General features: G+C 41.8%; 1 protein-coding gene and 1 long non-coding RNA gene across 3 annotated transcripts; one reads left to right on the top strand and one right to left on the bottom strand.

Moving 5' to 3' along the window:
* Positions 1–29,866: 29,866 nt before the first annotated feature.
* LOC132540956 (uncharacterized) lies at positions 29,867–33,885 on the bottom strand. Its single transcript, XR_009552174.1, has 3 exons — positions 33,758–33,885; positions 31,671–31,791; positions 29,867–31,487 (listed from the first exon to the last, which is right to left on the bottom strand). It is a non-coding gene; the product is annotated as an uncharacterized LOC132540956 (long non-coding RNA).
* Positions 33,886–35,069: 1,184 nt separating this feature from the next.
* Positions 35,070–140,058, top strand: ROCK1 (Rho associated coiled-coil containing protein kinase 1). 2 transcript variants are annotated; one of them, XM_060200766.1, is made up of 33 exons: positions 35,070–35,490; positions 56,147–56,228; positions 65,516–65,616; positions 67,021–67,158; positions 70,168–70,343; positions 71,471–71,555; positions 74,036–74,180; positions 74,831–74,969; positions 79,598–79,689; positions 84,382–84,541; positions 88,978–89,038; positions 89,781–89,869; positions 94,491–94,539; positions 96,709–96,844; positions 99,164–99,255; positions 99,344–99,590; positions 104,980–105,086; positions 107,055–107,205; positions 109,652–109,812; positions 112,094–112,278; positions 115,144–115,213; positions 116,210–116,304; positions 120,125–120,290; positions 121,392–121,485; positions 121,913–122,001; positions 123,723–123,911; positions 124,184–124,343; positions 128,739–128,809; positions 129,251–129,339; positions 131,410–131,488; positions 131,621–131,882; positions 136,458–136,665; positions 138,624–140,058. In XM_060200766.1, the coding sequence occupies exons 1-33, from the start codon at positions 35,398–35,400 to the stop codon at positions 138,625–138,627; spliced, it is 4,065 nt and encodes a 1,354-aa protein (XP_060056749.1). In that variant the 5' UTR covers positions 35,070–35,397; the 3' UTR covers positions 138,628–140,058. The 2 variants fall into 2 exon arrangements, with proteins under 2 accessions (XP_060056749.1, XP_060056748.1); XM_060200765.1 differs by having other exon boundaries at positions 35,071–35,490; positions 138,621–140,058.
* The last annotated feature ends 4,121 nt before the right edge of the window (positions 140,059–144,179 follow it).

Here is a 144,179-nt window from a genome sequence, read left to right as displayed (position 1 = left end):
TTTAAAGAGAGTCAACATATCAAAGACTCAGCCTCTGTATTAAAAAAACTCAGTCTGTGCTTTAAAGAGTTTGAGACATACAATCAACATTTCCCCTCTCATATTAGTGATTTATATGACTACAAGTTAATAGGAGTGTACACAAACACCATTCCCACCACCAGAAGACTGTGTCCCATCCCACCCACCCAACCCCCGCCACCCCAGGAAACCGAACATCCACCTTCACCCTCACCCCAGGGTTTTTACTTTGGTGCCCTGCTCCAAATTCAGTCAGATCCTGCCTTGAGTTTCCCTTTCTGTTCTTTCTCAACTCCTGTTTATGAGTGGGATCATCCCATACTCGTCTTTATCTTTCTGACTTAGCTCACTTAACAGAATTCCTTCTAGCTCCATCCAAGATGGGTCAGAGAAGGTGTGTTCATTGTTCTTAATATCTGTGTAGTATTCCATTATGTATATATACCACAGCTTTCTCAGCCATTCATCTGCTGTTCGGCACCTGGGTTGCTTCCAGGTTGTAGCTATTATGAATTGTGCTGCTATGAACATAGGTGCACACTTATCTTTTTGGTTTGGTGTATGGAGTCCTTAGGGTATATCCCCAGGAGAGGAATTACTGGGTCATCTGGAAGGTCCATGTCTAGCCTTGTGAGAGTTCTCCAGACAGATCTACACAGAGATTGGACCAATTTACATTCCCACCAGCAGTGCAGGAGGGTTCCTTTGTCCCCACATAAGTCACTATGTGACTTACCCCCTGGCTGGGGCCACTCCACCTGAGTACCAGCATCCACCGCCTCTCCAGTATCTGTTGCTGCTGTCCTTTTTGATGTATGCCATTCTCACAGGGGTGAGATGGTATCTCAATGTTGGCTTTATTTGCATTTTTCTGACAATCAGCGACTTGGAGTGATTTTTCATGTGTTTGTTAGCCTTTTGGATCTCTTCTGTAGTGAATATTCTGTTCATGTACTCTGCCCATTTTTGGATGGGGTCATTTGCTTGTTTGTTGCTAAGTTTGCTGAGCTCTGTATATTTTGGTGATTCGTTTTTTGTGGCATGTGAAGGATCTTCTCCCATTCTGTGAGGGATCTCCTTGTTTGTGTGATAGTTTCTTTGGCTGTGCAGAGGATTTTCAATTTGATGTAGTCCTATTGATTTGTTTCTGCTTTAGTCTTCCTTGCAATTGGGTTTGGATCATCAAAGATGTCCTTGAAGTTTAGGTGGGAAAGTATTCCACTAATGTTTTCCTCTAAGTATTTGATAAGTTTCTTGTCTAACAATCAAGTCCTTGATCCATTTGGAGTTGATTTTTTGTTTCTGGTGAGATAAAGTGGTTCAGTTTCATTCTTCTGCATGTTTCAACCCAGTTTTTCCAGCATCATCTATTGAAAAGAGTTTCCTTTCTCCATTTACTACTTTGGGCCCCCTTATCAAAAATTAGATATCCATAGGTGTGGGGGTTTAGTTCTGGGCTTTCAATTCTGTTCCACTGGTCTGTGTGCCTATTTTTGTTCCAGTACCAGGCTGTTTTGATGATGATGGCTTTATAATATAGTTTGAGATCTGGGAGTGTGATGCTTCCATTTCTGTTTCTTTTCCTCAAGATTGTTTTGGTGATTCTAGGTGTTTTCTGGTTCCAGATAAATGATTGTAGTTTTTGTTCTATTCTCTTAAAGAAGCTTGGTGGAACTTTGATGGGTGTTGCGTTAAATTTGTATATTGCTCTGGAGAGAAAATTCATTTTGATGATATTCTTCCAATCCATGAGCATGGGATGTCTTTCTATTTCTCGGTATCATTGTCTACTTTCTTGAATAGTGACTTATAGTTTTCAGTATACAAGGCTTTCACTTCTTTGGTCAGGTTTATCCCTAGGTATTTTATTGATTTTGCTGCAACAGTGCATGAGAGTGATTTGTGGATGTCTTCTTCTTTGGGTTTAGTATTTGCATAGAGAAATGCTACTGGTTTTTGTACATTGATTTTGTAGCCTGACACTTTGCTATATTGCCTAATAACTTCCAGTAGTTTTCTGCTGTATTATTTAGGTTTTTCTATGTATACTATCATATCATCTGCAAATAGTAAGAGCTTGACTTCTTCCCTTCCAATTTATATTCCTTTGATTTCTTTCTCTTGCCTGACTGCTATGGCAAGAACCTCCAATTCTATGTTGAAGAGTAATGCTGATAGTCGACAGCCCTGTGTAGCTTCTGTCAATTGAGCATGATGTTGGCTGTAGGTTTGCTATATATGGACTCCACTATCTTGAGGAATTTCCCATCTATTCCCATTTTCTGTAGTGTTTTGAGCATGAATGGGTGTTGGATTTTGTCAAAGGCTTTCTCTGCATGTATTGAGATAGTCATGTGGTTTTTGGTTTTGCTTTTATTGATGTGGTGAATGACACTGACATATATATATATATATATATATATATTTAAAATATATCAGCACTTTCACACTTTTCATGTTTCTTTTTTTTTTACTTACTTATTTATTTATTCCCTTTTGTTGTCCTAGTTGTCTTGTTGTAGTTATCATTGTTGTTGGATAGGACAGAAAGAAATGGAGAGAGGAGGGGAAGACAAAGGGGGAGAGAAAGACAGACACCTGCAGACCTGCTTCACCACCTGTGAAATGACTCATCTGCAGGTGGGGAGCCGGGGGCTTGAACTGGGATCCTTATGCCGGTCCTTGTGCTTTGTGCCACGTGCGCTTAACCCACTGCGCTACCTTTTTTTTTTTTTTTTTTTAACAGGGCACTGCTCAGCTCTGGCTTATGGTGGTGCAAGGGATTGAACCTGGGACTTTGGTGCCTCAGGCATAAGTCTCTTTGCATAACCATTATGCTATCTACCCCTGTCCCCTTTACACATATTTTAAGACAGGTACTCAGACATAGCTACATGTAGACACATGCAAATTCACACTTTATTCATAATTATGGTTCTGTCATATACTACCTTTCTGACATGTTATAAAGTTAATTCATAGTCTGTGGCTCCACACATTTCTGTATAAAATGAAGATATGTTAGAGAACATTGATGATTGAGACACTCAGACAAAGTCGTGGAACTATCCACACATTTATGTATGAAATGAAGATATGTTAGAGAACATTGATGATTGAGACACTCAAAGTCATGGAACTATCCACACATTTCTGTATGAAATGAAGATATGTTAGAGAACATTGATGATTGAGACACTCAAAGTCATGGAACTATCCACACATTTATGTATGAAATGAAGATATGTTAGAGAACATTGATGATTGAGACACTCAAAGTCATGGAACTATCCACACATTTCTGTATGAAATGAAGATACGTTAGAGAACATTGATGATTGAGACACTCAGACAAAGTCATGGAACTATCCACACATTTATGTATGAAATGAAGATATGTTAGAGAACATTGATGATTGAGACACTCAGACAAAGTCATGGAACTATCCACACATTTATGTATGAAATGAAGATATGTTAGAGAACATTGATGATTGAGACACTCAGACAAAGTCGTGGAACTATCCAAAACCTATAACAAGAGCTTAATAGGCATGAATATATGAATTTATTATAATTATAAAAGCTGAGTACTATTTACTATAAATAGTTCCATACAATACCTTTATGTTATTGTTTATTCTTTTTTAATATTTATTTATTCCCTTTTGTTGCCCTTTTTATTGTGTGATTTTTGTTATTGATGTCGTTATTGTTAGATATGACAGAGAAATGGAGAGAGGAGGGGAAAACAGAGAGGAGAAGAGAAAGATAGACACCTGTGAAGTGAAGCAACTCCCCTGCAGGTGGGGAGGCCGGTCTCGAACCAGGATCCTTACGCTAGTCCTTGTGCTTTGTGCCACATGTGCTTAACCCACTGTGCTACCGCCCAACTCCCATGATTGTTTATTCTAAGTAATTTATGAAGTTTAAAATAAGGACGGGCCAGAGAAATCAATAGCTCACATGGATAGTGTGCACTTTGCCATGTGGGTGACCCCGATTATAGTCTGGTCCACGCCACATTGAAAGAAGCTTCAGTGTTGGGTTCCCTCTCCCTCTCCCTCTCCCTCTCCCTCTCCCTCTCCCTCTCCCTCTCCCTCTCCCTCTCCCTCTCCCTCTCCCTCTCCCTCTCCCTCTCCCTCTCCCTCTCCCTCTCCCTTTCCCCCTCCCTCTCCCCCTCCCCCTCCCCCTCCCCCTCTCCCTCCCTCTCCTTCTCTCTCTGTTTCTCTGAGGAAAAAAGCAATATATCTTAGTGAAACATATATCATTTAAATATGTATATACATTCACATAAAAAAAACCAAAAAGTACTCTTAAACATTTTAATTGGAGAGGAGGAGAGTGCCTCAGAGGCAGAGTGCATGTGTCCACACATGAGGATCTGGGTCCCCACCTGTGGAGGGAGCTTCACAGGCAATGGAGAAGTGTTGCAGCTTTCTCTCCTCTTGGGTTCTACCAATCTGTCTCTCACTTCTAGAAAAGAAAAACGGGAGTGCTCAGGTCCTGGAACATGATGGTGGAGGACCACTTAGGTGGGGGGCTAGAATGTTATATGGAAAACTGAGAGATGTTACAAATGTACAAACTACTGCATTTTACTGTCAATTATAAACCATTAACTGCACCAGTAAAGGGGAAAAATGAATAAGGGAAAGAAAAGTGGAACTGTGCAGGCACCAAGACACAGCAATAATCCTAGTGGCAATAAATAAACACATAAATAAAATAGTAAATTTATTGTTTCTTTATTATCATGGGACTACCTATAGGAGAGTAAATGTTTTCTAGGGGTAGAGCCTTGCTATGATGTCTCTCCTCTGTCTCTCTTCATATATAACTCTGTCTCTTACCTGAGATCTGTAACGTGTGCACTTAACCAGATGCGCCACCACCTGGCCTCATTACTAACCTGATATCTGAAAGAAAGGGAAGAAATGACTGCTGGGAGTTGTGGGGTTATTTAGGCACTGAGCCCCAGCAATAATTCTGGTGAAAAAAAAGTATTGCCAGGGAAAGAACACAGAGCCTTGCAAATAGATAACAATTGAGGATCCTATCCCCAGCCCCGTTTTAATTCTGTATTTGTAGAGAAAGAGTGGGCAGGAAGAGTGAGAAAGACGGGAGTCTCCAATGTCCTTTTTCACCATCCATGTAGTTCATTGATGATGTCCTCACTGCTTTCCTGTAGTATCAGGTTTTGAACCCAGAGCCCAATGCTTGGAAGGCATTTGCTCTACTCAGTGAACCACCTCTGCCCCCCACCTCATAATATTTTTAAGTGAAAAAAATTAATCTTTTGGAATATTTGTTTCCAGATCTGGTTATACAAAAGACTGAGCTCAGAGCACTACACTGCTCTGCTCTGGCATATGAAGTGTCAAGGACTAAGCCTGAGATTCCACACATCAAGCCCTGCACTCAGCCACTAAGAGATTTCCCAGGCCCATGCTGATAAACTTTAACAGTGGTGGATAACTAACTGAGCATTCCACTTATAAATGATTACACTTTCATCTTTCAAAAATGTCAACTTTTAGTTATTATAAAGATTTACCTCTTTTCCCTCTACCGGTTATGCTTAGTGATAATTACATACAATTCCAGTGTATTTAGAATGTAAGCAATGGAGACAAAGAAGTAAATGAAAAAAAAAAATCTAACTCCAATCAGAATTTCAAATAGTCAAGTTGATTTGGGGATTTTTTCCCCTTAATTTTCCAGTTATGCTTTTCACAAAATTTCCTATAGCTTAAGTGAAAAGAATTTAAATTATTCTGAATAAAGAAAAAAATCAGTGCAGGGCAGCTATCATAATAGTTATGCAGAAGACTTTTAGAGGCTCTGAGGCCCCAGGTTCAGGGTGCACGTATCCTTTTGAATTGGAGTTTTCATGTCCTTCAAATAAATGTGTATGAGTGATATTGCAGAATCATAAGGGATTTTCACTTTTATTTTTAAAAGAAGTTCCTGAAAAAGATATACAAAGACTTAAAACTATGATTTGCATAGGGCACCAAAGTAAAAACCCTGTGGTAAGGGGTAGACATGCAGCTTCCTGGGCCAGTGGTAGGTGGGAGTGGGTGGGAGGCATGGGTCACAGTCTTTTGGTGATGGGAATGGTGTTTATGTACACTCCTAGTAAAATGTAGTCATATAAATCACTAGTTAATTAATATGAGGGGGAAAATTAATTGTATGTCTCAAAGTTTTTCAAAACACAGACTGAGTCTTTTTAATATATAGGCTGTGTATTTGATATGCGGACTCTCTCAAAAGCCTAGACCAAGTAGATCAGAAACAACCAATAGCACAGCTATATACAAGATACTGGGTACTATACAGCAAACCCTAACAAAAGGACTTTTCAAAATTAACCCAATTACCAAATAATGTGATGATAACATTAACTATCGATTGTCTTTTTGAACCCTAAGGCAGCAGGAACCTTACATCTCCACTATAGAGCCTCTACTTCCCCCCAGTCCTGGAACCCTTGGATAGGGCCCACATTCCCGCATGCCTCTCCCAATCCATATCAAATAATATTGCATCTGCCGATCACAACCTAATCAGCACAACGATTGCCACCTCAACATGCTTCACTTCAGACTGTGTCCAGAGACTTCACGTGTGGAATGACAACCCTTCAGCTTCATTACTCGGGTGAGACCTTTCCTTTTATAGTACACTCTAATTCCATCTCAGGTGATTCACTTTCTAACAAAGTCCCAAAACCTAGATATACACCAGTTTCTGTGAAAGAGAGCTTATGTTCACACGTATCCATAAACTACTGCAAAATATATACCTGAAAGCAGTAGTACACTAGTGTTTGCAGTGAGTACCCCCCCCCAACACTTCCTCTCCACTATTCCAACCTTTGGGTCCATTATTGCTCAACAATTTGTTTGGCTTTGTATGTTAACTCTTTTCAGCCACCAGGTTCCAGATGCTATCAGGATGCCGGCCAGGCTTCCCTGGACTGAAGACCCCACCAATGTGTCCTGGAGCTCCGCTTCCCCAGAGACCCTCCCTAATAGGGAAAGAGAGAGGCAGACTGGGAGTATGGACCGACCAGTCAACGCCCATGTTCAGCAGGGAAGCAATGACAGAAGCCAGACCTTCTGCAACCCTCAATGACCCTGGGTCCATGCTCCCAGAGGGATAGAGAGTGGGGAAGCTATCATGGGAGGGGGTGGGATATGGAGATTGGGTGGTGGGAATTGTGTGGAGTTGAACCCCTCCTACCCTATGGTTTTGTTAACTTATCCTTTCTTAAATAAATTTTAAAAGAATATATGCAAAAAAAAGCCCTATGATTTGCATAAACTAAAGAAGTAGATTGCATGGCAATACTGTATTTCAAATGGCCTTCTCTGAGATGGGAGATATACAGATAGGTCTTGAGCTATAGTGATGCTTGGCTATAAATTGTGAGAATGTGAAAAATTGTCTTTGGGGACAATGTACTTTAGATGTAGTGGAAGGAGGATTTCTACCTTTTAGGCTTTAAAAAAATAAAATTTACTATGCATTTGTGCATTTTGCTATCTTTAAAATACCCTTGAATGAATATGGCTTTACTGGAGACAATGTGGATAGACTGAATCATCTTGATGAAAACAGAAAGCACGTGGATTTAAATAAAGGATAAATGACTTTGAAAAATAGTTTGCAGGAGTGGGCTGCACACATTACGAGGGGCAAGGACCCAAGTTCAAGGCCCCCGATTCCCAATTCCCCACCTGCAAGAGAGATACTTCACAAGTAGTGCAGCAGGGGGTGGGGGGCAGGTGTCTCTTTTTCTCCTTCTCTCTACCTCTCCTACCCCTCTGAATTTGTCTCTGTCCCGTCAAATAAAACAAAGAAGAAAAAAATAGAACAGGGGAGAAAAAATGGCCGCCAGGAGCAGTGGATTCAGTGCTGGCACGGAGCCACAGCAATAACCCTGGTGGCAATTCAAAAAAATTGCTCTTAATATAAGTAAGCCAAATAACTATCTGTAGTTTTAAAACTTAAGTGTTATGAAAATGTCAGTTCTATCTCAATAAAACAGAAAAAAAAATGATGAAACTCCAACTGCTTCCCTCTATAAAGTTGAAAGAAATATAAGTTATCAATTGGTGGGAAGGAGCTATTTCTTCTGCCACTAAGACCAAGACTGTTGCTGCCTTGTTAGGACGAAAATAACCTAGCAAAAACTCCACACTATTCTGAACCATAAATAGATAAGTCCATTCTTGCTCCCTTGGGAATTTAGATTGGCATTTAGGGTTTGGGAGAGAGTACTCTTCTAGTAGGGTCATCCTGACGCTCAGCCCAACTATGTTTACTAGAACATTTGTTTTAGAGACGTACAAGGCAAGGGAACAGACCACGGATAAAACATAAGAAAACAAAACAGAAGTTTCCACACATGAATTCAAATATCAAGCAAGCTACTATGTCAATTAATCACTGCAGAGTGCTTCCTAAATATTCTCTCTTGTTAATGTGAGATTACCTTTTATTTGAAAGGCATATACTTCAGTCACTACAGTTTTTAATTTGGTATTTAGGACAAAAATTTCTGGTTTTAGAAGTATGTAAATACTGTTATTATTGGACAAAATTAGATTTGAGGTATGTGATTGGGAGAGTGAGATGGAGTACTGTTAAGTTCATGAATCTGAAGGTTTTACACTGAAGATTTGAATAAAAACACTGGCAAATAAAAAGATTCTGAGAAATGCAAATAAAGACAACACTGAGATACCACCTCACTCCTGTGAGAATGGCATACATCAAAAAGGACAGCAGCAGCAAATGCTGGAGAGGCTGTGGGGACAGAGGAACCCTCCTGCACTGCTGGTGGGAATGTAAACTGGTCCAATCTCTGTGGAGAGCAGTTTGGAGAACTCTCACAAGGCTAGACATGGACCTTCCATATGACCCAGTAATTCCTCTCCTAGGGATATACCCTAAGGACTCCATAACAACCAACCAAAAAGATAAGTGTGCACCTATGTTCATAGCAGCACAATTCATAATAGCTAAAACCTGGAAGCAACCCAGGTGCCCAACAACAAATGAGTGGCTGAGAAAGCTGTGCTATATATACACAACGGAATACTACACAACTATTAAGAACAATGAATGCACCTTCTCTGACCCATCTTGGATGGAGCTAGAAGAAATTCTGTTAAGTGAGCTAAGTCAGAAAGATAAAGACGAGTTTGGGATGATCCCACTCATAAACAGAAGTTGAGAAAGAAGAATAGAAAGGGAAACTCAAGGCAGGATCTGACTGAGTTTGGAGTAGGGCACCAAAGTAAAGACCTTTGGGTGGAGGGTGAGGTTATAGGGTCAGCTTCACTGGGCAGGGGATGGGATGGGACACAGTCTTTTGGTGTTTATGTACATTCCTATTCGTTTGTAGTCATATAAATCACTAATTAATATGAGCGGGGAAAATTGATTGAATGTCTCAAACTTTCCAATGCACAGACCATAGGCTGAGTCTTTTAAATGTTGACTCTCCTAAAAGCTTAGAACAGGAGAGCAGTAGCAACCGGTGGCATTACGTTATAAGATATGTATACATATATCTTATAATATATATAAGATATATATAAAAATATATTTTATTATATATATATTATCAAAGGACAAATTATGGTGAGGTCGTGTATGATACAGCAAAGCCTAATAATATTTTCAAAGTCAACCCAATTGCCAAATAATTTGATTAGAGCAATAACTATCTATTGCCTTCTTAAACCCTAAGACAGCCAGAATCTCCTGCTTCCTCTATAAAGCCCAAATTTCCCCCAGTCCTGCAACCTCTAGGGTGGGGCTCACTTTCCAGCATGCTTCTCTCAATTCATACCAACTGATATTGCATCTGCAGATCCCAGCCTATTCAATACAGTGAGTACCACCTCAGCATGCTTCACTTCAGACTGTGTCCAGAGATTTCAGGCATGGAATGTCAACCCGTCAGCATTATTACTCGGATGAGACCTTTCCTTCCTCATAGGACTCCTTAATTCCATTTTGGGTACTCCACTTCCTAACAAAGCCTCAAAACCTAGGTATAGACCAGGTCCCATAAGATAGTGGCAGGTGTGGGAGTAGGACAGTAGCACAGCGGGTTAGGTGCACATGGTGCAAAGCACAAGGACCGGCATAAGGATCCCAGTTCGAGCCCTCGGCTCTCCACCTGCAGGGAAGTCGCTTCACAGGTGGTGAAGCAGGTCTGCAGGTGTCTATCTTTCTCTCCTCCTGTCTTCCCCATCTCTCTCCATTTCTCTCTGGCCTGTCTAACAATGACGATGACATCAATAACAACAATAACTACAACAACAATGAAAAACAAGGGCAACAAAAGGGAAAATAAAACAAACAAACAAAAAGATAGGGTAGGTGTACACATGTATCCATAACTTAGGGCAAAATATATACCTGAAAGCAAAAGTGCACAATAGTTTGCAGTGAGTCAATAAATGAAGTAAGCAAGTAGAAAGACCTAAAAAGACACCTTAAGCTACAAAGGGACCTACCCTATGATCCTGCAATTCCTCTCCTGGGGATAGATTCTAAAGAACCCAACACACCCATCCAAAAAGATCTTTGTACACATATGTTCACAGCAGCACAAATTGTAATAGGCAAAACCTGGAAGCAACCCAGGTGTCCAACAACAGATGAGTGGCTGAGCAAGTCGTGGTATATATACACAATGGAATACTACTCAACTATAAAAAGTGGTGACTTCACCGTTTTCAGCCGATCTTGGATGGACCTTGAAAAATTCATGTTAAGTGAGATAAGTCAGAAACAGAAGGATGAATATGGGATGATCTCACTCTCAGGCAGAAGTTGAAAAACAAGATCAGAAATGAAAACACAAGTAGAACCTGAACTGGAATTGGCGTATTGCACCAAAGTAAAAGACTCTGGGGTGGGTGGTGGGGGGGGAATACAGGTCCAAGAAGGATAACAGAGGACCTAGTGGGGGTTGTATTGTTATATGGAAAACTTGGAGATGTTATGCATGTACAAACTATTGTATTTACTGTTTAATATAAAACATTAATTCCCCAATAATGAAATTTTAAAAAAGACACTTTAAAGTACCTAATGAAGTAGTTCCTACTTAGACCTAGATACCCTCATCTACTTCCTATTACACTTCCCTCAGTCACTCCAAGGGTAACCTTATCAAAGTAAGGACTGCAAAAGCTGAATAAGGGCAAGAGACTGGCAGACTTTAATAATGACTCTTTAGTCACTACCAGGCCACCCATCGGCTGGGCCCTGGGATCCCCACACAAGCATGACGAACCCAGACCTCGAATAGATCCCTCTCCCCATTATCACTGGTCATCTCCATCAGGAAGAACACAATGGGCCCCTTTGGGGGTCCCCATAGGACCTTGCCCTCGATGTGGATCAACAATGGTAGAGAATGTTCCATCCTCCGAAGGGGGGTTGGATAACATACTGTATCTACCACCTGAAGAAGATGGGTCTTGAAATTGGTGCAAATAGGAATGTTCCTACTCACAGAGATGCAGTGGTTACACAGGCTCCTATGCTGAATATGGACCTCAGGTCAAATGGATAGGGGTTATAGTCAACAATATTTATACACTTTTCCCATATTTGGGAGCTCTTCTTCCCTGATCCAGCTTTCTGGTCCTTTTTCCAACAATGACACCATATCCCCAGACAATAACTTGGGTTCACCTGCATATCAGATGTCAGGCTCAGGCAAAAAAATAATAAAGTCATGAGCCCTTTGGAACATACCTAAAATAGACCTACTAGCTATTTCCAAAACAGAGACCCTAAATCTTCATCTGCAGTATTCCAGCCTTTAGGTTCATGATTAATCAACAATTTGTTTGGCTTTATATGTTAACTCTTTTTTAGCCACCAGGTTCTAGATGCTACCATAATGCCAACTGGACTTCCCTAGGCAGACGACCTCAACAGTGTCTCCTGGAGCTCTGCTTCCTCAGACCCCTGCCCCACTAGGGAAAAAAAGAGGCAGCCTGGGAATACGGATTGACCTGTCAATGCCCATGTTCATCGGGGAAGCAATTACAGAAGCCAGACCTTCCACCTTCTGCAACCCATAATGACCCTGGGTCCATACTCCCACGGGGTTAAAGAATAGGAAAGCTATCAGGGGAGGGGATGGAATACAGAGTTCTGGTGGTGGGAATTGTACCCCTCTTATCCTATCAGTGTTTCCATTTTACAAATAAATAAATTAAAAAATAAAAAAGGGAAAGATTTCATGATTACAAATGGGTAACTAGCAAGCCTAAATGTGCATGCACTTAATAAAAGGTTTACAAATACACCTATGGACATCTAATCTTTGACAAAGGTGCCCAGACTATTACATGGGGAAAGCAGAGTCTCTTCAACAAATGGTGTTGGAAACAATGGGTTGAAACATGCAGAAGAATGAAACTGAATCACTGTATTTCACCAAATACAAAAGTAAATTCCAAGTGGATTAAGGGCTTGGATGTTAGACCACAAACTATCAAATACTTAGAGGAAAATATTGGCAGAACTCTTTTCCACATAAATTTTAAAGACATCTTCAATGAAACGAATCCAATTACAAGGAAGACTAAGGCAAGTATAAACCTATGGGACTACATCAAATTAAAAAGCTTCTTCACAGAAAAAGAAACCACTACCCAAACCAAGAGACCCCTCACAGAATGGGAGAAGATCTTTACATGCCACACATCAGATAAGAGTTCAATAACCAACATATATAAAGAGCTTGCCAGACTCAACAACAAGACAACAAATAACCCCATCCAAAAATGGGGGGAGGACTTGGACAGAATATTCACCACAGAAGAGATCCAAAAGGCCGAGAAACACATGAAAAAATGCTCCAAGTCTCTGACTGTCAGAGAAATGCAAATAAAGACAACAATGAGATATCACTTCACTCCTGTGAGAATGGCATACATCAGAAAAGGTAACAGCAGCAAATGCTGGAGAGGCTGTGGGGTCAAAGGAACCCTCCTACACTGCTGGTGGGAATGCAAATTGGTCCAACCTCTGTGGAGAACAGTCTGGAACAGTCAGAACTCTCAGAAGGCTAGAAACCTACCCTATGATCCTGCAATTCCTCTCCTGGGGATAGATCCTAAGGAACCCAACACATCCATCCAAAAAGATCTGTGTGCACATACATATGTTCTTGGAAGCACAATGTGTAATAGAGAAAACCTGGAAGCAACCCAGGTGTCCAACAACAGATGAGTGGCTGAGCAAGTTGTGGTCTAGATACACAATGGAATACTACTCAGCTGTAAAAAATGGTGACTTCACTGTTTTCAGCGGATCTTGGATGGACCTTGAAAAAATCATGTTGAGTGAAATAAGTCAGAAACAGAAGGATGAATATGGGATGATCTCACTCTCAGGCAGAAGTTGAAAAACAAGATCAGAAAAGAAAACACAGGTAGAACCTGAACTGGAATTGGCGTATTGCACCAAAGTAAAAGACTCTGGGGTGGGTGGGTGGGTGGGGAGAATACAGGTCCATGAAGGATGATAAATGACATAGTGGGGGTTGTATTGTTAAATGGAAAACTGGGGAATGTTATGCATGTACAAACTATTGTATTTACTGTTGAATGTAAAACATTAATTCCCCAATAAAGAAATAAATTTAAAAAAATAAAATAAAAAGGTTTACAAATGAATGAGGCAAAATTTAATAAAGGAAAATCCATATTTACACATGGAGTTATTAGGGGTTGGGAGATAGTTTACCTAGTAGAGCAAACTTTTTTTTTTTTTTCCCTCCTCCAGGGTTATTGCTGTGCTCGGTGCCTGCACCATGAATCCACCACTCCTGGAGGCCATTTTTTCCCCCCTTTTGTTGCCCTTGTTGTAGCTTCGTTGTGGTTATTATTATTGCCCTTGTTGACGCAATTCGTTGTTGGATAGGACAGAGAGAAATGGAGAGAGGAGGGGAAGACAGAGAAGGGGAGAGAAAGATAGACACCTGCAGACCTGCTTCACCGCCTGTGAAGCGACTCCCCTGCAGGTGGGGAGCCGGGGGCTCGAACCGGGATCCTTGCCGGTCCCTGCGCTTTGCGCCACATGCGCTTAACCCACTGCGCCACCGCCCGACCCCCATTATTTTATTTATTTATTTATTTTTAACCAGAGCACTGCTCAGCTCTGGCTTATGGTGGTGCAGGGGACTGAACCTGGAACTTTGGAGCCGCAGGCATGAGAGTCTCTTTGCATAACCATTATGCTGTCTCCCCCGCCCTAGAGCAAACATTTTACCATGCATGAAGTCCTGGGTTCAAACACTCAGCTATCATATGGGGCACTTGATGAGGGAAGCTTCCCACTTGATGAGGGGCAGTGCTGATGTGTTCCTCCTTCTCTGTCTCTGCCTGTCTCCCTCTGTGTTAATCTCTCCCTCTCTCACTGTCAATCTAGAAAGAGAAAGAGACTGCTAAAGTGATAGAACTGTGTAGGCATAAAGCCTCAGCAATAAACATGGTGAGGAGAAACACAGACATGTAGAAATATTGATAGATATAGATATCAACACTCCATTCTCAAAAATCAATAGAGCAACTTTATTAAAGAAACTAACAGGAAATCAGGGAACACAGTGTAACGGCTACACAAAGTCTTTTATGCCGCAGTTTCCAAAGTCTCATGTTTGATCTTCAACACCACCATAAGCTTAAGCTGACTAGTGGCCTAGTAACAAACAAAAAATCAGTAATAGGGCATACCAATACTATCAACCAAGCAACTTGCTCATGTTTTACATTTGCAGCATGTTGCATGTGAGTAGAATACATTTTTTCAAATACACATGGGGGGCATTGAACATGCTAGAATAGACTGGTTCATAAGATAAAAATTAAAAACATATTCATAATAGACAAATTCACAGAAACAGACAACAAAATAGATAATTCAAAGACTGGAATACTTATAATAGCCTTCTAAACCAACATAATTTCTGGTAAATTAATGTAAAAAAAAATTGAGGAAGGGAGACAGTTAAGTGAAACCATACATCTGTGAGACCATAAGTTCATTCCCTGCACTGAATTTAAAAATTAAATATAGAGAAGAGCAAAGGTCTAAAATCAACAGCCTAAATCTACAGATTAAGAATATAGAAAAAGAGAAATTTAGATGTAAAGCAAGTAGAACAAAGAATAACAAAGGGGAGTCGGATGGTAGCGCAGCGGGTTAAGCACACACAGCACAAAGCACAAGGACCTGTGTAAGGATCCCGGTTCGGGCCCCCGGCTCCCCACCTGCAGGGGCCTGGTCGCTTCACAGGCGGTGAAGCAGGTCTGCAGGTGTCTGTCTTTCTCTCCTCCTCTCTGTCTTGCCCTCCTCTCTCCATTTCTCTCTGTCCTATCCAACAATGACATCAATATCAACAATAATAACTACAACAATAAAACAAGGGCAACAAAAGGGAATAAATATTTTTAAAAAAGAGAATAACAAAGAGTGAAAATCAAAAGACTTTAAAATAACGTTAAAAAAATAGAGAGGGACTGGGCAGTGGTGCACCTGGTTAAGTGTTCACATCCCAGTGCGCAAGGACTTGGAGTCAAGCCTCTGGTCCACACCTTCAAGGAGAAGCTACATGAGTGGTGAAGCAGGGCTGCAGGTGTCTCTCAGTCTCTTTCCCTCTCTATCTCCCATTCCCGCTTCAATTTTTCTGTCTCTATCTAATTAATATAAATAAATAAATATTTTTTTTTAAAAATAGAGAAAGCAATAATGCCTGAAGCTGATTCCTTGAAAATATCAGTAAAAATTACAAACTTGGAGGAATTCCAGGAGGCATGGCCATAAATTAATGAAGCAGTACCAATCGCACCCCAAACAACAAAAACATACAACTATCAAACTTATTAAACTCACCAACTACAGCTGAGACATCCACAGAAGCACCACAGCCTCAACCACCAGGTTCCAGATGCTACCATGATTCCATCCTAACACCTCCCTGGGCAGACGCCCTCACCCATGTGTCTTGGAGCCCCACCTCCCCAGAGCCCTCCCCCAGTAGGGAAAGACAGAGACAGGCTGGGGGTGTGGGTCCAACTGCCAACACCCATGTCCAGTGGAAAAGCAATTACAGAAGCCAGAATTGCCACCTTCTGCACCCCATAAAGATTTTTGGTCTATACTCCCAGAGGAGGAGAAACATTAGGGAGTATATATACAGATAATTATAGAAGTAATAGTCCATCCATATCTGTGACCTTGGGGGAATCACTGAGGTTTCCAATGGAGAGAATGGGGACACAGAACTCTGGTGGTGGCAACAGTGTAGTATTATACCTCTATTTTCTTATGGTTTTGAAGTCTTATTTTTAAAGATTTTATTTATTAATGAGAAAGATAGGGGGAGCGGGTGGTGGCACACCTGGCTGAATACACATGTTACAATGTGCACTGACCCAGGTTCGAGCCCCCGGTCCCCACCTGCAGGGGGAAAGCTTTGCAAGTGGTGAAGCAGGGCTGCAGGTGTCTCTCTGTCTCTCAGTCATCCCCTTCCCTCTCGATTTCTGGCTCTCTCTATTCAAAAAATAAAGAAAAAATTAAAGATAGGAAGATAGGGAGAGAGAGAGAGACATCATTCTGGTACATGTGCTTCCCAGGATTAAACTCAGGACCTCATGCTTGAGAGTCCATTGCACCATCTCCCAGACCACTTTTCTTAGGGTTTTGTAAATCAATAACTTCAAAAAATACATATTAGTTGAACAGAACAGAGTCTAGAAATAGACTCACATAAAATTGGTCAGTTAACTTTTTTAAAAACTATTTTTAAATACTTATTTATTCCATTTTGTTGCCCTTGTTTTATTGTTGTAGTTATTATTGTTATTGTTGGATAGGACAGAGAAAAATGGAGAGAGGAGGAGAAGACAGAGAGGCGCTACCACCCGACTCCCTGTCAGTTAACTTTTTAAAAACTTACCAAAGAGGGAGTCGGGCTGTAGGGCAGCGGGTTAAGCGCAGGTGGCGCAAAGCACAAGGACTGGCATAAGGATCCCGGTTCGAACCCCAGCTCCCCACCTGCAGGGGAGTCGCTTCACAGGCGGTGAAGCAGGTCTGCAAGTGTCTGTCTTTCTCTCCTCCTCTCTGTCTTCCCCTCCTCTCTCCATTACTCTCTGTCCTATCCAACAATGACAACAACAATAATAACTACAACAATAAAACAACAAGAGCAACAAAAGGGAATAAATAAATAAAGTAAATATTAAAAATAATAATAATAATAAAAACTTACCAAAGAAATTGAATGGTGGGAGTCCGGCGGTAGAGCACGTGGCACAAAGTGCAAGAACCAGCCTAAGAATCCCGGTTTGAGCCCCCCAGCTCCTCACCTGCAGGGGAGTCGCTTCACAGGAGGTAAAGCAGGTCTGCAGGTGTCTGTCTTTCTCTCTCCCTGTCTTCCCCTTCTCTCTCCATTTCTCTCTGTCCTATCCAACAACAATGACAGCAATAAAAACAATAATAACTACTACAACAATAAAACAACCAGGGCAACAAAAGGGAAAAAAAACAGCCTCCAGGAGCAGTGGATTCATGGTGCAGGCATGGAGCCCCAGCAATAACCCTGGAGGCAAAAAAAGAAAAAAAGAAAGAGAAAGAAAAAGAAAGAAATTGAATGGTGAAAGAATATGTTTTTTTTCCCAGCAACTGTTGAGCAATCAGTTTGACATCTGTTCACAGGATCAGAAAAGGACACTCATTCTGTTAAGTATAATGCAAGTTTATCAGTCAATCAACATGCTTTTGTTTGCCTTCCATTTGTTTAAAACTGTGGTTGCTTTTGCATCATTTCTATTTAAAGATTTTTTGGTAGATATCTGTTTAGGATCTTTTTTTTTTTTTGATAAGGTCACTTGCACATAAAGGTTCTACACAACTGTAATGTCCTTTCCTCATGTCACTGGGTTAGTGCTGTACAATGTGGCTGTTGACATACAGCACATCAATACCCTTTGATCCTTCTTATTTTCTCCCTGCTCCCAACTTTCCCTCCCTTGAGCCATTTGCTTTAGTGTAACATGCCCTGCCCAGTCCAAGGTTTGATCTGTTTTCCTTTTCAGATTTCTTTCTTTCTTAAATCCCACTTATAGGTGAGATAATCTAGTATGTGTTCTTCTGAGTTATTTCATTTAACATAATACCTTCAAGTCTTATGCAGGATGAAGTGAAGGAGAGCACTTCATTTTTTAATGATTTTTAAAAAATTGTACACACACACACATATATATATATATATTTTTTTCCTTTTGTTGCCCTTGTTTTCTATGTTTTGTTATGGACCCATTCCATGAAGATAAGGCTCAAGTGTGAAGTAAGGAATTGTACAGCTTCTTAGAGTATAAGGGCTTCCCCCTTTTCCAGTTCACCTGCCTCCAGCACAATTCCTTTACCCTCTGACTCACAGAGACTCCTCCCCCCAGTTCTTCTAGGTAAAAAGACAAGTTTTAAGACAGAAGAGAAAACACAAGTAGAATCTAAACTGGAGTTGGCGTATTGCACCAAAGTAAAAGACTGGGGTGCGGGGGTGGGTGGGGAGAATACAGGTCCAAAAAGGATGACAGAGGACCGACCTAGTGGGGGTTGTATTGTTATGTGGAAAATTGAGAAATGTTATGTATGGATGAACTATTGTATTTACTGTCAACTGTAAAACATTAATCCTCCAATAAAGGAATAAAAAAGACAAGTTTTATTTCAGACTTGTAACTGCCTGTGTCTTTGCTGCTGAGCCACTGCACTCGAGGACCCTAAGGGCAAAGCAACCAGAAGAAGCGGTAGAGATGAAAAGCCCCTCCCCAGTGCGTGGTTTCTTCAATTTCTGACTCCCCTCTATAATCTAGTTTACTATTTTAAAAAGTTTTATTTTAATCAGAAAGATAGAGAAATATACAGAGAGACAGCAGAGCACTGTTCAGCTTTGAATGATGGTGGTGCTGGAGACTGAACCTGGGACTGGGGAGCTTCAGGCATGAGAGTCCTTTTCCATAACCATTATACTATCTCCACTACCCAATATTTACTTTTTACAAGTCCTCAGGTAACTGTCTTTTTTTATTTATTTTTTTTTAATACACACACAACACCAGAGCACTGCTCAGCTCTGGTTTATGATGGTGTGGGGAAATTGAACCTGGGACTTGGAAGCCGCAGGCATTAAAGTCTCTTGGCATAACCATTGTGCTATCTAACCCCAAGTTTTTTTTGATTTAGTAATTATTGACAAGAATGTATGATAAGAGGGATACAATTCCATACAATTCCCACCACCAGAGTTCTGTGTCTCATCTCCCCCATTGGAAGGTTTCCTATTCTTTATGCCTCTGGGAGTATGGACCCAGGATTTTTTTAAACATTTATTTATTCCCTTTTGTTGCCTTTGTTGTTTTATTGTTGCAGTTATTATTGTTGTCATCATTGTTGGATAGGACAGAGAGAAATGGAGAGAGGAGGGGAAGACAGAGAGGAGGAGAGAAAGACAGACACCTGCAGACCTGCTTCACCACCTGTGAAGCGACTCCCTTCAGGTGGGGAGCTGGGCTCAAACCGGGATCCTTATGCCAGTCCTTGCACTTTGCGCCACCTGTGCTTAACCCGCTGCACTACCGCCTGACTCCTTGAACCCAGGATCTTTACAGGGTGCAGAAGGTGGGAGGTCTGGCTTCTATAATTGCTTCTCTGCTGGACATGAGCATTGACCGATATCCCCAGCCTGCCTCTCTCTTTCCCTAGTGGGGCAGGGATCTGGAGAGGGGAGGTTCCAGGACACATTGGTGAGGGTGTCTGCCCAGGGAAGCCAGGTTGGCATCATAGTAACATCTGTATCTTAGTGGATGAAAAGCGTTAAGATTCAAAACAGAACAAATTAATACTCAGGAACCTAAAAGTAAGAGGATTGCCGATGAGATTTGGGGGGGGTCTTCATATTGGAAAAATCTAGGAAGTCCATGACTTTACTGATTTTTGACTGAGCCCGACAGCTACCATGGTGTCAGAACTGGAAATAAGACCAGAAAGCTGGATCAGGGCAGAGTAGCTCCCTGATACGGGAAAAGTGTTAACTGTAAACACCATTGATCTGAGGCCCATGTCTATTCATATCAAGCACAGGAGCCTGTGCACCCTTTGCACCCTCACCTGTCTGAGCTTGAATTCCACGGTAACAGCTGGGAATATTCTAGGCTGCACTCATTTCAGGATCCATCTTCTTCAAGTGGCCGAGTATGTTGCCCCAGCCTCCTTAGGAGAATGGGGCAGTTTTTATCATTGTTGTTCTACATTGAGGGCAAGGTCCTGTAGAGGCCCACAAGAGGGTTTATGGTGTTGTTCCTGATGGAGATGGTCAGCAATGGTGGAGAGAGATCTGTTAGAAGTCTAGGCCCATCACATCTGTGTGGGAGTCCCAGGATTCCCTGACCAGGGAACTGTTGTCATTGTTGGATAGGACATAGAGAAATGGAGACAGGAGGGAAGACAGAGGGGAGAGAAAGACAGACACCTGCAGACCTGCTTCACTGCCTGTGAAGCGACTCCTCTGCAGGTGGGGAGCTGGAGGGCTGGAACTGGGATCCTTCCACCAGTCCTTGCGCTTTTGTGCCACGTGCGCTTAACCCGCTGAGCTACCGCCCAACTCCCTAGTTTATTTTATTATTTTATTTTATTTTTTAATGACGGGAGAACCAGAGCATCACTCTAGCAACATGGGCTGCCAAGGGTTAAATTTAGAATTTCATGCTAAGAGTCCAGTGCTATATATAAACTGTGTTACTTCCTGGGTCATAGTGACAAGTTTTTAGTTGTAACTAGTGCAATTGATGTATTTGAATTTGGCCGAAATTGGAAGCTACATCCTGATATTTGATAGAAGGAAAAACATTACAAGGATGCTTGTAAGCACATGTAAAATTAATGTAATGAGACAGTAAGTTCTTAGAGATCACACTTATTGGAACTCTCAGTAATTGTTTGGGTTAAGATAACTGAGCAAGTCAGAATTCAAGCATTCTAGTTATGCTAAAATGTTGTAATGCCTTTGTTCATCTACTTCACTAATGGGTACCTTTGCACAAACATCACCTGTTAGTGTCTACGCTAGTGATTTAGAGATCATACTTCTCAGAAGGACTACGAGAGCACACAGTTTGTCATCCAGGACACAGGTCTGAGCCCCCATCACCACATGGAAGCTCTATGCCAAAGGAAAGTTTCATAAGCAGTAAAGCAGTGCTGTGGTATCTTTTCCTCTGTGTCTCGCACCCTCTGTTTGGGGAAAAAAGTGAGAAAAAGTCCAGCAGGAACACAGAGATATAAAGTCCCAATGAAGGCCTGGTAGGAAAAAAAAAAAAAAAAGGAAAGAAAAGCCTTATTTTCTCAGCATTGTCGGCATTCCATGGAGCCCTTTTATGGCCCCAAATAGTGAGGAGTGAGGGAATTGCTAGCATTCCCTCCAATTAGAGCAGTCTACTTTTATCTGTTTCCAGTGAATTGTTACCATGTCATGAGATAACGTAAAATTAAAGTTTATATTAGAAGAAGAAGAGATAACATAATGGATATGCAAACAGACTCATGCCTAAGGCTCCAAAGTCCCAGGCTCAATCCCCTGCACCACCGTAAGGCAGAGCTGAGCAGTGCTCTGGTTAAAAATAAATAAATAAAATCATAATAACATTTAAAAAAAAAAAAGAGGAGGAGGAAGGGGAAAAGAAAGAAGCAGGGGAAGAGGGAAAGGAGAAGAGGAAAAGGAAGAAGAGAACAAACAGAAACTTTTATAGAGCCACTAGTTTACAGAAAGGAAACTAGAGCTAATCCCCAGTAGCTGTGGTGATGGTACTTTACAACTCGTTTGATGCATATGAAGTAGCTGAGATCTCTAAACTAGAAGCACTGAAGATTTTCAAGGTTTCCCTGGAGCACTAGAGAAGGTTCAGAATAGTGTTCTGCTTCTCTACATTGAAAGTGCTTGTGGGGCATGGGGGAGCAGTAGCACAGCGGGTTAAGCACACATGGCCCGAAGTACAAGGACCGGCACAAGGATCCCAGTTCCAGCCCCTGGCTCCCCACCTGCAGGGGAGTCACTTCACAGGCGGTGAAGCAGGTCTGCAGGTGTCTATCTTTCTTTCCCCCTCTCTGTTTTGCCCTCCTCTCTCCATTTCTCTCTGTCCTATCCAACAATGACAACATCAATAACAACAACAATAATCACAACAATGGTCTGGGAGGTGGTACAATGATAAAGCTTTGGACTCTCAATCATGAGGTCCTAAGTTCGATCCCTGGCAGCACATGTGCCAGGCTGATGTCTGGTTCTTTCTCTCTCCTCCTATCTTTCTCATTAATAAATAAATAAAATATTTTAAAAATAACAATAATAATAACCACAACAATGATAAAACAACAAGGGCAACAAAAGGGGGAAAAAATAGCCTCCAGAAGCAGTGGATTCATAGTGCAGGCACCAAGCCCCAGTGATAACCCTGGAGGCAGATAAAAAAAAAACAAAAAACACCTGCTTATTTGATTACTGAAAAGTTTAACAGTGACTGTCATCAGCTTCCTGTGTCCCTCTCATACTGCCAGAGCAAATCAATTTTTTTGATGACTTAAAGCTTTAAAATGAGTTGTTTTACCCTTTCCTGTGGTTCAGTGCCTGCATAACTATACCATCCCAGGTGCTGATTTAGGTTTTCTGTTTTTTTTTGTTTTTTTTTTTTTTTAAATATAGGGTAGGGGAGCAGAGAAATACCACAACACTGTCCCACTGTTTGTGGAGTTCCCCTCCTGTACATGCTCCCAGGTTACGGTCTGAGGCAAGAACCTGGGTCCTCCATGCATGGTAATGTGTGCACTGGACCAAGTGAGCTACTTGCCGACCCCAAATGCTAATTTTTATAACAGCAAATACTTACTATAAGGAAGCTGTCTGAACACTGGCTCCGAAGGTGTCAGGCTAGTCGGGGAAGAGATTCTCCCTTAGGCATCCAGTAACACCCAGGCTATATGAAATAAACAATTTGGGTTAGGATGATGACTAAGTAGATTTTTGAATGGCCAGAGTGTCGAAAGGCCAGGTGGTGGTGCACCTGGTTGAGTGCACAAGGACCCAGGTTCAAGCTCTAGGTCTCCGCTTACAGAGGGAAAGCTACCTGAGAGGTGAAGCAGAGCTGCAGAGCTGCTCTCTCTCCCTCTCCCTCCCTCTCCATCTCCCTCTCTCTCCCTCTCCATCTGTCCCCTCCATTCTCAATTTATATCTCTGTAAAAAAATAATAAAGATGAATGGCTGCTATCCCTTCTCATCACTAGTGGTTCCTTTTAATCAATGCAGTTTCTACAATCTCCAGTATAGGATAAGATTAAGATGAGGAGAATGGAGATGTTCAGACATGTAATGCTTTCAAAGGTAAAGAATTCCAGCTGAGGTAGGGAGACCCTAAAAGCAGTGAAAAGCCTGTGTGGGTGTGGGGGGTATAGCTTACAGGCACCACACTGTCAAGATGAAGAGTACATAGAGTTAAACTCTCGAGGTTAAACATCCTCTTTCTAACAGAGAATCAGGAAGTGCTTCTCTTTCATTTCAAAGGAACTACCCAAGATAAATGCCTGTTAAGCAATAAAAGCTAGAATGAGGAAGGCCTGTATACAGCAAATCACAGATCACCAGAGCAGGAATGCTTATCAGCACCTAAGTTATGAGGGAAATACATGGTAAAAACTTGCTCCTTCAAACTCTGGGTCCTAGGTATTTTTCTTCTGCTTCAAAACTGTGGAAATAAGAAAGAATATGTGGGGCCTGTGGAGTGAATTTCTTAGTATAAGACAGAGGAAACCAACTGAGAGTCTCCATCAAATGCTGGTTTACTGTTGTAGCAACAGGAAGGAATTATAGAAAGAGGAGGTTGGGCCATGGTACACTGGGTTGAACATAAACATACATGACAGTGTTCAAGTAGCCACTCCCCACCTGCATGGGGGAACACTTGACAAGCAGTGAAGCAGGTCTGCAGGTGTCTTATGTTTCTCTCCCTTTCTATCCTCCTTCTAACTTAATTTCTCTTTGCCCTATCAAGCAAAATAGAAAGGGGGGAGGCCATCTGGAGCACTGGATTTATAGTGCCAGCACCGAGCCCCAGTGATAACCTGGTGGCCATTAAAAAAGAAAGGAAGAAAAAGAAGAAAAGAAAGAAAAATACAAGTCATACAAATATAATCAATAGTTAACCAACATGGCAAAGTAGACAGCCTCACAGTAAGGACACACAGTAAGCTAGTGTGTCAGGAATGAGTCTGGACTGGAGCGAGCATGAAGAAGGGCATGACAAACATTAACTGCTACTGTGAACAAGTTTGCTGGGTCGGCCAAAGCACTCACTAGGATAGCTCTGCTTGTAAGGAAGCCCGTCCCCAACAAGCAAGCTTCAGTGCTGTCATTTCTCTTTCCCTGCCTCTTCCTTTTTCCTTTTTTTAAAATTTGCTCCTCACCCCCTTTTGTTGCCCATGTTATTGTAGTTATTATTGTTGTTATTGTTGTCGTTGTTGGATAGGACAGAGAGACATGGAGAGAGGAGGGAAAGATTGGGGGGGGGGGAGAAAGACAGACACCTGCAGACCTGCTTCACCGCCTGTGAAGCGACTCCCCTGCAGGTGGGGAGCCGGGGGCTCGAACCAGGATCCCTCACCCCGTCATTGCGCTTTGTGCCACCTGCGCTTAACCCGCTGCCTCTCTCTTGACGTTTCTTTTTTTCCTCTTTTTTCACATGGGCCCATTTTTATTTACTTCTAAGTCCTGCCTTCTCTTCCTTCCTAAGCCACACCTACACCCACGACAATTTCTGGGTTTCCTTACTTTTCCCTTTTCTCAGATAAAGGCAAATAGCACCTGACTTCCTCAGGTGTTCTCCAGATTCTGTTAACCTCTCCGTGATGGTATAAAATCAGAGGTTGGGGAGTCGGGCAGTAGCGCAGTGGGTTAAATGCAGGTGGCGCAAAGCGTAAGGATCCTGTTCGAGCCCCCCGCTCCCCACATGCAAGGCAGTCGCTTCACAGGCGGTGAAGTGGGTCTGCAGGTGTGTCTTTCCCTCTCTGTCTTCCCCTCCTCTCTCCATTTCTCTCTGTCCTATCTATGGATGAGGACATCCATAACTACAACAACAAAACAACAAGGGCAACAAAAGGCAATAAATAAATAAAATATTTTTTAAAAGTTAAAAAAAAATGCAAAGGCTTTTTGTCACAAAAGTCCCAGGCCCCGGTGGAATTGCAGTTCAGTCCTCTGATCATGTTCCCCTAACATTTTCCCCTCTGGGAGTACAGACCTAAGTTCTTACTGGGGTGCAGAGGGAAGGAGTTCTAGCTTCTGTAACTTCTCCGCTGGGCATGGACATTGGTCAGCTGATCCATACCCCCAGCCTACCTCTGTCTTTCACTAGCAGGGTAGTGATCTCAAAAGGTCATGTTCCTAGAGATATTGGTGCGGTCTCTTGACCTTTCCAACTGAAAGATAAAAATAGCCTGGGGAAGTGAAGGTCTGAAGATGACAAAAATTACATCACATCTTAAAAAAATAAATCAAGTAAATGAAAAGGTTTGGCAAAATACAGTGGAAGTGTTTAAAATCTTTGATCTACTTCTGGACATCATTTCTAAGAAAATAATCATAAAATTAAAAAAATATATACACAGTGATTTTCATAGTAACACTATAACATCAACAGAATAATGGTTAATAAGGCCATTATGATAAATTTCTGGAAGGAAATATACAGGTGTTAAGAGTTATGTTCAAACAAAATATACTTGGGGAAAAGTATACAAAAGTTGTACAAAAAGGATGCAAAATAAGCAAAACTTATATGGAAAAATAGTTAAAAACCTCAAAAGTAGGAATAAAAATTGCATTGGTTGGCGAGAATTGAGACAACTTTTTTCTGTCTTATTTTTTCATCTTTCCCAAAACTTTAAAAAGTAAACATGCACTATTTTTATAGCGAAAAGAAAATTTTGAGTAATGCCGTTAGTGTAGTAGCCTATTCCTTGGGGATGCACAACACAATAGCAAGACACATAAAAACAAAGGCATGAGCTCAACTGTACTAACTATAAATAAAAAGGTATGAAGTTCATAAGGCATAATGGTTATTAAGGAGTATTTAGTGTATTTATAAATAGTATTTACATATCAAAGTAGACATGAGGAATCAGTGCCTATCTTCCACATACAAAGATTATAGGGAAGAGTGGTCTTGGGGGATAGAGCCGTGGATAAGGCGTTGGACCCTCAAGCATGAGATCCTGAGTTCAATCCCTAGCAGCACATGTACCAGAGTGGTATCTGGTTCTTCCTCTCTCCTTCTATCTTTCCCATAAGTAAGTAAAATATTTTAAAAAAATTATAGAGAAGATGTTATATTTTAGGAGATGTTTGAATGATGAAATAGGGAAAATGGGGAAATGGTAAAATGTCAGAAATATTATTTTTCTGTTTCCTAGAAGTCTGGCTTGTAAGGTTTTCTTTTTTTTTTTTTTTTTGAGTAATTTAAGTGATGAAAGTTATGATCAGTAAAACACAGAAATCAAAATTGGGTAAAGTGTCCTTCATTACTGAAAAAGGCAATTCACCAGTTGAAGGCGTTAAGAACGAGCCAAGAGGAAGATGTAAGAACCTTAAAAGGGGTTGGGGGTGAACATGGTTTAGCACACGTGTTTCCACACCCAAGGACTCTGGTTGAAGGACTTACTCTCCCCACCTTTGGGGGGTGGTACTTACAGAGCAGTGAAGCAGGTATGCAGTTGTCTGTCTCTCCCCCTCTCTGTCTTCCCCTCCTCTCTCCATTACTCTCGGTCCTATCCAACAACAAAAATAACAGGGGCAACCAAATGGAAAAATGGCCTCCAGGTGCAGTGAAATCGTAGTGCAGGCACTGAGCCCAGCGATAACCCTGGAGGCAAAAAATATATATAAAAATAAAAGAAAAAAAAGAAAAAGAATCTAAATAGTGATGGGTCAAAAATATACACTTAGCCTTGGCATTCAATGGCATGGGCCCAGGTGAAAGGGTAACTTTCGGTAGTCAGCTGTTCCAAAAGAAAGAGAGGAGGGGAGGTAGGTCTTTCCTATCTTACTGTGTGTACTTACATATCATCTCAAAGTGTGTGCACGCGCACACACACACACACACACACACACACACACACACACACTCTCTCTCTCTCTCTCTCCATCCTTGAACTAAATTCTCACACCAGGATTTGCGTGCTTTGGACCTGTGAGTGTGGTGTCAGGAGAGTTCCCATAATGGCAATAGCATCAAGCAAGGAAGTCACTATTTTACAGAAATCTGTTTCCCTCTATTTCCCATTCTGTTTCTAGGGTCAATGCCAGTATTTTCACAGTTGAATGGAATAGCAGCTCCTAAGAAATCAGAAGCAGATGCTAGAGAAAGGCATTCCAGGATGAGTCAGGAACAGTTCTTCAGGGCACCTCATGCTCACAGCTTGCCCTCCACTTTTCCTTGCTGTAGTCCTGATCCATGCATACATTCCCAGACCTGCCTGTGTCTTGACGATGTTCTGGTAGGTCAGAAAATGTCAGACCAGGACCAGAGGTGGCTCAGTAACAGAGCACCTGTCTTTCTTACATGAGTCCTTCCTTGGGTTTGATCCTTAGCACCAAATAAAGCAATAAAGACAAAGCAATCACAGCTCCATGGATAATGAAGCAGCACTCTGCATGTATGTATGTCTTTTCTCTCTGTGTGTCCCACTTTATCATGCTTTTTCACAAGAAAATAAAACAAGGGGGCAGGGCAGGGCAGTGGAGCACTGGGTTAATGGCACATTAACATGCATGAGGACACCTGCAGGTGGGAAGCTTCACAAGTGGTGAAGTGGCTCTTCAAGTGTCTTTTCCTCCTCTACCTTCTCAATTTCTATCTGTCCTAGGAAATAAAAATTTTTACATAGATCTATTTTTTTAATTTCCGTATTGGGAGATTAATGGTTTAGTCAACAGTAAAATACAGCAGTTTGTACATGTGTAACATTTCCCAGTTTTCATACAATTCAGCCCCCTCTAGTAGATCCTCCTCTGCCATCATGTTCCAGGACCTGAACCCTCCTCCCTCCCCCAGAGTCTTTTACTTTGGTGCAATACACCAACTAAAAAGAAAAAAAAAAACAAAGGGAAAAGAAATTATTGCAGGGAATGGGAGTGGTGGTTTCATTGTGCAGATACTAAGCTCTAGTGATAACCCTAGCAGCAACGAAAAAAGAGAGAGGGAATGACAGTTGGGTTAGGGGAATAGTTCAGTGGCAGAAAGCCCATATGAGGCTCTCCGTACTGAATTAAAAATCAAAAGCAAACTACACTGACTCCCAAGTCTGAAATGTGCCATGGAATGAAAGGCTTGGCAACTCAAAAGGAGCACTCTTACATAGAGGAACATGACCTTCCTGATTCATGCCTCAGATTTAGAAGAAATATGTACATATCAACTACTCTTGGGTAAACATTAATCATATAAGATCAACCTCTTAAAACAGAATAGAGCCTACATTTTCACAACTTTTGTTGACTTAAGTTCAGAATCAAGTGAAGTTGTCCTACTTCAAAACATTTTACTGCCCTTTTAGAAAGTTACATCACACATAAGTACCAGATTTTCTTGAAAATGTTAGTGTAAGTTTCTATAGAAATTTAGCCATATCACATTAACACATTAGCAGTTTGCACTTTTGAAATAGCAAGTAATAGCATCAAATCACAATTGATGTCCAATTTAAAGCAGGTAAGGGGCCAGGTGGTGGCACATCTGGCTGAACACACATATCAGTATGCAAGGACCCGGGTTCAAGCCCTGGCTCCCCACCTGCAGGGGGTAGCTTCACCAGTGGTGAAGCAGAGCTGCAGGTGTCTGTCCCTGTCTCTCTCCCTATCTTCCCTCCCCTTTCAATTTCTACCTTTATCTAATTAAAAGGAAAAAAGATAAAGCAGGTAAATTTTAATTATATATTTGAAGTGGAATATTATGCATTAAGTTGAGAAAATATAGATAAATGTGTTTTATTACAACTTCTAAATATTTTTTTTAATATGGAGAAATAGTCCCCACCTGCAGGGGAAAGCTTCGTGAGCGGTGAAGCAGGGCTGCAGGTGTCTCTCTCCCTATCTTCCCTTCTCAACTTCTCTGTCTCTAATAAAACTTTAAAAAAGGGAAAAATATGGTGAAATATTTTCATAATGCTTAGAAAGCTTTAATATTTGCTTGATTGTTTATTTTTACTGTCATCAGCAGGGCTTTACCACCCAGGAATGCTTTTGTCAGATATTTTTATAGAGACGGAAACAGAGAGGCAGAGAGAGTGAATAGATCACAGCACTCAAACTTCGCTCAATACGGAAGAGGCTGGACTTGAACCTGGGTTGCTTACACATGGTTGCTTACACAGTGCTCTGTTTGCCCACTTATTTGTTTGTTTACATGAGAAAGAAAGGAGAGAGAGAACCAGTGTCGGGTTGCATCACGGGGGCACCAGAGCATCACTCTGACAATGTTGGGGAGTGAACTCGGGACTCTATGCTTCCAAAGCCAATGCTCTAGCTGCTACGCTATCTCCCTGGCCACCATCTTTATTCTGCATAGAGGTTTTTATTTATTTTTTAAGACAATAAATGTGGGTTAATCAGTTATTACAATGTATACATTTTTCTTGACAATCTCAACTATTTTGGCTATTGAGAAACTACTCCAAAACGTGGTGGTTCTAATCAGCAACCCTTTTATTATTTGCTCAAGATCCTGCTGTGTGGGCAATGCTTGGAGAGATGATTTGGTTTCTGCTCAATGTGGTGCCATCTGTGGCAACTCCAGTGACTCCAGACTGTTGCAACAACTTGACTGAAGAAGGAAGTCTGGGATTTCTGCCCCCCATGCCTGCTGGTTTCTCCTTTGTGCTCCATGTAATCCCTTCCTGCTGGGGTCTCCTCACACTGGGGTCCTATTTCCTTGGAAATATTACTGTTTATTATTATTATTTTTTTAGTGATGTAGTATTGATTTACAAAATTACATGTCAACGGGTATAATTCCACAGTTCCCATCACCAGAGCTCGGACTCCCAGGTCCCTCCATTGCAAACCACTGTGGTTCTCCCAAGGTTGCAGGCATGGGTTAACTGTCATCTCTACAACTATCTGTCGCCATTTGTACATAATTGCCCCTTTCTCCCAGGTCCCGTCCTCTTTTCCCCTTCAGGCCACTCATGACCCTATTACTACATCCAAATGTCCCTCCCTTTTTCCTCCTCTGAGTCCTGATGGAGCTGGAGTTCAGAGCCCTCTTAGCCTCTTCCTCTTATCACTTCTCCATCCTGGGAGTGTGGATCAAAATGGTTTCTGGGGTGCAGAAAGTGGGAGTTCTGGCTTCTCTCATTGCTTCTCCACTAGACATGGGTGTTAGCAAGTGCATCCAAACCCCCAGCCTGTTTGTCTTTCCCTAGTGGGGCAGGGCTCTGGGGACGTGGGGCTCCAGGACACACTGGTGAGGCCATCTGTCCGGGGTAGTCAGGATGGTGTCATGGTAGCATCCGCAAGTTGGTGGCTGAGGCTGCAGATCTTTCAGCAGAAGATTATGAATTCTACTTGGGTCTCTTGTATTTATTTGTTGTTGGGGGTCAAGCTGATCTGACCCGGTACTCTATGGCCACGCCTCCTAGAAGTCCCCTTCACGTGTTTCTATAAGAGTTTAGCCACATCACAAGAAACTTGGGTTTTCTCACACTTGGGTGCCACCAGTCTAGCTGAACATCCTAGAGGATTTGACTGTGAGTTAATGGCACAAAGCCTTGTTGCTGCATTCCATTCCCTAAAGCAGGTCACAGGCCCACAGCCCTGATTCATGAGGGGAAGAAACTGCAGTGACGGAGGAACACTGGGGTCCTGATTCACCGTAGGTCCTCTTTGAAAGCAAGCTACCACATCAGTGTTTATGAACAAAATTCCATAAACATTAAACTCAGTCTATTTTTGACCAAATAACTAAAAGCAAAAGAATGTCCAACAACTTAATTGCCTTTCACTACACACAAGTCTACACCCATATCTCTGATTTTTTGCCCTTATCCTTACCAAATACACTTCATTTAAAAAAAAACTTTAGCACTACAGCAGTGTTAGCATGATATTCATTTAAAATGTTTCCAGATATTTGAGTTCCCCAAACCAGAAAAAAAAAAAAGGTGTGTGGTCCAGGAGGTGGTGCAGTGATGAGGCTTTGGACTCTCAAGCATGAGGTCCTGAGTTCGATCCCCGGCGGCACGTGTGCCAGAGTGGTGTCTGGTTCTTTCTCTCTCTTCCTATCTTCTCATGAATAAATAAATAAAATCTTAAAAAAAAACAAAACGTTGTAACTAAACTGTTCTATGTGTGTGCACAGAGCTGTAGGTTTCCTATTTAATTTTTCAGGTAAACACATTTAAAGACTATCATACTATCATTCTTGCTTCTTAAAGGAAAGTACATGACACACATCTTTTAAGTGCAAAGGAGGGGTCAGGAGATAACTTACCTCATGGGGTGCACACCACAAGCCCCAGCCACCACATGGGGGCATTTATCAGGGAGACTTCGTGAGTGATAGAGAAGCTGTGGTGTCTTCTGTCTCTTGCCCATGTCTCGAGTGGGTAGAACTGTGTAGGTGTGGAGACTAGAGATAACCCTAGTGAAAAGAAAAACTAGCAAAGAGAATCTCAGACTGAATAATTTAGAATTTACGTGGGGCTCAGCAGGTGACTGAGCAAGCACCAAAGGAACTCCATGATCTGATAGGCCACATTTTGGCGTCTTTCCCTTTCTAAGAAACCTCAGAGTGAAAACTGGGCTTGGGAAGTGGTTCACAGGCATTTGCAGGCATGATGCCCTGGGTTCATTCCCTGGCACTGCATAAGAACTGCTCACCCTATGAAAACATAGTCTTTTTGCAAGTCAGGAAAGCCCTACCAAAGACTGCCATTGGTTTTTGAACCAATGTCACTTCAGTTTTCCTATGTACTACGTTGGTGTGATCTTAGCAGAGTTCTTTTGCAATTTCAATGAGATATTATATTATGCATAAAAGGCTATGGAGTAGTATACCTGGTAAGAACTAGAGTAAAATCAGGGTTGTATTTATACATTCTATCAGTACTTTACAAGTGCACCTAGATTCTTATGTTTTAATGATACAACTTTTTTGAAGAGAGACGTCACAACTAGACAGTAGCATCGTAATGTTGAAAAGGAACTTGTATGTTATATGATTCTATACTATTAAAGGGAAGGAGTTTTAGTTTTGTTTTTTTAAAAAAAGGTGATGCCGAGCCAGCCATCTGTCTTCTGGTCAAGGTTGGCTAGTGGCATGTACCATCATTAGTTCGGCCATCTAGGGAGGCAGACACACAGGATGTTTCTAGTGGTTTTCTGAGATTGGTTTGTAATCTCAAATCTATCACGTGCACTAGCATACTGACTTAATTCCTTGCACTTTTGCGTGAGTCCAAATGGAAGACAGCACAATGCTCACAGTTCTCTGAGAAACAATGAGAGTCTTCAGAATACCTAAAAATGGTAATAAGACGGGACAACCAGGGTTTAGGAAATTTATTTCAGGGCAAATGCCAGATTTATTTTAAGCTCTGTGCTTAAAAATAAATGCAATCCACATGACAAACTTAAAATACTGGGACAAGATTCACTTAAAAAGCATTTGCTTAAATACCTGAATGCTACTTTTTAGGATTTTATATTTGCAAAGACTTCCTTCACCCAGCGATACCTGCAGCGTGTGTTCATTCTAGCTACACTCCCCACGGGGCGTGTCACCTCCAATCTTCACCCCCCCCCCCCCCCGGGGCCAGACTCCTGGGGTGACACCGCCTGGACAGATACCCCCATGTCCCCCGCAGTGACCTCGCGGCCTGACCCCTTCCGCCCCCCCGCACAGTGACCCCGACCGCATCACCCAGGCCAGACAAAGCCCCCCCCCCCGCACAGTGACCCCGCGGCCTGACCCCCGCACAGTGACCCCGCGGCCCGACCCCCGCACAGTGACCCCGCGGCCCGACCCCCGCACAGTGACCCCGCGGCCTGACCCCCGCACAGTGACCCCGCGGCCCGACCCTCGCACAGTGACCCCGCGGCCCAACCCCGCACAGTGACCCCGCGGCCTGACCCCCGCACATTGACCCCGCGGCCCGACCCCCCGCACAGTGACCCCGCGGCCTGACCCCCGCACAGTGACCCCGGCGGCCTGACCCCGCACAGTGACCCCACGGCCCGACCCCCGCACAGTGACCCCGCGGCCCGACCCCCGCACAGTGACCCCGGCGGCCCGACCCCCGCACAGTGACCCCGCGGCCCGACCCCGGCCAGCCCCCCGCACTAGGAAGCGGTCACGTGCAGTGCCACGTGCTCCTGCCCCTTCTCAGCAGAGCGGCTCCCTCACTAGAGAAAGCGGGGTGTTGGCAGCTCGGGGTGCGGCGCACCGCCTCTGTCCCCCGTGAGCGCTCAGCTGTGCAGACGGCGAGTGGAGCCCGGCCCGGGGTCTGAGGGGACGTCCCCGCGGGCTCCCCGAGGCCAGGCCCCGCTGCCTGCGGGCGCGGAGGGAGCTCTGCTCACGGGACAGTCACGGCGTGTCCTCAGAGTGTAGGAGACTAGTAGGGGCGGCCTGAGAACGCGCGTTCTCCCGACTTCCTTTTTTATTTTTACTGAATGGAGCCCGAGGCAGCGACTACCTGGCAGCGTGCGGGCCCTGCGGCGCCTGCGTGGGCTTGGGGGCGGGACGGAGCAGCTGCGGGGGCGCATGCGCGGACTTGGGGGCCGGATGGACCAGTTGGCGGGGGGGGGGGGGGCGCATGCGCGAGCTTGCGGACGGGTGGGAGAGGATGGTGGAGGGCGCATGCGCAGACTCGGGGGGCGAGCTGGGATACTGGGAGCTTGGTGCGTGCGCTGGCCGGGGCCGCCGGTTGCGACGCAGAGGGAACCACACCCGCCAAGAACGTCTAGGGACCCTCGCCCCCCCACGGCCTCGAAGAATGGCGCCCTCTTTTCTCGCCACCCCTCGGGGTGGCTGCAGCCCAGGGGAGAGGGCTGGGGGACTGCGGGGCGCTGCTGGGGGGGGGGGGGGCGAGAGCCCGCCCTGTGCTGAAGACGCTCCGGCACCTTCGTGGCTACAGACCGGTCCCACCAGGAGCTCCGCCCGCCGCAACTCGGGCAGCTCCCGCCCGAAAAGCCCCGTCCACCCCGGAAGTTTCCGCGCGGCCGCGCAGAAGGACCCGCCCCGGGAAGCACTAAGCCGACACCCAGTCCGGAAGAGTCTGCCTAGGCCCGCCCAAAGCCCCGCCCAACCGGGAGGTTTGCCCAGTCCGGAAGGCACTGCCTAGTTCCGCCCCTGGCCCCGCCTATTGGGGGGGTTTGCCCAGTCCGGAAGGCGCTGCCTAGTCCCGCCCTTGGCCCCGCCCATCCCGGGGGCGCCCAGTCCGGAAGGTGCTGCCTAGTCCCGCCTACCCCGGTGCCCAGCGCGCGTGCGCGGCGCTGGCTGTTCCCCCCCCACCCCTGCCCGCTCCGCATGCGCAGTGGCGCCGGCCGGCGGTCTCCGTTTGTTTGAACAGGAAGGCGGACATATTAGTCTCTCTGGGCCCCTCGCCCCACCCCCGGCGGCGACACTCGCCTTTGCCCGCCGGGCCGCAGCCCCTCCCTGGATCGCCGGTTGGCTTCCGCAGGGACTCGGCTGTGGGTCGCCCGCCAGCCTTCGCTGGCCTCCCGGGCCCCGAGCAACCTCCGCGGGCCCCGCCGGCCACCGAGCAGCCCTCCCGGGCACCGAGCAGCCTTTCTCGGCCTCCGCCGCGGCCCGGGCGCGCCCAGGCAGCATGGAGCCGTGAGGCCGCCCGGCCGGGGGCAGCGGCAGCGGCAGGGCGCCTGCGGCTCAGCGGGCCCGCAGCCTCTCCTCCGCCGAGCGTTGCCGCCCCACCTGCGGGCAGGGCGCCCGTCGGAGCCCCCGCTCACCTGCCCACCGGCGGGAGGGTCCCGCCCGGCCTGCCCTGCTCCCCGCCGCCCCGGGCGCCCCTCCTGCCCCCGGCCGGGGCCCGCTAGGCCGAGGCGCGGGAGCTGCGGGGGCATGCACCTGGGGGCGCGGGAGCGAGTGCGGGCCGCCCCTGGGCCCGCGCCTGCAGGGCGGAGGCCCCCCCAGTGAGCCGGCCCCGGGCCCGTCGCCGAGCTGTCTCCCGTGGGCGCTGCGGGGCTCCGACCGCGGCAGCATCATGTCGGCTGGGGACGCTTTCGAGACTCGCTTCGAGAAGATCGACAACCTGCTGCGGGACCCCAAGTCGGAAGTGAACTCCGACTGCTTGCTGGTGAGTAGCCGTCCTCCTGGGAGCCGCTCGTCCTGCTGCTGCTGCTGCTGCTGCTGCTGCTGCTGCTGCTGCTGCTGCTGCTGCTGCTGCTGCTGCTGCTGCTGCTGCTGCTGCTCTTCCTCCTTTCTGTCGCTTTCTGTCCGCTTGTCGGCGAGGAAGTTCCGGGTGTGCGGCGGTGGAGATCCAGGGTGCGGCGTCGGTCCCCGCTCACCTGCCCACTGCACCCGCTGCCTTAGCTGTGACTGGGGGTTCATGCCCTGCCCACCTGTCCACCTGCCCACTGCACCCACTGCCTTAGCTGTGACTCGGCTCATGCCCTGTCCACCTGCCCACAAGCCCACTGCACCCACTGCCTTAACTGTGACTGGGGGTTCATGCCCTGCCCACCTGTCCACTGCCCCCACTGCCTTAACTGTGACTCGGCTCATGCCCTGCCAACCTGCCCACAAGCCCACTGCACCCACTGCCTTAACTGTGACTGGGGGTTCATGCCCTGCCCACCTGTCCACCTGCCCACTGCACCCACTGCCTTAGCTGTGACTCGGCTCATGCCCTGTCCACCTGCCCACTGCACCCACTGCCTTAACTCTGACTGGGGGTTCATGCCCTGCCCACCTGCCCACAAGCCCACTGCACCCACTGCCTTAGCTGTGACTCGGCTCATGCCCTGCCCACCTGTCCACCTGCCCACTACACCCACTGCCTTAGCTGTGACTCGGCTCATGCCCTGCCCACCTGTCCACTGCACCCACTGCCTTAACTGACCGGAGGTTCATGCCCTGCCCACCTGTCCACAAGCCAACTGCACCCACTGCCTTAGCTGTAACTCGGTTTATGTCCTGCCCACTGCACCCACTGCACCCACTGCCTTAGCTGTGACGGGGGTTCATGCCCTCCCTACCAGTACACCAGCCCACTGCACCCACTGTCATGCCCTGCCCACCTGCCCCCTGAACCCACTGCCTTAGCAGTGACTCTGTTCATCATCACATAAAAGGTACTTAGGGACTGCCATTGTAGGCATCTTATAAAAAGTTACGTGTCAGTTACTGATCATGGGAATGGCGATGCTAATCACTCTGATCAGATTGCTTGGATAGTTCAATCTGAAAGGCTACTTTCCATTTACAATGAGACCTAAGGGTTCAGGTGACTTAGATTTGAAAGTGACACAGGAAAATCATGTTGTGGAAGTGATGTTTCAGCTCGAACTTCATAGGTGATGGTGATGGGTCTGAGGGAACTTTTTGCTAGACTGTTTCTGGATGTGACTGATGACAAGTCCTCTTACAATATTGTTCACTACAGGTGTCATTCACATTTTATAACTGCCTTCCTGTGATGTGATTAACATTGTTATCGTAAAATATTCAAAATAAAATTTTAAGGATATGAAAAGGCAAAATCCTATTTTTAAAATGTTTGAGTGGCAACTGTCTGAAGTTCTTTTTTGTGTTTCCCCTGGTTCTAACAGTTGCCAACTCGGTAAGGAAATTTCTCTGAAGGTGAAGTGTACACTTAGAAGTAATGTATAGCCTCTTTAGAGATTTGTTAGTGAACATGATATTTCAGTAAATGAGGATTATCATGCCATCCAGGGAAGTTACTTCTAACTTACTAGATGCCGTCCATCTTACTTTTTAAATTTCCTTATTTTAGGAAGGGTTTAAAAGTTTTTTGTTTTTTTTCACCTCTTGCAATAGCCTCGTTTGGTGGGTGCTTCACAGATTTGCTGATATGTAAAGGATAAAGAAATGTAAGTCGTTGGCTCTTATCTTGAATGTTCAGTTTGTTTGAAATTACATTCCCAGGGGCCAGAACGTGGTGCACCTGGTTGAGCGCACAGGTTACCATGAGCAAGGACCCAGGCAGGGTCAAGCCCCCGGTCTCCAAGGGAAAACTTCATAAGTGCTGAAGCAGGGCTACAGGTGTCTCTTTCTCTCCCACTCCGTTTCCTCATCCCATCTCAGTTTCTGTCTCTATCCAATAAATGAATTTAAAAAATTTTGAGAAAGAAATTGCATACCATGTTGGTGTTGGTATGATATACAGACATACTTAACTGATTTCTGCATACACGCAGACAGTGCAGTACGCTTGAGAGCGGGGAGAAGGACCCTGCCATGTGTAAGGAGGTGGTGTGTGTGTGTGTGTGTGTGTGTGTGTCTGTGTGTGTGCAAGGCCTTGGGCTCAGTACACTGAGAACACCATGGACAGTACCAAAGGGCTGTCCAGAGATGGTGTAGTGGTACTGGGACATTTTTTCCCCTTTCTCAGCCACCTGTTCTTCTCACATACACAGAATAACAAAATTTGGGTTAGGGAGGATGCGTGCAGAATGAATAGAGGACTTTAGTTTATTTCTCAGTAGCATTGGAAAACAGGGCTAAGTAAAACACTTAACAGATTGAGAAAATGATATAAATTTCAAATAATTGATATAGGTAGTGCATGTTCTTGGAAATTTAAAGGGAGAAAACTAAGTTATGAGGACAGAGTATACTTTATGATGGATGGCTATAATTTAAATAGAGGGTGTCCAGAGGGGAGTGGAGGATAATCTGAACAGAGAATGGAGATAGAATTGGTTATATACACCTCCAGGGGAACAGAAGGTAAAGCTGGCAGCATATATTGGACTTTGGTTGCTAGACCAAAGCGCGTTTTGATTTTCTTGGGTATGTTGTGGCTTAAATATTTATAAAGGAGACTGTGCCAGGTGAAGAAGCTGAATCTTGTGGTGATACGCAGGGTGGATTGCATTGAGAGAGATGGAGACAGTGAGATTAGGGAGTTTGAAACTACTCAGCAGGGTCAGTAAGGTGGCTTACTATACCAGCTTTGCTATGTGCAAAGGAAGGACTTCAGCCCTTTTTGGCACTGGGGCATATTGTGGTGTCTTTCCTCTTTTTTATATGAAAAAGCTCCAAGTGGTGATGCTTTAGCAATGACAAACAATCAACAAAAAAATCCAAAACAAACAATCAGCAGCTCATTGCAACGGTCCAGAAATGAGTGATGTCTAAAATTGGGGCTTGGGAACAGGGAAGAGTGATGTAATTTAATTGGCAGAGTTAGGGAGGGGAGGTGGGAACCAAAGAGGGGATAGTTTCAGGATTCTAAAATTCCGAGGCTGGATTATAGGGAGAATGACAAAAAACACAGGCATAGGCAGCAAAGTTAGGCTTGGAAATTGCTTGGGAAGAATAGACCAACAGATCAATTCAATTGTAGTTGTGTTTAATGGAGTAATAGAACAAGCTTGAAGAAATGATCTGTAGGCTATTGGAGAAATGAAGCAAGCTCATAATTAAAGATAATGGTTTGAAGAACATTTGATACTGATAAAATGGTGAGATTTTAGAGAACCAAGGGAACTTTAGTCTTTTAAAGTTGAACAAAGAAGGAAAGTCAAGAAAATAAGCCATGCAAGTCTTTAGAATTAGAACAGCCTGCGGATCATAAAACCCAAGACATCTAAATGCGCAGCTTGGAAAAGAGAATAGTCCACAGGTAGATTTGTTTGCCCCCATCGGATGATATTATAACCATTGCCCCTTTTTTGTTTAGTTATATAATGTTTATTGGTGGTGGTTGAAATTCTATTACCATAGACACATGAAGTACAGCCAGGGGTGTGGTACAGTAGCTACAACTTTGGACTTAAAGCCATGAGGGTCCCAGCTTTGATTCCAGCATCACACGTGTGAGAGTAATGCTGTGTTCTTTTGTTAATAAATAGATCTAAAAAAAAGGAATATGATGCCGGTCAAGAATCATTTGTGGGTTTATTATTATTATTTATTTTATTAAATATCCACTATTCATCTTGCTAGGGAAAACTCTTTCTTGCCCCACGCCCCTTTTGTTATTTCAGCGAGTCTTCTTTTTTTTCCTATAAGGACTTTGGATATCACATTTATTTGGGGGACAATACTCGTAGCTGCTTTAAAGGTGTTGATTGTGCTTGTCTTCATTATGTAACAGTTGAGTACATGTCATGTCCTATGTGCAGTACTCTAGTTCAAGGACTTAGCTTCTTTTTTTTTAGTCTCAAAAAATAAATAACTGGTTATTCTCCTATTCCTTGACTAAATCAGAAATGAAAGCTCTCAAACATTTTTGATTTTAGAAGAGTATGCTGGCAAATAATCTTTTGAACCACCTTACCCACATTAGTTGGAATATTAATGATAAATCTAGGAGTTGTAAAACAATACTGCCAACTTTCCCTCTTTTTGAAAAATCAGTTAATTGATTTAATAGGCCAGAGAGAAAATGAAAGTGGAAGGGGGGATAGGGAGATAGAAAGAGACAACTGCAGCCCTGCTTCACTGCTAGTGAAGCTTCCCTTCTGCAGTGAGGACTTGGGCTTGAACCTGGGTCTTTGCACATTGTAACATATGTGCTCAACCAGGTGCACCAGTGCCTGGCTCCAACCTTTCCTTGAATTTGTAAGATATATGTCATTAACTCAATAAGTTCAACTTTGAAATGGAAAGTATAGATGCTAGGGTGAGGGTAGATAGCATATTGGTTATGTAAAGATACTCTCATGCCTGAGGCTCCAAAGTCTCAAGTTCAATCCCCTGTACCACCATAAGCAAGAGCTGGGCAGTGCTCTGGTGTTTCTCTCTCTCTCTCTGCACCTCTCTCAAAAATAAAATAAATAAAATTAAAAAAGAAAGAAAGTAGAAGTCGGGAGGTAGCACAGGAGGTTAAGCGCACATGGTGCGAAGCACAAGGACCAGTGTAAGGATCCTGGTTTGAGCCCCCGGCTCCCCACCTGCAGGGGATTTGCTTTATCAGAGGTGAAGCAGATCTACAAATAACTATCTTTCTCTCCCCGTCTCTGTCTTCCCCTCCTCTCTCCATTTCTCTCTATCCTATCTAACAATGATGACATCAGTAACAATAAAAAACAAGGGCAACAAAAGGGAAAATAAATTTTAAAATTTTTTTTAAAAAGAAAGTGTAGATGCTACATTTGTGGATATGGAGATGATAATATGGTAACTAGGGCCTGGTCGGTGGCACACCTGGTTGAGCGCACATGTCACAATGCACAAGGACCGGGGTTTGAGCCCCTGGTCCTCACCTGCAGGGGGAAAGCTTTGCAAATGGTGAAACAGGGCTGCAGGCACCTCTCTGTGTCTCTCCCTCTCTGTCACAGCCTTTCCTTTTGATTTCTGGGCTCTATCCAATAAATAGATAAAGATAATTAAAAAATAATAATATGTATTGCACCAAAGTAAAAGACTCTGGGGTGGGTGGGAGGGGAAGTACAGGTCCTGGAAAAAGATACAGAAGACCTAGTGGGAGTTGTATTGTTATGTAAAAAACTGAGACATGTTATGCATATACAAACGATTGTATTTACTGTTGACTGTAAAACATTAATCCCCCAATAAAGAAATTTAATAATAATAATGATGATAATATGGTAACTGTCCACGTTTCCTAGGTCATTCAAATTCAGCTTTGGTTTTTTGGTAAACCAGAGTCTTTCCAGTGTCCCAGTGCTTCTTTCTACCCACGTTACAGTTTATAATGATGATAAAAAGTGTTTCCCTATTTGCAACAGTGACTTTACTTGTTAATAGTTTTTTTCCCCAAGCCATTTTTAAGTTTGTGATTAATCATGGTCTTCAAGATAGTAAGATTACAGGGTATGGTTATATGCTGCACCACCAAAGTTCTACAATCCAACATTCAACAGTAGCCACCATAGTTCCCACAAAGTCTGAGAGACACTTACTTAGTTTTTATTGTGCAAGTTGGTGCATTTCATTTCACAGGTACCGCATAGAGAAAACATTTCCATCTTTGTTCTGCTGGTCACAGAGAAGCAGTGGAGACTGGTTACCCAGTCAGTCGGTGTCTGCTGAGTGACACCTGCCAAAGCAGTGGAGACTGGTTACCCAGTCAGTGTCTGCTGAGTGACACCTGCCAAAGCAGTGGAGACTGGTTACCCAGTCAGTCAGTGTCTGCTGAGTGGCGCTTGTTCACCTCATGGATACTATTTGTTACGGCAATGTTTCCCCAGTGTCCAGCAATATATTTTTTTTCTCCCGAGTTTTGCTTCCTTTAAATTTTCATTTTCTTGCATTTTCACGACTCAGTGCTTTCCTACATTTTCATTGCTGACCTCTTTTTCTCTTATTTCATTGTTGGTCTGTGGTACTTGCCTTTCTTTTCACTGCTTTGATGAATTCTTCCCATATTACAGCTTTAATTGCTTCCTTTATTTCTGTGTATATAAGCCTCCCAGTGCCTCATGGGATAACGAGGTCCTGCCTAGCCCGAATCACCCAGCCGTTTACGTTGGAGACTTTAATAGTCATCACCAAGACTGGGGGTATTCCTCCACTCGTGCTGACGGCTCTATCTTAGCCGACTGGGCTTCTTCAGCGAATGACCTCTCCCTATTATACGATCCCAAACAGCCAGGCTCTTTTCACGGTGCTCGTCACCCGACCTGTGCTGGATTAGCACAGTCAACGGCCAAGCCTTTCCCGCTACGAGACAAGTTCTCAAGATCTTCCCGCACAGTCATCACCGCCCAGCTATCATCCACATTGGTCTCCAGCTCCCACTGATTCTGTGCTCGGAGAAACTAAGATGGAACTTTTGGAAAGCAAACTGGCGTCTGTTCAGTGATCTTACCAACAAATCTATTCCTGCTTCTTCTTCTTCTAGCGTTTGCCCTTCTTCCGTAGCCAGTCAACAGGTCAGGTTGAAAGCTGTCAGGAGCTGCTTGTTGCTGGCTTTGAAAGTGACTGGGATCCATGTGGATTCAGTCGGCTAGGAAGGATCGTCAGTTTCCCCAATGAATGGGTACTCACGGGATGCACCACGAGAAGGTCGATCCAATGCATCCATCTATTCCTGCAATTCCAATTAACTCTATCCCCTCTGAAGATTCCTACAGGCGCTTCCACCAAGCCATCTTCAAAGCAGCTTCCCAAGCCATTCCTCGTGGGAGACGTGCTAACTATACGCCTGGTCTTGATGCTGAATGCGAGCAACTACTAAAGCAGTATGATGAGTCGGGTGACCCAGATGTGGCCGACCATCTCATTGCCTCCCTGGATGCAGCACGCCAAGCCCACTGGCAACAACTCACGGAAAGTCTGAACTTCACCCACTCAAGTAGGAAGGCCTGGAAGCTTCTTCATAGTCTGGGTGCCGGTAGCCAACCCTCTCCCGTCTCCCATCCTCCCGTATCTCCAAACTCAGTGGCCAGTCACCTAACTCAAGTTGGACGTGCTAAGATAGACCCAGTCTGGAAAAGAGAAATTTCCCATGAGTGGTCATCCCACTTCCGTTTATCTTGTCCATCTCCAAAACTCTCTCCCTTTACACTGTCTGAACTGGAAGACGCTTTGAAGAGGGTTAAACCGGGAACAGCTGCTGGCTATGATAACATCACCCCAGAACTCATTCTTAACTTGGGCCCCGCGGCAAAGAAGTGGCTCGCTTCATTCCTGTCCCACATCTTGGAATCCGAATCTATGCCCAAAATTTGGCATCGTGCCAAGATAATAGCAGTTTTGAAACCAAAGAAAGACCCAACACTGGCCGCCAGCTATAGACCAATTTCTCTCCTCTCCGTGTGTTACAAACTCCTTGAGAGGCTGCTTCTGTCACGTATTTCTCCTCTTACAGAGAAATTCCTATCACCCACCCAAGCTGGTTTCCGCCCAGGAAGATCTACCTGCGAACAAGTCCTGGCCCTCTCAACTTACATTGAAAATGGATTCCAGAAGAATTTAAAGATGGGTGCTGTCTTTGTTGATCTCACAGCAGCCTATGACACGGTCTGGCACCGTGGTCTCCTAGTCAAGATCTCAAGATGCCTGCCTCCATGGGTGGCCAACACCATATCGTTTCTTCTCCAAAACAGAAGATTCCGGGTGCATCTGGGTGACAAGTCTAGCAGATGGAGACTTGTTTCAAGTGGCCTCCCCCAGGCCTCTGTTCTGGCTCCTACGCTATTTAATATTTACATCAATGACCTTCCAGAAACTTCTTCAAGGAAGTTCATCTACGCCGATGACATCTGCTGTGCAACTCAGGCATCCAAGTTTGACATCCTCGAGGAAACACTCACGAAAGACATGTCTCTGATATCTGATGACTGTAAAAAATGGCGACTAATCCCTAGCACTGCAAAAACGGTATCATCTGTTTTCCATCTACACCATGCCTCGGCCTCGCGTGAGCTTAATGTGCAGCTTGGCGATACGAGAATCCGGCATGAAGCCCAGCCAGTCTATCTTGGCGTTATTCTCGATCGCACCCTGTCATTTCACGAACATCTCATAAAAACTGCAGCAAAGGTGGGCGCGAGGAATAACATCATTGCAAGACTGGCCAGCTCCTCATGGGGCATGAGCACTTCCACACTGCGATCATCATCTCTGGCATTATGCTATTCCACTGCAGAATACTGTGCCCCAGTATGGTTCCGTAGCCCCCATGTTCACTTGGTCGATTCCAAATTATATTCCTCCATGAGGATCATTTCTGGAACCATCCGTTCCACCCTGGTTCCATGGCTGCCAGTTCTTAGCAACATCGCCCTGCCAGATATTCGTCGGGATGCGGCATCATCTAAGTTCATTTCCCACGTCTACGCTGGACCAGACCTGCCAATATACGCGGATATCTTCGCCCACCCTGTCCAACACTTGACGTCTCGTCATCCAATCTGGTCTCCTACGCCTACACTGAACTTCTCTGTTCAGACTTTTGGAAACAGAGTTGGCAGTCAGCTGAGGTAAAGAACAAACACCTCATCACAGACCCCTGCAAGCGTCCACCCGGCTTTGACCTAGCACGTTATGATTGGGCCCTCCTCAATCGCTATCGAACAGGCCATGGCCGGTGCACCGCTATGTTCCATCGCTGGGGAGCCAGAGACGACCTGAACTGCCCCTGCGGCTACAGACAGACTATGACCCACATAGTCAATGACTGCCACCTCTCCAGATTTAAAGGAGGTCTTGAAACTTTACGTCAGGCTCAACCTGACACTGTTGACTGGCTACGGAAGAAGGGCAAACGCTAGAAGAAGAAGATTTCTGTGGCATCTAAATCTTTACATTTTAGTCTCTAGTTTATCCTAAAAACCTTAACTATCTAGTAGGCATCATCATTTCAGAATTTCTTATCACCCAAATTACCTACATTCCAAAATAAACTCTTATATACTTGCCTGTTTTTGTTGTTCACACTACGCTGTCCGTGCCACACAGCCGGGTCCCACCCCTGACCCTCAGACTGAGAGGCACCCTAGAGCACCACTGCTGTTTTACGTTATGCTGGAGCAAAACCAGGGGCTCACATATTCAGGGTATGGCTCTGAGCCATCTCTCTTATTCCCACACTGGAATTTTTGTTGTGAATTTTAATTTGACAGTCCTAGGCTACATGTTGAATTATCACAACAAATTTGGTTAGCATTCCTGAGTTTTCTGTATAATTCCTTTGTATATCCTGCCAATTGAACTTATCACATTTAGGATAATATGTTCCTTTGGTGGAATGAGAAGACTTGAGAGAATTAAATCTGACCTTAAAGCTATATATGCCTGCAAGTGTACATAATTTATGAGTTAATGAGTGTTGCATGTCTGGTTAGTTAGGACCAGACTGTTTCGATGTTAAAATGCTGCAATGACTTTTCAGAAGAACAAATTACTCAGCAAATCTTTGGTCTAAACTTGGATTCAAGTCTAAGCTATGTTGTGTATTAGATGAGCTTTGGTAAATTATTTTAATCTTATTTCATCTTCAAGTAAGTAGAAGCATAATAGTCCTGGATTATTTTAAGGACTAAATAGTATAGACAAAGCAATTATCACAGCACATAGCATTTATTAAAGATTGTCGATTGGTAGCCATATGTCAGTTACAGTTTGCTGTATGTGCTGTAGTCATTGTATTGGGGTGGGAAGTTGACATTTATTGTTTTCATTAAGTACAGAGTATTTTATTTGGCACCTCAAGCCTGTAAATGACTGTAAATTCACAATTCAATCTGTCTCCCCTTTTCATATACATTCTCCCTGTCTTTTTCCAATAAATGAATAAATAAAAACAAACAAAGGAAGCTAAATGGTCCAGCAGTTGGTCTTTGAAGTGTGCAAACCAATTTAATTGAAAGTGCAGGTATTCAGGAAGAATTCAGTAGATTGGAGCAGGGCTTTTGGTTGGAGACTGTAGGTTCATTTAGTCATGATCTGTATAATACCTACTTTATACCAAGGACTTAGATTGATAAGAAAGGAAGTTAGGAACTGATTTTCAGATATTTAGTTACTATCTTCTGTCATGTTGTGTCTTTTCTACTTATAATATGTGGTCTGTGAATAGGCCCTCTTGCAGCATAAGCATCCTGTGGGTGTAGGGAGAGAGGTAGCTCAGAGTAATAACAATGAGACATGAATGCGGCCATTCATTAATCTCTTCAGTCAAAAATGTTTTTAATCCAGAAGAAGGAACCACATAGAAAGTTTAATAATTGACAAAAGCCTCTCCATTTTAGATTTTCTTAAATTTGCTGCTTAAGTTCATGATTGTAAGCTTCACATTATAAGCTGATTGCAAGTTGTGTATATATGGTAAAAACTAGGGAGTCTATTATAATAAATAACCGAAAACCCCACATACCATAAACTATTGCATGTGGAATTCTGTAGTTGAAGGTGGTCTAATACATCTGTTTCATTCCGGTTCCCACCAAGGAAGGGGATGCATCCATGTAGTGTTGGTTCAAAGCATAGCTGATGGATAGATACCATGCTTCTGTATTAGAAGATGAACAAGGGGTGCTGTTACCCAGCGGGAAAAGTACACTGCTTCTATAGTGTAGTGGAAAGAACACCACTGGAAAATCAGAGCACTGGGGTATTCTTCATTTGCTGAAAACAATAGAAATGAAAATTTTTTTTCTTGCCTGAGCTTCAGTTCTTTTTATATAAGTTCATATACTCATCAGTGTCCTTATTACTGTGATAGAAATGTGAAAAATGTATCACTGATTTATTATTTAAGAGATTTGATCCCTGGCCACCACATGTGATCAAGTGGTGCTCTCCCTTTCAAAATAATTAAACCTTTTTTTTGCCTCCGGGGTTATTGCTGGGGCTCAGTGCCTGCACCATGAATCCACAGCTCCTGGAGGCCATTCCCCTCCCCTTTTGTTGCCCTTGTTGTTGTAGCTTTGTTGTTATTGTTGTTGTTGATGTCATTCGTTGTTGGATAGGACAGAGAGAAATGGAGAGAGGAGGGGGAGACAGAGAGGGGGAGAGAAAGACAGGCATCTGCAGACCTGCTTCACCGCCTGTGAAGCGACTCCCCGGGGGCTCGAACCCTGGTCCTTACGCCAGTCCTTGTGCTTTGCACCACGTGCACTTAACCCGCTGCTCTACCGCCCGACCTCCAAACTTTTTAAAAAAATTTATTTATTCTCTTTTGTTGCTCTTGTTGATTTTTATTGTTGTTGTAGTTATTGTTGTTGTTGTTATTTGATGTCCTCATTGTTGGATAGGACAGAGAGAAATGGAAAGAGGAAGGGAAGACGGGGAGAGAAAGACAGACACCTGCAGACTTGGTTCACCACCTGTGAAGCTACTACCCTGCAGGTGGGGAGCTGGGGGCTCCAACCCTTTTTTTTTTTTAATTGTTATTGATGTTGTCGTTGTTGGGTAGGACAGAGAGAAATGGAGAGAGGAGCGGAAGACAGAGAGGGAGAGAGAAAGACAGACACCTGCAGACCTGCTTCACCGCCTGTGAAGCGACTCCCTGTAGGTGGGGCGCCAGGGGCTGGAACCGGGATCCTTATATAGGTCCTTGCATGTTGCTCCACGTGCGCTTAACCCGCTTTGCCACAGCCCTACTCCCTCTTTTTTTTTTTTTTTTTAAAGGTTGACAATGTTGGGGTAGAGACATAAGAACAAGAAACTCCTCTGTTTTGTTTTGGGAAATACTTATTTATAGCCTTGGAAGATCATCCCAGACACTTTTTTTTTTTTAATACAGATAGTATCACTTAGTTTATTTCTCATAATACTCCTACCTATCCTAAACAGTTTTAAAAATTATTGTCTAGGGGCCGTGTGGTGGTGCACCTGATTGAGCACACACAGTTACTACATGGGAGGGCCTGGGTTTGAGCCCCAGCTCCCCATTTACAGGGGGGATGCTTCACAGTTGGTCTGCAGGTGTCTATGTTTCTCTCTCCCTCTCTGTCTTACCTTTTCTCTTAGATTACCTCTGCTCAATCAAATAAAGGAGGAAATTTTAATTTAAAAAGAAGAAAAAAGCCTGCTGACAGCAGTAGATTTTTAGTGTGGGCACCAAGGCCCAGCAATTAAAACAAAATTGTTGTGTACTTTCCTTTTGCACTAACTGTACAGATCTATGCTTTTTGAACAGAGGTAGTAATTAAGTTACTCATTCATAGATGTATTAAACTGTCCACACATGTCTTCCTTCTCTTACAGACCTACCTCCATACTTGGGATTGTGAAATATAAAACTATTTTTATTGTAGTTTCTAGACATATAGAGTATGATATCTTAGGAGAGAGGTTGTCTTAAACTTATGGTGTCATATTTTAAAACAAAGACTAGCCTGTGCTCCTCTTTTTTCCTATTTATTGTGATTTCATTGCTCTGTATTTTATTTGTAGTCTTCATTCCATATTTCCTATATTGATTTCTGGCAAGAAATGAATGTTTTATCTCAAATTGTTCTCTGTAGCAAGTTTTGAAATGGTGAATTGCAGCTAACTCTCTCTCCTGCAATTGTTATTTATTCAACAAATGTTGATTTGGTACCTGCTAGGAACAGATAGGAGTGGGGTAAGACTAGAAAGGGAGGTGATAGATATGATCATATCTTTCTTTTAAGGCTTAGGATGTATTTAAAAACGTGTGGTAAAGTAGTATAAGCATATAATTTTCAGATAGGAGTCTGTAGATTGTCTGTATTAGATTCACTTGAAGAACTTGTTAGAAATGGAATTCTGGGGCCATGCCCAGAAAAACAAAATCAGAATTTTTTGAGATGAGTCCTAGGATTTTGAGATGCATCCTAGGACATACTCAAGTTTGAAAGCTATAGTTTTTAGGGAAAAAAAAAAAGATATTTTTAAACATTTTTTTCAGTTCCATTAATTGTTGAGGGACTGTTGGTTTGCAGGATTATTGTCACAGTGTCCATTTCTTTTTTTTCCCCTTTTGTTGCCATTGTTTTTTATTGTTGTTGTAGTTATTATTATTTATTTATTTATTTATTTAAAAAAGACACTAACAAAACCATAGGGTAGGAGAGGTACAGCTCCACACAATTCCCACCACTAGATCTCCATATCCCCTCCCCTCCCCTTATAGCTTTCCCATTCTTTATCCCTCTGGGAGTATGGACCCAGGGTCATTGTGGGATGCAGAAGGTGGAAGGTCTGGCTTCTGTAATTGCTTCCCTGCTGAACATGGGCGTTGACTGGTCAATCCATACTCCCAGCCTGTCTCTCTCTTTCCCTAGTGGGACAGGGCTCTGGGGAAGCAGGGCACATTGGTGGGTCTCCTGTCCAAGGAAGTTTGGTCGGCATCATGCAGGCATCTGGAACCTGGTGGCTGAGAATAGAGTTAACATACAAAGTCAAACAAATTATTGAACAAGTTGTAGTTATTGTTGTTGTTATTGATGTCGTCATTGTTGGATAGGACAGAGAAATGGAGAGAGGAGGGGAAGACAGAGAAAGACAGACACCTGCAGACCTGTTTCACCGTCTGTGAAGCGACTCCCCTGCAGGTGGGGAGCCAGGGGCTCAGACCCGGATCCTGGTCCTTGTGCTTTGCACCGCCTGTGCTTAACCTGCTGCACTACCGCCCAACTCCCCGCTTTCCTATTCTTTAACCCTCTGGGAGTATGGACCCAAGGTCATTGTGGGATGCAGAAGGTTGAAGGTGGAAGGTTCTGGCTTCTGTAATTGCTTCCCCACTAAACATGGGCGTTGATAGGTTGATCTATCCAGGGAAGTCTGGTTGGCATCATGGTAGTAGCATCTGGAACCTGGTGGCTGAAAATAGAATTAACATATAAAGCCAAACAAATTGTTGACTAATCATGAACCTAAAAGCTGGACTAGTGTAGGTGAAGAGTTGGGGGGAGGTATCAGTTTTATAGATAGCTAGTAGGCATGTTTTAATTATATAACAAAGGGCCTGTGGCTATACTAGTTTTTTTTTCCCTGTACCTGAATTGTGATATGCAGGTTCCAAGTTATTGTCTGGGGAGATGTCATGGCTGGAAAAAGGACCAGAAAGCTGGATCAGGGAAGAGAGTAGCTCCCTAATATGGGAAAGGGGTTTAAATATTGTTGATTGTAAAACCCATCAATTTGATTTGGTCTGGGGCCCATAATCAGCTTAGGAGCCTGTGTGACCTCTGCATCCTTGTAGATCTGAGCTCACATTCTGTGGACATGAGTAGGAATGTTCCAAGCTGCCCCAATATCAGGACCCATCTTCCTCAGGTATAGCATAGTGAAAAAGCTAAATTAAGTTTATGGTTTTGTAGTGGTTTTAATATGCATTTCCCTGATGATTAATGATATTGATCAGCTTTTTACACACTTGTTGCCTATTTGTATGGCTTCTTTGGAAAAATGTCTATTTAGATTTTCAGCTCATTTCATTTTATCATTTTATTAGAAAGAATGATTTGCAAGACAGTCGTCACCATGAGTACAATTTCTTATTACCCCATGATAATTGTGCACGACACTCCCACTACAGCTTAAGCTCCCTGCCACTGGCAGTGGGTCCTCAGTGCCTTCTCAGCAGCTCCCCGCTAGGACCCCACCTGGGATTGAGCCTATAGCCTCAGGTAGGAGAGTTGCTCCATAATTATTGTACTTCTTCCCAGCCTTATGCTACAACAGTCTTTGTATTACAACCTGTCCTGAGACATCTGGGTTGCTTCCAGGTTTATTTCAAGTAGTGTTGCTATGAACATAGGTGTACATACATATGTGATTTTAAAATATGATTGTTTTTATTATTTAGTGTTTCTGTATTCTGTATATACTTCATATTAATATTTGGTTTGAAAACCTTTCCTCCCATTTGGTAAATTGCCTTTTAATTTTGTCGATGACTTCCTTTGCATGGAAGATTTTTTTCCCTTTATTTTACTGTGGAGGGAGGGAAGAAAGGAGAAATAGGAGACCAGGACATTGCTCTGACACGTGATGCTCTGTTCATTGAAACACCAGTGTCAGGAACTTACCAGCTAAGTTTTCTAGGGGTCTTGTGGTTTCAGGTCCTACATTCAAGTCTTTAATTCATTGTGAGTTGAATAGTGGTCCACTATTACTGCGGTTTTCCCAGCCATTTTATTTTTTTGAAAAAATGTCCTTTGACTATTCTATATTTTGGCTCTTTGGTTATAATTTGTTGCCCATATATATATGTGGGTTTATTCTAGGCTCTTGATTCTTTTTTTTTTTTTTTAATATTTTACTTATTTATTAATGTAAGGAATAGGAGGAGAGAGAAAAAAACAAACATCGCTCTGGTACATGTGCTGCAGGGGATCTAATGCAGGACCTCATATTTGAGAGCCCAACGCTTTATCCACTGCGCTACCTCCCTTCATCGTGAGCTGTCTCTTTCTCTGGGATTTACTCTCCATTTGGCGTCACTCAGTGTTCTCCACCTTTAGCACTGGAGCTTTGTATCTGACAGCTTCAGCTTCAGCTGCTGACTTCAGGCTTTTGAGTCTCAAACCCAGCACTCTGAAGGATGCTACTTCTGAGTTCAGCCTAGGCCATTTGCCCACTCCTCAGCTAATCAGTTGTGAAAAGGGTGGCAGGATTACATGAGAACTCTGAGAATGGGGAGGCGTTTCTCAGGAAAATGAGGGCAGTGGGGCAAGACAGACAGTAACATAGATGTTTACTGTGCCTCCAACCCCTTTTCCTCTTTAACCTCGGATAAGTCACTTACATTCTCTTAAGCAGTGTTCCCAATCTGTAGAGCTAATAATTTACTGCATACATGGTAGCTATCATCAAATGTGAACATCTATATTAAACAGAGTTTCAGTGTTCACAAAAGCAGTAATAGAAGCTGATGATAAATGACTAGTCTTTGGTCAGTTTTGCCTACATGCCCTATGCTCATCAGACACTAACCACAACATTTTTTTTTTTTGCCAGTAGGAGCTTACCTTGCCACTACAATATTAACCTTACTTTTTCAGATGGTTTTAGAATTTTCATTATAATTACATGAATTTTAGTGGTAATCTAAATAAAAGTAATGGACTAGCTTGCAATTGTAGCATTCAGTTCAACCCCTGCTCCTGCATCTCACAGTAGCTTCAGAGTAGTCACTGAATGTGATGAATTACTAGAGATCTTTTGTTCTTTTTAAATAAGCATATATGTACATATATTAATCTATATTGAATGTGGCACTGGGAGTTGGACCCAGGACCCTCATGCATGTGCAGTGCCACCACTGGGTGATGTCCCTGGGCCAGAGAGAGAGAAGCTAGAAAAGAGGCTTGACACTTCGACGCACAGCACTCTGCCATCCATGGCTTTCCTCTCCTTACCCTCACAGCCCCATGGTGCTCTCAAAGTCAGAGCTTTACGGGCTTTACTGTGTAAACCATCTGGCTCTAATTAATAACCTTTTGATTACAAAACACTGAAATCCAACTCAAATTAGGTTTGACTATTAAAGCACGTATTGGGGCAGGAGGTGGCGCACCTGGTTGAGCACACAGTACCCAGCAAGTGCCTGGGTTTGAGCAACCCCACTATCTACCTCCTCAAGTCGCTGGACTATAATAGTCTTAAAAAGAGAGGTTCTGGGAGTCGGGTGATAGTGCAGCGGGTTAAGCGCAGGTGGTGCAAAGTGCAAGGAATGTTGTAAGGATCCCAGTTCAAGCCCCCGGCTCCCCACCTGCAGGTCAGTCACTTCACAAACAGTGAAGCAGGTCTACAGGTGTCTGTCTTTCACTCCCACTCTCTGTCTTCCCCTCCTCTCTCCATTTCTCTCTGTCCTATCCAACAATGATGACATCAGTAATAACAACAATAATAACTACAACAATAAAACCCAAGGGCAACAAAAAGGAAAATAAATATTTTTTAAAAAACTTTAAAAAAGTTTTTTTTAATTTTAATTTTTTTTTGGTAATTTTATTTATTTATCTTCCCTTTTGTTGCCCTTGTTGTCTTTTTATTGTTGTTGTAGTCATCGTTGTTGGATAGGACAGAGAGAAATGGAGAGAGGAGGGGAAGACAGAGAGGAGGAGAGAAAGACAGATACCTGCAGATCTGCTTCACCGCCTGTGAAGCGACTCCCCTGCAGGTGGGGAGCCGGGGGCGAACCGGGATCCTCATGCCGGTCCTTGCGCTTAGCGCCACCTGCGCTTAACCCGCTGCGCTACCGCCCAGCTCCCCCCCAAAAGTTTTTTTTAATAGATTTTATTTATTTATTAATGAGAAAGGTAGGAGGAGAGAGAAAGAACCAGACATCACTCTGTCACATGTGCTGCCGGGGATCGAACTCAGGACCTCATGCTTTAGAGTCCAAAGCTTTATCACTGCGCCACCTCCCGGACCACAAGAGGTTCTATTTTGTGTCAGTTAAGCCTTGAAGAACCTATTAACATGGAAAACGTACTTATTTGATGAGGGGATCCATGAACCCATGTCACTTACTGTGGCCTTTGGATATAAAAGATATTTGTGGGGGTCAGGCAGTGGCGCAGCTGGTTAAGTGCACGTGGTGCAAAGCGCAAGGACCAGCATAAGGATCCCGGTTTGAACCCCTGGCTCCCCACCTGCAGGGCAGTCGCTTCACAGGCAGTGAAGCAGGTCTGCAGGTGTCTGTCTTTCTCTCCCCCTCTGTCTTCCCCTCCTCTCTCCATTTCTTTCTGTCCTATCCAATAATGAACAACATCAACAGTAACAATAATAACCATAACAAGGGCAACAAAAGGGGGGAAAATGGACTCAAGGAGCAGTGGATTCATGGTGCAGGCACTGAACCCCATCAGTAACCCTGGAGGCAAAAAAAAAAAAAGATATTTGTGTCTTGTTCTGCCTGTACGTGTCAACTTGGGAAGTGATGTGATGACTGGACATTGGTATATAATGAGTGGTTGGAGAACAGCTGGTAACATTTGTGACCAATGACAAAATTAGAGCTTTGGGGCAAAAATTAGAATTTTTGAAAACTTTTACTTACCACTGCTTCCCAAATGCTTAGCGATATTTCTCACGCCAGTGGTGGTGCTGAAGTCTGACCCAGGGCTTTGTGCGTAGCAGTGCACATGCTTCATCGGCCAAGAGCAACTTGGGTTCACCTTCCCTCCTTCGCTCCCTCCCTCACTTCACTCACTTCCTCCCTTCCTCCCTCCCTTCTTTCCTTCCTTTCTCCCTCCCTCCCTCCCTCCCTCCCTCCCTTCCTCCCTCCCTCCCTTCCTTCCATCCAACCATCCATCCATCCATCCATCCATCCATCCATCCATCCATCCATCCATCCTATAGAGTCAGAGAGAAATTGAGAGGGAGAGGAGAGACACCTGTAGCACCGCATCACCACTCATGAAGCTTCCCCCTCATGCAGTGGGACTGGGGGCTTGAACTTGGATCTTTGTGCATTCTAATGTGCACATTTATAATTTTATTTCTTTATTGATACACTCATTTATATGCCATTTTTGTGTCCCTCTAGCTCTTTGAATATATTTGGGATTTTTTTTTTAATTTTTATTTTTAAAATGGAAATACTGACAGGACTATATTATAAGAGGGGTACAATTCCACATGATTCCCACCACCAGAACTCCATATCCCATCCCCTCCCCTGATAGATTTCCTCACATCCAAGTACTAACCAGGCCCAACCCTGCTTAGCTTCCGAGATCAGATAAGATTGGGCGTGTTCAGGATGGTATGGCCATAGACCTGATAGCTTTCCTATTCTCTGGGAGTATGGATCCAGTAGGGTCATTGTGGGGAGCAGAAGGTAGGAGGTCTGGCTTCTGTAACTGCTTCCCTGCTGAACTTGGGTGTTGACAGGTGGATCCACACTCCTGGCCTCTCTTTCTCTTTCCCTAGTGGGCTGGGGATCTGGGGAGGTGGGGCTCCAGGACACATGATAGGGTTGTCTACCCAGGGAAGTCAGATTGGCATCATGGTAGCATCTGGAACCTGGTGGCTGAAAGAGTTAAGATAGAAAGGAGAACAAATTTTTGATTAATCATGAATCTAAAGGCAAGAATATTGCAGATGAAGATTTGGGGTCTCCATTTTGGAAAAAGCTAGTAGGTCTATTTTAGGTATTTTGGAATTGTGTTAATTTGTCTAGTAAGTCCTATGACTAGGCCTCCTTGAGGATGCTTTATATTCATTCATTTTTTCCCCTCCCACTAAATAAGTATTTTTCTGTTCATTTCTATGTCTTGTGATTTAGTTACAGAAAATTGACTTGTTTGATTATTGTAATTTGCACTTTGAAAAGCAGATTTATATCATCTCAGGTTTGCTTTGGTTTGGTTTTGGTAAATATAGTAGTCTATTTGCTTTTTGAAACTTTGCCAAACTAATTTCAAGAACAGTATTTCTATGATTTACAGTCTTTGAAGTCTCTTTCTCTACTGCTAATGTTTGAACAGATTTACTTGAATGTTTGATGCAAGTTTAACTAAAATGTGAAACATCAACGCATAACTACAGCTCAAAAATAGAACCACCTTTTCCAGTTTTTGTGGACTGGTTTTGTGATGGTTACTCCATGAATACTTAGCTAAACTTGCTCAAAATTTCAATGTCGGCCTAGGCTTGTGTGTATTCTTGCTCATCCCTCTAGTAAAAGTCATTTGCTTACATCTGTCTAAGTTCCCACTTAAAAGCTCCTGCTGTCTTTTTTTTTTTTTCTATGCGAATGATTGCCTTGGCAAGTGCTCCAAGGACAGACTGGTGAAAATCCAGTATGTTTTTTCACATTAAAAAAGCATCTGAATGTAGGGTTTATTTGTGCTGAACTGCACATCTTAGTGAGTGCTGTGCACTTAGTGGTGCTATAGTGTCTTCTCCTTTCTCACTCACAGCAGTGGAATCAAGCACAGAGCTCTGGGAATGAACACCAGAAACAAAACAAGTGAGTGTAGATGTTCAGTAAAAGCAGGATACGTAAAGAGATGTTTTATTCTTCACTCATAAAAATTGAAAGCAGGGGCCAGGTGGTGGCGCACTGGGTTAGGTGCACATGGTGCAAAGCACAAGAACCCCAGTTCAAGCCCCCGGCTCCCCATCTGCAGGGGGGAAGCTTCACAAGTAGTGAAGCAGATCTGCAGGTGTCAATCTTTCTCTACCCTTTCTGTGTCTTTGCCTCCTCTCCCAGATTCTCTCTGTCCCATCCAACAACAACAACAACAGCAGTAACAACAATAACAATGGCAACAAAATGGGAAAAAATGGCCTCCAGAAGCAGTGGAATCATAGTGCAGGCACTGAGCCCCAGCGATAACCCTGGAGGCCAAAAAAAAAAAAAAAAATTGAAAGCATGTATTATGACTCAAATGTCTAACTGTTTGTTTGTTTGTTTGTTTGTTTAGGATGGATTGGATGCTTTGGTGTATGATTTGGATTTTCCTGCCTTAAGAAAGAACAAAAATATTGACAACTTTTTAAGCAGATGTAAGTAAATTTGTGTGGTGGTTAGAGAGAAACTAATAGAAATTATTTTAATGCTATACCTTTTCTTTTTCCGCTCTGGCTATTTTGTCAATAACTTCTACATAAAATGACTAGGAACAAAGAAACTGTTTGACTACATGCCAGGAGAACCCATAAAATACTTTGTAGAGGGAGTTGGACAGGAGTGCAGGTGGCGCAAAGCACAAGGACCGGCATAAGGATCCTGGTTTGAGCCCCTGGCTCCCCACCTGCAGGGGAGTTGCTTCACAGGCGGTGAAGAAGGTCTGCAGGTGTCTGTCTTTCTCTCCCCCTCTGTCTTCCCCTCCTCTCTCCATTTCTATCTGTCCTATCCAGCGACGACGACATCAACAGCCAACAGTAACTACAACAATAAAAAAATTACTTTGCAGAGAATGACAAGCAAATGACTAAAGTAATTATGTTTAAATAAGTATAGACCATGTACATCTAACTTACTGTGATGCTTTTCACTTAGCAGTGAACTATTCTTTTTATATCTGTATCTGTGGGTAAGAATGTAAACACTACATCCATCCTACCAACTGAAAAATAAGAATTATCTTCATAGAGGTTGACTTGTATTTAACTTTGACAGATGGTATTTTCTTAAATCTTTTTTTTTTAAAGAGTTTATTTATTAATGGGAAAGATAGGAGGAGAGAGAAAGAACCAGAGATCACTCTGGTACATGTGCTGTCGGGGACTGAACTCAGGACCTCATGCTTGAGAGTCCAGTGTTTTATCCACTATACCTCCCAGACCACTCAAATCTTTATTTGATACTAGATTTTATTATGATATAGCTTAAAACTTTTAATCTTAAAGAATTGGCTGTAAAATTTAGACCGCAAAATCCTTCACATTTAATTTATTTATATATATATGTGTGTTGTTAAAATTTTCGGAGGCTCTTGCCGGCCTGGCTTGCTTCACAGGCAGGTAACAGAGACGCGGAGACAACGGCTGGGCAGGGAAGCTGTATTTCTTTATTCAGGAACAACGATTCACAAACTAAGACAAACTAATCACCAAACAGAACTCTGCTGTCTCTGAGGCGGCACAAGCACTCCCTCTCTTACTCTGGAAGTCAGGAACTCTCCAACTCTGGCACTCTGAAACTCTCGAACTCCGGAACTCAGGAACTCTGGCTAACTCAGGAACTCAGGAACTCAGTCTAACTCAGGAACTCAGGAACTCAGTCTAACTCAGGAACTCAGGAACTCTGGCACTCTCGAACTCAGGAACCCTCTCCTGGGGTCCCTTTGGGGCGGGGCCAAGCGGGCCCGCGAAATTAGCAGGCCTGATCCAATTCTCTTGGCGGGGGGGAGGGCTAGAACAAACCAATGTAAAGCATACGACATATATGTATATATTACATATTACATTAGAGTGACACATTTAAGGTAACTGAGTTTAGAGTTAACCTTTTAACTTTGGTAACTTTTTTTTAATACAAAAAAATTGGGAGGGAAGGGGGAGATAGAAAGGGAGAGAGACCCCTGCAACACTGCCTCACCACTTGCAAAACTTTCCTCCTGCAGGTGGGGACCAGGGCCTTGAACCTGGGTCCTTGAGCACTATAACTGTGCACTCAACCAAGTGTGCCACCACCCGGCCCCTACTTTTTTTTTTTTTTTTTTAAATACAAAGAAATTGGGAGGGAAGATAGAAAGGGAGAGTCAGGGGCTGGGTGGTGGTGCACTTGCTTGAGCGTACATGTCAAATGCCTAAGGACCTGGGCTCAAGCCCTCTGCCCCCACTTGCAGGGGGAAAGCTTTGTGAGTGGTGAAGCAGGGCTGCCGGCGTCTCTCTGTCTCTATCACCTTCTTCCCTCTCAATTTCTGGCTGTCTCTGCCCAATATATAAATAAAGATGATCAAGAGAGGGAGAGAGACAGAGAGACACCTGCAGCCTGCTTCAGCACCTGTGAAGCTTCCTTCCTTGCAGGTGGGGAGCAGGGGCTCGAACCCAGGTCCTGGCCTGTAGCAGCACGCACATTACAGGGTGCAGCACCACTCGGCCCCAACAACATGCTCTATTAGGAAGTTTTATTTTCCCAGTAGTCAAATATTTTTGTTGTTGTAATTTCCACTATCATTTCTACAATTTGAAATCATGCCATAGATTGTTACTGCAGCCTAGGAAGTGGTGCAGTGGTGTAATGAGAACTTGGAATCCTGAGATCTCCAGGCTTATTCTGTGCACCACATGTGCCAGAGTGATGCTCTTGTGAGCATCATTAGTAAGTAGATCTTTTAAAGAATTAGCAATTTTGGGAGTCGGGCAGTAGCGCAGTGGGTTAAGCACACATGGTGCAATGCGAAAGGACCAGCGTAATGAAATCCGGACTGAGCCCCCAGCTCCCCACTTGTAGGGGGATCTCTTCACAAGCGGTGAGGTGGGTCTGCGGGTGTCTCTTTCTCTCCCCCTCTGTCCTCACCTCCTCTCTCCATTTCTCTCTGTCCTATCTAACAATGACGACATCAATAACAACAACAACTACAACAATAAAAAACAACACGGGCAACAAAAGGGAAAATAAATAAATAAATAAACTGAATGGTTATGCAAAAAGACTCTTATGCCTGAGGCTCCAAGATCCCAGGTTCAGTCCCCAGACCACCATATGCCAGAGCTGAGCAGTGCTCTGGTAAAAAAAGAAAAAGAAAAGAAATGCACTATTTCTCACCTGATGGGAGACCAAGAATACATGCTTATTTGTTCAAAGGGGATAAGATAGTTTTGTCAAAACTGATTGATGAAGTGATTGGCAAGTAGTCATGTCCCAGAAGAAGAAATCATTCTGTTTGCTTGAGGACATCAGGCTGGAGAGACATTTTAGGAAAGGATCAACAGCTGAGAAAGGGATGAATATTTCCAGCACTGTGTTTATGTGGGCAGTTGCAAATAACAGGACACTGAGTAGCACTGTTGAGAGAGCACCTGAAGCAAGACTTTAGAATCAGGCAGTGGCAGTTTCTAACTATGCTGTGCTGTGGAGTGTGTTTCAGCTGTTTGTTTCTCAAACTGTGTTTATGTGATAAGCACTAACAAAAGCATAGCATATGTTCTTGAGTTTGAATTTTGCAGTAAGACAATTCTGGTTTTTATTATTTTTTATTTACTTTGGATAGAGACAAAAATTGAGAAGGGAGGGGGACAGAGAGGGAGAGAGCACAACAGCTGCAGCCCTGCTTTACCCAAGTTTCCCCCTAGCAGGTGGGGGTTAGGGGCCTGAACTCTAATGTGTGCACTCAGCCACCACCCTCCCTCCCGCAACTCTGATAGTTACTGTAGATGCAGGCATTGAACCCAGGGCCTCATGCATGTGATGCATACACTTTACCACTGGGCCACTTCCCTGGTGGCCAGCTTTTATCTCATTTTTTATGAGAAAGCCACATCATCATCCATGGAGTTCTGTTTGTCTAAGTTGCTTTCTTAGGAGGTGCTGAAGACTGAACCTAGTGTGCTATCCATGCTTTACTAATGAATCACATCCCTTGCTTGACTCCTACAGTTTTTTAAATTTTAATTTATTAGTGATTTAATAATGCTACACATTATTTGAAGACTCAGCCACGTGAGCAAGTGAAACAAAATAAGGTTAAATAAATAAGATTACATCAAATGAATTTTTTTTTTTGCCTCCAGGGTTATCGCTGGGGCACAGTGCCTGCACTACAAACCACTGCTCCTGGTGGCCTCCCCCCCCCCCCCCCACATTTTATTGGATAGGACAGAAAGATACTGAGAGGAAGAGAAAGATGGACACCTGCAGACCTGCTTTACCACTTGTGAAGTAACCTCCTTGCAGGTGGGGAGAGGGGGTGGGGGAGCTCTCCAACTGGGAGCCTTGTGCTGGTCCTTGGTCTTTGTACTATGTGTGCTTAGCCCAGTGTGCCACTGGCCAACCCCAAAAATCTTAAAAAAATTTTTTAAAATTTATTTATTATTAGATAGAGACTGAGAAATTGAGAGAGGAGGACAGGTAGGGAGGGAAAGAGAGAGACACCTACAGTCCTGCTTCACCACTTGTAAAGCTTTTCCCTATAGGTGGGGAACCAGGGTCTTGAACCTGGGTCCTTGCACACTAGTGTGTGCACTTAATTAGATGTGCCATGTCCTGGCCCCTTGAGATACTTGTATGTTGAAAGAACATTACATAAAGATAAAAAGGAGAGGGAAGACAAGACACCTGCAGCTCTGCAGGTGCGGGCCAGGGCTTGAATCTGAGTCCTTACACACTTATAGTGTGTGCGCTTAACCACCACCTGGCCCCTTGATTTAATCTTACTGCTAAAAAATTTTATTCTGGAACCCTAGGCCCAATATTTCATTTCCTTATGATAAATCCCTAGGAGCAGAATTCACTAAATATATATTGTGATTCTTCAAAAATTTAAAGAAAAATTACTCATTTTATTTTTGTAGATGTTTTTAAGAGTCCATATATGATAACTCTGAAAGTAATATGTTTTCAACTTTTTTGATCTCTTTGTTAACTTGTGACTAGAAATCGGTTAAGAATTCCATTCATGGGAGTCGGTTGGTAGTGCAGCAAGATAAGCGCACGTGGAGCAAATCGCAAGGACCAGCGTAAGGATCCTGTTTCAAGCCCCCGGCTCCCCACCTTCAGGGGAGTCGCTTCACAGGCGGTGAAGCAGGTCTGCAGGTGTCTGTCTTTCTCTTCCCCTCTCTGTCTTTTCCCTCCTCTCTCCATTTCTCTCTGTCCTATCCAATAACGATGGCATCAACAATAGCTACAAGAGCAATAAAAGGGGGGGCAACAAAAAGGAAATAAATGAATATTTTTAAAAAGAGAATTCTATTCATAACTCAATTATTCATTTCATTCTTTGCTTACTGTGCTGGGTTCTTTTTTTCAATATCACCTAACTCTCTGACACTGAACGCTCTCTCAGTATCACCAGAACCAGCATAGTTCATCATCACAAATTGGTAAAAGGTTTTGAATGTTCTTGCAGTTCTGTTTATGATTTTGTATGAAACAAATTTTGGAAATAATGAAAAGGTTGATGTTTATTATAAGAAAAGGATGCAGGAGGTCAGGCGGTGGCACAGTGGATTAAGCACACATGGTACAAAGCGCAAAGAACAGCAGAAGGATCCCGGTTCGAGCCCCTGGCTCCCCACCTGCAGGGGAGTCACTTCACAGTTGGTGAAGCAGGTCTGCAGGTGTCTGTCTTTCTCTCCCCCTCTCTGTCTTCTTCTCCTCTCTCCATTTCTTTCTGTCCTATCCAACAATAACAACATCAGTAACAATAATAATAACCACAGCAACCAGGGGAACAAGGGAGGGGGCCGTGGACTCCAGCTAGTAGGTCTATTTTAGGCATATTCCAAGGGGTCCATGATTTTACTAATTCTTACCTGAGTCTGACGGCTAAATGGTTTTTAAAACTCACATAAGAAATGAATGTAGGTAGAGGAGAAAATACTGTCAAAAACGGAGCATTGAGATCAGATGCGATCGGGTGTGTTCAGAGTAGTATGGCTGTAAGTAAGACTGAGCACTGAGTACCTTCAATTTTAAGAAATCTGGGAGAAGAGGAAGAACTAGCAAAAGGAATTTAAAGTAGCCATTAACGTTGAAAATATTGTTTAGTGTTACTCTGGCAACCAAGTAAAGAAGACATATCAAGAGAGAATGACTGGGGGGTGGGTGGTGGTGTGCCTGACAGAGCCTGTATGTTACCGTGCGTGAGGTGTGCCTGACAGAGCCTGTATGTTACCGTGCGTGAGGTGTGCCTGACAGAGCCTGTATGTTACCGTGCGTGAGGTGTGCCTGACAGAGCCTGTATGTTACCGTGCGTGAGGTGTGCCTGACAGAGCCTGTATGTTACCGTGCGTGAGGTGTGCCTGACAGAGCCTGTATGTTACCGTGCGTGAGGTGTGCCTGACAGAGCCTGTATGTTACCGTGCGTGAGGTGTGCCTGACAGAGCCTGTATGTTACCGTGCGTGAGGTGTGCCTGACAGAGCCTGTATGTTACCGTGCGTGAGGTGTGCCTGACAGAGCCTGTATGTTACCGTGCGTGAGGTGTGCCTGACAGAGCCTGTATGTTACCGTGCGTGAGGTGTGCCTGACAGAGCCTATATGTTACCGTGCGTGAGGTGTGCCTGACAGAGCCTGTATGTTACCATGCGTGAGGACCCAGGTCCAGTCTCTGCCAATCTGCAACAGGGAAGCTTCACAAGCAGTTGAGCAGTGCTACAGGTGTCTCTCCTCTCTTGTGCAGTCTCTGCCTCTTGCCCTCTGTTAAAAACAAAAAGGAAAAATGGTCCCCAAGACTGTTGGAGTTGTTTAGGCACTGATCTCCAGTGATAATCCTTGTGGAAAAAAGAGTGAAAATGACTAGAATGTGTCAAAAACAACAGACCTGTCAGGATGAAGACTGAGAACTGGTTGTTGGATTTAGCAACACTTGTGACTTATCAAAACAAGTTTGATAGAAGGATAAGGGCTAGAAGTGTCTGGAATAGATTACAGAACAAATGAGGGGCAAGGGCAGAGCATAATAGTTATGCAAACAGACTTTCATATCTGAGGCTTCCAAGACCCAGGTTCAACCCCGTACTACTGTAACCCACAGTTGAGTTGTGCCCTGGTTAAAAAACAGAGTAGGGAGTCGGGCGGTAGCATAGCAGGTTAAGCGCATGTGGTGCGAAGCTCAAGGACCAGCGTAAGGATCCTGGTTCGAGCCCCTGGCTCCCCCCCTGCAGGGGGTCGCTTCACAAGCAGTGAAGCAAGTCTGCAGGTGTCTGTCTTTCTCTCCCCCTCTCTGTCTTCCCCATCTCTCTCCATTTCTCTCTGTCCTATCCAGCAACAACAACAATAATAATTACAACAATAAAACAACAAGGGTAACAAAAGGGGGGAAAAAACGAGCAAACGAAAAGAGAAAGAGAGAATAGATAACAGTACAAAGAACCTTTGAGGAATTTTGTTATGGTGGAATTGAGTGGAGTACTAGCTGGTGAGAAAAGTGCATTCAAGAGGTTTTTGTTTATCTTTTGTTTTATTTTGTTCAAGATAAACTGATTTGAAGATAAAGATCACTGGCATGATTGAGGGAATAAGTAGTGTTTAGAGGATTCCATGATTTCCAGTAGAGCAGTGGTTTGCAAACTGCAATACATAGGTCAACTCTGGTTAGCTCCCTATTTCTGTATGTGTCGTGAACTAAATGGTTTTAATTTTTGTGTGTGTATGTGTGATAAGTGAATAAAAGAATATCTCATGACCTGAAAATTATATGACATTCAGTATCTGGTGTTCATAAACAGTTTTATTGGGACATAGCCTCACTCAGCCTTGTACACCTGTTTGTGGTTGCTTTTGTGTTACAGCAATTGAGTTGGGTAATTGTGACAGAAACTACATGGCCTTGCCACTGTTTCACTTTGCTGGGAGGCACTGTATAAACCACAAAGACAAAAGACGACATAGTGACAACTTGATAGGCTGTCATGTATATCACCGTAACACACCATTTATTTCATTATTACCAAGGGATACCCATTCTTTCAAAACAGAGAGAAAAGTGAACTTTGATAAGCAATCTAGAGTGAATTTTCTGTATTCTTTTGAGGTGACTATCATACTCCACAAATAGTTTTCATGGAACAAGTACAAACAAGAATATTTTTTAAAGAAATTGAGGAAATACCATAGTACAACTTGAAGTGAAGTCTGCTAAGATGTATTAAACGTGATGTGAATCAAAATCATGTATAGCACAGAAAAAGATTCAGTTGGACAAACTAACAGAGCTTGTTTATAGTGTTCATGTTACAAATCGCCAGATCTTTGTTGAAATACTCCAATACGTCATGTATAACAAACCACAGTGTCACTGACAAACATCATTTTCTCTGGACACAACCATCAAGTCAGTGATTTTAGGCAGAAATTGATGCTTAGCATATAGCAATTTGATGGTAACATTTGGTAATGGTAACATTTTTTAATTAAAAATTATTTCAGATGCAATAGGGTTTAGATTATTCATGTGTCAAAGTTGACTCTCAGTTGCATGTACTTATTGGCCATAATGTATACAAACACTAGGGTATAATGTGCATTTAATAGCAAAACTTTTATTAGGAACTAGAACTTATGTTTGGTAGTGCTTCTGTATTTTGTACAACCCTGAAATGTGAAGCTTTTCCATGTAATCTCCTGCCAGTGTTGACCCATGTGGATTAAAATAGCCCTATTTTAATCTGTGACCAAATTAGGAATTAAAACATCTATCCAGTGGGGATTTGTAAATTATTGTAGTTTTTAGCATGACAGGTTTATATAAATAATTGTAGTGATTTCCACTGTGTGTCGTAAGTTAGAATCTAGATCTAAAAGAGAAATGTAATGCAGTGTAAGAATGTGAATCTTTAATGTGGTCACCTAAGATACTTAAATCACACCTTTTAAATAGTATCTTGGGGGACGGGCAGTGATAAATCAGTTTATCTGTGCACAGTGGGTTAAGCGCACATGGCGTAAGGTGCATGGACTGGCTTAAGGATCCAGGTTCGAGCCCCTGGCTCCCCACCTGCAGGGGGGTCGATTTACAGGCGGTGAAGCAGGTCTGCAGGTGTCTATCTTTCTCTCCCCCTCTCTGTCTTCCCCTCCTCTCTCCATTTCTCTCTGTTCTATCCAACAATGACAGCAATGACAACAACAATAATAACAACAACAGTGATAAACAACAAGGGCAAAAAAGGGGAAAAAATAGCCTCCAGGAGCAGTGGACTCATAGTGCAGGCACCGAGCCTCAGTGATAACCCTGGAGACCAAAAAAAAAAAAAAAAAAAAAAAAATATATATATATATATATATATATATATATATATGAGTATCTTAAAATTTTACTTTGCAAGAAATAAATTAATTTTATTAATCTAAAATATCTATTTATGATCTCAATTCAAGCTAGATGTATACTTAAAATCAAGAACTAATTATCCTCAAATGTATGTATAATGCCATTTTTTCCAAATATTTTGTCAGACTTTAATGAAATTATTTTAAAAACTAGAGAAAAGTCATTTCAGGTTTTATTTAAAGTAACTCTTAATACAATGACAAATTCTCTATTATATGTTCAATAACTTTGTTACTATATTTTAGATAATTGATTTTCTTTTTCTTAAACTGGATTTCAGAAGCACTTGGATATAAAGTAAGCATTGCTATGCAGTTTTACTGATTTAAAATTGTGACCATTTTCTTTTCATACAGATAAAGACACAATAAATAAAATCAGAGACTTACGAATGAAAGCTGAAGATTATGAGGTAGTGAAGGTGATTGGTAGAGGTGCATTTGGAGAAGTTCAACTGGTAAGTCGTGTTGATGGGACTATAACTAGCTTTGGGTCAGGATAGCTCACCTGGGGGTGTGCCTGCTAAGTCATGTTGATGGGACTAAAACCTCCTAGCTTTGGGTCAGGATAGCTCACCTGGGGGTGTGCCCGTTAAGTCATGTTGATGGGACTAAACCCTCCTAGCTTTGGGTCAGTATAGCTCACCTGGGGGTGTGCCTGCTAAGTCATGTTGATGGGACTAAACCCTCCTAGCTTTGGGTCAGGATAGCTCACCTGGGGGTGTGCCGCTCTGTTTCATGCAGGAGACCCAGTTTTGAACTCAGCTCCCCCTTGGAAATTTGCTGTTTTGGAGATTTGGCCTTTTTCCCTCTTTTAGTCCTGGGAGTTGCCCCTCACCCCTTTCTGCTCACAGGCCACACGTGTTTGTACTCATCTGTGGCTTGGGTAGTTTTTGGAGAGATCCTGGTTGTGTTTTGTTAAGTTTTCAGGTAATTTTCATTGATTTTCTTGGTTGATTTGGGAGAGAAAACCCTAGCTACTGCTATTCCACACCCACGCCTCCAAAAGTCCCTCTTTCCCTCTTCTGTGCTGAAAAAGTTGGCCCAGAGTGGCAAAGCCCTGGTGATCATGAAGCAAAACAATGCCCTTTTTAAATTAAAAAAAAAAAATTTTGTCTTTAACACACGTTTGTAAAATTGTTGCTTCAAATTGCCCTCAATATTCTTGCCTTAAGATATAAGAGCATAGAGCCAAGTTTCAGCAGTATTGCAACATATTTTGATCAACTGTCAGTGGTAGAAAAGGCCTTTCAGGCATCAGCAGAGCTCTCTTTACTACTGGTAACTAACTGTAAATCTTCCAAACTGCAGTGGAAAATTTTATGAATAGAAAGAAGTATACATAGTTGGGGTGGGAGAGGGTTGGGTTGCTATGTAATACAGGAAATAATTTTTTTTTTCCTTTGGTCCGGGAGGTGGCACAGTGGATATAAAGCATTGGACTCCCAAGCATAAGGTCCCAAGTTCAATCCCTGACAACACATGTACCAGAGTGATGCTCTGACTTTTCCCTCCTGCCTCTCATTAATAAATGAAATGTTAAAAAATTTTTCTGTTATTATGGTTATTAAAACCTCAACATTACCTAATTAAGATAGTTCAGTAGAAGGAAATACATAGTACATAGAACAATAATGTTAAAATGTTTTTTTAATAAGATTTTAAAACATTTGTTAAATTGTTTTGGCAGAACCAGTGAGACAGTATAACAGTTATGCAAAAGACTTAATCCCCAGCACCACTGGAAGCCAGAACCATACTCTGCTTCAAAATTAAAACTAAAACAAATAAATAAGTAAATAGTTCTGGGAAATACAAAGCTTTAAATGTTAACAAAAGGTTCATTGTTTTCCATTTTAAAGGTAAGGCACAAATCCACCAGGAAGGTCTATGCTATGAAGCTTCTAAGCAAATTTGAAATGATTAAGAGATCGGATTCTGCTTTTTTTTGGGAAGAAAGGGACATCATGGCTTTTGCTAACAGTCCTTGGGTTGTTCAGGTAGGTTTCACTCCTGTTTCATTATTGCTGCCCCAGTCTGCAACTACACATATCTGAGATGCTTGCTTTGTTTTTCTGAACAGTGATAAGGAATATGGCTACTTCAGAATTGTCTAATATAATACCGTATTTTAAAAATCATAATACTTAGTGGATCATTTCTTGGAGGAAAATATTGCCAAAAGAAAATATGTTTCTGTATGATTTCTTTTTTTAAATTTTTTTTGTAATATTTATTTTATTTATTCCCTTTTGTTGCCCTTGTTGTTTTATTGTTGTAGTTATTATTGTTGTTGTCGTTGGATAGGACAGAGAGAAATGGAGAGAGGAGGGGAAGACAGGAGGAGAGAAAGATAGACACCTGCAGACCTGCTTCACCGCCTGTGAAGCGACTCCCCTGCAGATGGGGAGCCGGGGTTTGAACCGGGATCTTTATGCCGGTCCTTGTGCTTTGCGCCACCTGCGCTTAACCCGCTGCACTACTGCCCGACTCCCTCTGTATGATTTCTAAGTATTAAGAAATTTAAATAATCTGCCTTGATTTAGGTAAAGTCATATACTAATATTATACATTTGATTTTTTTTCCTCAAAAAATGTGAATCACTTGCATATCTAACTATTCATCTATTTGTTCTTCTCATCTTGTGGAGAGGAAGGTATGGGGAAACGTAAGGGGTAAATGGCTTAGCCAGACTCATGCTGTATTGTCTTCTGAGGTTTTCAGTAAGAAAGAAAAAGTAGTTATTGGTTCTAGTATTGACTGCCTATCTAAAAAACTGCACAAGTCAAATACTTGTTTGAGCTTTAGAATTTCCTTGTTTCCAAGTGTGAAAGTTGACACAGATTGGCTCTTTTCTTTTTTTTTTTTTTTACCTTTTTAAAAAAATATTTATTTGCACAAGGACCGGCATAAGGATCCCGGTTCGAATCCCGGCTCCCCACCTGCAGGGGAGTTGCTTCACAGGCGATGAAGCAGGTCTGCAGGTATCTATCTTTCTCTCCTCCTCTCTGTCTTCCCCTCCCTCTCTCCATTTCTCTCTGTCCTATCCAACAACGACAACAACAATAATAACTACAACAATAAAACAACAAGGGCAACAAAAGGGAATAAATAAATATCTATTTATTTATTTATTCCCTTTTGTTGCCCTTGTTTTATTGTTGTAGTTATTATTGTTATTGATGTCGTCGTTGTTGGATAGGGCAGAGAGAAATGGAGGGAGGAGGGGAAGATGGGGTGAGAAAGACTGACACCTGAAGACCTGCTTCACTGCCTGTGAAGCGATCCCTGTGAAGCGACCCCCCTGCAGATGGGGAGCTGGGGGCTAGAACCGGGATCCTTACGCAGGTCCTTGCGCTTTGTGCCACATGCACTTAACCCGCTGCGCTGCCACCCGACTCCCTTCTATTTTTAAGGTTGGTATTACTTTAGGTGAAGTCTTGAGGGTGAGGCTAACAGGAATTTGGGTAGGTCATAGTTTTGGGTTTTCTGTTTCTATTTCTGTGTTTCATCTGTCACATATTTTGGGTGTCCTTGTGTAATTTATATAGAGTTTTAAAAAAATTAATAAATGAGCCGGACAATTCTAAATTCTTTGCATGGATTTGTTTTTGTCTCCCTAGTGGGGTAGGGCTCTGGGAGGTGGGGTTCCAGGACTCGCTGGTGAATTTGTTTGCCCAGAGAACTCAGGTTGGCGTCATGGTAGCATCTGCAATTTGGTGGCTGAAAAGCATTAAGATTAAAGCAGAACAAATTGGTGATCAGGAATCTAGAGGTTAAGAGCATAGCAGAGAGACCAGGCATAGCGGGTTAAGCGCACATGGCGTGAAACGCAAGGACCTGCATAGGTTCCCAGTTCTAGCCCCCGCCTCCCCACCTGCAGGGAGGTCGATTCACAAGCAATGAAGCAGGCCTGCAGGTGTCTGTCTTTCTCTCCCCATCTTCCCCTCCTCTCTCCATTTCTCTCTGTCTTATCAAACAACAATGACAGCAACAACAATAATAATAACAACAATATAAATTAGGGCAATAAAAGGAAAAAAAATTAAAAATAGGATGCTTTAAAAAAGAGTATAGTGGTCCAGGAGATGATGTAGTGCATAAAGCATCGGACTTTCAAGCATGAGGTCCTGAGTTCAATCCCTGGCAGTACATGTACCAGAGTGATGTCTGGTTCTTTCTCTCTCTTCCTATCTTTCTCATTTATAAATAAACAAAACCTTAAAAAAAAAAAAAAACATAGATTTAGGGTCTTCATGTTGGGAGAAGCTGGGAAGTCTATTTTAGGTATATTCCAAATTGCCCATGACTTTGCTATTTATGCCTGAACCCAACAGCTAACATGCAAGTGGGCTGAATGTATTGTCTGGGAAGATGGTGTCAGAGTTGGAAATAGGCCTGGAAAGCGGGATCAGGGCAGAGAGTAGCTCCCAAATATGGAAAGAGTATATAAGTACCATTAACTGCAAACCCCATTGATCTGACCCAGGGCCCATGTCTAATCAGATGGGGCATTTTTTTTATTTGATGGAGGCACAGTGACGTAGATAGGAAGGGGGGGGGACGGGGGGAGGGGACGACGACACACCTGTAGCACTGCTCAAGCACTCGAAAAGCTCCTCTGGAAGTAGAGACCAGGGTCTTGAACCTGGGTCCTTGTGTTCTACCAGGCGCCCTGCCTGACTCTTGTGATGTAAATTCAACAGTAGATTCCTCTAAAGTACAAGTTAAATTTGAGCTGTTTTGACCTAGGAGATTATCATATTCATTTTTAAATTATAGTTGATATCTTTTCCAGTTTAATTTGGTTAGTATGTATAGAGAAAACGTCTCCATTAAATTCCTCAGATGTACTCAGTTATTAGTTCTTTCTCACATGCAATCTGTAGCAAGTGCTTTCTTCATAAGAGTTCTTACTGTAACTTGAGACTCTACATGATTATTGTCAATTCGTAAGTGATTTTTTTTGTGTAATTAGTCAGTCTGTCTGGTTTATTTACTTTTGTAGCTTTTCTATGCATTCCAAGATGACCGCTATCTCTACATGGTGATGGAGTACATGCCTGGTGGAGACCTTGTCAACTTGATGAGCAACTATGATGTGCCTGAAAAGTGGGCGAGGTTCTACACTGCAGAGGTGGTTCTCGCGTTGGATGCAATCCACTCCATGGGCTTTATTCATAGGTAAACGTTCAGCTGAAAAGCTGAATGTTCTAAACATTTATTAGAATTTCTCACTACAAATTCACCTGTTCCCCCATATGACACTGGGAAGATTTCAGAATTTGTTTTACCATTTTAGTTGAATGCTTATATAAGTGTAGTCTTTATCTCATAGTCTGATCACACAGCTTTTATATGGTGTTTTGAAAATGAAATTCATAAGGTGATTTTCTAAACTGCATGGCAAAATATAAAGCACTGCTAATTTTACATAAAAATTACTCTGATGTGTTATGTATGGATTTTGAACATACATATAGCTGCTTTGACTTAATGACTAACCCATTTTATCCATTAAAAGAATAATTCTAGGCAGATAAGATAGCATGACAGTTATACAAAAGCTTTCATAGTTGAGGCCCCAGAAGTCCAAGATTCAGTCTCCCCACTGAGAATAATAATAATGACCATAGTAACATAATAACATGTTTTGTAAAAACCAATAGACTCCAATCTATTATAACTGGACTAACGCAGACTACCCCTGTCCTAGGGGTGCTCACATACTACTGTATTTAAAATCACTTTTTTTTTTTTTGGGTGGCTAGTCTCTTTCAACTTACTTGATTTTCTCCTGGAATAATTAAACCACATAAAGAGTAGTGATTATAACAACTTTTGAGGCATTGCCACCCTGATGTAGTTTAATTTGTAGATTTGGATCAAGAGCACACACAGCAGCCGTGTCTAGATTGAGGTAGTATGCATGGCCTTCAGTAACTGCCTTGTCAGGGAGTTGGGTGGTAGCACAGTGGGTTAAGCGCATGTGGTGCAAAGGGCAAGGACCAGCGTAAGGATCCCGGTTCGAGCCCCTGGCTCCCCACCTGCAGGGGAGTTGCTTCACAAGCAGTGAAGCAGGTCAGCAGGTGTCTCTCTGTCTCTCCCCCTCTGTCTTCCCCTCCTCCCTCTATTTCTTTGTGTCCTATCCAATGACGATATCAACAATAATAAAAACAATAAGGGCAACAAAAAGGAAATAAATAAATACATATTTAAAAAATTTTAAAAATATATAATAACTGCCATGTCTGACTTGGATCACTGTCTGGCCTGCTCAGAATTGTTCTTTTTGTTCCCATCCCCTCCAGAGATGTGAAGCCTGATAATATGCTGCTGGACAAGTCTGGACATTTGAAGTTAGCAGATTTTGGTACTTGTATGAAGATGAATAAGGTCAAATAATCAGATTTTAAATGCATTTTTACTAATTCAAGATAGATGATCATTAAGAAACACTGTAAGAGTTTGCTAGCCATATCTGGCCATGTAGCTAGTTGGTGGTGATGACCTGTCTTGTTTGTTAGAGTAGACGCAGTGAGTTTAATGTTGTGTTAGTAATGTATCAACTGATGGCACCTTTCTGTGGCCGTATGTTCTAAATTCTCTATAACGGTTCTATAATATAGCTTATTGGTCACTAGAAATGGGAATTAGTTTAAATGTCAATGAATATTAATAGCAGTATTAAAATTAGACTTTCATAATAGCTGACTTTAGTACTCTAATTTTTAACATTTAACATTTTACTTAGGTCTTCATAACATGTAGAAGATCTTTTTCTTTTTAAAAAATTTTTTATTATCGTTATTGTATTTATTGGATAGAGACAGCCAGAAATCGAGAGGAAAGGAGATGATAGGGAGAGAGACAGAGAGACACCCGCAGCCTTGTTTCACTACTTGTGAAGCTTTCCCCCTGAGGTGAGGAGTGGGGGGCTCAACCCAAGCCTTTGCACACTGTGACATTTGCCACCACCCAGCTGTGAAGATCTTTTTCTAAAAAAAAATGTATTGGGAGTCGGGCAGTAGTGCAGCGGGTTAAATGCACGTGGCACAAAGGGCAGGGACCGGCGTAAGGATCCTGGTTCGAGCCCCTGGCTCCCCACCTGCAGGGGAGTTGCTTCACAGGTGGTGAAACAGGTCTGCAGGTGTCTGTCTTTCTCTCCCCTCTCTGTTTTCCCTACCTCTCTCCATTTCTCTCTGTCCTATCTAACAATGACGACATCAGTAACAACAACAATAACTACAACAATAGTTAAAAAAAAAAAACAAGGACAACAAAAGGGAAAATAAATATTTTTAAAAAGATGTATTAACACCAGAGTGAGAGGACAAGAGAGAGAAGCACAAAGTCACTCTGACACAGGAGATGCTGGGGATCACACTCTAGGCCTCATGTTTGAGAGCCTACCTAACACTTGGCACTATTCGCCTCGATGCCTCATAAAGAAGATCTTGGTGGCACAAAGCGCAAGGACCAGCATGAGGATCCTGGTTTGAGCTCCTGGCTCCCCACCTGCAGGGGGTCCTTTCACAGGCCACAAACAGGTCTGCAGGTGTCTGTCTTTCTTTCTCCCTCTGTCTTCCCCATCTCCATTTTTTTCTGTCCTATCCAACAATGATGACATCAATAACAATAATAACTAAAACAACGATGAAAAACAAGGGCAACAAAAGGGAAAATATATATATAGAGAGAAGATCTTAATGCTTATTTTGGGTAATTTGTTTTTAGATAATGATGTATGTCCATAGCTAGAGGCATAAATACACTGTTTATTTTACAGCTGGAGCAGGTTATTTTCTTTGAAACTTCTATAAAACAATAATCCAGAAGCTGTATTATTGATTAGAAGGAAATATTATATCCAAACTCATGTGTAAACAATTAATTATAACTGTACTATATTTATGCCAGCTAAAATAAGTAAAAAATACAAACTTTTTTTTTAGATAAAGTGTTAATAATGTACTACTGACATATTTGTCTATGAAAAAACATAGAAAATGGGAGCCGGGCAGTAGCGCAGCAGGTTAAGCACACGTGGTGCAAAGCGCAAGGACCAGCGTAAGGATTCCGGTTCGAGCCCCCGGCTCCCCACCTGCAGGGGAGTCGCTTCACAGGCGGTGAAGCAGGTCTGCAGGTGTCTGTCTTTCTCTCCCCCTCTCTGTCTGCCCCCCCCCTCCATTTCTCTCTGTCCTATCCAACAGCAACAACATCAATAACAGCAACAATAAAACAAGGGCAACAAAAGGGAATGAATAAATAAAATATTTTTAAAAAATACATAAAATAAGATAAAACCTAGAAAATATGCAACCAATTGATGTGTGCATAATACTCTGTACTCTTTACCCTTTGCCTATATACATGCTTCCCACTTACTGTTTGTGTATTCAGTTCTTGTATATGCTCTCTACTGTTTCTAGCATGGTTATATTGAACGGTTACTTTCAATGTATATACATATATGTTAACATATATACATATACATACATATTAATGTTTTTAACTGTTTCAACCCACTTGCCCCTCAGTCTTTTTGCATTGGTTTATATCCTTGTTCTCTGAAATTAAGATAAAGCTGAGAAAATAGTGGTGGTGTATCTTTTTAGTAAGTTTTATTATAAAACAGAAATCACTGATTCATCCATAATATGCACAGTCTATGTGCAATGTCTATGTGCAATGTCTATCTAGTATGTGTATATGATTGAGCTGTTTGTAAATTCTTGGCAAGCTTGTATTAGGCTTTGGTGTAGTATACAGCCAGAGACTTAGAATTCTACAGGTCAAATTAAGAAAAGTCACTAAGATTATTGAGACTTCATTCTTGTATTCTAATTTGAGAATTTATCTGCCACTCTTTTTAGGAAGGTATGGTACGATGTGATACAGCAGTTGGAACTCCCGATTATATTTCACCGGAAGTACTGAAATCTCAGGGTGGTGATGGATACTATGGACGAGAGTGTGACTGGTGGTCGGTTGGGGTATTTTTATATGAAATGCTTGTAGGTGAGTGAAGGGAGATTTTATATACCTCTAAGTTAGGTGAACATCCCAGAAGTTACCACCTAACTTCATCTGATAAAATGCTAAGAGTGCTAGTTTTGTTTGTAGGAAGCAAACTTCATCTAGGCTTGCTTTGTGTGTTTTCAGAAGCTCTTTAGAGACTTAGAGCAATTTTATAACTTGTTTCATTTTATATGTTAAAAGTACGTGTTTCTGGGGGCTGGGCTGTTACACAGTGGGCTAAGCGCACATAGCGCAATGCCCAAGGACTGGCATTAGGATCCAGGTTCGAGGCATTAGGATCCAGGTTCGAGCCCCCAGCTCCACACCTGCAGTGGGGTCGCTTCACAGGTAGTAAAGCAGGTCTGCAGGTGTCTGTCTTTCTTTCCGCCTCTCTGTCTTCCCCTCCTTTCTCAATTTCTCTCTGTCCTATACAATAACAAGGGCAACAAAAATGGAAACAATCTTCCTCTAGGAGCAGTGGAATTGTAGTGCAGGCACTGAGCCCCAGCAATAACCCCAGAGGCAAAAAAAAAAAAGTATGTGTTTACTGCATTTTGATGATCTTTAAGCAGATAACACTGACTCTCTGAAATTGATTTTTTGTTTAATGTTGTTTTATTTTGCTTTTATGTTTTATGTCAATTTTTCAGGTGATACACCTTTTTATGCTGATTCTCTGGTTGGAACGTACAGTAAGATTATGAACCATAAAAACTCACTTACCTTCCCTGATGATAATGATATTTCAAAAGAAGCAAAAAATCTTATTTGTGCCTTCCTTACTGACAGGTAATTATAATATTAATACTGAATGACTATTCTAAGGAGGCTTTTTTGTTGTTGCTCAGATTTTGAAGTCTATATCTACTCTGTTCTGTTCATTGGAATGCAAATGTTACTGTTCCCTACATCTTTCGTGACAATGAAGCATAATATGATCTTAACAAATTAGCATCTCTGAAATTAGGGTGCCTCTTAAAATCAACTGCATGTGATAATTCAGAAAGATTTTCCCAAGTGATAGAAAAATTATGTCAGTTGATGTGATTTCAGACAACACTATTTTGTATAATTGAAAATTGCTCAGACACAGGGCATAAATATTCTTGCCTGGCTGGCTTTGCGAGTGGGACAGAGACGACCAGGGACTCATGGCTGAGCTGGGAACACAGTTCAATCTTTATTGATGAGCGGGGGATGCATTTCAGCAATCTAATCTCTTCTAATTTAATCTCTCTTCATTCGAAAGCCCTGTCTTTTATGTCTCCTGAGGCTGAAGTGTCAGACAGTGGAAGTACGTAGCATAGGGGGTGGGGAGTAGGAAACTATCTTTCGAACCAGTGGGGATTAAACCAATGAAAACAATGATTATGTAAATAGACTACAACATCAAGCAATGCAACAGAAGGGGTCTTAGAAGCAGAATTTAGAAGCATACCAACATATTCTCATTTTAAAAAGGTATATATTTGAGTTAATAAGTGTGTTAACCTGATTGGGAAAATCATTTAAGTGATATGTACATTAAATCAATGATTTCACTTTAAACATTTCAGTATTTTGTCGATTGTACATCTGTGTTGGGAAAGAGATTTGTTGTGTGTGGTGTGTGCTTGCTTGATGAAGTGAAGTAAATAAGTAAATAATGACAAGCTATAACATACTATTTCCTTGTTTTTTTCCCCTTTTTAAATTTTTTTTTTTTTTTTTTTTGCCTCCTGGGTTATTGCTGGGGCTTAGTGCCTTCACCATGAATCCCCTGCTCCTGAAGGCCTCCCCCCCCCCCACTTTTGTTGCCCTTGTTGTTGTAATCTTGTTGTGGTTATTATTGTTGTTGATGATGTCATTCATAGTTGGATAGGACAGAGAGAAATGGAGAGAGGAGAGGAAGACAGAGGGGGAGAGAAAGACAGACACCTGCAGACCTGCTTCATTGCCTGTGAAGTGTCTTCACTGCAGGTGGGGAGCTGGGGACCTCAAACCAGGATCCTTACGCCGGTCCTTGAGCTTTGCGCCTCGTGACCTTAACCCGCTGCCCTACTGCCTGACCCCCCCCCCCAAATATTTTTATTTATTGGATAGAGTTAGAGAAATTGAGAAGTGGGGAAGAGATACCTGCAGCCCTGCTTCACAAAGCTTTCCCCCTGCAGGTGGGGACCAGGGTCTTGAACCTGGATCCTTAAGCATTCTAACTAGGTGCACTACCACCTGGCCCCTTTTGTATTCAACAAGCATTTTTATATCTTTGTGGTTTTGTTTTAAAAACAAAAATGATGTAATATACTACTATAATTTACTTTCTAAACACCAATCAGGTGACTTACTGGGATTATATTTTCATTTATGCTTGTGTATTATTGATTTAAATAATAGGGAAAGCTAGTACATTTAAATATTTCTGTTTGATACTTTAATTAAAGTTAACCTCCTCTAAAAGTTATTATAATTTTTTTTCCTCCATGGTTATTTCTGGGGCCCATTGCTTGCACTACAAATCCACTGCTCCTGGAGGCCACTTTTTTCCTTTTGTTACCCTTGTTTATCGTTATTATCATTGTTGTTGTAATTGCTGTTATTGTTGTTGGATAGGATAGAGAGAAATTGAGAAAGGAGTGGAAGACAGGGATAAGAAAGATAGACACCTGCAGACCTGCTTCACTGCCCTGAAGCACCCCCCCCCCCCCCCCGCATGTGGGAACCGGGTCCTTATGCCCGTCCTTGCGCTTAGCACCGTGTGTGCTTTTAACCTGCTGCGCTACTGCCTGCCCTCACAAATTATTTACTATATATAGAGAGAAGTATTCTGAGTTAGTGATATATTCCATATAACTATAGAGGGGCTCCCTAATCCAGTCTGGGATACTCAGTGTCTTCTTTTGAAGAAATTTTATAATCCCATGAAGATATTTAGAATTCAGTGTATTCTTTTTGGTTTTGTTTGAGCAATGGATTTTCTTACCTACATGACTCCACTACTTGTGGTAGGACCCCCCGCCCCCATTAGAGGTTATGGGACACAGAGCAGATACCCCAGTGCACGTGGGCATACACTGTTCATAAGCTTCTCCTCTGCATGGTGCTCCCATGTGGTAACTAGGGACACTTAAGCCAGCTCTTCACACATGACAGTGTGTGCGCTAGCAGTGAGCTGTCTCCCTGCCCTAGTACTCTTACTTTTTGTTTTTCCCCTTTTACCTCCAGGGTGATTGCTGGGGCTCAGTGCCTGCACTATGAATCCACTGCTCCTGGAGGCTTTTTTTTTTTTCCCTTTTTGTTGCCCTTGTTTTTATGTTTGTTGTTATTGTTGTTACTGCTGTCGTTGTTGGATAGGACAGAGAGAAATGGAGGGGGGGGAGAAGGAGAGACATCTGCAGACCTACTTCACCGCTGGTGAAGCAACCCCCCTGCAAATGGGGAGCTGTAGGCTCGAACTGGGGTTCTTACTCAGTTCCTTGTGCTTTGCGCCATGTGCGCTGCACTACTGCCCAACCCCCACTCACTCTTCACCCCCACTCACTGTTCATGAGCAGTTGAAAACAGTATGCTCCTCTTCCAAATGATCTAAAGGCACCTTTTAAAAATACTTTTATCTCGGGAGTCGAGCAGTAGCACACTGGTTAAGCGCAGGTGGCGCAAAGCTCAAGGACCAGCGTAAGGATCCCAGTTGGAGCCCGGCTCCCCCCACCTGCAGGGGAGTCGCTTTACAGGCAGTGAAGCAGGTCTGCAGGTGTCTTTCTCTCCCCTTCTTTGTCTTCCCCTCCTCTCTCCATTTCTCTCTGTCCTATCCAACAATGATGACATCAATAACAACAATAATAATGACCACAACAATATAACAAGGGCAACAACAGGGAAAATAAATAAATATAAAAAAATTAAAATCAAAATACTTTATCTCTAGGACCACTGAAGTAAGTTTGTGTGTGTGTGTATGTGTCCAGAATACTGCTCAGATGGTTCTGCTGAGCATGGAGCTTATGATTTTGTGATTGTAGAGCCTCAGGCATGAAAGTTGTTTGTATAATCACTATGCTATCTTCCCAGCCCAATAACTTGTCCTTTTTATAGCTTCCAAGTTATGTGATGTCAGTTAGTTGTCATTGTTTTTTTTTTTTTTTTTTTTACTGGTCTGAAATAAATGAAAAGGAAATTTTATTATTTACTTGTTTTATGATACAGGGCTTTAGACAGGAATATATGCATTTTTTAAAGGAACCATAAGACTGTGCTTCACGGAATGTGTGTCTTCGTTATATACTCTAACTCTGTTCTGAGTCCTCCATTTATATATCTAATATTATTATTTAGATTTGCTGATCAATTTCCCTTTTAAAATTCTATGTATATAAGTATTTTAGATTGAGGTATAAACTGACATGCTAATTTCACATGGTGATTTGATATTTCTGTAATATCATGGTCTGATCACCACAGAAGTAAGCTAATATCTGTGCCCATGTATTTTAAATTTAAAATGTCTTTTTTTTTTTTTTTTTTTTTTGGCTAAGAACCTGTTCCTTTATTTGAAAATTTTGGGGAGGCCAGATATGGAAGAGATACACAAATGTAAATAAAGGCATGTCTACTGTGTACTAAACTATTAACATGAGTAACTCAGATTAGGATAGATGACAATGGCTAGTCTCTTAAAATTAAATGTGACATTAACACTAGTTTCCCAAAGACAAGTGGAGATTTACTACACAGACAGGAGACTGTGAACCAAGTGTAGAGGATTCTTTTTTTTTTTTTTTTTTACCCACTGCGCTACCGCCCCACTCCCTCCCCTCTCTATCTTTAAAATAATAATAATAAAAGTAAAGAAGGACCAGCAGAATAGTTCACTTGGATAATGCACTGCTTTGCCATGTGCACAATCCAGATTCTAGCCTGGCCCCATTGTATGGAAGGATGTTTCTGTGCGCAGGTCACCTGTATATAATAAAATTAAAAATTAAAGAATGAAAAACTGGGCAGGGAAGATCACCCAGCGGTACTGCATGTGTGCCAGCTCCCCAAGTTCATTCTTTAGCATTTTGATGAAAAAAAAGAAAGAAGAATTTTTTTTTTAAAAAAATAATTTTTGTGTATTTACTTAGTCCCTTTTGTTAAAATGTCTTTATGGGTTATTTCTTTAGTATTATTGATTGCAAGGAATGTGTGACTTTACCACTGTTTTTGAAAGAAATTACAGGAAAATGCTTGTTTATTTGTTATGGTCATGAGAACAGGTGAGTGGTTCAGATGCATCTTTGGTCAATTAAAAAGTCATCGACTATCAACATAGTCCAGTTCTCATGCTCTGTCTGTAAGAATTGCTTTAATTTGTACTTTCTTTAAACTGAAATTATGCTTCCAGTATATGTACTTTAATGTTGTAAATGGTAAGTAACTTTGGTCCTTCCCTCCATATGCAGAGAGGTGAGATTAGGACGAAACGGTGTAGAAGAAATCAAGCGACATCTCTTCTTCAAAAATGACCAGTGGGCTTGGGAAACACTTCGAGACAGTAAGTAGTTTTCTCATACATGACAGCAAACATATAAAGGCCACTGTAAGGTGTTTGTGGATACTGCACAGTACCCCCCCATACGCAGTTTTGCAGAGTGTAGCTTCAGTTCCCCACAGTTTACTGTGGGCCAAAAATATGAGTTAGAGGAAAATATTTTGAGGGAGATTCTTAATATTCACATACTTTTATGCATGTACATGTATGGACTGTGGCTTTGCGACTCATGACTCCACTGGCCCCAGGGGACTGAAAAGGGCTGGCACGGCGCTATTGCGCACGTGGTGTTATTTCTCCTGCTACTTCTTTCAGAAACCTCCCTGTGGTTGAAGCTGAGGGCTTCAGCGGAGCTCCTTGAACATGGCAAGGTGTGCTCTCCACACGGGAGCCCCTTCTGCCCCCATCCACATAACTTTTATTATGTTTTTGATTGTTTTTTCCTGTTGTTACTATTGCTCTCTTTGTCACAACTGTGTGTATATCAGAGAAGACACAGTGTAGGGCGAAGTACTGCTGCCAGTTGTAGCCATTCACTGGGCACAGCTGTATCTGATGAAGGTCCACATGTGGGTCAGTGGATCCTCTTGAGATCGTGTCTCATGTGAGTCAGTTTAGGAAAATAGATACCATGTAAGCCTTTCTGTCGCTTTATTGTGACTGGCACGGCAGGAGAGCAGACCAAGATTCCCCACCATCTGTCAAAAGGCGCATTTCTGTAAACGAGGCAGGGTGGGGATATAGATGGACTCAGCACAAGTGACACAGATCAGTCTCTGCTTATCCCGTTTTTCTTCCATACTTGGTCAGGTTCTGCCTGCATCAGATATGGACGGAACCAAGATGGTTCAGTGAAGTGGAGACTTAACTTTTTAATGATGGTAGGTCATTTCTGAGCATTTCTTCACATGGCTATAGAACCAGTTCCTGCTCTGTGAAGATGCTCTTTCAGTTGTGAATAGGTTGGCTAGTGTGTCCCCTTGCATTTGATCCTATAACTAAGAATATTAACTAGCTCCCGACCAGGAGCAGCCTGCCCAGCAGGTAACCGCAATGGGTTTCCAGTAGGGAGAGACCCCACAACAGGTTTGTTCTTAGGTAATCAGAGTATTTGATGACGCTGGAAATGCTATATGAGCCTTCTCTAACCCCCTACTCAAGATACTAAATTGAAATGTATCTATGGAATAGACTTGGGCTCAGCAATCATAATATTTGACCTTCTGTGGATTGCTTTTTGTTTTATACTTTAGATTCTCCTTGTAGATGAAATCAATAAATAAGAGGTATTGAAATTAAAATTTAACTCGCATGGATAGAAAGTTTTTTCCCTCATTCTTACTAAAACCTGAAATATAAAGACATAGTTGTTAATATCAGAGTTCAAGGCTTGGTCCAGCAGTAACACTCATAACTTGAATGCATGAAGTCTCGAGCTTAATTTCTGACACCATATGGAACAGTTGAGTAGTGTTTTGGCCTTTCCCCCCCCCCCCACAAAACAATAATGAAAATTGAGGAAAATATTTTAATCTGTATAGAGATACAGAATATGTTTGAGTCTGTCAGATTTATAGCCTGCTATTGAGAAACAGAAACAAAAGTAAGTAATGTGTTAATTTTTAGTCAGAGAACATATTCCTGTTTCAAGATAGTTAGGGGCCAACAAGATAGTTGCCCGGATAATGTGCTCCCTTTGTCATGGGCATGACTGAGGTTCAGGCCTGAGCACACCATAATGAGGAAGCTTGTTACAGTGGTAGCTTTCTCTTGCCTTTGTCTTTCTAAAATTCAGACTGGAGTCATGCGGTCCCAGTGATGGCCAGTAATAATAATAATGAAAATTACACAGTGTGTTACAGAAAATCTTATTCGCCACAGCTGATTAAATCATAATGGCACACGAAGCAGTGTATAAGTAACTGTAGAACAGCCCTACAATAAATAACTCAGAATAGTAGGAGAGAGCGGAGCCATTAAAATGCACACTGTCTTGTGTAGGGCTCTGGCTTTGAGCCTCAGCACTCTATGGGAGCACCTCAGTGCTAGGTGAGGCATCACACAAGGTGGAATGGGACTGGGTGTCTCTCCCTCTATCTGAATTAAAAAAAAAAAAAAGGAAGAGGTAGTCGGGCGGTAGCACAGCGGATTAAGCGCAGGTGGCAAGAAGCACAAGGACCGGTAAGGATCCCAGTTCGAGCCCCCAGCTCCCCACCTGCAGGGGAGTTGCTTCACAGGTGGTGAAGCAGGTCTGCAGGTGTCTGTCTTTCTCTCCCTCTCTCTGTCTTCCCCTCCTCTCTCCATTTCTCTCTGTCCTATTCAACAATGATGACATCAGTAATAACAATAACTACAATAATAAAAAAAGGGCAACAAAAGGGAAAATAAATATTAAAAAAATGTATTAAAAAAAGAAAAGAAAAGAAAGTTGGCTCTGGAGCAGTGGACTCATGCATTTGCAAGTCCCTAGCAGTACAAAAATCAAAACTGGTGGAAATAGACAGCATAATGGTTATGCAAACAGACTCTCATGCCTGAGGCTCCAGAATCCCAGGTTCAATCCCTCGTACCACCATCAGCCATAGCTGAACAGTACCCTGGTTTAAAAAAAAAAAAAATCAAAATAGTGAGATTATTTTCTGTTCTATTTGAAGAACGGGTAATAATTAGGAGAGAAAGTAGTCTAGTCAACAAAGACTGTTGAACACCTCCTGTATACTGAGCATTTTTCTACTTTAGGCACTAGAAAAATAGTCGTAATCAACAGTTCTTACCTTGTGAATTCTTAGTCTAGTGGAGTTGGAGAATATGAACCAGTGGCATTTTAATAGTATTTAAAAATTTCTGTGGTCTGGTAGGTGGCACAGTGGATAAAGCACTGGACTCTCAAGCATGAGGTCCCAAGTTCAGTCCTGGGCAGCACATGTACCACAGAGATATCTGGTGTTCTCTCTCTTTCTCTCTCTTCCTATCTCATTAATAAAAAATAAAATCTTTTTAAAAATCCTTCTTAAAAAGTATTTTTTTTATTTTACATTCTTGAAAGGTACAGAGAGACCAGAATACTGCTCACCTCTGGCTGATTGTGGTGCTGGGGATTGAACCTGGGATGTCAGAGCCTCAGGCATTAGAGTCTTTTTTTTTTTTTAATTGCTCACTAAGATTTTTTTTAAAAGGTTTTTTTATTATTTATTTATTTATTTATTCCCTTTTGTTGCCCTTGTTGTTTTATTGTTGTAGTTCTTGTTGTTGGATAAGAGAGAGAGAAATGAAGAGAGCTGGGGAAGACAGAAGGGGAGAGAAAGACAGACACCTGCAGACCTGCTTCACCGCCTGTGAAGCGACCCCCCTGCAGGTGGGGAGCTGGGGGCTCAAACCGGGATCCTTACGCCGGTCCTTGTGCTTTGTGCTACATATGCTTAACCCGCTGCTCTACTGCTCGACTCCCAAGAGTCTTTTGCAGACTCCCCAGCCTGCTTAAACTTCCTTTACAAAGTATAAATGCTTATGAAAACAAGGTGTGAATTTCCTCCACAATGCAGATCAAACTGACTTCATATTTCAAGAATTTATGTAATGAGATAATTTTGTTTCTTATCATTTCTGTATCTTTTAAAGATTTGTATACTTACGTATGGTTTTGCTGGAGTGTTCATAGATTAGTAATATAAACATTTTGATGACTTTTCTTTATTCTAATAGCTCCTGTCTTAAGGCTATTATAAAAAAGTGCAATTTGTAGAACTTATTCTTTTCCTGTTCCTTCTCCTACCTTTCTTCACTTCCTAACCCTACAATACCGAGAATATTTTTATTCTGAGTTGACCTTTGTGACCTTCTAAGTTTATAAATTACGTAACAGTCATGATTAAAAATTTTTATTCTTCAATTTTCTTTGGCAATATTGCTTTTTTGGGGCGAGAACTTGTTCTCTTAGTTTTACAGTTCAGGTGTCAACAGCTTGCGGTGTCAGTGTTCACATTAAGTTCTTTGCTCGTGTAGGGCCAGAATTTCCAGGAGCTCCTTAATCGGATTCATTATTAATTTAGAGACACTGTATCTAGATTTTCAATTACTTCTTCCACTCATTTGAGATCGAATTTTAAAAAAGTAATGAAAGTGAGAATAAAGACAGGGAACAAAATAAGTGCAAATACCTAAATAACTTGTCCTCGTGTCAACTCCCTAAAGTTCTAGTGTGTACAATACAGAACAACAGAAACTTTAAATAGAACATAGGATTCCAAAAACAAGGCAACACTGAGTATAATTTGTCATGCTGTAATTTGTATTTTTTAATATTTATTTATTTTGCATAAAAACAGAAATTGATAGGGAGAGGGTATACAGAGCCGCCCCTGCAGCACTGTTTTGCCACTCGAGAAGCTTTCCCTACAGGTGGGGGCTGGGGGATTGAACCCAGCTCCTTGTGTGCCATAATGTGTCTGCTCAGCCAAATGCATCACCATCCAGCCCCTTCATGCTATAATTTTCAAATAACCTTTTCTGTAATTCTAATTGTTTTGCATATGTTATGCAAAACAATTCATCAGTTGATGGGTACTGTTAATAAAACTTACTATAATAGTATTTAACTCATTGTGAATTTGTGGCTTAGAAGTAGTCGTTAATATGGGATTTTTGCTTTATTTTCATATTAAATCTGAAGTGAACTATTTTTGTTTCTGCGTTTAGCTGTAGCACCAGTTGTACCTGATTTAAGTAGTGACATTGATACAAGTAACTTTGATGATTTGGAAGAAGATAAAGGAGATGAAGAAACATTTCCTATACCTAAAGCTTTTGTTGGCAACCAGCTGCCTTTTGTAGGATTTACCTACTATAGCAACCGTAGGTAAGTGTGCTAGACTTTAATTTTACTGGTTCTGTTGTATTTATATTATTTTCCTAGGAATATGTGAACATTAATATTTGAAGTAAATTTAATTGTATGTAAATAGGTATCTTAATATGTCATTTTCCAGCAATGCCTAATACCCTAGAATTTGGTATTTCTTTCAGACACACCTATGTTTTTTGTTTGTTTGTTTTTTATTTCTTTATTGGGGAATTAATGTTTTGCATTCAACAGTAAATATAATAGTTTGTACATGCATAACATTCCCCAGTTTCCCATATAACAATACAACCCCCACTAGGTCCTCTGTCATCCTTCATGGACCTGTATTCTCCCCACTCACCCACCCCAGAGTCTTTTACTTTGGTGCGATATGCCAATTTCATTTCAGGTTCTACTTGTGTTTTCTTTCTTTTTTTTTTTTTTTCAAATATTTTATTTATTTATTCCCTTTTGTTGCCCTTGTTGTTTTATTGTTGTAGTTATTATTGTTGTTGTCGTCGTTGTTGGATAGGACAGAGAGAAATGGAGAGAGGAGGGGAAGACAGAGGGGGGGAGAGAAAGATAGACACCTGCAGACCTGCTTCACTGCCTGTGAAGCGACTCCCCTGCAGGTGGGGAGCCGGGGTTCGAACCGGGATCCTTAAGCCAGTCCTTGCGCTTTGCGCCACCTGCGCTTAACCCGCTGCGCTACAGCCCGACTCCCTACTTGTGTTTTCTTTTCTGATCTTGTTTCTTAATTTCTGCCTGAGACTGAGATCACCCCATATTGATCCTTCTGTTTCTGACTTATTTCACTTAACATGAATTTTTCAAAGTCATCCAAGATCGGCTGAAAATGGTAAAGTCACTATTTTTTTACAGCTGAGTAGTATTCCATTGTGTATATATACCACAACTTGCTCAGCCACTCACCTGTTGTTGGACACCTGGGTTGCTTCCAGGCTTTCTCTATTACAAATTGTGCTGCCAAGAACACAGCTGTGTACACAGATCTTTTTGGATGGATGTGTTGGGTTCCTTAGGATCTATCCCTAGGAGAGGAATTGCAGGATTATAGGGTAGGTCCATTTCTAGCCTTCTAAGAGTTCTCCAGACTGTTCTCCACAGAGGTTGGACCAATTTACATTCCTACCAGCAGTGTAGGAGGGTTCCTTTAACCCCACACCCTCTCCAGCATTTGCTGCTGTTACCTTTTCTGATGTATGACATTCTCACAGGAGTGAGGTGGTATCTCGTTGTTGTCTTTATTTTCATTTCTCTGACAGTCAGAGACTTGGAGCATTTTTTTCATGTGTTTCTCGGCCTTTTGGATCTCTTCTGTGGTGAATATTCTGTCCAAGTCCTCCCCCCATTTTTGGATGGGGTTATTTGTTGTCTTGTTGTTGACTTTGGCAAGCTCTTTATATATGTTGGTTATTAAACTCTTATCTGATGTATGGCATGTAAAGATCTTCTCCCATTCTATGAGGGGTCTCTCGGTTTGGGTAGTGGTTGCTTTTGCTGTACAGAAGCATTTTAATTGGATGTAGTCCCATAGGTTTATACTTGCTTTAGTCTTCTTTGTAATTGGATTCATTTCATTGAAGATGTCTTTAAAATTTATGTGGAAAAGAGTTCTGCCAATATTTTCCTCTAAGTTTCTGATAGTTTGTGGTCTAACATCCAAGTCCTTGATCCACTTGGAATTTACTTTTGTATTTGGTGAAATACAGTGATTCAGTTTCATTCTTCTGCATGTTTCAACCCATTTTTTCCAACACCATTTGTTGAAGAGGCTCTGCTTTCCCCATGTAATAGCCTGGGCCCCTTTGTCAAAGATTAGATGTCCATACGTGTGGGGGCTCATTTCTGGGCTCTCAGTTCTATTCCATTGGTCAGTGTGTCTATTCATGTTCCAGTACCAAGCAGTTTTGATGACAGTGGCCCTATAATACAATTTGAGATCTGGGAATGTGATGCCTCCAGTTCTGTTCTTTTTTCTCAAGATTGTTTTGGCAATTCTAGGTCTTTTCTGGTTCCAGATAAACATTGGTAGCATTTGTTCTATTCTCCTAAAAAATGTGCTTGGGATCTTGATGGGGATAGCACTAAATTTGTAGATGGCTCTGGGTAGTATATTCATTTTGATGATGTTAATTCTTCCAACCCACAAACATGGAATATCTTTCCACTTCTTTGTGTCTTTTTCAATTTCTTTGAGTAGTGACTCATAATTTTCAGTATACAAGTCTTTCACTTCTTTGGTTAGGTTTATTCCTAGATATTTTATTGTTTTGTTGCTATAGTAAAAGGAATTGATTTCTGGATTTCAGTTTCTTCTAACTTAGTGTTTGCATAGAGGAATGCCACTGACTTTTGAATGTTAATTTTGTAGCCTGACACCTTACTGTATTGCCTGATGATTTCCAGAAGTTTCTTGCTGGATTCCTTAGGTTTTTCCATGTACACTATCATGTCATCTGCAAATAAGGAGAGTTTGACTTCTTCTCTTCCAATCTGTATCCCTTTAATTCCTTGCTCCAGCCTGATTGCTATGGCAAGAACTTCCAACATTATGTTGAAAAGTAATGGTGATAGAGGGCAGCCCTGTCTAGTACCTGATCTAAGGGGAAATGCTTCCAGTTTTTCACCATTGAGTATGATGTTGGCTGTAGGTTTGCTATCTATAGACTCCACTATCTTCAGGAATTTTCCATCTATTCCCAAGGAATTTTCCATCTATTCCCATTTTTTTGTAGTGTTTTGATCATAAAGTGATGTTGGATTTTGTCAAAGCCTTTCTCTGCATCTGTTGATATGACCATGTGGTTTTTGGTCTTGCTTTTTTTGATGTGGTGTATCACATTGATGTTATTTGTTTTTAAAGACTAGGGAATGTATTGGTTTTAGGTGTATAGAAAATTCTCTGTCTAGCCATTGGTTAACCAGTATAATAAGTAGAAACAATGGTGGCACATTTGAGGGGAAAAGAAAAAAATTTGCAAGGAAGAGAAAAAGGCGACTAGAGAAGTTAACAGATAAGACAGGCAACAAGGGCGGGGAGGCAGCTCATTCGGATGGTGCAGTTTCACTGTGTGCAGCCCAAATGCAAGCCAGGTTCCCAGTAAAACAAACAAGACAAGCAGCAGCAATAAGCCCAGCTATACCACAAGGATCGTGATATTAGGCATATTCACCCAGCCCCAGGTCCTCAAAAATTCCTGACTGAGAACAGACAGGCTGATGTGAGAAATAGTCAGTACTACTTAAGCGATTTTAGTTGTCCACTTTGAATAAGAAAAAAGAAAACGCTTCTTCTATCACATGGCTTCAGACACCACCACTTCAACTTAGCTAAGACGCAATATTGTTTTTCAGGATTCTTGAATAAAGTGAAGCACTATATATCCCTGTTATAGCAACTAAGTAGGTAAAAAATGTTGGGTTTTTAAAATTAATTTTTATCAATGATTCAACAGTGTTTTACAAAAGTGTAACTTTTAGTAGGAATACTGCCACACCACACATGGTACCTGTGAGTCTGTGAGTCAGCACACCTCCACCATCATTCTGTGCTCTTGACCCTGCTCCCCCAGTTACTTTAGATAGTTGTTATCCACAGAGTTTGAGTTTTATAATAGAGTATGAAACAACGTAGAATTCTCTAGCATTATCATCATTATAATGATTTTACATGAGCACTAACATTTAATTCTTTTTTTATGGTTTTATTGTGGGGGGGTTTGAACCTGGAACTTTGGAGACTTAGGCATGAGAGTCTCTTTTGCATAACCGTTATGCTGTCTCCATGTAGCCCCATAGCTAGAAAAAAAGAGACTTTTTAAAAATCTTTTTATTCCCTTCCCCACTAGGGAAAGAGAGAGACAGGCTGGGAGTATGGATCGACCAGTCAACGCCCATGTTCAGCGGGGAAGCAATTACAGATGCCAGACCTTCCACCTTCTGCAACCCACAGTGACCCTGGGTCCATGCTCCCAGAGGGATAGAGAATAGGAAAGCTACCAGGGGAGGGGATGGGATACAGAGTTCTGGTGGTGGGAATTGTGCGAAGCTGTACCCCTCTTATCCTATAGTTTTGTCAGTGTTTCCTTTTTATAAATAAAAAATTTAAAAAATATTAAAAAACTGATGCATACAAAGAAAAACATTTTTATTCATGTTAATGGTATCTAAATAGCAGAATCTGTATGTTTTGCCACAAGAACATCAAGGTTTGTGATGTTTATTATTATAGAGTGCTACTTCAGACATAACTGGGAGTTTTGCTATAAATGTGTCATTTTCCTGGTATGGTTGCGAACATTTGTACTCAGTTAAAAAATAGCTATTGCAGCACAGAAAGACGGGCATGGAGTATTTGTCTTTAGTTGTTATTGAATATTAGGAGACTTTTATTTGTTTGTTTCATTTTCAAACCTTTATCCTCCCAGATACTTATCTTCAGCAAATCCTAATGACAACAGAAGTAGTTCCAATGTGGATAAAAGCTTGGTAGGTATTTTACTTCTGTCATTTTTAAAAATTTATTTGTGGATAATTATTTTGTCTGCATGTTATTTCTGTAAACATGTGTTGCTGCTAAGTGAATTTAAATTTTAAGCTAAATGTCATTTCCCAGCACCTTTTTACCTACTGTCTCCTCTCCCTTCTGCTAGATGCCCTGGGGAGAATCTGCTAGGTGCCCAGATTGGTCGCAGAGTCTGGCAGAGTGCAGGTGTCTTTATCTTTCTCTCTCCCTGTCTACAATTCCCTACCAATTTCTCTCTGCCCTGTCAAATAAAACAAAAAACAAAAAAAAGGGGAGAAAACAGCCACATATTTGTAGTGCCAACTCAAAGCCACAGAAATTACCCTGGTGGCAAAAAAAAAGGGGGGGGGTGGACACAGAGGCTGGACATGAAGAAAAGATTGAAGCGGGGCCTGGGTGGTGGTGTGCCTCTTTGAGCACATATCTTACAATGGCTCAAGCCCCCAGCCCCCACCTGCTGGGGGAGAGCTTTATGAGTGGTGAAGCAGTTACTGCAGGTGTTTATCTGGCTCTTTCCTAATCCCCCTTCCATCTTGATTTCTTGCTGTCTCTGTCCAATAAATAAATAAAGATAATTTTAAAGTTTTTTTAAGAAAGAAAAGATTAATAGTAATAATCCTTTCTAAACAAGCACAACATGTCAACAAAGACTTTTTAATTCTTCATGAGTATGTTTAATAAAATGAGCTTTATTTTTAAACACAGCAGGAGAATTTACAAAAAACAATTTATAAGCTGGAAGAACAGCTGCATAATGAAATACAATTAAAAGATGAAATGGAGCAGAAGTGCAGGTGAGAATGTATTTTCTTTTTCTTTTAAGAGTTTATTCATTTATGTTAATGAGAGAGGTAGAGAGAAGCAGAGCATCACTCTGGTACACACAGTACTGAGTGTAGAGCTCAGGACCTCATGCTAGAGAGTCCAACATTCTAGGCACTAGACGACTTCCCAGACCATTAGAGTATTAAAATTGTGTTGCAAATGCTTATTTTCAAGTTTATCCTCTACACACTTTTTAAATTTTTATATTAATTTATTTTCCTTTTTGTTGCCCTTTTTTTAAAAAATATTTTTTAAATGTTTATTCCCTTTTGTTGCCCTTGTTTTATTGTTGTAGTTATTATTGTTGTTGTTACTGATGTCATTGTTATTGGATAGGACAGAGAGAAGTGGAGAGAGGAGGGGAAGACAGAGAGGGAGAGAGAAAGACAGACACCTGCAGACCTGCTTCACCACCTGTGAAGCGACTCCCCTGCAGGGGGGGAGCCGGGGGCTTGAACGGGGATCCTTACACCGGTCCTTGCGCTTTGCACCACATGCGCTTAACCTGCTACGCTACCACCCGACTCCCTCTACACACTTTTAAGTAGATAGAGTAGGTGTTTATAAAGGTTGCTGTTGAGTGAAGAATGTCTAGAATTAAAATATTGTCATTAGCTACACAGGTGTATTTCTCAAAATATTTAAAGTACGCCTGGACATTTGTAATTGCTGAAAAACTATACTGATAATCCCTTTAGAGCCTGGAACTAGCTTTTTGTCTTGCATTTTTATTACTGCACTGCAAAGGAAAGTTAATTTACATTAGATAGGAACTTTCTGAATAGGAATATATTGGGCTTTTGGAAAAGTCATGACATGAGTTTCTGTTTTCCTGTGCTGAAATAATTGCACCGTGACTTTCCCGACAACCCAGTAGCTCACTGGAGGAGTGCTTACTTTATGCCAAACACCCTAGGGGTCCAGTCATTGCCACCCGAAAAAAAGAAAGCCAGTAAGCTAAAGTAGATATGTACTCTAAACTATAAAGTGTTGTTGAAGATTCATATTCACTAATTTTTACTTCATTGTTATTTTTTATTTTTATTTATTCATTTATTTTTAACCAGAGCACTGCTCAGCTCTGGTTTATGGTGGTACAGGGGATTGAACCTGGGACCTCAGTGCCTCAGGTGTGAAAGGCTCTTTGTGTAACCATTATGCTAGTTTTTAAATGCAGCTATTCTCATTTTTATTGCATTTCTCTAAAGCAGTAGTTGAGGTCTCTTTCCTATGAAAACAGGCTCTAGTAAGAGTCTATTATTGTGCAAATATACGATGATAGCTTTACATAAATGACTGATGTACTCAGTTACCATAATGCTTTATAATTTATGTTTTAATGACTAATTTTGAGTGAATAAAATATAGAAGTAATGTGGAAATTATGTATTCAACAAATGGGATTTGGAGCTGGTGGCAGACCTGCCTGAACTCACCCATTACCACGCACAAGGACCAAGGTTCAAACACCTCCTCCCCACAGGCAGAGGGATGGCTTCGTTATTGGTGAGGCAGTGCTGCAGATGTCTCTCCTCCTCTCTCCCCATGTCCCCCTTCTCTCTCAGTTTCTCTCTATCAACAACAAAAAAACAAGGGAAAAGAGAAAGAAGATAAACAACAAAGGCAACAAAAGGGCAAAAGAGCCTCTGGAGGATTCGTAGTGCAGGCACCACGCCCCAGTGATAACTCTGGAGGCAAAAAAAAAAAAAAAAAAAAAGAGAGAGAGAGAGAGAGAGAGAGAGGGCGAAAAAGAAGAAAGACATGTAAATTTAGGGCCAGGCGGTGCCTCACCTGGTTTAAGTGCACAAGAACACAGGTTCAAACCCCTGGTCCCTACCAGCAGAAGGTAGCTTCACAAGTGGTAAGGCAGGGCTTCAGCTTCTCTCTCCCCTCTCAATTTCTCTCTGTATCTATCCAGTAATTAATAGAATATATATTTTAAAAATGACAATGTTGCAATGCAATAAAAATTATTTTATAAAAAGAAAAAAGTGGAATTTAAAAAACTGATAGTTTTCCTGTTGTGGGGGAGAGTAAACAAATCTCTCATATTTGCTGATGGATTAGGGTACAAATGCATATATTTAGAAAAACAGTTGAATATACGTAAGCAATTACTCATTCTAGGAGTTGGAATAGAATTTCTTTAAGTATAAAATATGCAAATAAGCAGTAAAAATAGAATCTACTTTTTGCATGAATGTTGAGAATTCTCTGCATCCCAAAAAGAGCAATATAAAAGGGCAGATGGGGGAGGTCAGAGGGTAGCTTCCCTGGCAGAACACACACTATAGGGTTCAAGGACCCGGGTTCAAGCCCCACTCCCCACCCTTGGGGGCCAGCGTGGGGGGATTCATAGCAGTAAAATGGCTGCAAGTGTATTCCCCCATCGTCTCCTTCCCCTCAGCCTCCCCTTCTCTGAATTTCTGCCTCTATCTGATAAGCAAATAAATATATATTTTAAAAGACAAATAGCAAATCACAAAGCGATGATAGTGGTGAAAACAAGGGTGAACTTCTGAAAGTAGTAAGAGCGATCAGAGTGGCTGCTAAGCATGTGAAAATGTGAATGGGAAGGTCAGCTGAGTTATGGAATTTCGGGTTTATCCCAAGATAATAAGGTTTGATGGGAGAAAAAAGAAGTTATTCATCTAAGATGTAAAATACCTGGTTAAACTTGCATTAAAAAAAATCTGTGTATCTGTAGAACAGCAGACGAACCCAGACCCTTGCGTTCTCTGGGTCCAGGTCCCTTTCAATGGCCACCAGGGTCATCACTGGGCCTTGGGGCTGGAACTGTGAAGTCACCGTCCCCAGCAGCCACCCCCACCCCTTTTCTTCTTTCTTTCTTTCTTTCTTTCTTTCTTTCTTTCTTTCTTTCTTTCTTTCTTTCTTTCTTTCTTTCTTTCTGTTTTATTGACAGGACAGAGAGAAATTGAGGAGGAAGGGGGAGATAGGAGAGAGAAAGATAGACAACTGCTGACCTGCTTCACCGTTCATGAAGCATCCATCCCCCCTTTGCGGGTGGGGAGTGGGGGCTTGAACCCAGGCCCTTACACGTGGTAATGTGTGCGCTGAACTGCATGTGCCACTGTCTGGACTCAACTTTTTAGAGAGCGGGGGAGAGACAGACCCCAGAGCACCACTCTAGCACTGGGTAACCTACCCTCCACTTACCTCATATGTCGCCTGTGGTACTCCTGTGTGGTACCAGGACTTGAACCCAGGGCATGATAAGGTATGTGCTCTACTGGCTGAGTCATCTCCCAGTCCTCGGGTTTGCTTTTTAAACAGTTCCATGACTACTTAGTAACACTGGACATTTATTCACCTGAATAAGGTGAGGAATGTGAGGTAAGGGTGATTCCAAGGAGCACCCTTTACTTAGCGCACTAGAGGACACATGGGCCAATCTGTGGCAGGGTGAGGAGCAACAGAAGACACTGATCTTGGACAACGTGTATTTGATCCGATTCCAAAGAAGAAACATGGTGTGTGCAGCTTTGAAAGTCAGAAATGTGTTTAGAGCCAAAGGAAGTAAACTGAGGTCTCAAGATAATACTCTTACAGTTGACCTCAAATGTTGATTCAACTGCTAATTTTACTGATTTGCTATATCCTATTTTTCCCTCCTTTTACCTCTTCTTGCATTAAGGATTAAACGGGTGATGTTTGTGTACTTGCTAGGAATACATGAAAGAAGAGTCTAGGGATCCTTAACCTGGAATCTGTAGTCCTCCTTCAAAAGATCTATGGAGGGAATTGGATATCTATGATTTCAAATTACAAAAAGTGAATATTTCAAAAATAAAAACTTCAGCATTTCTTCTGGTTTTTGATGCAGACAGTTATCCACATTTATTAGAAGTAGATGTGAGTTTTCATTCATTACCAATAGGAATTACAGGTAACTGTAGTAATGTGCTTGTTCCTGCCTTCATGATCTCTAGATATCATTTATACTTACCTCTGCGTTGAAATTATTGCAAATAGATCTTGTGATTTAAAATTTTTGGTTTTTTGTTTTTTGTTTTAACCAGAGCACTGCTCAGCTCTGGCTTGTGGTGCAGGGGATTGAACCTGGGACTTTGGAGCCTCAGGCATGAGAGACTCTTTGCATAACCATTATGCTATCTACCCCGTACCCAGATCTTATGATTTCATATAATTAAGAAGCACGTATTTCACTTAATCTGCATTTTTTAAAGTGTATGACTGTGTTTCTGTATGATTTTGGCTTTTGAAAATAGTGTTCTGAATAAAGACCATCGGTTTGAGTAGATTTCCAAAGAGGTCCAAAGCACACACACAAAGGAGAGCTGGGCAGTGACACACCTGGTTAAGTGCACACATTACTTTGTGCAAGGACCCAGGTTCATGCCTCCAGTCCCTACCTCAGGGGGCGGGGTGGGGGGAAGTCAAGAGTGGGGAAGTAGGGCTGCAGGTGTCTATCTTCCCCATGCCTCTCAATTTCTCTCTGCCTCTGTCAAAAATAAGTACTTTTAAATTAGTTTAATGGAAAAGTAAGGAATATAATATCTTGCCCTTGAGCAGTAACATCTTATTAATCTGTTACTTTTGTTTTTACAGAACTTCAAACATAAAACTAGACAAGATCATGAAAGAATTGGATGAAGAGGTACCTTTTGCTTTCTAATTAGAATTTTACTTTTTCAAAGTTCTCTTTTAGATTATTTTAATTTTCTTGGAAAAGTGCGTTTGAACTTGATAGGATGGTGTACTAGTATCTAGGAGAGAGACGGGAGAGAGAGAGGAAAGACCCTAGGCATCGCTGGCACGTTCCTGCTGTACAGGGCACTTGGACTTGGAGCTTGGAAATCCAAAACTGTGCTCTTCTCCTCTTCCCAGGCTTGAGCTTAAGGGGTGGAATATAGAGCCAGGGCCAAGGAATTACAGTGAAAGCCACACTTCGTAGCTATAGGCTCGATTGCTACAGATTAATTTACTCTTGGTAGTTTCCTATGAATATTTTCCTATAACGATTAATTTTTTAAAATATTTTATTTATTTATTTTCTCTTTTGTTGTCCTTGTTTTTCATTGTTGTTGTAGTTATTGTTATTGATGTTGTCGTTGTTAGATAGTACAGAGAGAAATGGAGAGAGGGAGGGGAAGACAGAGGGGGAGAGAAAGATAGACACCTGCAGACCTGCTTCACCGCTTATGAAGCGACTCCCCTGCAGGTGGGGAGCCGGGGGCTCGAACCGGGATCCTTATGCCGACCTTGTGCTTTGCGCCACCTGCGCTTAGCCCGCTGAGCTACAGCCCGACTCCCACGATTAATTTTTTTAATGCACTGCCAGGGAATGAAGCATGCGTCTCTCAAACACAATATTGTTGGATGACCTATCCACCCCCCCTCATCTATTATTTATGTCGGAGATGAGATAGAGGGAAGTCTAAATAAAAACTACGATAGCTCTGTTACTGAAAAGGTAGAATAATGTGTTTTCTTCTGTTTTTCCCTACTAAATACTAACTAACCCAGATATTAAATACAAAATAAATGTAAAAGAGTGAAGGTGCACCAGCTCAAGTTCATCATGAATTACTGTGCACACCGTAACACTTGGCATCCTTTGATCTTTGCAGTTCTTACCAGCTGTGTGTTACATGATCCCTTTAGTATGGAACATATTTAGTATTACAGGCTTGAGGAAGAGATTGAGTGGTAGAGTGTGTGCATGAAGTCCTGGGTTCAATCCCTGGCACCACAGACAAACAAGAAAGACAATTAGCACAACCGGGAGGCAACCCTCTTGCTAGGGTGCACACATTATCATGTGCAAGGACCAGATTGGAGCCACCCAATGGGGACTCATACAAGGGGCTACTTCATGAGCAGTAGGGTGATGCTGCAGTGTCCCTCCAACTCTGTCTTGCCCTCTAAAAGAAAGAAAAATGGACAAAAGAAGCCTCTTGGAGCCATAGAGTTGTGCTTGCTCCCAGCTACAACTATGACCTGGGTGGCAAAAAGAAAGGGAGGGAAGGAGAGAAAAATAGAATAGAAATGATAGGGTAGTGAGTTGGTTTTTCTGACATCCAATAAAAAATTATTTTTTAATATTTTTCATTTATTCTGGATAGAGCTATTAAAATTGAGAGGGAAGAGGGAAAGAGAGTCTCTCTGGAGGCTACAGATGAGGACAGATGGATTGACCTAGGTCTTTGTACACTGTGATGTGTGCACTAAAGTAGGTGCACCACTATAGCAACTATTCCGTTAGGATTATAAATAAGACAGAATATTAGTACTGTAATGCATTCAATGTGATTTTCTTAAACTAATGAAAAGTCTTTCTGTTAAAATTGATAGGAAGTTTATACTCTTGAATTTTAAAATCTTTGAAAATTTTGTACTTTTTACATAAAGGAATTCATACTCTTCACACGTCAAGCAAATTCTACTATTAGAAATTTGTTGTCCTTAGGAATTACTGAATTTACTGATTTTGAAACAAACAAAAAAATGCATTCCTTTTTATTTTTTTATGTGGAGCCAGGATCTTAACACATTTGCAGTCCTCCACTCCCAACTGCCAGCTTGCCCACTTTTTTATTTGGGATTGAGGGGCCACTGCAGCACCACTCTGCCCTCTGTGGAGCTTCCTGTGGTGCTGTGGTGTTAACACTTGGTGTTGAGACTCAAACAAAGGACCTTATGCATGGTAAACCATGAACTCTACTTCTGTGAGTTATGTCTGTGGCCCTTTTTTTTTTCTTAGTACGTATTCCTTCAAATAAATAAGATTATTAACTGCTGTGGAAACTTAATGTTATTATTTCAGGGCAACCAAAGAAGAAATTTAGAATCAACAGTATCTCAGATTGAGAAGGATAAAATGTTACTCCAGCATAGAATTAATGAGTACCAAAGAAAAGCAGAACAGGAAAACGAGAAGAGGAGAAATGTGGAAAATGAAGGTAAGTTCTTCGTTCTCGTGAGCTGTCTGCCTGGCACTACCTCTCAGGTCTTGGTTTTGAATAACTTTTAAATGAATGTACTGCCTGACATCCATGTTGAAGAGACAGGCCAAGTTCTAACGTAAGTATAGCAGTAGTTTACAAACATTTAAAATGGCACCACCTGAGGCTTCTGGTGTGATTCCCAGCACTGCACGTGCTGGAGTAGTGGTCTGGTTTCTCTCTCATATGAAATAAACCTCTAGAGAGAGAGAACTTCTCCCAGTACAGTGGTATTCTGTGCCATGCCAAACCTAGTTTGCTTGCTGGGGAGACACACATGCTACTAGGTGAGCTGTCTTCGTGCCCCAGTTTGTAAACCACTGCGAACCCCTCCCCCTCCCCAGGGGCCTCACACATGCGTGATTTCACTTCTCCCAGCCTGATTCTTTTTTTATTTCAGAGGAAGTGAGAGTATGTGTGGGGAAACAGCTCAACCACTTGGGGAGCTGTTGGGGTGATAGAGAGACAGAGACACCTGCAGCCCTGCTTCACCACTTTTGAAGCTCCCCCTCCCCCCCCCCCGCAGATGGGGACTGAGGGTTTGAACCTGGGTCCTTATGCATTGTTACATGTGCACTCAACCAGGTGCTCCACCACCCAGCCTCAATTTTCTTTCTATTTAAGATTTATTTGCTTGCTAATGGCTGGGGGGTGGGGGGCGGAGGAGAGATTGAGGGGTTTCCAGAACATCAGTTTGGCATAAATTTCAGAACTGCTCACTTAAGAGTCCAAGGTTTTATCTACGGTAACACCTCCCAAGGAATTTATTTTACATATAAACTTGGACACATGCAGTTGTTCCTTGCAGCGCTATTTAAAATGGCAAAAATTAAAAGTGAGATAAGTGATCAAGTATATGCTAGATTTTGATGTATCTGTATGATTGAATACTGTGCATCCTGTAAATGATAAAGCACCTCTTTACTATTAAGAGAGGTCAACATGTCTCTTAAAGTGGGGGTGCAGGAGACCAGACTGCTGAGACACCAAAGTTCCAGGTTGAATCCCCAGCACCAGCATAAGCTGAAGCTTAGCACTACTCTGGTACAGAAAGAGTAAAAGAAAGAATGCTACATTATGGGAGTCGGGCGGTACCGCAGTGGGTTAAGCGCAGGTGGCTGCATAAGGACTGGCGTAAGGATCCCGGTTTGAGGCCCCGTTCCCCACCTGGGAGGTCGCTTCACAGGCGGTGAAGCAGGTCTGCAGGTGTCTGTCTTTCTCTCCCCTTCACAGGCGGTGAAGCAGGTCTGCGGGTGTCTGTCTTTCTCTCCCCTTCACAGGCGGTGAAGCAGGTCTGCGGGTGTCTGTCTTTCTCTCCCCTTCACAGGCGGTGAAGCAGGTCTGCGGGTGTCTGTCTTTCTCTCCCCTTCACAGGCGGTGAAGCAGGTCTGCAGGTGTCTGTCTTTCTCTCCCCCTCTCTGTCTTCCCCTCCTCTCTCCATTTCTCTCTGTCCTATCCAACAACGACGACATCAATAACAACAATAAAAAAAGGCCAGCAGAAAAGGGAATACATATTCAAAAAAATTTTTTAAAGAATGCTACATTATCTGCTTAATTGTATGCATATGTAGGTTAATGTATAGCTGTATACATACGGAAATATATATGCCGAGTTTTTAAGTGTATTATTCAATAATAAATAATTCTTAAACTAGGTTTATAGTATTACACTAATAAATTGACCTTATTAGAATGTGGGGGTCGGTTGGTAGCACAGTGGGTTAAGCGCAGGTGGCGCAAAGCGCAAGGACCAGGTGTAAGGATCCCTGTTCCAGCTCCTGGCTCCCCACCTGCAGGGGAGTCGCTTCACAGGCGTTGAAGCAGGTCTGCAGGTGTCTGTCTTTCTCTTCCCCTCTCTGTCTTCCCTCCTCTCTCCATTTCTCTGTCCTAGCCAACGACAAGAATAATAACTACAATAAAACAAGAGCAACAAAAGGGAATAAATAAATATTTTTTAAAAAATAGAATATACTAGTTACAAGTCATTCTGATAATAGCAATTGATTATATATAATGTATAATCAGTGTGTTTTAGAATATTTAGAATACTGATAATGATATAATAAAGAATTTGAAATATATTCAGTGAAAGCATGTGTTGTTTTACTGTATTATAAAAATGCTTTCCTTTTTTGATTAATTTAAAATCTATGTACTTCCATTAATTTGGATTTGATCATCTAATGTAACTGACTATAATGGCTTAAGATTAAATTCACTTTCTGAAAAAAAATATTTCTCTTGTGAAAATGGTGATTTTGATATCTGTTTCCAGTGTCTACATTAAAGGATCAGTTGGAAGACTTAAGGAAAGCAAGTCAGAACTCACAACTTGCTAATGAGAAATTGGCCCAATTACAAAAGCAGGTAAGTTTTTAGAATGAAATTTTAAAATATTAAGTTAAGTTTGGTTAGTTGTATCTAACACACTTTCTTGCTCCCTCTTTATTACTAGCTAGAAGAAGCCAATGACTTACTTAGGACTGAGTCAGACACTGCGGTGAGGTTAAGGAAGAGTCACACTGAGATGAGCAAGGCGGTCAGTCAGCTGGAGTCTCTGAACAGAGAGCTGCAAGAGAGAAACAGGATCTTAGAAGATTCTAAGTCGCAAACGGACAAAGACTATTACCAGCTGCAAGCTGCGCTAGAAGCTGAACGGAGAGACAGGGGCCATGATTCTGAGATGATTGGCGACCTTCAAGGTAATATTTTTTCTTCTCGTGATATAATAAATATTACATAAAATTAATCCTGTTGCTGTTTTTGATTGTTAGTTCATTGGCTTGAAGTATTCTCTCTGTTGTGTGCCAGTCAGCGCTACTCACTTCCTGAACTTTTTGTTTTCTTTTTTAAAATTTTTATATTTATTTATTTTCCTTTTTGTTGCCCTTGCTTTTTATTGCTTTTAAGAGAGAAGAAAAAGACATAAAATTTACAGTCTTATTCATTTCATGTGTAGTTAGAGTTTTTATCACTTTACCTTCATAAAGAAAATGGTATTGGCTCATGCCTACATTTGTATCCTATTGTGATTCCTTCATAGCACAAACACCCTGGTGAAACAGGTCATGTGGAGTTTCTGATTTTATTGCTAGATGAGTGAAAGTTTACGGCATTCCTGATTCACCAAGATCTTGCTTAATTGGTCCAGGCAGAGAAGATGATCATTATTAACTTTTCCCAGTGCATTGTTGGCAGAAATGGAAACTCAGTTGCAGAAAGAGAATCCTACAACAAATAAAGAAGTAGGTGCTTGGAAAGGTTAGAACAGGAATAGGACTAGAGACGGCCCATCTCTGCGCCTGAAAACAAAGATGGGTTGAAGAGGCAGCAACACTGTGCTTGCTCCCTAGACTTTCCACGCCTGATCCCTTGTTCAATCTCTATCTAGTACCATGAGCCATAATTCAGCAGTGGGCTGATCTTTCTCTCTAAAATAAAACCAGTCTTTAAAAAATAAATGATAGGGAGTCGGGCCGTAGCGCAGTGGGTTAAGCGCAGGTGGCGCAAAGCACAAGGACCTGCAGAAGGATCCCGGTTCAAGCCCCCAGCTCCCCACCTGCAGGGGAGTCGCTTCACAGGCGGTGAAGCAGGTCTGCAGGTGTCTGTCTTTCTCTCCCCTCTCTGCCTTCCCCTCCTCTCTCCATTTCTCTCTGTCCTATGCAACAACCAGTGACATCAATAACAATAATAACTACAACAACATTAAAAAGACAAGGGCAACAAAAGGCAAAATAAATAAAATTAAAAAAAAAAAATATATATATATATATATATATATATATATATGATAAAAGGAAATGTAGGGTTAGTATAACTAACAGGGGCTAAAGGAACAGCTTTGATAATGGCCATAACAGAGTTTTCTAGCCACCAAGGTTATCACTGGGGTTCAGTGTCTGCAGGGTGACGGCTATTTTTCCTTTTCCTTTTTTTCTTTTTTGAATGGGGAAGGAGTGAAGAGATACCCACAGTATTACTCCCTCATTTGTGAAGCTTCCCCTACAGGTGAGGGTTGGGCTTGGATGTGGGGTACTGAGGCTCGGCTCCATGTCCTCTGCTGAAGGACCCACTACTCAGCCTCTGGTTTTGTTTCCTCAGAGTTGTTTGGTGTTACCCTTTTCCTACTTTTGTTGTTGTCTGTCTGAATATTTGTATAAGCGGCAATATTCGTAGTACCTAATTAAAAGAAAGTTATGCATACAAAATGCCAGACTCCTCAGGACAAAATTGGCAATGGGTTAGTTCATTTTAATCTTAGCACAGGGCTGGAACATAGTTTAAATCTCTTGGGGCTTGCTGAATAACTATAATTCTGTGGAGAGAGGGGTCGGGGTCACTTTTTGTGACTATGGAAACAGAATTTAAGATCTTGTTGGTTTTTAGTTAAGGAATGTTGTGCAATTTTATTTCTCACGGACTAAGCTTAAAATAGATCTGAAAATAAGCGCACGTGGCACAAAGTGCAAGGACCGGTGTAAGGATCCCGGTTCGAGCCCCCGGCTCCCCACCTGCAGAGGAGTCGCTTCACAGGCGGTGAAGCAGGTCTGCAGGTGTCTGTCTTTCTCTCCCCCCTCTGTCTTCCCCTCCTCTCTCCATTTCTCTCTGTCCTATCCAACAACGACGACATCAAAATAACAACAGCAATAATAATTACAATAACAATGAAAAACAACAAGGGCAACAAAAAGGAAAATAAATAAATATAGAAAAAAATTTAAAAAAAAAAGATATGAAAATAACCAGGGAAGTAACTTCATTATATGTATTAGCAAAACCTTATACTTGAGTTTATGTTCTAGACCATTTTATATAACTCTGAACGTCAGTTCATTGGCCTTTATACACCAAGGAGGTGTATAAAGTTCTAAAATCCTTGATGTCTGTAATCTCCTAGCTTTAAAAAAAGTCACCTCCAGGGAGGCTGCTTCCCATCTGATCTACCACTTATACCAGATCTTTATTTTAGCATTGGTGAGGTTAAGGGAAATTCATAGAATGATTTATGACTGATAGTAATTTTTAGTGTTGCTTTGAATTTTTATTATTATTTTTACCAGAGAATGCTCAGCTCTGCCTTATGGGGATTGAACCTGGGACTTGAGAGCCTCAGGCATTAAAGTCTTTTTGCATAACCGTTAACGCTATTCCCCACCCTTGAATTTAATTTAAATGTGAATCAAAGAAATTAGAAAGCATAAAACAGGCCCCCCACTGAGCGGAAGCTCAGCTGGTTAAGTGCACATGGCTCAAAGCACAAGAACCTGATCCCAGTTGGAGCCCAGCTCCCCCCCTGCAGGGGAGTCAGTCCCTTCACAGGCGGTGAAGCAGGTCTGCAGGTGTCTGTCTTTCTCTCCCCCTCTCTGTCTTCCCCTCCTCTCTCAACTTCTCTCTGTCCTATCCAATAACATCGAGGACAACAGTAGCAACAATGATAAACAACAAGGGCAACAAAGGGGAAAAAATAGCCTCCAAGAGCAGTGGATTCATAGTTGCAGGCACCAAGTCCCAGCGATAACCTTGGAGGAAACAAAAATGCATAAAACTTAGGTGAGTTTCAGCATACATCTGTAGAGGTGCATTGTGGTGAAGGAAGGAAGGGAGGGAGGGAGAGAGAGAGAGAGAGAGAGAGAGAGAGAGAAAGAAAAAGAAAGAAAGAAAGAAAGAAAGAAAGAAAGAAAGAAAGAAAGAAAGAAAGAAAGTGAGAGAGAGAGAGAGAAAGAACTGCAATCCTTTATGGCTCTTAAGAAATTTCAGGGGAGTCCGGTGGTAGCGAAACAGATTAAGCGCACGTGGCACCAAGCGCAAGGACCGGCATAAGGATCCTGGTTCTGAGCTGGCTCCCCACCTGCAGGGAAGTCTCTTCACAGGTGGTGAAGCAGGTCTGCAGGTGTCTGTCTTTCTCTCCCCCTCTCTGTCTTCCCCTCCTCTCTCCATTTCTCTCTGCCCTATCTAACAACGAGGACATCAATTACAATAACAATAATAATAAACTACAACAATAATAAACAAGGGAAAATAAATATTTAAAAAATTTAAAGTATATAAAAAAATTCAAGTCCCTTGGTTATAAATTTCTCATAGTTTTGGTTGCCAGGCTTCTAGCAGTCACAATTACTTTTTTAAAAATTTTTTTATATTTATTTATTTTATTTTCCCTTTTGTTGCCCTTGTTGTTGTAGTTATTATTGTTGTTGTTGTTATTGATGTCCTCGTTAGATAGGACAGAGAGAAACGGAGAGAGGAGAGGAAGACAGAGGGGGGAGAGAAAGACAGACACCTGCAGACCTGCTTCACTGCCTGTGGAGCGACTCCCCTGCAGGTGGGGAACCGGGGGCTCGAACCGGGATCCTCACGCCAGTCTTTGCGCTTTGCGCCACATGCGTTTAACCCACTGCGCTACCGCCGAACTCCCAGAATTACTTTTTTTTTAAAAATATTTATTTATTCCCCTTTGTTGCCCTTGTTTTATTGTTGTAATTATTATTGTTGTCATCGTTGTTGGATAGGACAGAGAGAAATGGAGAGAGAAGGGGAAGACGGGGAGAAAAAGACAAACACCTGTAGACCTGCTTCACCACCTGTGAAGAGACTCCCCTGCAGGTGGGGAGCCCGGGGCTCTCTAATCCTTCGGCCAGTCCTTGTGCTTTGCGCCACCTGTGCTTAACGGGCCAGCCGACTCCCCCACAGTTACTTCTTAGAAGGTCCTGCATGTACACTAATGGCTGGGGAGAAGGTTTTTTTTTTTATATGTGTGATAAATTACTTCCAAAAAATAACTGGGTAGTAAATACTTTAAGTAGGCCATACACATAAATAAAGGAGGAAAAAAAACCTTTTTTTATTTTATTTCTTTATTAGGAGATTAATGGTTTACAGTCAACAGTAAAATATAATAGTTTGTACATTTCTCAGTTTTCCACATGACAGTTCGACCCCTACTAGGCCCAAGGAGGGGAAAATCTTACTTTCATGTCCATGGGGAGGAACAGGCTTAAAGGCCTAAAGTTTGTCAAAACCTGGATTCAGTAATGTATATCAGCATAGTTATTGTCAGAGTTTAAAGTTAATTTCCAAAGCCTCAGTCATAGGGGCATAAACAAAATAAATCCATAAAGATCAAAATGTGTTAGAAGAATCCAAGTTTTAATTGAAATGCTATGCTATTCATATGATATGCTAGAGAATTTATCTATGATTCTTCACCATGAAATATAAAAAGATAAAGTGTTTAGTGACCATTTTTGTGAAGCCTGAGAAGTTGCACAGCAGGTACAGTGCTGGACTTGCATGGTGAGGTCCTGGTTTGATCCCTACCATCACGTACCCCAGAAGGAAGCCCTGGTCATTCCTTCTCATGGCCACAGAGTTACTGCTGAGACATGGTGCCCACACAAGGAATCCAACACTCTTGGCAACCATTCTTTTCCTTTCTTCGTTTTAATAGTGATAGAGACAAATTGAGAAGGAAGCTAGAGAAAGATAGAAGTGGGTAGAGAAAAAAGATCCCTGCAGTATTGTGCAGCTCTGCTTGACCACTTGTGAAGCTTTCCCCACAGGTGAGGACCCGGGGCTTGAACTCAGGTTCTTGTGCGCTCTTAACAGGTGTGCCACTGCCTGGCTCCCCTAAATACATTTCTACAAAAACGAAGGCAACAAAAGGGAAAAAACAGCTTCCAGGAGCAGTAGATTTGTAGTGCAGGCACCGAACCCCAGCCATAATAACTCTGAAGGGAAAAAAGAATACATTTTTAAAATAACTTTTTTTTTAAATGTTATGCTTGTGAATATTTAGGACTTTTTTAAATCTTTCAATTTTCAGGAATATGGGAAATTTTTTGATTTACTTGTTTTGCACTTAACACTTAAAACAAGTATGATCATACATTCAAACCTGTTCCTTTAAAAACTTCATCTATAGGTAGCATTTTTATAACTTAAGTATTACAGCTATTATATACCTCCAAGAAAATGCTCCAATCATTCCTGGCAGGGAAATTTGAAACCTTTGATAATCCTATGGCAACAGTGAAGCTAAGACTTTTATTTTGATGACCATATGACTGGGACTTTTTTCTCGATGTCGGATAGCTCGGATCACATCTTTACAAGAGGAGGTGAAGCATCTCAAACATGGTCTTGAGAGAGTGGAAGGAGAAAGAAAAGCGGCTCAAGATATGCTTAATCATTCAGAAAAGGTAAGTGAGCTAGCATGTAAATAGCATTTACTGGTCGTGAAATAATGCGGTTTTATAAAGGACAGTAATTTGTTAACTTTGTGGTTGGTTGGTTACTCTGTAGATATGTTTTTCTATTTTATTTTATTAGTTTTTAAAGTTTTATATTTGTTTATTTATTCCCTTTTGTTGCCCTTGTTTGTTTTTTATTGTTGTTGTAGTTACTGTTGTTATTGATATCGTTGACATCAACAACAATAATAACCACAACAAGGCTACAACAACAAGGGCAACAAAGGTGGGGGATGGCCTCCAGAAGCAGTGGATTCGTGGTGCAGGCACTGAGCCCCAGCAATAACCCTGGAGGCAAAAAGAAAAACATAGATAGATAGAAAATTTTTTAAGTGGTTATAGTGGCCAAGGAAGTGGCTCAGCATACTAGAGCTATGTGCCTGAGGCCCCAGTTATCCCAGATCTAATCCAGGTACCACAGTATGTCAGAGCCAAGCAGTGTGCTGGCCTGTTTCTCTCTCTACCTCTTATAATCTCTAATGGAAATAAGTAGTCTTCAAAGACAGTACCTTTTTAAACAGAGCAAGATGGTTTGTAGCAAGAGTTCAAGTTAGTGGAAGATTTCTCCTGTTCATTTCAGATTCTAGCAGTGAGCCTTCTTTGGCTGGCAGCCCACTACAACTCTGTCCTGCCACCAGCAGTAGCTAATAATTCAAGTGGAAGACGCAAGTGGTATAAAGAGCTGATGTTTTGATTCTGATTATATGTGGTTATTGAGATTTTTCTTGTTCTTTTTTGCCTCCAGGGTTATTGCTGGGCTCGGTGCCTGCGCACAAATCCACTGCTCCTGGAGACTTTTTTTTGTTCTAAAGATTTTTTTAAAATATATTTATTTATTCCCTTTTGTTGCCCTTGTTGTTTTATTGTTGTAGTTATGATTGCTGTTTTTATTGATTTCGTTGTTGTTGGATAGGACAGAGAGAAATGGAGAAGGGGAGAGAAAGACAGACACCTGCAGACCTGCTTCACAGCCGGTGAAGCGACTCTCCTGCAAGGTGGGGAGCTAGGGGCTTGAACTGGGATCCTCACGCCGGCCCTTGTACTTTGCGCCATGTGCGCTTAACCCACTGTGCTACTGCCTTACCCCTGGTTATTGAGATTTTAAGTGAGGCATTGACTGTATCTAATAAAGTATGTTTTGCATGTGGGGGAGTTAGCATAGTGGTTATACAGAAAGACTCTTGTCTCGGGCTCCAGAAGGCACAGGATCAATCCCTTGCACCACTTTTTTAAGTCAGCTCAGCAGTACTTCGGTTTAAAAAAAAAAATTGGCAGTCGGGCAGTAGCACAGTGGGTTAAGCGCACGTGGTGCAAAGCTCAAGGACCAGTGTAAGGATCCTGGTTCTAGCCCTCAGCTCCCCACTTGCAGGGGGGTTGCTTCACAAGTGGTAAAGCAGATCTACCGGGTGTCTCTCTCCCCCCCTCTCCATCTCCCCTCCTCTCCATTTCTCTCTGTCCTATCCAACAACAATAACTACAACAGTAAAACAAGAAGGGCAACAAAAGGGAATAAATAAATATTTAAAAAAATATATGGGGGGGTTGGGCAGTAGTACAGTGGGTTAAGCGTATATGGTGCAAAGTGCAAAAACCGGAGTAAGGATCCCGGTTCGAGCCCCCAGCTCCCTCCTTGAGCAGAGCAACAAGGGCAACAAAAATGGGGAAAGAATGGCCTCCAGGAGCATTGGATTCGCAGTGCTGGCACCATGCCCCAGCAATAACCCTGAAGGCAAAAAAAAAACAAAAACATATATATATATATATATATATATATTCTGAATCAAACTAGTTAACTAAACATAACAGATTTCAAGCCAGTGTAATTACTATGCTGGCTCTTGAGGGATATAAATAATATAATATTCAGTGTGTGTCTTTTACACCGTGTATTACATTATTCTCACTGTCATTTTACAGGAAAAGAATAATTTAGAGATAGATTTAAATTACAAGCTTAAGTCATTACAACAAAGGTTAGAACAAGAGGTAAATGAACATAAAGTAACCAAAGCTCGTTTAACCGACAAGCATCAGTCTATTGAAGAGGCAAAGTCTGTGGCAATGTGTGGTAAGTGTCAGTTTTTACTATTTTCTCCCCAATTAGTTTTTTAAAACATAGTTTTTTTTATGTTTATTAAAATTTCATTATGTAATGTTAAACTTTTTTTTTTTTTTTATAAAAAGGAAACACTGATAAAACCATAGGATAAGAGGGGTACAACTCCACACAATTCCCACCACCAGATCTTCATATCCCACCCCCTCCCCTGATAGCTTTCTTATTCTCTATCCCTCTGGGAGCATGGACCCAGGGTCATTGTGGGATGCAGAAGGCGGAAGGTCTGGCTTCTGTCATTGCTTCCCCGCTGAACATGGGCGTTGACTGGTCGGTCCATACTCCCAGTCTGCCTCTCTCTTTCCCTAGTTGAGGGGGAGGGGGGCGGGCTCTGGGGAAGCGGAGCACAGGACACATTGGTGGGGTTGTCTGTCCAGGGAAGCCTGAACCACCAGGTTCCAGATGCTAGCATGATGCCAACCAGACTTCCCTGGTGTTCACTATAAAGGTCATTAGAGCTATTTTCTCTGCAAGTTTTCAGCCCTTTCTTTTGTTTTCTGTTCAGTAACTCTGGAACTCATTGTTAGTTCATCTGCTTTCTTGCTTGATATCTTAATTTTCTCCTTTTTATTTTGTATTCTTTGCATTTATTTTATTTTATGTTGCCACCAGGGTTATTGCTGGGTCTCAGTGCTGGCACTATGAATCCAGTGCTCCCAGTGGCCATTTCTTCTTCTTTATTACTATTTTTTTTTTCCTCCTTCCTCTTTTTATTTGACAGGACAGAGAAATTGAAAGGAGAGGAGAGGCATAGGAAGATAGACATAGAGACACTTGCAGACCTTCTTCATCATGTATGGAGCAACCCCCCCCATCCAGGTGGGGAGAGGGGGCTCAACCCAGGTCCTTGCACTTGGTAATAAGTGTGTCACCACGTGGACCAGATAAATATTTTCCACTGTGTTCTCTGTCTAAACCCCCTCTTCTCAGCCCATTGTTCTCTCTCCAGCCTTAATTGAGCTGCCAGTTTTTACATATGTCACTGATAAGTTACTTCTCTCATACTTTTATTTCTAATCTCAAACTTCCTTGCTATCCGCAATTCTACTTTTAGATGGACTGTTCTCATTTTTCAAAAAGGTCTTATCCTTTCAACGTCTAGTTCTCTTAGCCAGCCCATACAGCTTTATTTTCTTCCTTCTCATATTAGAGGAGCATGATTCTTATAATCTTCTCTGTCACACTCACTCTTACCCCGTTTTCACTGTCCTGGTCAGTGGCTACCTGGTTTTTTCGAGTAGACTTAGAATGAGACAAATCTGGTTTTGCATCACAGTCACAACAGGACTATTACTTAAAAACTAGATGACAAGAGCCCAGACAGTGGCACACCCACCAGAGCACACAGCGTGATGTCATACCAGTCTGATTTTTCTTCAGGCAGAAAGACAAACTGTAAGGCCTGCTCCTTGCCCACCAGCGTGTGATTGACTGCTTGTAGAGCCACAGAAATTTTTATTTAATTTCTATATTTCAAAAAGCGAGCCTCACTGAGACCAAGGTTTTCTTAAAATAAGGGTTTTGATTTTTCAAGCTCCATCCAACACGGTGGGGTGAGGGATCTGAACCTGGTGCTTGATGGTGGAGAACGTAGGCTGGGGGTGTTTTGCAGAAAATTGGGAGACTTTATACATGTACTAACAACTCTAAATCATTAATCCCTCTAATGAAAATACAACAAAATAGGTAAGTGCCTGGCCGTGGTGCACCTGGCTGGTTAAGTATTCACGTTATAGTGTGCAAGGACCCATATTCAAGACCCTGGCCCCTACCTGCAGGGCTGAAGCAGTGGTGAAGTGTAGCTGCAGGTGTCTTTCTGTCTGCTTCCCTCTCTACCCCTCTCCCTCTCAATTTCTCTCTGTCTCTATCCAACTCTACGTAATAAAATAGATGCTATAATGTGACAGAACACTGTTTATTTGACCTGTTTAAATTAAAATTTCCATTTTAACCTTTTAAGTTCATGAAAATTTTCTGGAACAATGTAAGGTATAGATTAATAGCTGTAGTATTACTTTTTGGCTTTCATCTAAAGTAACTCCATTTTTCCCCTTTCTTTTTCCCTCCTAGATATACTTTCACCTTTTGACACCAAAACAATACTGAATACTCTTTTTTATTGATGGCCAAAGACTGGATTTAGAAAGCCTTATTTTATTACTTTTTAATCTTATTATTTTACTTTATTACTTCTTATAACTTCTTACCTGGATGTCCAACTACAGAAATAATTGAAATAACATCAACACTTGCCATAATGAGTAACTCTGGTAGACTTCAAATATAAAAACAACAGGGGTGTCGGCACCAGTTTTTCTTAAATAGGCCATCCGTATACGTGAAAAAGGGTAAAGCCGTCTTTCTGGAAATGTACATTTGTCACTTTTTTCTTTTACAGAGATGGAGAAAAAACTGATGGAAGAGAGAGAAGCTCGAGAGAAGGCTGAAAATAGGGTCGTTCAAATTGAGAAGCAGTGTTCCATGCTAGATGTTGATCTAAAACAGTCTCAGCAAAAGCTTGAACATTTGACTGAAAATAAAGAGAGAATGGAGGAGGAAGTAAGAAAAATGAACTTACTTGGTCCATTTTTCTAAAAGAGAAACAGTTAATAAAAATAACTCAAGAAAATTATATGTATAATTCAAACAACATGGAGGAATTTTGAAAGAAATTACTACACACACACACACACACACACACACACACACACACACACACACACACACATAATATGGCTTGCTGGGGAAATCATGATGTAGTTTTGAAATGTATGTGTCCTGACCTTTCCAACTATCCAAGATTTGTGTTCATTCCTTTACGGTCACTACCATATTACTTGTTCTTGGGACTCCATCTTCAGATATATAGGATCTAAATCATTTTATACTGTGGCAGTATAATATATATAGAAGTGTCTTGTTAAAATAGGAGTTAAGGGAGTCGGACGGTAGCACAGCGGGTTAAGCGCAGGTGGCGCAAAGCACAGGACCGGTGTAAGGTTCCCAGTTCGAGTCCCTGGCTCCCCACCTGCAGGGACAGTGAAGCAGGTCTGCAGGTGTCTTTCTCTCCCCTTCTTTGTCTTTCCCTCCTCTCTCCATTTCTCTCTGTCCTATCTAACGACAATGACATCAATAATAACTGCAGCAATAGAACAACAAGGGCAACAAAAGGAAATAAATATTAACAAAAACAAAAGGGGAATTTAATTGAAGTCTTTGTTTTGGGAGATAGCTCCCTATCTGTCTGTCTATCTAGCGCATGTCTTCCTGTGAGTGAGTCTCTGGTTTGGGGCACTGGCACTGCATGGGAGCACTGTGGATTATTCCATGTGAGCCTCATCATCGGTGGCATGGCACTGTTGTTGTCGGACTCCTCTCTTTCTGTGTCTCTGTCTCTTCTAAGTGATATTGCATATGTACAAGACCTGAGTTCATTATCTGTAGCCACATTAAAAAAAGGGGGGTGTTGATGGGGCTGCTTTTTGAGTCACCCAGTTGCGTGCACGCATTACCTTGCACGGGGACCTTGGTCCCCACCTATGGGGCGGGGAGGGGGGAGAAAATGACCGCTGAGAATAATGGAACCAAACAGAAAAGAAAAAAAAACTGACTGACTTGGATTGATAGAAAGTATGGATACGCATTTTGTTCTTGTGATTATTATATTCACTTAAGAAATCACAAGACTGCAAGTGTCTAGTCCACATATGTAAGTTAGGAAAGGGAGAGTGACAAGGCCAGCACAATCACCACCGGCTTTGCAAAGGATGTGGGTAGTTGCCTGTGTTTTAAAGATCAGTTAGACCTGGAACATAAGTAGTTTGAGGAACCTGAGTTTGGTAGAGGGGCATTGTTAGTGAAGATTACATAAATAAAGTATTTACTGAGTGCTTAGGAATGCGGATTAGTGAAAAACAGACTTGATCTGACCAGAGCAGAGATGAATATCATAGGAAAAGGGTCCGCAGAACAGCACACTAGGGTAGTGCGCTCGCTGCCTTCCACATGTGGCTCAGGCTTAAACACCCACCCCACTGTTCCAGTCTCTTCCATTCTGCTTGTCTTTAGCCTCTGAAGACATAGTCCCAGAATGGTAAAGGCTCACAATGGCAAGGGTTCTAAGTATTTAAAGTCTTGTTTTAAACAAATTGGAGGCTTTATGTAAAAATTCTCATAGGAAAATTAATCTCATGTCACTGTTTAGAATTGACAAGAAAGATTAGAGCGACTACTAGCGTGTGGGGAGAAGTTACATGAAAGTTTAACGATAACATCTTCTATTTTCTTTTTACTTAGCACTGTGTTAGAGTTAGGGTACGGTACAAAATAGATTTTTATGAAACTTGAAGATTACAGGGAAAGACAATATTAAGATAGTATAGGATTTCAGGCATAGCATTTTTAAAGAGGAAATTACCAAATGCTAAAGGAGTGCTACAGCAAATAAAACCTGAAGGTTAAGACATGCCTCACTGTATGTGGAGGACTGTAGACTAGAACACAAACATTCAGCATCAACAGGTACACTGACACACCTCCTAGAAATGTCCTCCACCTAAGTGGATTTGTAATCAGTCACTATTCTGGAGTTTCCCTTCATTCTGGGATGGGGAGAAATCGGATTCCTCCTCCCAGAGCTCACATTTAAAATTATGGAACTAATTTGAGTTTATGTTAAGCTCTGCACTAATAAATGCCTAGCACAATGGAAACTCTTTAGAATAATATTATTCTCTATTTATATAAGGAGATGTAATATGCTTGAGGTTTGAGAAATGCTCTTTCAAATGATGTCTAATTATTAAATACATTTCCTCCAAATATTTTTTCTCATTAACAGGTTAAGACTCTAAGTCTGCAACTAGAGCAGGAATCCAATAAGCGACTGTTATTACAAAATGAATTGAAGACACAGGCATTTGAGGCAGATAACTTAAAAGGTCTAGAAAAGCAGATGAAACAAGAAATAAATACTTTACTGGAAGCAAAGAGATTACTAGAATTTGAGTTAGCTCAACTTACAAAGTAAGTCTCAAGAATAACTATTTCTTTTTTGTGTTAAGCATTTGCTTGTGTGTTTGTTTTGTGTGTTTAGATTATGTACTGAGAGTTTGTGAAAGGAAGTCTTTAGAAACAAATAATTTGAAAATGTATTTGTGAAAAAGAAAAGGTTCACATAGGTGTTGTTACATAGGTGGAAAAACAGGCTTGCTAAATAAAAAGTTCAGATTGGGGGCTGGACAGTAGCACACCGGGTTAAACACACATGGCATGAAGCACAAGGACCCATATAAGGATCTGGGTTCAAGTCCCCAGCTCCCCACCTTCAGGGGTGGGGGGGGTCACTTCATAAGTGGTGAAGCAGGTCTGCGGGTATCTTGTCTTTCTCTCCCCCTCTGTCTTCCCCTCCTCTCTCCATTTCTGTCCTGTGCAACAGCAATAACAACAACAGTAACAAGGGCAACGAAGTGGGGGAAAATAGTTCAGATAGTTTAAGGGAGGAGAAAAGGACTAAAGTCTGATTTTACATTTAGCCTTTTATGGTAGAAACCCACACTTTCATTATATGGTTTCTGTATCTGCTGAAGTCATCCTATTTCTTCACACTAGAATTTCAAAAATAAGAACTAGCAGTGGCTAGAAAGGTGACAGTGGTAGAACACAGGACTTTATTTATTTTATTTCTTTATTGGGGGATTAGTTGTTTACAGTCAACAGTAAAATACAACAGTTTGTACATTTCCCAGTGAGCAGAGGACTTGCAAGTGTAGGCCCAAATATCTGAGTTTAGTTCCTGGCATCATCTCTCATTAATAAATCTTTATATATATTTCTGCATTCCTTTATTGAGGGTAGCAGGTAAAGAGAATCAGATTGGGGTCTGAGTGGTGGCGCAGCGGATTAAGCACACATGGCACGAAGTACAAGGACCTGCTCAAGGATCCTGGTTCGAGCACCTAGCACCCCACCTTCAAGGGAGTCACTTCACAGGCGGTGAAGCAAGTCTGCAGGTGTTTTTCTTTCCCCCTCTCTGTCTTCTCCCCTCTCGATTTCTCTCTGTCCTATCCAACAACAGCAAAGGCAACAAGGGCAAGGAAATGGGAAAAATTGGCCTCCAGGAACAGTGGATTCATAGTGCAGGTACCAATCCCCAGCGGTAATCCTGGGGGCAAAAAAAAGAATCAAGATTATCATTCTGTCAAATGTGATGACTAGGCTTGAATTTGGGACCGTATGCTTGAGAGCCCAGTGCCCTATCCATTGAACAAACCTCCTAGACCAGAAACAAGTATCCAACCCCCCCCCCCCCCTTTAAAAAAAGAGAGAGAGAGAGAGAGGTAAGCTTGAGACTAGAATTTAAACATGGTCATCCTGTACTTGTATTATTCTGTTCTTTTGGTTCATCTCAGAATGCAAAATCTTTCTTTTTCTTCTATTCTGATATGTGCCTACTTGAAATAGAGGCAAAACCAATGTGAAAGTGCTTTTAGAATTTGTGTAAGGATATGCTCAAAAAAACTTAATATCAAGAGATGGGTGGTACTGCACCTATCTGAGTGTGCATGTCACCAAGCACAAGACCTGGGTTCAAACCCCTGTTCCCCACCTGCAGAGGTGAAGTTTCACAAGTGGTGAGACAGGAATGCAGGTGTCTCCTTATCTCTCCCTATCTTCCCTCCCCTCTCAATTTCTCTCTCTCCTGTCAAAGAAGGGAATGGGAGTGGGTCACCAGGAGCAGTGGTACATTAGTTGTGCAGGTACCAAGCCCCAGCCACAGTGCTGGTGGCAGTAAAAAAGAAAAAGCTTTGCGTCGCAGACGCCAGGTCTTGTGCTTTTTGTTTGTCCTAAATTTATTTTATAATATTTTCATTTACTAACTTCATTTGCGACACTGTGATTTTTTTTTTTTTTGGTAAAATTGTCAGTTTGATTTTCTTGGATTTATACTAGTGAAATTCTTTTTTTTCCCTTTGGGGCCACTATCAATTAACTAGTTGATTAGTTTTTAATTTAATTTAAAATTTTTCTTAGTGATTTAATATGATTTATGAAGTTGTAAGATAACAAGGGTGTAACTCCATATGGTTCCCACCACAAAGACCTGAGTCCTGTCCCATCCATTGGAAACTGCAGTATTTCTCCCTAGCTCACAGATATGGGCTGTATCTGTCTCTGTGTACACACACATAATTTCTCCCCATTTTGTTCAGTGATCCTGGTTTACTCCCTTTCTTTTTTTTCTTTTTCTTTTTCTTTTCTTTATTTATTCCCTTTCTTTTTGCCCTTGTTGTTTTATTGTTGTAGTTGTTATTGTTGTTGTCATTGTTGGATAGGACAGAGAGAAATGGAGAGAGGAGGGGAAGACAGAGAGGGGGAGAGAAAGACAGACACCTGCAGACCTGCTTCACCGCCTGTGAAGCGACTCCCCTGCAGGTGGGGAGCCGGGGTTCGAACCGGGATCCTTATGCCAGTCCTTGCGCTTTGCGCCATCTGCGCTTAACCCGCTGCGCTACAGCCCGACTCCTGGTTTACTCCCTTTCTAAGTCACCCCTACACTTACTACTTTCAGGTGTCCTTCCATTTTTCTTCTTCTCTCTCAGATAAGAGAAATGTTGCCTGGCTTCCTCTGGTATTTTCCAGATGCAAGTCCCTTTCATTGATGATATTAAAACAAGATTCCTGGGGACAAATGCTTCGGGTCCTGGTGGAATGAGGGTTCAGAGCTCTCTGGTTTACTGCCCCTATCACTTAACCCTCTGGGAGTGTGAACCAAAATTCTTTATGGGGTGCAGAAGGTGGGAGAAGTTATTTTCATTGCAACTTTAGGAACGGTGTAAAGCCTAGTATGAGCAGTTGCACTTACTTACTGTTCTCTCTCTCTTCCTGAAGACAATATAGAGGAAATGAAGGACAGATGAGGGAGCTGCAGGATCAGCTTGAAGCGGAGCAATATTTCTCGGTGAGAATAATTCTCAACATACATATTGCTTCAGAATCTGGTATAAAATGATGTACATCGTTCAGACTTGAGTTTGAGCATTTAGCCACCAAAGAGGAAGCTTCATGAGAGCAAGAGTGGTAATAATGATGAGAGAGCCTTCTCTCTGTGTTTCTCCTTATCTCCTCATACTTCTTGAAATAAAAAAAAAACATTAAAAAGTCTTTTAGGAGATGTGGAATCATACAGGTAAGAAAACCCTCATAGTAGGGGAAGGGGGGAAGAAAGTCATATATTTCACTATATCAGTAGACACTTAAAAGGCATTCAGTCAGATTCAACACCCATTTATGGTCAGCCACCTCAGTATAATAAAGGTCTTGTATGAAGAATACACAGCTAGCTTTGTGCTCACTTGTGAGAAGCTGAAAGCTTTCCCCTAAGATCTAGAATAAGACACATTTTTTTTTATGCTCACTGCCCCTATTGAGCATAGCCCTGGGACCACTCACCAGAGCAGGGAAGTAAGAAAAGGCTATTGCAGGGATCCAGATTTAGATTTATCATCTCATTCCTTTTCACTGAGGAGCAGTATGTATAGATCATGATTTCTAAAGTTTATTTGCAATAGATACCTTGGTAGTTTCCAGATACCATGAATAAAGCAACAGTGAAAATTCATCTATAAAGGGTGAAGGAAATAGCATAATGGTTATGCAGAAATACTGTCAATGTGTGAGGCTCCAAAGCCCCAGTTTCAAGCCCCCTGCACCACCTTAAGCCAGAACTATTAAGTGCTGAGAAAAAGAGGAAAATTCTAAGACTGTGTGATTCAGCAGATAAACTGCCTGCAAAGGTGTTAAGAGGGAGGTGGTGCTGGGGAACAAACTTGTAGCTTGAGGTTTGCAAAACATGTACTTGATGTTGGTTGTGTTAATTGTTTAATTTTATATGAATCTTTAAAACTTTTTTTTGTAACTTACTATACACACTTAATTCCTATCACTTGTTTTACAGACACTTTATAAAACCCAGGTAAAGGAACTTAAGGAAGAAATTGAAGAAAAAAACAGGGAAAATATTAAGAAAATACAAGAACTACAAAATGAGAAGTATGTCTGTTCAGCACTAGAATAAGAATCAGTTCTATAACAAAGTATTATTAAAGATAAGAGGGGGTGCAGGGGAGCTGGGCAGTAGCGCAGTGGGTTAAGTGCACATGGCGCAAAGCACAAGGGCCGGCAGGCAAGGATCCCGATTCGAGTCCCCGGCTCCCCACCTGCAGAAGGATTGCCTCACAAGCAGTGAAGCAGGTCTGCAGGTGTCTGTCTTTTTCTCTCCCTCTCTGTCTTCCCCTCCTCTCTCCATTTCTCTCCGTCCTGTCCAACAACAATAACAACGGCAACTATGGGGAAAAGAAAATATCCTCCAGTAGCAGGGGATTCCTAGTGCAGGCACCAAGCCCCAGCAATAACCCTGGAGGTAAACAAGTAGGTTTGTCATTCTGATGAGAATGGTAGAGCAAAGAAAAAACTTGTAATTATACAGAGATTTACCTAATTGTGACAATAAATTATTCTTCACCCTTCTTAATCCTCAAACATCTACCTATTTAAATAGTTTATTTTGTATTCGTCCTCATGTTAGATAAAGGGGTTTTTGTTGTTGTTTCTTTTAGCCAGATCACTGCCCTGCTCTGGCTTATGGTGGTGTGGGGATTGAGCCTGGGACCTTGGAGGCACAGGCAAGAGTGTCTGTCTGCATAACCATTATGCTGTCTCCCCCACCCCAAGGTATTTAGACTTGCCTTTTAGTTTTATTATGCCGGTTAGTTATTACATGTGCGACCTTAGAGGGCATAGACCTTACAAACTTTTTTCCTCTTTTTTTTTTTTTTTTAATCGGTGGGTGGTAAATGGTTCACAGTAAATATAGTTGTTGGTTCATGTGTAAAAATTTTTTCAGTTTTCTGCAAAACACTCTCATCCCATCTTAGGTCCTCCTCCACCATCTTGAACCAGTATCTAAAAGCTTCCCCTCCCCTCAGAGTGCTTTGCTTTGGTGCAACACACCAAACTCAGTTCTGTTTTGTGTTTCCCTTTCTGTTCTTATTTCTCAACTTCTATGAGTGAGACCGCCCGTATTCATTCCGTCAAATGTCATCTTAGCAAAGAGACCTCCTTTATCACTCTATACAAGAAAATAACCATATTCATAGCCTCTTCTGCCTTTTCTCTTTGTGATATACTGTGTAAAGTCTGTTAAAACTGTCTCTGTATATGTTTCCTGAGGACTGGAATCATGTTACTATTCTAAGCTGTAATTCTTAAAATATTGCTAGTAAATATTTGTAGACCAAACAACTGAACTTCTTTTTTCTTTTTCTTTTTTCTTTTTCACCAGAGCAGTGCTCAGCTCTGGCTAATGGTACAGAGGATTAAACCTAGGACTTTGGAACTTCTGGCATGAGAGTCAGTCCCTTTGCAGAACCATTATGCTGTCTACCCCTGCCCTTTTTTTTTTTTTTTTTTTTTTTTTTTTGGTATTTACTGTATGACTCCCTCTTTGGGCTTGAGACAGGTTTTTTTTTTTTTTTTTTTTCCTTCTTCTTCTTCTTCCTCTTCTCCCTCCAGGGTTATTGCTGGGGCTTGGTGCCTGCACTATGAATCCACTGCTCCTAGAGGCCATTTTTCCCTTTTTGTTACTTATTGTTATTACTATTATTGTTGTTGCTGCTGTCATTGTTATTGGATAGGACAGAGAGAAATGGAGAGAGGAGGGGAAGTCAGAGGGTGGTAGAGAAAAATAGACACCTGCAGACCTGCTTCACAGCTCCTGAAGCAAACCCCCTGCAGATGAGGAGCCGGGGGCTTGAACCAGGATGGGATCCTTATGCTGGTCCTTGCACTTTGCACCACATGCACTTAACCCTTTGTGTTACCGCCCAACCCCGAGACAGATACTTTTTTTTGGTACTATTTCCTTACTGGAAACTCAGTGTGTAGGGATCTGAATCCCTGTGATGCAACAAGATGATAGTTTGGTGGAGACTGAAATGCACTGACATCTGTGTTGCGGAGGTGTGGAAACATACCCAGGTGGCACCAGTTCTTAAATCAATATTCCCTCCAAAGTGATGCTGAAGTTGGAAAAGAAACGCTGATGGGGCCCAGGAGACAACTCGTGTTAGAACCTGACGCTTACTTGGAGCAAGGCCTTGAATTTGAGCCACTCTAGCATACAGGGCACCGTGGGGCAGCAGGAGGCGAGCTCTGGGAGCAAGGAGGGAGCAATGCGGAGGCGGGTCCAGGAGGCCACTCGTGCTGCTGTGCATACCTGAAGTCCTGGACTCACTCCCGCTGCTACATTAACTCCAGCAACAGCAGCATGCCAGTTACTGTTTCATCCAGCAGTGATTTTACTGGCTACTTCCTACTTCCTGTATAGGAGCTGCAGTCATGGCCACTATCACTTACTGAAGAGCTTCGTCTTCTGCAAAAGTAGCCGAACTGCAGTGACTCAGTCTTGGTCGGAATGCCATTTCTGACCAAGCTTCACTCCTAAAGTAGTTCATTGTCATTTGCAGAGCCTTTATGATCTCATTGCATTTCAGAAGGGGAAGGGGAAGGGGTGTTGAACATAACGTAGGGCCTGCACATAGTCACCTGGATAGTGTACTGACTGTCATGCACATGTTGCAGCTTTGAACCTGACCCCCCCATATCACATGAGGGGGGAACTTTGCTGGAGGTATCTTTCCTTCTCACCTTGTCTCTCTAGCTCGCTTTTTTCTATCTGAAACAGTTGACCATTGTACTGACACTCCCATGATTTTTTAAAAATTAGTTTAACTTTTATTTTACAGATTTGATTAAATTCAAGGAGTAATAAGGAACAAAGTCCCTATCCAGTTAATGGTAAAATAGGGAGGCACGTCTAGATCTCACCTGATTTACAAGTCAATGATTTCATTCCAAGCCCACATTAAATTCCTTTTTCCTATCAGAAAGTCTGCTTGCCATTACTTTATTCCATTTTCTTAGCAAGAACAATAACAGATGACAGATCATTTTTATCTTTACTTTTATAACCTTTCAAAATATGAGAAATTAAGTTTATTACCTTTTTAATGTTCAGTGTTTAATTTTTTAAAGTTTTTTGTTTGTTTTTGATAGTGATAGAAATTGAGAGCAGAGGGAGAGGGACAAACACACCTACAGCCCTGCTTCACCACTTGTGAAGTTTCCTCCTGTGTGGGGACCAGGGAATTTAACCCAGGTCCTTGTGCACTGTGACACTGTCTGGCCCCAAGGTCATTGCTTTGTATTATTGTTGTTATTATTTATTTATTTGCTACCAGTTGCTGGAGATTGGTACCAGCACTACAAATCCACAGTTCCCAGGGGCCATTTTATTTATTTATTTATTTATTTATTTATTTATTTATTTAATAGGAGAAAGATAAATTGAGATGGGAGAGTAGAGAAATAGGGAAAGAGAAAGATAAGACACGTGCAGCCCTGCTTCAATGCTTATGAAGCATCCTCTCTCTGCAGTTGGGGAGTGAGGGCTAGAACCAAGGTTCTTGTGCACGGCCATCCAGGTGCACCATTGCCTTGCCGTTCATTCTTGTTCATTCTCCTGCTGCTGGAGCTTCAGTGTTCCAGGAATACTTGTGTAGAGAGAGAAAAAGGGGAAGACAGCACAGCACCAAAGCGTTCCCTGGGGCAGGACCTGGGTGGCACCTTGCAGCCCAGGCACCTTCCCAGGTGAGTTGTCTTGTAGGCCCATACTCATCATTCTTACAGAAAGTTTAAGTAAAAAGAAGGGTTTTTTTTTAATCATTTTAATGGAGTATGTTTAAATGTATGCTTAATTTGCACAACTGAGCTAGTTTTGTTTGTATTTATTTCTCCTGTAAATTTATTCCAGAGAAACTCTTGCTACTCAGTTGGATCTAGCAGAAACAAAAGCTGAGTCTGAGCAGTTGGCTCGAGGAATTCTGGAAGAACAGTACTTTGAATTGACTCAAGAAAGTAAGAAAGCTGCTTCAAGAAACAGACAAGAGATTTCAGATAAAGATCATACTGTTAGCCGGGTAAGTGTGGTAGACAGTAGTTATATGACTAAAGGTAAGTCTCTGACTAGATCACATCTTCAAGCAAAGAGTGTATGGCTTGTGTTTTTACATCAATTATTCTGAACTCACATAAGCAGTTTATGTAAACAGTATAATCCAGTGTGCTGGATTCCCATCCCACCCCATATCTATTGATACTTATATAACTGATTTTATGGACCAGAATTCTTAAAAATTCAATGAAACTGTCTAAAACTGAAAAAAGTCTTTGGATAATCAATAAATCTGTTATAGAAAAAACAACAGTATAAACAGCCTGTGCCAGGCTATAGTATCAGCCGATACTATAGCTTATATAGTATCATAGGGATAGAAAGAGGAATCAGATGTTCCTTCTTTTGAAGTGACCTTCAAATGCATTGATGTGAGCCATGGCACCTTGAGCGTGGTAACATGTGCTCTGCCAGGCACACCACCACCTGGCCCTGTCCTCACATTTGAGACCAGAAACTAGGCCATTTTACTTTTTCTTTCTTCCTCTTTTTTTTTTTTTTTTTATAAAATGGAAATATTGACAAGGCCATAGGATAAGAGGGGTACAATTCCCCATAATTCCCACCACCAGGACTCTGTATCCAATCCCCTCCCTTGAAAGCTTTCCTTTTCTTTATCCATTTGGGAGCATGGAACAACTAGGCCATTATCTATAGTTAGCAGTGTCTGACCTATTCGCATCTATGAAAACTTCAAAGTACTATTTTAAAAGTTAATACTCTAGGGGAGTCGGGCGGTAGCGCAGTGAGTGGTTAAGCACACGTGGCGCAAAGTGCAAGGACCAGTGGAAGGATCCCGGTTCGAGTCCCCAGCTCCCCACCTGCAGGGGTGTCACTTCACAGGCGGTGAAGCGGGTCTGCAAGTGTATCTTTCTCTCTCCCTCTCTGTCTTCCTCTCCTCTCTTCATTTCTCTCTGTCCTATCCAACAACGACGGCATCAATAACAACAATAAATCAACAAGGGCAACAAAAAGGGAAAATGAATAAATAAATATATATTTTTTTAAGTTAATGCTTTAGCCCAGCCTAGATCCTGTTGTTTAACCCTTTGTATGCTTTGTTTAGCTTGAAGAAACAAACAGCATGCTAACCAAAGATATTGAATTATTAAGAAAACAAAATGAAGAGCTGAGTGAAAAAATGAGCACAGCAGAGGAAGGTATGCAGGCTTTTAAATTCATAATGTTAAATCACTATTGAAGTGAAAGCTTTAGTTTTTTAATACTATGCTGTTTTTAAAATACTTGTTTTCCTATATTTAGTAATTTCTGTATTTTTAAGATTATATTAGTAGAACTTAAATCTTCTCACCAAGACAGAAAAAAAAGCTAAGTATTTGAAATAATGATAATAATAATAATGTGTTCGTTAATTCAGTGGTGGGAGGGAAACTCTTTCACAATGTCTTTTATCAGATCCTCACATCATATACCTTCAGTATCTTACAGTTTGTTTCTGTCATTCTATCTTAGAAATGCTGAGAGATCTGATTTACTAAAGTTAGTGAAAGTCACATCAAATATATAAGCTTGAATAATCAAAGATATTGTTAATTTATGTTGACATTTTATATGATTTGCGAACAGAATATAAATTGAAGAAAGATGAAGAGATCAATAACCTTAAAGCTGCCTTTGAAAAGACTGTGAATACGGAACGAACCCTTAAGACACAGGTATGCATTTACTCAGTCTTTTTCAATATCATATATTTAAAAAGAAACATTTTATTTCTATACATTTTACTAAAACTGAGGCTATAGGTTCAAGTTTTTCACTGGAACAAATAATATAATAGTTTTTCCTCTGAATTCTATAAAGACCTATAATTGATAAAAGGAATTCTTTATATGTGTGTGTGTGTGTTACCTACTTTTTCTTTACTGGGGGGATTAATGGTTTACAGTTGACAGTAAAGTACAGTAGTTGGTACATATATGACATTTCTCAGTTTTCCACATAACATTTCCCCCCCCCACACACACACACACACACACACACTAGGTTCTCCTCTGCCATCATGTTCCCAGATCTGTCCCACCCAGAGTCCTTTACTGTGGTGCAATACATCAAACCCACTCCAAGTTCTGCTTTGTGTTTTCCCTTCTGTTCATCCTTCTCTTTGGGGCTTACTTCACTTCACATGATTCCTTTAAGCTCCATCTAAGACAAGGTTCGGAAGATGAATCAGTCATTCTTTTTTTTATTATTATTCTTAATTAATTTATTTTTAGATAGAGACAAAGATAAAGAGAGGCAGATAGTGAGAGAGACCACAGCACTGAAGCTACCTTTAATATGGCACAGGATAGGCAAAGCAGCACACTAACAAGTGAGCTATTTCCTTAACCCTTAAAATACACAGGCATAAAGAAAATCTACATAATAAAACAATTATTCAGATATGGAAGGGGAAAATGATTAGAAGAAAAAACGCAGTTTAGAAATTGAAGTATAACTTTTCACTCCTTTAAGCTTCTTTTTTTATTTTTTATTTATAAAATGGAAACACTAACAAGACTATAGGATAAGAGGGGTACAATTCCACACAGTTCCCACCACCAGAACTCCGTATCCCATCCCCTTCCCTGATAGCTTTCCTATTCTCTATCCCTCTGGGAGCATGGACCCAGGGTCATTGTGGGTTGCAGAAGGTGGAAGGTCTGGCTTCTGTCATTGCTTCCCCACTGAACATAGGCGTTGACAGGTGGATCCATACTCCCAGCCTGTCTCTTTCCTTAATGGGCTGGGGCTATGTGGAAGTGGGGCTCTAGGACACACTGGTGGGGTAATCTGCCCAGGGAAGTCAGGTTGGTATCATGGTAGCATCTGGTACCTGGTGGCTGAGGGGAAAAAAAAAAAAAAAAAGAGCTAACATACAAAGCCAAACAAATTGTTGACTAATTGTGAACCTAAAGACTGGGATGTTGCATATGAAAATTTGGGGTCTCCATTTTGGAAATAGCTAGTAGGTCTATTTTTATGTGTATTCCAAAGGGCCTATGACTTTACTAGTTTTTGCCTACGCCTGACATCTGATATGCAGGTAGACCCAAATTATTATCTGGGGAGATGATGTCATAGCTAGAAAAAGGACCAGAAAACTGGATTAGGGAAGAGAGTAGCTCCCAAATACAGGGAAAGCTGTAAACCCCATCGATTTGATCTTTCTTCTTAGTTGAATAGTGTTCCATTGTGGCCTGTGCAATGTTGAGGAATGAACTCGTCACCTCACACCAGAAAGTGGAGGCTTAGTAACATTATGCCATATCCTGGGCTTCGGGAAAAAAAAGAAGTGTGTGTGTTTGTGCCTGTATTTATAAACGTCCATTATAGTGGATATTTAAATTGGATTGCTGCAGTATAGATACTCATTATATTTCTTACATTTGAATAGGCTGTTAATAAATTGGCAGAAATAATGAATCGGAAAGACTTCAAACTTGATAGAAAGAAAACAAATACACAAGACCTGAGAAAGAAAGAAAAAGAAAACCGAAAGCTACAGTTGGAACTCAACCAAGAAAGAGAGAAGTTCAATCAGATGGTAGTGAAACACCAGAAGGAACTGAATGACATGCAAGCGGTAAGGTTTATACGTATGGACACCACCCCCTTTTTTAAGGAAAAAAAAACTAAAATCTTGTTTAAAGCAAGAAAAAAAGGACCGTATACCAAGCAAGGTATTACTGAAGGAGAAAACTTGGCTTTATTCAGCTACATCAAAATCTGTGGCAGAAATTCAGAGTAAATCTCTAATATATTTATAACTGTGTTACTTATTCCATTCTTAATTTCTTAATGTTAGATATTTTGGAAATTGACTTATTACAGTATCTCATTGTCTTTCAAAACTAGCAATTGGTAGAAGAATGCACACACAAAAATGAACTTCAGATGCAATTGGCTAGCAAAGAGAGTGACATTGAACAGCTGCGTGCGAAGCTTTTAGACCTTGCAGATTCTACAAGTGTTGCTAGTTTTCCAAGTGCTGATGAAACTGATGGAAACCTTCCAGGTAAGAATATATTTTTGTTATTTCCCTACAGCTTACTTACTGTTATAGAAATTTATGTGTTTCTTTCACTTGGTTAAAATCTGTTATTTGTCCCTGGGCCCTTAAGGAATTTTGTCTCTTAAGAGTTAAAATCAAGGATGTTTATACACTGAGTATACCGTATAGAGCAAAAGCAGTCAGAGGCGATCTTAGGCCGCTAGAATAAATCTCGGGCTCTTCACAAATAAAAACCTCAAGAGGTTTGTGAACCTCTCAGCAGTTACAGAAAATTGTGTATGTTTTCCTGAGTAGTGGGTTTCTGTTGTGCTTTGTAGCTTTGCTTTTTTTGTTTTTGTTTCATTTCCTTTTGTTTTTTAATTATTGGGGAATTAATTAATGTCTCTTTGTTTTAAAACTAAAAATTGTACTTCATCAGAAATACGTCAACACCACTAAGCAGAAACCTGTTCAGACATTCTCTTTATGTAAAAAGAGAGAGAGAGAGAGAAGGAAGAGAAGAGAAAGGAAAAGGAAGGAAGGAAGGAAGGAAGGAAGGAAGGAAGGAAGGAAGGAAGGAAGGAAGGAGCACATCGGAAGCAGAGGAATCATGCAGGTTCAGAGCCCCAGCAATAATCCTGGTAACCAAAAACAAAAACACTTGTAGGTGGTATGAATCCTTTATCAGAGGTTCATTTTTCACTTTAAAAATACCTCTACTGCACAAATAGCTTTTCAAAATTAGACGTAACTTATTATCAGTAACTTCTAGGGGTGTTTAACTACATTTTTTCAAATACTGATTTGAAACTGCAGTTAAGATTCCGTCCTGGTTTAAAAACAAGATAACTTAAGAGCTGGTTTTTTTTTTTTTTAAATCAAGAACTTCAGTGCAAAAATGCTAATAGTAGCATAGATAGGCTGGGATGCGTTTTTAAAAATGTGTATAGAACATGTAGTCCTGCAACTCTTGATAAAATAGACTACCTTTTCAAGAAATTCTCTTAAAAAAAATGCTAGTTTTCTCTGATTTATGAAACTGTAAGTACTCACAGTATAAAGTGTTGCTAGGCCTGGTAGTGGCTCACCTGACAGAGCACACACTTTACTCTGCATCTGGTTTGCCAAAGCAAACATTACCATCATCAGAAGTTCAATTTCACTTGCAGATTAACTGTATTGTATACTGATCTCTGTATAGCCTCTGTATCTCTAAATTGAATCAAGGAACTAGTGCTGATGTGGCAGTAATACTAAAAACCTTTTTCTAATCTAAAATTCTTCTATAAATATATTAAAAACTGGAACCGAGATGTTTTTGCTTTTCTACAGTACTTTATTGATAATAATCTAAAGAAAAGCCCTCAATGTTTCTTTTATTTGGGGAAAGCTGATTGTGTGTGTATATATGTGTGTGTGGTGTTTTATTTATTGTTGTTTATTTTTAATAAGAGAGAAGGATTACAAAAAGAGATAACAACTGTCGGGCGATAGTACAATGGGTTAAGCGCACGTGGCGAGAATTGCAAGGACCCGCATAAGGATCTCTCTGTCCCATTTAACAATGAGGACATCAATAACAACATCAGTAATAACTACAATAGAAAACAACAAGGACAACAAAAGGGAAAATAAATAAGTATTAAAAAATTAAAAATAAAAAGGAGAGAGAGAGAACAACCAAGAACACTGCTCAGCTTTGGGGACTTAGCCTGAGACCTTAGAGTTCCAAGGCTGAGAGTTATTTGCACAGCCATTATGCTGTTTCCCCCAGCCTGATTTCTTGGCTTTTAAAGATAGAATATCGTGGGGGCCGGGCAGTAGCACAGCAGGTTAGGCGCACATGGTGCAAAGCACAAGGACCAGCCTAAGGATCCTGGTTTGAGCCCCTGGCTCCCCACCTGCAGGTGGGGTTGCTTCACGAGGTGGGGTTGGGGGCTTGAACTCAGGCTCTCAGCTGCGGTGTTTACCGGATGCACCACATGCTATCCTCTGTGTATTTGTTTATTTTTTATTTGTTGGGTGGGGGGATTAATGTTTCACAGTTAACAGTAAAAATAACAAGGCCCAGAGGTAGCACAGTGGATAGGGCCTTGAATTCTCAAGCATGAGGTCCTGGTCTCTGTCCCTGGAATCACATGCACCAGAATGACGCTCTATGTGCTGCCCCCCCCCCCCCCATAACTATTTTTAAAAATAAAGAGTACAGAAAACGTTGGGAAGATGATCATTTTGAAATTAAGTTTCTCACTTATTCCACTTTAACACCTGTAAGATGAAAAAGAATATTAAGAGACAGGGGTAGGTAGCATAATGGTTATGCAAAGAGGCTCATGCCTGAGGTTCCAGAGTCCCAGGATCAATCCTCTGCACCACCACCATCCATAGCTGAGCAGTGCTCTGGTTAAAATAATGAGAATAAGTACATAAAAGGAAGTTAAGTCAAAGGTATTTCACTGCAAGGCTTATTACAAGGACAGAATAGCATTGTGTTCTAGGATCATAATGAGCTTGATACTAGAACTCGCCAGCCTTTGTTGTTACTGGTAGAGGGCCCTGGACCAAATTAGTTCACACCGCTAAATCTAAATCCCGTCATTCGTAAACAGAAGATAAGAGTAGAACCTACCCTGTGTCCCTGTGGACAGTATTCACGTGCTGAGTGGATTAAATGTCAGTTATGCCGGGCTGTGGGAGAAGTCGTGACACATTTTTGCACAGACAGAACAGGCCATTGCTTTCCCGCAGCCCACTGTAAGAGCTTGTAAAGCACTCGGCAGGTAGTAAGTAGCTCTTGAGTAACTGAACTGTTGTTACTGTTAGGGGAGCACGTCATGTAGGAAGGACAGTCTCTGTCCTCAAGAGTCAGGTACAGCCAAAGTTGCCTCCATCACATTATAGTGTTGTACGTTAAAGCTGTCTACTTTTCTGTGCTTATCTTTTCAAATATACTAAGAGACATAGAACACAGTCGAATGATCTTATCTATTAACTGATATAACCGTTTTAAATGGAATAACCTTTTCCCTCCAGGTATTTCTAATGTAAGCATTACTCTTTGTTTTTTGTGTCTTCCCCCTCCCCACCCCCCCAAGGTGATTGCTGGGGCATGGTGCCTACACTATGCATTACCTGCTCCTGGAGGCTATTTTCCCCCCTTTGTTGCCCTTGTTATTGTTGTTGTTATTGCTGTCGTTGTTGCATAGGACAGCGAGAAATGGAGAGAGGAAGGGAGACAGAGGGGGAGAGAAAGACAGACACCTGCAGACCTGCTTCCCCGCCTGGGAAGCGACTCCCCTGCAGGTGGGGAGCCGGGGGGCTCGAACCGGGATCCTCATGCCGGTCCTTGCGCTTTGCGTCATGTGCGCTTAACCCGCTGTGCCACCGCCCAGCCCCTGCATTGGTCCTTTTTTTAAAAAAAAGTAAGATAGGTTGAGAGAGGGACAGAGACAAACAGAGCATCAGCCTGGCACATGCGATGCCAGGAATCAAACTAGGGACTTGACGTTTCAGAGTTCAATACTTTATTCACTGAGTCACCTCCTGGGCCACTCCAAGCATTGATTCTGTTTGAACAAATGATTAGTATGAAAAGCTATGATAAGATATGCACAATCTGATTGAAGTATTAGCAGTTGAATGAAATTGTGTGACTTTTGTTTGCCACTTATTAATTTGTGATACCAAAAATGTTAAAAGACTTTAGTTTGATGAACTAGCACTTCTTTAGTTCAATAAGAATTGAAATTCAACTTACCCCTAGAATTAAGTCCTCCCCCTACCTAAATTTGTACTGTCCTTTTGATATTGTTCTGGGTGTTTTTACCAGAAAGCTTGTCAGAATATTGTACTGAGAAAAAAAAAAATTAAATGCCTATCTTTTATTGTTTATGTCTAGTTGGTTCTGCCTGCATTCCTTACTTATCTTCTGTCCTTACCTTCTGTGAGTAACCGGCCACTTCTCTTGTACGTGCTCCTTCTGTGAGTAACCGGCCACTTCTCTCCTTGTATGTGCTCTTTCTTGTGTACATCGTGGCTCTGACTTGTTCCACCTGCTGCAGAATTTTTTTTGCTAAGTTTTTTTTTCTATGAATCTTCAATTATATTTATAGTCCATCATATGCCATTTAGGCTGCAGTCCATTCCAGTCTTGCCTGGCACTTTAAGACATTATTGTTCATACTTTTTATAACTGAGTATTAAATGTTAATTTTGTGGAAAAGGGGGCTTGAGGTTTGTTTTTTTTTTTGCAATATTTGTATGGCCATCAAAGCTGATTTGTGTGACTGAAGCATGAAAGAGCAAATCACAGCCATCACTTAGCTGCGTTCCGATGCCTGTGGCTGCATGCTGCCAGACAACTTGTAATAGCTTTTCCTTTTCACGATTGAAGAATGAATACCATTATATTTTCCTCAGAGTCAAGAATTGAAGGTTGGCTTTCAGTACCAAACAGAGGAAATATCAAACGATATGGCTGGAAGAAACAGGTACTGTCTATATATATGTGTGTGTGTGTGTGATTTTTTTTTTTTTTTTTTTTTTGTCTCCAGGGTTATTGTTGGGGCTCAGTGCTGGCACTACAAACCTACTGTTCCTAATGGCCATCTCTTTGATTGTGTTGGATAGGACCGAGAAATTAGGTGGGGATGGAGGGGATAAAGAGAGGAGAGAGCATCAGAGACACTAGCAGCCCGGCTTCACTCGTGAAGTTTTCCCCCTGCAGGTGGGGAAGAGGTTGGAATCCGGATCCTGGTGCTGGTGCTGGTGCTGTGTGCTGTGTGCACTTAGCCAGCTGTGCCACTGCCCGGCCCCCACGTGAAAGTCGTATCAGCTACCCTGATGAGTGTTGGTGACCAGCACCAGTTGTGCTGGGCAGTTACGGCCGCGGTGACACTGGTGATGCAGCCCCGCCCTTTCTGTCGTTGCAGTATGTGGTGGTGAGCAGCAAGAAGATCCTCTTCTACAACGACGAGCAGGATAAGGAGCAGTCCAGTCCCTCTATGGTGCTGGACATCGAGTGAGTCGCCTTCTGTTCTCAATTAGTTGAGTGGTAGCTTGCCATGGTTGTTTTATACTTTAAATTGAACTCATATTTTCTTATCTAAGTAATGTCCACTGCTCACTGTCTGTTCACGATTTTAAATCTCAAGCAGAATGTGAAAGGCAAGGGCTTGCATACCTGGACTGTGTGTTCATGCAGATGATTCATTCCAAGATTTCACTGGTTTCAGGTTTAGAGCATTGGGGGGGGGAAAGTCGCTGCACAAGTGGTGAAGCAGGACTGCAGGTGTCTGTCTTTCTCTCCCCCTCTGTCTTCCCTTCCTCTCTCCATTTCTCTCTGTCCTGTCCAACAGTGACATCAGTAACCATGCCAACAATAACTACAACAATACGACAACCAGGACAACAAAAGGGAAAATAAATATTAAAAATAAAAAGAAGAAGGAGGAAGTATGTTGCTTTGCTTGTTTTGTTTGCTCTTAACCAAAGCCCTACTCAGCTCTGTCTTTTTTTTTTTATTTCTTTATTGGGGAATTAATGTTTTACATTCAACAGTAAATACAATAGTTTATACATGCATAACATTCCCCAGTTTCCCATTTAACAATACTCAGCTCTGTCTTCTGATGGTGCAGGGGATTGGATGCAGGAGCTCAGAGCCTCAGGCATCAGAGTTGTGCGTAAAGGTTATGCCTCTTCCCAGCTTTGTATGTTCATCTTTAATAATAGGTCAGAGACCTGCTTGTAATAAGTAGCTTTTTTCTTGTGTGTAATCTAAAACGAATGACTGCTGCCTATAGTAATACAGGTGCTGTTCACTGTATAAATGTGAGTGAGCGTTCTTTAAGGAAGAGTATAGTCATAATTAAAAGATTGGTGTCTCATATTGGTGCTTGTGCTTCATTCCATTAAGGGTATTATTAATATTTTCACAACTAAATGAAGTATCAGTACTCTCTGGCATTTGCTCAATTCTCTTAATACCTTATAGATGTAACTAGAGTCTACATATGTTTAATTCCAAAGGCATGGTAGTGGTACACCAAGTATTTGGTTTTGTAATAAACTGGCATTTTCTTCTTAGAGAATGGCCGTGTAGTTTTGAATTTCTCCCACAATCTTACGAGTGATCTGTTTTTTCTGCATCCTCATCAGCATTTGGTGTTATTTTTAAAATTCCAAGGGCAGGGGAGATAGCATAATGGTTATGCACAGAGGGTTAAGCGCACCGGGCGCAAAGTGCACAGACTGGCTTAAGGATCCCGGTTCAAGCCCCCGGCTCCCCACCTGCAGGGCAGTCACTTCACAAGCAGTGAAGCAGGTCTGCAGGCGTCTGTCTTTCTCTCCCCCTCAGTCTTCCCATCCTCTCTCTCGATTGCTCTGTCCTGTCCAACAACAACAATAATAATAATCACAACAAGGGGAAACAAAGTAGGAAAAATGGCCTCCACGAGCAGCAGTGGGTTTGTAGTGCAGGCACCGAGCCCCAGTGATAACCCTGGAGGCAAGAAAAAGAGAAGGAGAGAGAGAGACTGTCATGCCTGAGCCCCTGAAGTCCCAGGTTCAGTCTCCCCTACACCACTGTAAGCCAGGGCTTAGCAGCGTTCTGATGAAATAATTTTGTTAGTTGTGATTCTTATTTGCATTTCAGTGGTGAATAACTTTGAGCATCTTTTCATGTGTTTATTTGCTACTTGTATGTATGTTTCCTTCAGTAGAACCTTTTTTTTTAAATTTCTTTATTGGGGAATTAATGTTTTACATTCGACAGTAAATACAGTAGTTTGTACATGCAAAACAGTTCCCAGTTTTCCACATAACAGTACAACCCCCACTAGGTCCTCTGTCATCCTTTTTGGACCTGTATTCCCCCCTGCTCCCCCCCACACACACACCCCAGAGTCTTTTTCCTTTTTTTTCTTTTCTTTTTTTCTTTTTTAAATATTTATTTATTTTCCCTTTTGTTGCCCTTGTTGTCCAGAGTCTTTTTCTTTGGTGCAATACACCAACTCCAGTTCAGTTTCCAGTAGAACTTTTTCGATATAAAGGAGTTTTTATATTGACCTGTGTTATGCTTATGTTTTAGTAAATTGTTTCATGTTCGTCCTGTAACCCAAGGAGATGTATATAGAGCTGAAACTGAAGAAATCCCTAAAATATTCCAGGTGAGACTTTGACATGACATAAGTACTACGTGTGTTATGTGAAGTAGATATAATAACTGTGCTTTTTACATCTGAAGTTTATATTATGGAGTAATATCTTCTCTGTTTTTCCTTTTATGTCCCTGAATGCAGATACTATATGCAAATGAAGGTGAATGCAGAAAAGATGTGGAGATGGAACCAGTTCAACAAGCTGAAAAAACTAATTTTCAGAACCACAAAGGCCATGAGTTCATTCCCACTCTTTACCACTTTCCAGCCAACTGTGAGGCCTGTGCCAAGCCTCTCTGGCATGTCTTCAAGCCTCCCCCTGCCCTTGAATGTCGGAGATGCCACGTGAAGTGCCATCGAGATCACCTAGATAAGAAAGAGGACTTGATTTCTCCATGTAAAGGTAAGGATTAAAGTTATCTTTACAACCAAAAAAAAAGTAACTCAGTGAGACAAGTGTGATTTTTCTCTATATCAAATTATAAAGGAGTTAAGAAACGTTACTTTGGTGCTGGGGCGACAGCATGATGGTTTTGCAAAAAGTCTCACGCCTGAGGGTGTAAAGGTTCAGTCCCAGCACCATCATCAGCCAGAGCTGCACAGGGCTCTGAGAAAGAAAACTAAAGTTATTTTAACATGTTTCATATGTGGAGCAATAAGTACTATCACTTCATAGCCGCAGAGTGAGTTTTGAATCTTTTTTTTTTTTCCTTTTTATTAGTAATTTAATTCATTGTTTCACAAACACTCAAGATTTTAGGGGTATAATTTCATGCCCAAGAGACAGTTAGTTACTTTTTTTTGTTTGTTTATGTATTTTTATGAAAGAATCCAAAATGCCAATATAAAACCTATAGAAAATACAAAGATTTCAAGTTATTTCTAAAACATCTTGAACATGAATATTATAAATTTACATTATATAAAAAACTGCCAGATAAACATAACTCCAAATAATAATACAGGAGCCATCTAAAATGATGAACAGATACTTTATGACTTTTAAGGGAATCTTACTTTGGCATAAAAAGAGTCATAGAACTCTCTGTTGTCAAGAAATATAATTTTAAATTCATATTTTACTAGTCTCTTCTTAAGTAGTACTTCTAACTTAAAAGAGCTTATTCAGAAACAAGTTAAACATTTTTCTTAGAATTTTTTTGGGGAGTCGAGCTGTAGCACAGCGGAATAAGCGCACGTGGCACAAAGCACAAGGATTTGCTTAAGGATCCCAGTTCGAGCCCCCGGCTCCCCACCTGCAGGGGAGTCACTTCACAGGCGGTGAAGCAGGTCTGCAGGTGTCTGTCTTTCTCTCCCTCTCTCTGTCTTCCCCTCCTCTCTCCATTTCTCTCTGTCCTATCCAGCAACAACGACAACAATGATAACTACAACAATAAAACAACAAGGGCAACAAAAGGGAATAAATAAATAAAATAGATATTTAAAAAAAAGGTTTTTTTTTAAAAAAAAAAACCAGAACTTAGCTCTGGCTTATGGTGGTGCAGAGAGTGAAGCTGTGACTAGTCACCTGTAGTCCACATATGAACAAAACCTTTCAGTAGTTAGTTGTCCTTTACCTCTATTTCAGGGCTCATAATCACCTCCAGTTCCTTCTCATTTTCTTCCAAATGATGTAATCTCATTCTTTCTTATTTTAATTATAGAGTAGTAGTCCATTCAGTATCCCATAATTTTTTTAAACTTAGCGTATTTGTCTATTGGATAGAGACAGCTAGAAATCAAGAGGGAAGGGCATGATAGGGAGAGACAGACAGACACCTGCAGCCCTGCTTCACCACTCACAAAACTTTCCCCCTGCAGGTGGGGACCAAGGGGCTAGAACCTGGGTCCTTGTGCATTGTAACATGCGCTAAACCAGGTGTGCCACCACCCAGCCCAGCTGTACCACTTTTGAGGCTTTCCCCCTGCAGGTGTGGACCTGGGGCTGGAACTCCTGTCCTTGTGCACTGTAATGTGTGCACTCAACCAGCTGAACCCCCACCTGGCCCTATCTCATAAATTCTATATTGTACATGATTTTTTAAAAATTTACTTATTTATTAATAAGAAAGATAGGAGAGAGAAATTACCAGACATCACTCTGGCACACATGCTGCCGGGGATTGAACTGGGAACCTCATGCTTGAGAATCCAATGCTTTATCAACTGCGCCACCTCCCAGACCACTGAGCATGATTTTTTAATGCAGTGCTCAGTGATGAATTCAGGGCTGTGGAAATGTATCCTACTTCTGAGTGATTGCCTAGTCGCAGTCTTTTTATTTCTAGAGAAAGAAATAGAGGAGAGCAGATGAAATACCATACTAGTTATACAGATTTTCATACCTGAGGCTATAAAGTCCCAAGTTCAGTCTTTGCACCATCATAAGCCAGAGCTGAGCCTTGCTCTGGTCAAATAATAAATAAATAGAGGAGCTACCTCAGCACTTCTCCGCCAGCCACAGAGCTCAGCCAGGACCATCCATGGTGCTCCAGTGTTGAAGCCAGGACCTGGACTGAGTGCCTCCACATATTCTACCAGGAGAGCTCTCTTGGCCCAGACATTATATCTTAGAAATAATCACCCTTGGGAGTCGGGCGGTAGCGCAGCAGGTTAAGTGCATGTGGGGCAAAGCACAAGGACCGGCATAAGGATCCCAGTTCAAGCCCCCAACTCCCCACCTGCAGGGGAGTCAGTCGCTTCACAGGCGGTGAAGCAGGTCTGCAGGTGTCTGTCTTTCTCTCCCCCTCTGTCTTCCTCTCTCCATTTCTCTCTGTCCTATCCAACAACGACAACAACAATAATAACTACAACAATAAAACAACAAGGGCAACAAAAGGGAATAAATAAATTAAATAAATATTTAAAAAAATTTTAAAAAAAGAAAGAAAAATGGGAGCCAGGTGGTAGCACGGTGGGTTAAATGCACATGGCACAAAGCGCAAGGACTGGTAAGGGTTCTGGTTCGAGACCCAGGCCCCCCCATCTGCAGGGGAGTCGCTTCACAGGCGGTGAAGCAGGTCTGCAGGTGTCTGTCTTTCTCTCCCCCTCTGTCTTTCCCTCCTCTCTCCATTTCTCTCTGTCCTATCCAACAACAATGACATCAATAACAACAATAAAAACCAACAAGGGCAACAAAAGGGAAAATAAATTATATATATATATATATATATATATATATATATGTTTGTTTCTTCCACTTCTGTATTTTCACTTCTAAATTTCTTTTTTTTTTTATCTCACCTATTTTCACATTTATTGAATAATATTATTCATCATATCTTATGGTTATAAAATATCCTGTCTCATTTGAATTTATAATTACACTCTCATTCTTGGGATTCTCACTGCTTCCTTGTCTTTCTCTCCTAATAGGCTAGAATCTTGATCACAAGGTGTTTTTTTTATCTTTATTTATTAATTTGTATAGAAAAAGGGAGAAGTTGAGAGGGGAGGGGGGATTAAGAGGGATAGAGACAGAGAGACACCTGCAACATTGTTTCACCATTTGTGAAGCATCACCCTCAGTCCCTCACAGGTGAGCACTGGGAGGCTTGAACCCAGGGTCATTATGGGGTGCAGAAGGTGGAACCGGCTTCTGTCATTGCTTCCCCGCCAAACATGAGCATTGACAGGTTTATACAGGCTCCCAGCCTGTCTCTCTCTTTCCCTAGTGGGGCAGAGCTCTGGGGAAGCGGGGCTCCAGGACACATTGGTGGGGTTGTCTGTCCAGGGAAGTCTGGTTGGCATCATGGTAGCATCTGGAACCTTGTGGCTGAAAAAAAAAGAATTAACATATAAAGCAGAACAAATTGTTGACTAATCATGAACCTAAAGACTGAAATATTGCAGATGATAATTTTCGGGTCTCCATTTTGGAAATAGCTAGTAGGTCTATTTTTAGATATATTCTAAAGGGCCTGTGGCTATTACTAGTTTTTGCCTGAGCCTGACCTCTGATATGCAGGTGGACCCAAGTTATTGTCTGGGGAGATGATGTCATGGTTAGAAAAAGGACCAGAAAGCTGGATCAGGGAAGAAGAGTAGCTCCCTAATATGGGGAAAGTGTTTAAACATTGTTGATTATAAACCCCTTGATTTGATCTGGGGCCCATATTCCGAATAGGAGCCTGTGTAACTTCTGCATCCCTGTAGGTCCAAACTCGCACTCTGTGGTCATCAGTCATCAGTAGGAACATTCTGAGTTGCACCAATTTCAGGACCCATCTTCTTCAGGTGGTAGATAGAGTATGTTAACAGACACCCTTCGAAGGATGGAACATTCTCTACTGTTGTTGATCCACATTAAGGGAAAGGTTCTATAGGGGCCCCCACAGGGGTCCATTATATTGTTCGTGATGGAGATGACCAGTAACAATGGAGAGAGGGATCTATTCGAGGTATAGGTTCAACGTGTCTGTGTGGGAATCCCAGGATGCCTCGACTGGGGCCCCAGCTGACGGGGTGGCCTGATAGTGACTAATGAGTCATTGCTAAAGTCTGCCAGTCTCATGCCCTTCTGAATTTTTTTTTTAATATTTATGTATTTATTCCCTTTTGTTGCCCTTGTTTTATTATTGTAGTTACTATTGATGCCGTTGTTGTTGCATAGGACAGAGAGAAATGGAGAGAGGGGAAGAGAAAGACAGACACCTGCAGACCTGCTTCACTACCTGTGAAGCGACTCCCCTGCAGGTGGGGAGCCGGGGGCTTGAACTGGGATCCCTATGCCGGTCCTTGCGCTTTGCGCCACGTGCGCTTAACTCACTGCGCTACCACCCGACTCACCTGAATGTATTTTTCTTATCGGTTTATAACTAATGCTTTGTCTTTAAATTTTCAACTTTCATTAAATTGAGAAGAGAAGGGGCAATTGTTGAAGCGTGATTGAGCTTGAATTTCAAGGAGCTAGTGAAATGCATGCAGAAGGTATTTTTAGGTGTTCCAGAGCTTTAATTATATTTTCCCTGAATTACAGTAAGTTACGATGTGACTTCAGCAAGAGATATGCTACTGTTGGCCTGCTCTCAGGATGAGCAGAAGAAGTGGGTGACTCACTTGGTGAAGAAGATCCCCAAGAATCCACCATCTGGCTTTGTCCGTGCATCCCCCCGAACACTCTCTACCAGGTCTACTGCAAACCAGTCTTTCCGGAAAGCAGTGAAAAACACATCTGGAAAAATGAGGTAAGGGTGAAAATGTGAAATGTCACATGGTCAAAGTTAACTATTAAAACTTAAAATTAGGTTCTTTCTCATGTAAGGTGTGTTTTTTTTAAACATTCATTTATTTATTTTCTTTATTGGATTAATAGTTTACAGTCGACAGTAAAATACAGTAGTTTGTAAATGAATAACATTTCCCAGTTTTCCACATAACAGTACAACTCCCACTAGGTCCTCTTCTGCCATCCTGTTCAGGACGTGGACCCTCCCCCCAAAGACTTTTACTTCGGTGCAGTACACCAACTCCAGTCCAAGTTCTGCTGTGTGTTCTTTTTCTGTTTTAAATATTTCATTTATTTATTCATGAGAAACATCAGAGGAGAGAGAGAGAGAGAAAGAATCAGACATCACGCTGGTACATGTGCTGCCGGGGATCAAACTCAGGACCTCATGATTGAGAGTCCAGTGCCCTATCCACTGCGCCACCTCCCGGACTACCCGATCTTTTTTTTTTTAATATTTATTTATTCCCTTTTGTTGCCCTTGTTGTTTTATTGTTGTAGTTGTTGTTGGATAGGACAGAGAGAAATGGAGAGAGGAGGGGGAGAGAAAGACAGACACCCGTAGACCTGCTTCACTGACTGTGAAACGCGAGTCCCCTGCAGGTGGGGAGCCAGGGGCTTGAACCGGGATCCTCACGCCTGTCCTTGTGCTTTGCGCCCCGTGCACTTAACCCACTGCGCTATTGCCCGACTCCCCTGATCTTGTTTTTCTTTTTCTTTTTTTTTCCCTGATCTTGTTTTTCAACATCTATTTATTTATTTTTATTTTGATAGGACAGAGAAATTGAGAGGAGAGGGGAGACAGGAAGAGAGATAGAGTCACCAGGAGCCCTGCTTTACCACTCGTGAAGTGTCCTCTGCAAGTGGGGAACAGGGGCTTAAAAACAGGTCCTTACACATTAATTACAATGTGTGTGCTCAATGGGGTGTACCACCACTCGGGCCTGTAAGGCATCATTTCTAACAAAGTCTTTATATATGACGTGAAGTGACTTTATAAATGAAACAGATTCCTGATAAGGTAATATTTATAATGCTGTATTCATTTAATTCCTTGTCAAATGCAATTGTCTTTGGTTGTAATACATAGCACATAATGGCTCTTAATGTGCTAAACAGACATTTATGTAAACAATGGTTCATCTTGGGGCCGGCTGGCGGCACACCTGATTGAGTGCACGTTACAGTGCTCAAGGAGCCCCCAGTCCCCACCTGCAGGTGTCTGTCTCCCCTTTCCTCTTGATTTCTGGCTGTCTCTATCCAATAAATAATTTTTTTTAAACTATTCATCTTTTGTTTTTCATTATGTTGATAGGCTTTTCTCTTATTTAATCATAGTTACTTGATATCAGTGACTATCCTGTTTTAAGTAAATTCTCAACTCAGGTTTTGGAATTTTCAATGGAATTTATTCTCTAAATGTGTGCTACACTGTCATGGATGTCACACCTCAGTTCATGCGACAGGTCCTCATGCCTGAGGTCCCAGAGGTCCCAGGTTCAGTCTCCAGCACCACCATAACCCAGCGCTGAGTGCTACTGTGTTCTCTCTTGTTCAGATAAATCAGTAGTGACAGTAATAACGGGAATGGCCTCAAAGGTGGTACAGCATACGTGATGTTCCCAGTTTGATCCTTGGCACTACTATAGTTTCTCTGGGTTTTTGTCTATATCATGTTAATACGTATATTTTAAGACTTAATCTGGACCCAAATTATTTCAAATTGAATTACAGCTTTGTTAAACAAATTTGAAATCAAAGAGGAAATGCCATGTGTGTTTATCTACTTTCCGGCTTTCCAAAGTTTGGGTGTCAGTTCCTTGTTTGTGCATGTGCTTACTTTCCCTCCAATTGTGTTTCGTACTTTTCTAACGCGAACATGTTCCAAAATAACTTTCTTTCCTTTTTCCCCAGCAGTTAACCCCATGGCCCAGCACCTTGTGGAATGATGTGGAATGCTACCTGATAAACCAGGCTTCTCTGACCCAGCAGACAGGCTATTCTTTGATGCGAGTAGCGGTATCGTAGGCTTCAGGGCTAAGATTGCTGTTACTCTGTCCTTGCTTTGGCACAAAAGCACACTGTGGTGTTTTGTTTTGTTTTGTTTTTGTGGGGTTTGCCTACAGGTAGATTAGATTGATTATTACTGTGTAATGCAAATACAATTGGGGGAAGCTTAGCTAGATTTTTTTTTTTTTTTTAAAAGGTGCTGCCTTTTTGAATTTCTAAGAAAATGCCTGTCAGTCGTGATAGAACAAAGTTTTCCTCGTATGTGTGAGAGGAAGAGGACTTTCACTTGAAGTGGAATGGCCATCACTATTCAAGATCAGCTCATGGAAGGAGTAATGAAAATATCTCAAAATGAGACGATTGAATTTTTTTCTTAATGACTTCATTTTTGTGCTCTTGTGGGACTATAAAAACCATTATAAGGAAGCAGTGAGTGATATCACTTGACTTCAGTGCCCTCACTGTAAAATCTAGAAGCCTTACTATTGATTGCCCATAGTGGACTTGATGGAGAATAATTTACATCATGCTTTGCAAAATACTGTATGGGTTTCAGCAAGGTTACAGACTGAGAAGGCAAAAAAAAAAAAAAAACAACAAAACATTTAATCTATTCATTTTTGCCAAGCCATACTGAGTTATTTTACTACTAGAGACATTAGAAAGCTAACTGTACAAAAGAACCAAGTTTAAAAGCATTTTGTGGGGTACATTGTTTCTGTAATTGTATAATGTATTTCTTTGTGGTTTTAAGTGATAATAGACATTAAGTTAACAGACATATAAGAAATGTATGCACTGTTTGAAATGTAAATTATTCTTAGAACACTTTCAGTGGGGATTGCATTGCCCTCTTAGTGCCTTAATTTGAGAGGATTACTTTACTGCCATAACTAAATAATAGAAATTTTTAAATGGGTTTTTCATTGATGATTGGTTTAATTTTAATACAAACACATACGCTGGACTTGATAAATTGAGTACAATCCACATCAAATTACTTGCTACACCAATGACTTCATAATCTGCAGAACATGGAAGCTGCACCAGTGTACGAGAATTTTGGCAGTTCATCTGTTTTCCAGTTGACATAGGAATTACCAGATAAATACTGTTAAACTCTCCTCCCGTAATCAGAGTTGATTTATAATAGGCAGTATGATTTATTGTTTATATTTTTAACCAAATACCTCCTCAGTAATTTATAATGGCTTTGCAGTAATGTGTATCAAAAAGAAGCACTGGAAAACTGATATGTCTCTAGGATGATATGCATGTTTCATGTGGTATTCAAAGCCACACTGATGGATATGAAATAATAAACATATCTGTTATTAATATACTAATGACTCTGTGCTTATTTAATGAAAAGTAAAAGTGATTTATGGATGGATACCTTTAAGAATGATTGCTATGGGGAGTCGGACAGTAGCGCAGTGGGTTAAGTGCACGTGGCGCTAAGCGCAGGGACCGGGCGGGCATAAGGATCCTGGTTCGAGCCCCCGGCTCCCCACCTGCAGGGGAGTGGCTTCACAGGCAGTGAAGCAGGTCTGCAGGTGTCTGTCTTTCTCTCCCCTCTCCATTTTCTCTCTGTCCTATCCAACAACAATGACAACAATAATAACTACAACAACAATAAAAACAAGGGCAACAAAAGGGAAAATAATTTAAAAAAAATTTTTTTTTTAAATAACTACAACAATAAAACAAGGGCAACAAAAGGGAGTAAATAAATATTTTTTTAAAAAAGAATGCTATATTTTCTCATTGCTCAGATGAATAAAGACCATGTTATAAATTAGTCCCTGAGTGTCATATAAATATTAAATTCTGAATTAAAAAATTTCTGGACTAAAGTAAAACTTTAAAAGATGAAGCTTTGAGTTATAAAACATGAGTGCCCACAATTGATAATTTTCATTTTTTTAAATTATCTTTATTTATTGGATAAAGACAGCCAGAAATCAAGAGGGAAGGGTGGGGGATAGAGAGGAAGAGACAGAGACGCCTGCAGCCCTGCTTCACCACTCGTGAAGCTCTCCCTCTGCAGGTGGGGACCGAGGACTTGAACCTGAGTCCTTGCGCCTTATAACGTGTGCACTCAACTGGGTGTGCCATCCTTCCTCCCTTTTTTCCTTCCTCTCTTCCTTCTTCCCTCCGTTCCCTCTCTTTTTCCCTACTCTAGCTATCACTGAGACTTGGTCCCTGCAAGACAGTCCCCCAGCTCCTGGTGGCCATGATTGATTGATGGATGGATGGTGAAAGAAATTGACAAAAGGAAGGCTGGGGAGATAGCATAATGGTCATGCAAAAAGCCTTTCATGCACGGGGCACCAAAGGTCCTAGGTTCAATCCCCAGCACCACCATAAGCCAGAGCCAGCTAGTGCTCTGGTGAAAAAAGAAAGGTGGCGGGGTGTACCACACCCAGTTAACACACATGTAGTGGGAAGTGCAAGGACTGGCACAAGGATCCTGGCTCGCCGCCTGCAGGTGGGAAACTTCACAAACTACGGGTGTCTTTCTCTTTCCCCCTCTCGTCTTCCCCGCATCTTTCTCTCTGTCCTGCCCAACAACTACAAAAAACGGGAAAAGATGGCCTCAAGGCGCAGTGTATTCGTGGGGCAGGCACCAAACCCCAGCATTAGCCCCAGAAGCAAAAAAAAGACAGAAGGAGAGACGTGTAGCATTGCTCCACCACTTGTGAAGTTTCTTTGCTGCAAATGTGGCCTGGGGGCCTGAGCCTAGGTGGTTGCACATGGTAACATGCACACCCTCCTAAGTGCACTCCCACCTGACCCCAGGCCTCCTGTTTCTCAAATCTTGAGAACAAGAGACCAACAACTTTTGTTCCAGAATAACTTTTTCATGGAGATTTGCTAGTGAGTTCCTGAAGACACTGATTATTCCTAGAGCAGGAGACAGTTTGTTTCATTCCATGGCCGGTGCGCCGCTATGTTCCATCGCTGGGGAGCCAGAGACGACCCGAACTGCCCCTGCGGCTCCAGACAGACTATGACCCACATAGTCAACGACTGCCACCTCTCCAGGTTCAAAGGAGGTCTCGAAACTTTACATCAGGCTCAACCTGACGCTGTCGACTGGCTACGGAAGAAGGGCCAACGCTAGAAGAAGAATTCCATGCCTGGTATAGTCCACACCTCATTAGATGCTTGTCCCACTTCTTTTGCATCTATGAGACTTGTGTCTGAGCAGACATCTCTAACAACACTGCCTCAGAAAAAATGACTTAGTGGGGGAGTCGGCAGAAGCGCAGCAGGTTAAGCGCAGGTGGTGCCAAGCGCAAGGACCAACATAAGGATCCTGGTTTGAGCCCCCGGCTCCCACCTGCAGGGGAGTCACTTCACACGTGGTGAAGCAGGTCTGCAGGTGTCTGTCTTTCTCTTCCCCTCTTATTTCTCTCTGTCCTATCCAACGGCGACAACATCAATAACAACAGTAACTACAACAATAAAAAAATTTAAAAACCCAGGACTTACCAAACAGCATATTCAGGTTTGTTTTTTGTTTTGTTTGTTTTTACCCAAACACTGCTCAGCTCTGGCTTGTGGTGGTGCAGGGGATTGAACCTGGGTCATTAGAGCTTCAGGCAGCAAAGTCTCTTTCCATAAACATTATGCTGTCTACCCCCGTTCTCATATTCATTAAAGTTATTTCATTTTATTGATAGAGGAAATGGAGAGAGAGCAAGGAAGCGAGCAGAGCACCGCTCAGCTGTGGCTAGTGGTGAAGACTGCCTCTGGGCCCTGAGCAGCTCGGCATGAGTGCTCTGTAGACCCTGTGCGGTTTCCCCAGCCTGCCTACTCAGCCTGACGTGCACGACCCAGCTTTGAGCCTTGTTGCACTACACTGAAGGCAGTTTCAGTGCTGTGGCTGCTGTCTTTGTTTTTTTTACCACAGCACTGTCCATTCTGGCTTTTGGTGGTAGCAGACATGGAACCTGGGGTATCGAGTCTCCTGCATGAATGTCTAGCCACAGGCCCTTTGGAAAAATATGTCTACAAGCTATCTACAAAATGGAGGAACCCCCAACTCTTCATCTGCACTACTCCAGCCTTTAGGTCCATGATTGGTCAACAACTTGTTTGGCTTTATATGTTAACTCTCTTTTCAGCCACCAGGTTCTAGATGCCACCATGATGCCAACCAGACTTCCCTGGACAGACAACTCCACCAATGTGTCCTGGAGCCCTGCCCCACTAGGGAAAGAGACAGGCTGGGAGTATGGATCCACCTATCAACACCCATGTTCAGTGGGGAAGCAATTACAGAAGCCAGACCTTCCACCTTCTGCACCCCACAATGACCCTGGGTCCATGCTCCCAGAGGGATAGAGAATAGGAAAGCTATCAGGGGAGGGGGTGGGGATACAGAGATCTGGTGGTGGGAATTGTGTGGAGTTCTGCCCCTCTTATCCTATGGTTTTGTCACTGTTGCCTTTTTATAAATAAAAAAAGGGAGTCAGATAGTAGCGCAGCGGGTTTAGCGCAGGTGGCGCAAAGCACAAGGACCAGCGTAAGGATCCCAGTTTGAGCCCCTGGTTCCCCACCTGCAGGGGAGTCGCTTCACAAGCAGTGAAGCAGGTCTGCAGGTGTCTGTCTTTCTCTCCCCCTCTGTCTTCATTTCTCTCTGTCCTATCCAACAACGACATCAATAATAAGTACAACAATAAAACAAGGGCAACAAAAATAAAAAAGAAAGTCTTTCTGTATAACCATTATGTTGTCTCTGGAGTGTTTGTGTTGTGGTTTCTTTCCATCTCCCTCTACTCTGTCTCACTCTACACAGAAAAAGACAGAAAAGCCAAAAGGCTTCCTCCAAAGCCAGAAGCCCATATCCATGAATTTCTAATTTTCCAAATTTTCAAAAAAGAGTATTGATTCTTGTAAAATTTTTCCATGGGGGTGCTGGGCGGTAACACACTGGGTTAAATGTACGTGGCACATAAAAGACCGGCATAAGCAACTGGTTCCAGCTCCCGGCTCCCCACCTGCAGGGGAGTTGCTTCACAGGTGGTGAAGCAGGTCTGCAGGTGTCTTTCTCTCCCAGTCTGCCTTCCCCTCCTCTCTCCATTTCTCTTTGTCCTGTCCAGCAACACCAGGGGGAGAAAGATGGCGCCAGGAGCAGTGGATCTGTAGTGTACTGAGCCCCAGCGATAACCCTGGGGGAAAAAATTCCTCCGTGAAATTTAAGTGAAATGGCAAAACAGATGAACACAGACTGCATAATCTCCCGATTCACCCTATGTAGGCATTTTAATCTATGTGCCTGGTAGATATTTGCATTTCCTGTGACATAGCCCAAGTCTGCATTTCCTCTGTACCTAGTGGGCTTCACAGCAGTGACTGTGCCTACCTTCCCTCTTCCCTCTGCCTTCCTCAGCTAGCAGGCCCCAGCGATGGTGCTTGAAGATAAAGAGGGCGAGGGAGGAGTCCAGCTGGTCT

This window comes from Erinaceus europaeus, chromosome 10 (genome assembly GCF_950295315.1).
Source record: "Erinaceus europaeus chromosome 10, mEriEur2.1, whole genome shotgun sequence".
NCBI lineage: Eukaryota > Metazoa > Chordata > Mammalia > Eulipotyphla > Erinaceidae > Erinaceus > Erinaceus europaeus.
This window is presented reverse-complemented; position numbering and strand designations above follow the sequence as displayed.

Excerpts from the sequence above, each read along its gene's own strand:
- ROCK1 (XM_060200765.1), top strand. The coding sequence starts at position 35,398 with ATGTCGGCTGGGGACGCTTTCGAGACTCGCTTCGAGAAGATCGACAAC. Across the intron at positions 79,690-84,381 it reads TTGGGAAACACTTCGAGACA|CTGTAGCACCAGTTGTACCT; the intron begins GTAAGTAGTTTT and ends TTCTGCGTTTAG. Across the intron at positions 89,870-94,490 it reads GAAATGGAGCAGAAGTGCAG|AACTTCAAACATAAAACTAG; the intron begins GTGAGAATGTAT and ends TTGTTTTTACAG.